The sequence below is a fragment of the Anastrepha obliqua genome, chromosome 2, assembly GCF_027943255.1.
Source record: "Anastrepha obliqua isolate idAnaObli1 chromosome 2, idAnaObli1_1.0, whole genome shotgun sequence".
NCBI classification, from domain to species: Eukaryota; Metazoa; Arthropoda; class Insecta; order Diptera; family Tephritidae; genus Anastrepha; species Anastrepha obliqua.
This window is the reverse complement of record NC_072893.1, coordinates 72,551,750-72,695,928: the sequence shown is the minus strand read 5'-3', so window position 1 is coordinate 72,695,928 and position 144,179 is coordinate 72,551,750. Positions and strand designations below refer to the sequence as shown.

Below are 144,179 nucleotides of genomic sequence, written 5' to 3'. Positions count from 1 at the left end.
GATACCATTGCAAGAGGGGGAAAGAGGTAAAGGAAAAGGACGATAGGACGAAAGGGGTTGTGTTAGCCTCTTTATGCTGCTGATGAAGTTCATCAGATTTTTGTTATCAAGACCTGCTATATCAGCAGGCGCAGAAAAGAAGTGAGAACCATGATGCTTAAATCTTAGTCCCGCGAGAACTGGGCAACTAAGGAGCAGGTGCTGAGATGATTCCACTTCAACCTCCATACACGTGACGCAAAAAGGACTCGAAGTAATTCCGAGGCTCACGGCATGTGTACCCCGCGGGCAGTGTCCCATGAGTATACCCACGAAATTTGAGAGATGAGATTTTGTCATTCTCAGAATATCCCTCGAACGCCTCCTATCCAAACGTGGCCAGAAGGACTTCGCGACCTTACACGTTCGTGTACTTACCCAGCGCTCGCTGAGTTGGTGCAAAGCTCATCCTTCCAGGAGTAGAGCGCAGGTTGTCAAGGGGATCTCGATCCTCTCCTATCGTGGGCACACCGCCTCACAGGTCCCTTATCTGGCCAACTCGTCGGCTTCGCAGTTTCCAGCAATCTCACTGTAGCCAGGTACCCAAATTATCTCGAATGCACCATAATAGAGTTTAGGGCCCTACTTGCAGCTTGGCTATCGGAGTAAATATTTACCTTCTTAACAGTTATTACGTAAGTAAGTAGCCAGTCAGCTGCTTTTTTAATTGTGGTCACCTCTGCTTGGAACACACTGCAGGGATCCGGTAACCTGAATTTGCGTTTGATGGGGAGCTCTTTGCAGAATACTCCTCCTCCAACCCTACCGCCCAATTTTGAGCCATCCGTGAACAGGTTAACCAGGCCCTGTCCCCAATTTTTTCATTTCTTCCTGGACCTCTTAGCTGTGCATTTTCATTCTTAAGGGTGCATTATTTAAATCGCCAATTCCCTACATATATTGCTTGCGGAATGCAATCAGACTCTTACCAACAACTTTTTGCGCTCAACAGTTATTTGAGTGATTTGGGGTGGTATGCCATACTCATAGCAGTAACAGCTCGTTCTTACCATTTGCTCCACTGCCGCTCATAGCAGCTCCACTGCTGGCATAGCACCGAGGTTTGGATTTTTTTTGATTTTGTTCAAAAAAATTAATATAGTTGAGTAAATGGATTTAATAGAGAGTAATTAGCGGCCTCATGGACCAACGTTTTGTTAGAATTCACAATTATTTATAATTCTAGAATATCACCACATACTTTGATTTTATTAGCCTATCCTAATAAGTGCAATTATCATAATTTTGTTCAAATTAATGACTTGGTGTGTGTTAACTAACGAAAACGGGCTCACCATTTGCTCCGTATACATATAAACACAAGTGCACCCAAAAACTAAACTATGTTATTTAATCCATACACACATACCTCATACCTCTCACTACAGTCAGAGAGCTCAAAGCATAAGGGATCACCACTGAACTCGATTAATCCAAACTAGTAATAAACACAAGTAATACTCGTATAGAATACAGACCTCTCATATTAACTTTCCGTTTTCTCCCCTTTACAATTGACCACCCAATCATCGTAAGCTCAGCAAGATGGATTATCGATTTAATTAGTTTAGTAGCTCGTTTTACCTTGAGACCAAATTACATACTTCATTTATAATAAACTAATCGTGTCGAAAGAAATAAAGTTAAGTAGTGGTTTCTCATTTTATATAACTTAGGTTTTCAGATATCCCTTTCTACTGAGTGCCGTTAATAAAAAGTGAAGTTTTGAATCATTTTGGCGATAGGCTACGAATATCACAAAGCAGATACAATACATATCATACATCGATTTTTATATAAACACATAGCCACCATAGCCGGCAATCAGCAAAGAATTTTCTTTCAACAGTGCGATCACCGAAGTACAAAAAATTTATTTAACTTGATATGGCACAAATCGTATGAAGTTTAAAGCAACTTATGCTTGATTTCACCAGTGATCAGGCTGTTAAAAAAGGTATACAATTTCAATTCGAAATTTTCCATTTTAAATTCTAAAAATCTGATAAATTTAAAAGTGATCCGTTTTTTTTTTTTTTTAATTTTGATAGACCTCAGCTCCTGAGCCATAGAATAAGTGCTCACATGTCGTCCAGCTCGACGATTTCTATCATTTTACCGAAATTCTTGATAATGGCCAAATCTACATTCATCCTCGTTTTCGTGTATTTCTAAATTCACTTTATTGCTACACTCAATACTCTCTCGGGACCGTAAACATAAATTGTTATTGGCCGAGTACTAAATGTTAGCCATGAAACCGTTTGTAACTACAGGGTAGCAAATATTCGACGGGCCCATCTGGCAAGCCTGTATATTTTGACAGAAACGTCAAATCGCTTAACGACATACAGCGTTGGAAGCGTCAGTACAAGCAGATTTTTACCATGGAACAATACACGCGAGCGCTCCCAAATTGTTGAAATTTACATTCAACAAAAGAAGTGAAACTCAACGTGCGTATAAAAAATTAAATAATGTGAAAAGTGCACCTTCTAAGAACACCATTAAACGTTTGTACGAAAGGTACGACCAAGGCCATCGGATGAGAATATTGCTCTTGTATGGGCCAGCGTTGAGACGTCGCCAAAGACATCCCAAAATCGCCGTTCTCAGGAGTTGGGCATTGCTCGGACCACTTTGCAACGAATTATCCGCATTGATTTCCATTTATAAGATAAGGTATAAGATTCAATTGTCGCAAAGATTGTTGCCTGCGGACAAGCCTCGTCGATTGGAATGGGCCCAAAAAACACATGGGTCCGTCGAATATGGGCAACGCTGTATTTGCATATCCCGTCTCAAGGATAAGCTCGAAGTATGAGTATCACTCGAATTATCGTAAAGAAACCTTTTGCATCGAATTGACGTATGCCATTCTTAACTAAAAAGTAATGAAATCGACCAAGTTATGGAACTCATGATGACTGGCAAGAAACCTGTGTCACATGCGACAACAACCAACGAAAAAGTTCATTGTCAAATGGTAATGAGCCGGCTCAACAAGATTTTACTGTTTGGTAGAATTTTCACTTTTACGAAAAATTAATGGAAAACATTTAGAATGAAAAATATTCGAATATAATTATAATATAATTAAAAAAAAATAAAGTGATTTAATTATGTAAGCACAAGTATATACTCAATCCCTATTCGCTTAAACCGATTAAAAATTGGTGTATCACAGTATAAATTTTAAGACTAAGCAAAGGGTATAACATTTCAATGCGCGTTAAATAATTTGATTATTGAATGAAAGAAGTCATATTATAGTTTGCTGGCTTATCAATTAAATCTCATGGAATTGTTAGTACATTTATTAAAACTTGGTATATCTACTTTTTGGGACTTAATGCATAAAGTTTTGCAATAGGCATTAAAATTAAACGGAGCATATTTCAATTCGCAGTAATAGTAATGGAGGGACTGAATATTTTTCTGGGCATGCAGTTTTATAGAATATTGAAGTGTAGTGTAACAAAGTGAAAGTTTCAAGTGAGTGCAAAACATAGTTGATTTTTGATAGTTCGTAAAGATGTCACGCTTTTTCTTCCATACATAGTACATGATCAATTTTTTATATGAGAGAAATAGCCCAGCACTTTAGTTTACTAAAATCCAACGTGCTATATAGCTGCCTACCTGGAAAAATTCTAGAAATTCTTGTTAAAAAGTGTTGATGAAATTTTGGAAAGTTGGGTACGAAGTTTGATTTTTGTAGTAGTATAAACTATATTTCTATAAAGAAAATAGTCGCGTGTTTATAATTTTGCAACGGGATGTATATAAGAAGAAATCAGTGGGAAATGAGTTAATAGTGGTTAGGCCTAAAACTTTGAGGCCGAACATAAGCACTGTTTTGTCGTTGTCACATACTCAATAGGTCATAATAAACAGAAATTCTTCATTACGCTATGCTGGAACCTTCTAAATTCAATGGCATCTCTCATTTTGACATACTGGCTCCAGTTCTCGAAATAATGGTATTTGAATATTTTAACGTTTATGCCAATAGCTACCTCAGCTTTAAAGTTAGGCTACTAAAATTTTGATTGATACTGTTCTTTAATATTACCTTAACTATAGCTGAATACTATAGCTGAAGACTATAGAATATAACTCCTACACAACTGATTATTCAGATATAAAAATGACGTGTGATAATATATTTTTTAATATAACAAAAACGAAACTACTTAATATTTTTTAACCAATTTTAACAGTTTCTAAATACACAAACAAATTTTAGGAATGGACAAATTAATGTTCATATTCAACCATTCCCATATACAGGTTAGGTCAGGTTAGGTTGGCTGAAAGCCATCACATAGACCTATGGGTCCAAATGGAGCTAATATTCCCATACATAAATTTAAGGAATTTTTTTTTTTGCCTCGAAAACTTGGGCCATACAGACACCGTCAGCAAATTTCGAAGACCCCAGTTAAGTATGATCCACTATCAAAACCTCTATCCAACTTAAGCAAAATTTTAGGGACACATTTTTTTCTCAGTAGTTAAATTAAATGAAGTCGTTTTTGCATCAAATCACCTTGTACCGCTAAAAAGCGTTTTACTGCCGTACTCACACACCAATTACTAGACTAATCGGTCATCAGTTGATTTATCTAATATTGCGTCTTAACTCCAGGGCGAATTATATGGCAAAAAAAGAGTGAACCTGAATTTTTTTACATATTTTATAAAACTCTATGAAACCTGAAACAAACTGATAGATAATGAATTGCATACAGTGTTTGAGCTACCTTCATACTCAGGGTGATCAATTTAGAGGTATCGGATTTTAAATTGAAATAAAATAACGAATATTCGAACTGATTGGGCAATCTTTTTTATTTTTCTGTAGAACTATTCATGACATTTATTTTTTAAAGATAATCCCTTTCAAATATTGGCCGCAATTGCGCTGTGCTTTGAACATCCGTAAACACCAATTTTGAATGACTCGCTAAAGGACTTCGGTCGTTACCTCGTGAATAACTTTAGTAATATTGGCTTCAAATGCCTCAATCGAAGCTGGTTTATCCTCCAAGCATTTAGGTTTTACATACCTCTACAAATAAAAGTCCGAAAGTGGGATATTACACGATCTTAATGCAGATCTTCGACAGTAAATATGTTGTTTCTCGGGCTGTATAGCAAATAGCGCGGTCTTGATGGAACCAAGTATTGTGCAGATAATGGACTTCAATTTTCGTTCATCCCGCATCAAAAGGTCGTTTATCATCGTTCAGTAACGTTCATCATTCACTGTTGCATGGGCGCCAGCGTTTGAAAAAACATAGGCCGTTGATTCCTCCAGTCCATTAGCCGCACCAAACGGTTGTTTTCAATGAATGTGATGGCTGTTCTTGAATGGCTCTGCGGTGCTCATCAGCTCAAATATGGCAATTTTGCTTTTTAAAATAGTCATTAAGCCAAAAATGGGACTCATCGCTAAACGTCATAGAGCGTCGACATTCGTAATACAATTTTACGATTTGTAAATGGCGTTGAGACGTAAGTCTTTCCATGATGAAATGTCAATGAGTACTGAAAAAAAATATGTATTTATTTTGACAATAGTCACGCTTGATATGTCATAAAAACCTATTGAAAAAAGTATATTCAATCTATTTACCTTTTAGTATATTCAAAGTTTTAGGTCTCTAGCTCGCCGGTAGATTGCTTAAAAAAACGATTTTAAAGTTTCTACTGAATTCTGAAATATAAAAGAAAGTGAGCTGATATAAACATCATAAAATGATCCAAGCTTTTTACTTGAAGAATATTAATTAAATTATAGATTTTAATGAAAATAAAGTGTTTAAAGCTGAATTTGGCCAACAGTGTACATTTTCAGGTATAGTGCAGAAATATGTTTACTTTCCAAGATAATATATGTAATATTTTTCCTTTTTGATTTGTGTTAACATAAAAGGTATAAAAACATTACACGCGTACTGAGGTGCAGTAGGGTAACGCACCAGTTACTTCACTTTATGCCGAGGTGAAGGTTGCGCAGACATCACTCAGCCCAGACGAAGTAAGATTCAAATGTCTACGCAACCGCAGCACAGGCAAAGCCAACCAGTGCGTCACATATGTGCATACAAATGTGGGTATATAGTATACTAATGCAGTTAGGCAAATCAATTTCAACCTCAGATTGCCATCGAGTAACTAGCAGAGTGACTTCTTTTGATGGTAAAATCAATTTTAGTCAAAAATAAATTTTTAGTTTTATGCAGTTTTTAATTTCTATTTCTATTGTACTCATATTTGTGTTGTGTCTATTTGCACATTGGACCATAGCAACGGCGAAACAACGAAACAGCTTAATTTACACAAATACGTCTCATTTGAATAAGCAGAGTGAATGGAGATGTGCATGTGTGTGAGTGTTTTAACAGACGGCATAACAGCCAGACAGAGAAACCAGTAGCGGTGGCACAATCTAATTCACCTTAATCTGATTTGCAATACATGCAACTAAGTACGTTTGATTTTTGCCACTATAACTTTTGTAATGCTTGCGCGTTTTGCAGTTGTTGGTTTTGGTTCTGTTTCTTTTTTTTTTTGCGAACACTACCAATTTCAAGCCTGTTTCACACACATTTGCGCAATTCGACTGCAGTCAACCAATTTCAACTCACAATCAACTTCAAACACTACTCACTCAGCCTCACTGGCTGCTGGCCGAGTGCGATGTGGCGTATACGTAATTTGTTAATTTTCCATGTATTTGGGTTTTATTGCTCAACTATCAAAAAAGCAGAACAATTGGTCTGCAAAGCACATATTATGTATGTATGTGTGAACATATCTGTATGTGTTTATGTTTCTATGTCACTCGCCACTCACATAGGCAAGTGCAAAACAAAAAGCAGCAAAAAAAAAATCGACTGAGCATGTGCCACTCTGCTTTGAGCTGCTCTGCTTTGCTATGGTTGATAACCGCGTAAATGCAATGCAGCTGCAAGCGAATGTATCTCAAAGTGGTTATCCTTCAGCGGAGATATGACGACGTGTTTAGACACGCGCATGCATACAAACATAAGCATAAGCATACATAGATTAGCACACAGGTAGGTACATTTTACATTGATTACGCCTTATTAATTTTATTTTTTTCATTTTTTTTTTCATTTGTATATGCAGTCAAATTTAGTTTTCATATGTGTTAAGCGCGATCTTTGATTCCATTTTATTTAATTTCAGCTTTTTCTTATTCTTTTATTTTTTCTTTCCGAAACGTGCTCACCATCTACGTCTCATGTTGAAGGTAAAATTAGTTGTGACTTATTGTTGCAGCACTAAAGTTGATTTATAGTTTTTTTCATTTGTGTTTGCTTGCAATAAAACATCTAATCGGAAGTGGATTATTTATCCAAATATGGCGCACACTCAATGCAATCCTGCAGATAAAAGTATTTGCATAAGCAGCAGATAATTTGCAAACACAAAAAAAAGAAAATTGCACATTATTTTTATTCGATTGAAGGCTGACGGCACTTAAAAGAGTACATAAATATTTTATTGACCATTTAAGTCTTAAAAACTAGAGCACTCATCACACAAATTAGCACTTCATTGCCCTTGATTGTTTCTAATTGTGATCTTTGTGAACAATAAAATGCACGAATAAAGCAGGAAAATTTTAACAACATAAATAATATGAATTTTTTATTAACCTAAACATTTGCATGGCATTCTTTCAAGGTCGAAATAGCGATCTACAGGTACAGTTGCGTAAATTGATAATCGAACATTGATTGTGTGCAGTTAAATATCGTGCAAAGTGGTGGCAGAAATACACTCCGAGGTTTTCCATTAGCAGCATCATTTATACGATTCAAGCTCTATATTTATTATCTTCATAAATTTCTTTACAAAATAAATGACAAGCTTTGTGTTTTTTGAAGTCCTGCGAAAAATATTCATTAATACGCGCTTTTACTGAAATTCGTTTTTATTCAGGTGGCAACCCTATTCAAATATATTTTCAAAATATCATAAATACTTTCATACCTCTTTCGTTTGACACCTATTTAGTAGTATTTCAGTTAACCAATTTATTAAATTAACCCCTTACAGGCAGATGGTAAACATCTCCAAAAATATTTTCTTAAATATGATTTAAAATTTTTTTTTTCATTTGGCGCCCATGCTGAGTTATTTTCATTGCTTATTAGTAATTATTTAACTTGTTGAATTACATTTTTTAAGCAGGTGGCAACCCTACTCAAAAATTTATTGTAAATTAATAATTCCTTATATAGGTGACAGCCCTTCACAAATATGTTTTCGAATTTATGATCACTTAACCATTTCTTCATTTCACACCTGCATTGTAATATATTATTGAACTTATTATTTTAATTTAACTTGCAACAACAAAAAATGGCAATTTGACTTAAGAAATGAAATTTACGCAATAAAAACGGAAGACTACAAGAAATATCTATACATTCTCTCAAAAAAGTACTGGGAATTATTCAATAAATCGCAAAATATTTGCTTAATCATCAAAAGTTATTTTGTCGCCTTCAAAATAGGCTCCATTCGAATCCAACGATTAGTCCAGTCATCAAAGCACCTTTTAAACGCGTTTGAAGAGATCTTCTTCAGCTCCTTCAGCGAATTCTTTTTAATGACCTCTTTCGACTCAAAGCGGCGGCCGCGGAGTGGCAATTTAAGTTTTGAAAAAAGGACAAAGTCAAAGTCAAAAACTCAAACTTAAATAATGGTTTTCAAGCACCAATTCCTTGACTTTGTCGACGTTTTCATCCGTTGAAGTCGTTGCTGGGCTACCATCGGGGAAAATCTTCCACGAGTTCCCGGCCCTCTGCAAAAGCCTTATACCACTCGTAGACCCGTGTTTTTATAAAGCACACTCGCCATAGGCTTTCTGCAATATTTTCAACGATTCAACACACGAAACACAAAATTTAAGACAAATTCTTTGTTCAATATTTTTATCTATAAAGAAAATCGGAGAGCACATCTGCGCTTGACTGATATAATTAAATGCCAAAAACAAGCTAATTGTCAGATTACGCTCAAACTCTGTTCGACAGTTGTACCAACATTCCAGCAAACAAAATTTAGTCATGTGTGGAGCGCGCGCTTTTTAAATGAACAATTTCCGATATTTTTTTTGACAGAAAACAATACAGAAAACAAATCAAAATACATTGAAAAATAAACATTAGAAAAGCGATGTTGCGGTCAAATTGATGCGAGTTAATTTGACTGTTTTAACGGATGGTAAATCCAAGTTTCAATCCTAGTCATAAACTATTTGTATGCATAATTTTTTATAATCCGGTCAGTCTGTTTTTGGATGACTGAGTCAATTACATACAAATTTCCATATTTATAATATTGAAGTAGAATTTTAGTCATTTAATCATTTTTCACATTTGTTTGTGAATTGTATTTATTCCAGATGACGCTTTGTTCATCAAGTTTACACAAGTTTTCTGGTGCAATTTGATGCTGCATTCTTAAATGCTGGGAGTAACAAGAACCTCTTTAACTCATCCACAAGGTGTTATGGGGGGTGGGGTTGAAGTCCGGATGCTTATGCACGTTTTTCACCGGATTGGCCGTCATTTAAATGCGAATTTCTGTGCTAGTAATTATCATGAAGCATCTGTTTCCCGCTCACAGTTATCACCCAATGATGAAATGCAATTTTTGGAGCGCTCAAGAAATATTTCTGTTTTGCATAATCACTTTTCTGCTCCACGAAGCTTCAGCTTATATGGCAAAACATTGTCTTATTTTTGTATGAATTTCAGTTGATGCTGGGTCTCAATTGCTGCTGTGTTGAAAATTCTTCTTCCATTTAGTAGTGGTCTTCTCTAAGTAATGCGCCCAAATGCTCGACACAAACAAGTTTTTCGTATTTTGTATCAGCACCTTCGCTAAGAAAGGAGGAAACAAAAATAATAAAGTGAGAAGATTTAATCTTATGAGACTATTAAATTCATTAAAACCTGTAAATACCTTCTAAGAACATTAGGCAGTTCGAGCTCTATTAACAGAGGGACCCCATAATATAAAATATTTAAATACCTGTTAACAGTTGTAAAATAATTTCGAGAGCTGGTGTACTCTCCACATATCATAACTTAATCATTGATTTTAATATACAAACATAGAATATACACGCGCACGCGCACGCTGTTCAGTTGCAAATAGTAGTTTTCATTCCTTATATAGATACAGAAAATAAATAAACATTTAATAGGTGTTTTACTTTTATTTGGGTGCTCCACATTTATACTACCCAAAATCCGCTCATCTTGAGCACTTACCGATTAAAGCCTTTGGGGCTACGTGGACAGAAATTTAATGATTTCATTTTATGTTGATTTTGAGTGCATTTTACTGATTTATGAGCAAAAACAAGGTCGTGCTGGTGTTTAAAATTAATATTTAATTGTTTGTACTACTTTTAAGAACACATTTTGATTTATTTAATTTTTGGTCGTTTTCCTCAAGAGTTGGCAATGGCGACTTGCCAAAGTTGTTTATCTCAATTAATTTATTGCACGCCTTCTAAGTATTTAAATTAATAGGAGGGAAGATGAAATAATAATAAAAAATGCTTTATTTCTATTTATCAAGTATGTTTTTACCGAAAGCAAGACCGGAATTTTTTGTAGTAACTTCCAAGTTTACAAATAACACAAAACCTTTATTTAGGTCAAATTTTTCAAAGATAATCAAGCTGTTAAGCTCTTAGAAGCCCAGCTTAGCAAAAAAGCTGTTTGATTACATTAGAATGCTCTACAAGATAGGTCAAATACGTCATACATACCATCATGTACGAGGTGTGTTCAAAAAGTATCGTGAATTTTGAATTTTAGCAGGTTACGTATATTCGAATTTCAATTTTTTTGTGGCGATATGTTGGTACTCATGACTCTCACTCATTTTGAATGATCAGGTAATTATTGACAGCTGCTTTGCTTGCACATGTTTCGGCTCGTCTTCGATTTTTACCTATTCAGAAAGATGATCAAAGAACCTGTATCAAATTTTGTGTGAAAAACGAAATTAAGTGCGCGGATGCATTCCAAATGTTGACTGTGTCATACGGCGAAGCTACTTTGGACCAAAGCAACGTTTATCGGTGGTACAAAATGTTCTCAGAAGGCCGAGAAAATGTGAATGACGAAAAGCGTGCTGGACGCCCGAGCACTTCAACAACAAACGAAAAAATTGTTGACGGGAAGAAAATGGTATTGACCAATCGTCGAATCACCGATAGAGAAGTTGCTGAGGACCTTGACATATCGATTGGCTCGTGCTATTCGATTTTTTTCAATGATTTGGCCATGAGACGGGTCGCCGCAAAATTCGTACCAAAACTGTTCAATTTCGACCAAAACCAGCATGGCATGAACATTGCTAAGGAGATGTTGGACTCTGTCCGCGACGACCCAAATTTGATCCAGAGGGTCATAACTGGTGACGAATCGTAGGTTTATGGTTATGACGTGGAAAACAAAGCTCAATCATCTCAATGGAAGCTGCCAAGACCGAAAAAAGCGCGCCTAGTCGGTCGAATGTAAAAGTTTTGCTTACCGTTTTCTTCGTTTGCAGGGGCGTTGTGCATCATGAGTTCTTGCCATAGAGTAAAACGGTCAATAAAGAATATTACCTGCAAGTTATGCGAAATTTGCGCGAAGCAATCCAATCCACCAGAAACACCCGGATTTGTGGAAGAACAAAAATTGGCTCTTGCATGCAACACACTAATGATGCCACAGCCACCGTATTCTCTAGATCTGGCCCACTGTGACGTTTCTTGTTCTCGAAACTGAAGAGGCCCATGAAAAGACGACACTACGCTACGATGGACGAGATAAAGACGGCATCGAAAGAGCAGCTGAACAGGATAAAAAAAAAAATTATTTTTTGAAGTGCTTCGAATATTGGAAAAAACGTTGGCGCAAGTGCATAATAATAAAAAACATAAACAAATGTAACATAATATAACATAAATAACGTAACATAACACTGCATAACATAACATAACAGAATATAAAAATAAATAAATTTGAGCGTACATTTCTGCCATGTGTTTGGCCGAGTTCCACCACAATATAATGACCATTTCAATTTTCGGCCGCTTCTGGTTCGAAGTGTAGTGAGAGCAAGAGAGCATTGAATTGTCGAAACAGATAATTCTATAACAATCAAACGCTAAATGTCTTTGAAGTAATTTTCCTTCATTTATTGCAATACATTTTTCGCATGGATAAGAAGTATCGCCGAAAAGTATCACACTCTTATGTATATATAAAAATAGAGTTAAATAATATTTTTTCTTCTTTGAAGTTCCGGGGCTATTATAGTCCGCTCAATGTGTAGTACTAAATTATACTTGTACCAAATGTTCAAGTGGGTCTTAACAGAACCATGCATTGCGCAGAACATTATAATTTCACACAATATAACATAACATAACATAACATAATACATATAACATAGGTTAGGTTAGGTTAGGTTAAATGGCTGCCCTAGCTTAGGGCACACGTGGAGAAATATTGAAAACTCGTCCGTTGTGATGCCATACATGGGAACGAGAAAGGAGAAGGGAAGGAAGAAGAATCCTTGGAATTGCATTTTACGACAACGCCAACGGTGGCTGATTTGCGTTCGTAGTTAGCCGCAACAAGCTACTGATGAACTTCACCAAATTTACTATATGATATTTAGACCCACTATATCCGCAGGCGTAGCGAAAAAATGAGACCCAGATGTCTAAATCTTTGCCAAACGAGAGCAGGGTAGCTGAGAAGAAGGTATTGAGATGATTCCACCTCGTCCTCCCGACAGCTTCTGCAGAACAAACTTGAGGCAATCCCAAGTCTCACGGCATGAACACCTAACGAGCAATGTCCGATAAGGATACCCACCAAATTCGAGAGCTGAGGATTTGTTAGCCTTAGGAGTTCCTTCGAACGTCCCCAATCTACCCGTGGCCAGAAGAATCTCGCGACCTTGCACGTTTGCGCACTAGCCCAGCGCTTGCTGAGTTGACTCGAGGCCCATCTTTCCAGGAGCAGACCACAGGTTCTTAAGGGAACTCCAATTTTCTCATTCCGCGACAAAACCGTCTCCAAAGTTCCCTGTCTAGCCAGCTGATCAGCTCAGCAGTTTCCCTCAATGCCACTGTGACCGGGAAGCCAAATGAGCCTGATGTCGAAGTATTCGGATGCAATCGAGAGAGAAGCCTAACGTTTCCCGACAAATCTCGAACGCACAAACAACGAGTCCAAGTCTATAATTGCCGATTGGCTATCGGAGTAAATATTTAGTTCCTTAACGGTAATTACCGAGGTAAGCAACCAGTCCACCGCTTCCTTAATTGCGGATACCTCCGCTTGGAAAATACTACAGTGGTCCGGAAGCCTAAATTTAAGTTTGATGGGAGGTTCCTTGCAGAATACTCCAAATGTTACACCCCGCCCACTCATCCCATGAGGGGATATGAGTAGAAAACGGTCCGCGGACTTAGCGTGGGTGTGCAGTGATCCAGCACAATGGGGATGAACTCAAAATTTTGAAGGATGCTAGAGTGTCCGTAACTTAAGTCTAGCCTATGGCCTGAACACCGTAGTCTGATTGCGCCGCGTGCAGCGGTAGTTTTTCCTACGATATCCACCGGTGCCACATACAGCATAGAGTTAAGCGCTAGAGTAGGAGCGGTACGGAGCGCCCCACTGACTCCAATCACGGCAGACCTTTCTACCCTCTCCAGCTTCTTAACTGATACGATCCTTTCTAGCGAGTTCCACCAGACAAGGACACCGTATAGCAAGATTGGTTTTATAATCGTATTATAAAGCCAAAAAGTGACTTTAGGCGAGAGGCCCCATCTTTTGCCGATAGCGCCCCTGCAACCATACAAGGCGACTGTTACCTTCCTAATTCTCTCCTCAATGTTTGGCTTCCACGTAAGACCTCTGTCAAGGATGAGTCCCAGGTACTTCACCTTGTCAGAGAGCCCCAATGGAGCGCCCGCTATTGAGGGGAGAAACACTCTAGGTATTTTGTATTTCCTCGTAAACAAGACGAGCTTTGTCTTCAAGGGATTTATCGATAGGCCGCAATTTGCGATCCAATTCATAACTAGATTCGGATAACCCTGCATCAGTTCCATCAGAGCATCTAGAAACTTGCCTCTGACAATAAGTGCCACGTCATCCGCGTAGGCAATCACCTTACAGCCCCTCCCCTCCAGCAGACCGTTAAGTACGGCAATCCAGAGTAGTGGCGAGAGAGCACCGCCTTGCGGAGTGCCTCTGTTCACTTGCCGGCGGAGAGAGGTATCGCCTCATTCTGCCACGACCGTTCTATCGCTAAGCATCATGTGGATAACTCTTATAAGTTCGGTTCCGACTCCTAGTTTACACAGCGACTTGATGATTGCCTCCGGGAGGACATTATTAAAAGCCCCCTCAATGTCGAGGAAGGCGCCTACAGTGAACTTCTTCTGATGGAGGGACACCTCGATGTCCTTAATGATTGTATGCAAAGCAGACTCTATCGATATGCCTTTACAGTAAACATGTTGAGCGAACGATAAACGCCCCCGAGGCGCGTTGATCCCTATGTGCAGATCAAGCAACCTCTCCAGGGTTTTCAGCAGGAACGAGGAGAGACTGATTGGTCTGAAACCCTTAGGGGATACGTGTGAGATCTTACCTGCCTCGGGTTTGAAAGTAACTCTCACAGTGCTCCAAGATCTGGGTATGTAGGCTCTATCTATGCAGCTCGCGTAGATAGAGAGAAGCCAATCACATGATACCATAGCATAACATAACCAACATAAAAAAATAAAAAATAGATGGCTCATTTTTTGTGCCATAAAACAACGTCAAGTGGTAGTACCAAGAAAAAAAATATTTTTTTTAGTTATATACATATGTGTATGTATGTATTTCCCACATAAGGAAGAGGTTAAGTGCACACATTGCCTGGCGCGCTTATGGGTTTTCCTTGTTATGATTTAACAAATTACTGACGCAAAACGATTCCGGGATTTTAAATGCCAAAATAGCAATGCTACAATAAAATCATTATAATAACCGGCACTCCCATGCTGAAAGGTATAGGGTGGCACATTAAAACCGCCTGCTTTTTAATTGAAACAATAAAAATATAAAGAAATTGACAATTATTTTTATAATAAAAAGTTTGGTCCTCTGGCGGTTATGCATAGAAAGCATTATATGAAGAAATGATCGCCTTGTGCTAAAAAAAAACTTACGCGGCCACATTTCCTATTCAAACAGAGCCAACGAAAGAGAGCCAATGATGTCGGACGGCTTATCCTTCATGGCCACAGTGTGGGATAACTGCATTTTCGAGCCATCTCCGCAAAATCCACAACGTTTTAATAGTGGGTTTCCATAATTTTTATAGAATTTTCCACGAATATTCACGCTTTACAGCTGTCAAACAACAACGCTATACGACAGACACACAAAAAATTGCACTATTTCTGAATTAGGTGTTTTAATGTGACACCCAATACTTTTTAAATATTTTTTTGTTTTGGCAGTCGTGCCTATGCCAGTAAAAAGTTATCACTTTTCTTAATATATCAATGTGTGTGTTTGTAGCTATATTGTACTGCCGAAAAAAATGAATTATGTTTTTTGAACTTCATACAGCCTCCGTATGAGAAGTGTAATCAACTCAACTGACCGTCCGTCAACTTACAAGTGAGTGCGAGCACCTGTTTTAATCGTTTCAGTCAACATACTCGTAAATTTCAGTAATCACTTGCTTCCAACTGAAACGCTTATACTACACACATACATACATAGTACATTGTAATGACTTCTTAAGTGGAGCATTTTTGTTTTTTTTGGTAAAATCATAATTTTTAAACATTTCCGGTATAAAGTGCGAATAGGTACCATTTTATGAACTATTTTGTTTTTGTTCTGTTTTTGTATTTCCCATTACCAGATGTAACCTTTAAACTCAATTTTGAAGCGACTAATTCATGCACAAATTAATTTACGTATACTTAATTGTGTGTCCATTGTACTTCTTTTTGTTGTCGTTATGTTTGGCGATACTATTAAATCCATAGATTAATAGCATCGAACAAATTATGCGCAAACAAGAGTCAAGCGAACCCAACCCAAACGAAGACAAGCAAAAAAACGTCAATGTCTAAGCGTCAACAGCTCAGCATTAAAATAAAAATTAATAACACAGCAGCAAATCGGCAATTTGACAGATCAAAAATCAACAACCAAAATTCCTACCAAGTTGTGTACGATTCGGTCGCAAACAATCGGCTAAAGGTTAAATCAATTACTCGCGCTCCGTTTTATTCTCTTGTGCATTAGGTGACCGGAAGTTCACTTATCGGCGACAAGGCCCTTTGCTGCTCTTTGTACGCACGCTGTAATTCAACTCATTTCATTGTCATGTATAAAGTTCCATTATTTAAGAGACATTTTTTTGAATTGCGTTCAGAAAAGAATTATATAAGAGGAAGTCACTAAAAGAAACTTAACCGCCGCTTGACATAGTAATGACGGCATATACATAAATGGTGCAATATACTGTTTGTCTGGCTGTCATTGCTGTTAAAATACTTCAAAACATTACCCATTTTTGCTACTTTTCATTTGGATATTTTGAAATTTTATCGTTATTCAACTTACTTCGATAACACTTCCCAAGCAAAACAAATTAGACCTGCCACAGCTACCTACCCTGTGAAATAGCCACCATTAAAGTAGCGCCAACCAATCTTACCGCACTTGTGGCCCAACACTTGTCCACTTAATCCTCTTAAATTACTCAGCTGGCTGACTTTTTCAAAATGTAAGCCATTTAAAATATGTACAGTTACCAGAAAAAATAGCTGTACACAATGAATAGAAAATAATATATCAGCTGAAGTATTCACGAATAAAGCAGGACGAATCCCTGGATGCGTATGCGATATAATATGGTGAAATAAACATCTAAGCCTAGAAGGCAAAGTCCGGGAACAGATTGAGATGGCAACATTGCGATCAATCACAGGACATACTCGCAGAGATCTCGTGCTATGCATGCCCGACAATAGGTTGGCTAAACCATTAATGATGGGCAAGCCGATGACTACGAGGCCACCCGGATGCCCTCCCTAGTATAATCCACAAAAAATATCTGCCGTTCAGAATCGGCTTGAAACTGTATGTCTCTCCATTTGTAGAACAACATCAAGACGCACAACACAAATAGAAGGAGGAGCTGGGCCAAATACCCAAACAAATTGCAACTCTTGTACAAAACTTGTTAAAGAACAGGAGATAATCCTATAATAAAGAAGAAGAAAAGGAAGATGAAGTGAACAGATCTGAAAATTTCTGCTAAAAGGGCAAGTTAGGCAAATCAAGTCCTGGGAAGTTGTTTATTAATTTATTTGAGTAAAAGGCTACTTATACTCACTAAAAACTATAAATAAAATAAATCTACAAAGTTTCAGTAATAAGGCATAAGCCGTGAGAAGAAATAGATCTAGACCAATTCTCTAGAGATGCTGTTTAGCTCATTAAGAGCTCATATAATGGGAGCAAAATAATAATACTATAAGATGATTTAGCATAAAAGTGGTCGTAAAGCTCAGTGTTCTGTGATTAACGTTACAACTTATTTGCACCAGAAGTATTGGATGATTCAGGGTGCGATAAAATTGATTTATATATAGTAGCCACTATAGTGAAATTGCTTTGTGATTGAATACCATTCGGAAGTACGCAGGTTCGAATTTACGGGCATCAAACAACAAATGATAGACATTTTTTCTTGGCAGGCAATGGCAAACCTCAGAATGTATTTCTGCCATGAAAAATCTCCTCATAAAAAACCATCTGCCATAAAAGGCGACATAGAACGGTAGACTCCTCTATTGGTGGAGAGGAGCTGGTCACTAAAAGCATGTGTGCACAATACAATATCCAGTGTAACAGCAGTTCTAATATTTCTATTCTGGTAATATGAACGTGACAACTGAGACACGCTTTGGTAAGTAAATCGTCGAAATTATTTTCGAAAATAATTCTGAAAATCGCCAAATTGAGCAAACACTCATTTTGTGAACACGCATTCATCTTTTAAGAACTAAGAAGTAACTAAAATAAATTGACACAAAATAATATTTAACGTCTGCAATTCTTTGCTAAAACGTCGCAAAGTCAAATAAATTTGGAAACGGATGGCAACTTCCTACACAAAAATTGATTACATAAGAGAACAAAGACGGTAGTCAAATCACGGCGAGATAACCCAAACGATCGCTAAGTCCATATTAACGATCAATACTCTACCTTTAAAGCTCAGCAATCTTTAAGTTCAGAGCTCAGCAATTATAAAATGACCATCAAAAGGGACAAAACTTGTCGAATAAAATGTTATATATTCAATCTATAATCCTAATTATTTTATCGGCGAAATAAGGGGAAAAAATTATCAGCCCTTTTTAATTGACTAATATACTTAACTGAGTGGAGTTATATGTTTATCTGCAGACCAGAAGCCAGCAACGTTCAATATCTCCTCACTTGACCCATCCGCTTTAAAAAACTAAATTTCGCTAAACAAAAGCAAAACAAAAACCAAAAGAAGAGTATCGGTATATGGCAAAATATTTTTAAATGGGTAGCCAACAAAAAATGCTGCGCGACAAAATAAATCTTTTTTTCCAAAATAGCAAGGCTCCGGCAATAGATTCTGGTACATGGGACAAAATAAAATCGCTGATTTAAAAGTTTGCGCTTGAATTTTACTTTTAGGTGATGTCAAAGATTTCATACCTTTACACATTCATTCACATTTTATTTATATGATGTCTTCAGCTGTTCCATGTAAAAAGCAACGAAGAATATTTTTGTGGAACTTTTTAACTTTGTAACTATTCAAAAACTAATTAGTTCCTATGTCTTTTGCGGGAAAGGACAAAAATACTCATAACAGACGGATTAAATAGTACTTCACAAATATTTGCCATAATATTGTACTATTTTCATACACAAGGAGTAAGTCAAAGCGCAAAATGTGAACGGCAACTTGTATAGCAACAAAAACAAAGAGTCAAACCACGTCAAGTGGGCCCCGAATTTTCCATCAAATTCCCGATTTTAAAATCAAATGCATTTTTGGATAGAGAATTTGTCACATCATAATTGCTGTGAATAGTTTTTTTTTATTTCGCTTTTTGTTTATGTTATTAACAATTGAATTTTTTTGCATGATATTCTTGTAAAATCAATATCTCAGAAACTACAATTGATATTTTGATGAAATTTATTTCGGTTACCGAAAAATGTTTACTCCACCGATTTAACGTTCAAAGACTGTGTATTTGTGGAAACAATAATTTTTAACAATAATTTTTATGAAAAATCGCAATTATTTTTGCGTTCTTCACGCTCTAAATGGACAATATTACAGTCAGATTAAGCGTACAATGTTCACCTTTAATAATCTGTAAAAAAAACTTTGTTCATCCAATTCGTTCTGAAGATATCAAAAATTATCAAATTCTCTATCCAAAAATGCATTTGATTTTAAAATCGGGAATTTGATGGAAAATTCGGGGCCCACTTGACGTGGTTTGACTCAAAATTCTCCTATTTTAAATAAAGTACAACTGTGCATTTAAGCCGCAATGGCTTTCGCCATTTGTTAGTGTACGTTCAACATTGCTACTTCACTTCGTAGGGCTTTGAACAGCTTTGACTAGATAAGTTATCGATTCATATGAAAAAAAGATCCAACGTTTTTCCCTTAGGATCTTTGGCGGTTAAGGCTCGATATTTTGAGTTTTTTTTTTCATTACGTTAACGTTTCTTGAAAGAATTATTTTGGTAAATTTATGAGATTCTGGAAAATGCTTTTGCACAAATATAGCACATAATTTCATATTTTAATTATTCGTTGGCGTGAGAGTATTACTTGAGGAGGGATCAACTATGAAGATGCAACAATAAATTATTATTAAAAATAAATATTTTGTCTTTTTTTTACCAATTCCCAGTACCTTTCTGACAGAAGGTATATTCTTCTACAAAATTTAAGAAATTCTTTTGGTGGACATCTGATGATAATATTCTTTCTTTGGTGTTTTTACTGCAGCATTTCTATAACTTTTGTTGCTAAATAATTTTCTAAGTATTCACTTATTTGGTTAGTAGCTTACCTATAAGGTTTTTATCACTAGTTATTTGTCTAGATCGATCAGAACCCACCTTTGATGCATTGAAATCAATTTAATTGAATTTTTACACGACTTACTTCACCTTACAGAAAGATTTACCTTCTTTTCTAAGTTTGGGAATCATTTTCTTCTCACTATCTTCAATTTTAAAAAGGCTGAACCTCATCATCAAAATTCCACACGCTTTAATCAGAATCTATAGAAAAATTTCGAGTATGGAGTCTTATAGCCTACTAAAGTTTGGTATAATAAAGTGTAAATTTCTAGTGGTATAAAAATCGTTTTGATTTTCTACAATTTTTTTTTTTTTTCATGTGAAACTTCTTAGGCGTCGATGGACGAACGAGACTGGAGAGTAAAATTTCAAGGCCATGCAACGTTTTGGGCATTTTCGTTCCGCGAGAGAGAAAAAAGATATAACGTAGAGGAAAAGGAGAGAAAAGGCTATAACTTATATACATATATCTAAGGTAAGCTTTAGGCTATTTCTCCCGAGTTTTTCTTTGTGGTTGCTAATTTCTAGTGAGAAATAACACTGCCTACTTTTTGGTGCTTGTTTGTTGGTGCAAGCTTGTAGAAAATATATTTTAGATGCCTACTTTTTGGCGTTATATTTCGTTGGTGCCTACTGTTTGGGGCGTGTTTTGGTCCAAATTTTTTTGGCGTTTTTTTTTTGCTGCCTACTTTTTGGCGTTATATCTCCGTTTAGTGGCTAGTGCTTGTGCGTACTATAAAGTGCTATCCATTCCGGCGTCGGATTTATTAGTATTGCCTTGCGGTAATTTGTGCCGTTGCTGCGGTTCTGAAATCGCTACGTTTGTGCGGGTGATTAACGCTCGGAGTAGTGTGCGTTGTTGCACGATTTGTGTCCGGCGTTTACCTACATCGGTCGACCTTTCTCCGTTTTTTGTAAATTTTGTCAATTTATATTCTCTGCAAATGTTGTTAATTTACTTAGATATATGTTCTCTCTCTCTCTCTCTCTCTCATTTTCTCTCGGGTCTCTCTCTCTCTCCTTTTCTCTCGGGTCTCTCCCTCTTTCTTTGTCTCCCTTGTTTGGGGCGTGTTTTGGTCCAAATTTTTTTGGCGTTTTTTTTTGCTGCCTACTTTTTGGCGTTATATCTCCGTTTAGTGGCTAGTGCTTGTGCGTACTATAAAGTGCTATCCATTCCGGCGTCGGATTTATTAGTATTGCCTTGCGGTAATTTGTGCCGTTGCTGCGGTTCTGGAATCGCTGCGTTTGTGCGGGTGATTAATGCTCGGAGTAGTGTGCGTTGTTGCACGATTTGTGTCCGGCGTTTACCTACATCGGTCGACCTTTCTCCGTTTTTTGTAAATTTTGTCAATTTATATTCTCTGCAAATGTTGTTAATTTACTTAGATATATGTTCTCTCTCTCTCTCTCTCTCTCTCTCATTTTCTCTCGGGTCTCTCCCTCTTTCTTTGTCTCCCTTGAAAGTTTCACTTTGTTATGTGTACTATTGGGTCCTTTCTTTTATAAAAAAAAATGTCTAGCAATCATTTTAGGCAGAAAATACAAAAGACCACCAGCAAAAACAAAATTTAAAAATTACCCGATTTCCTACTCGCTTGAAACTTGCACTTTATTAAATCAAAACTTTTTGGGTTATAAAAATACATACTCGAAATTGTTCAAAAAAATCTGATTACATTTCATTTTTTTTAACCTTTTTGTCCGAATAATGGACTTATATGGTTTCAACTAATAACAATTCTTTGCCATCTGAATAACGACTGATTGGATGAGTGTGTGAATACATGTGAAATGAACGTCCAGAATTCGGCTACCGAATCTCCGAAGTGACGTGGCAGCCGAAGATCCCCTCACAATTTTCTTTTTCACCATAGTTAATGATTGGTTCTCCGAGTGCCATAGTTATTTAAAGTGGTGTATATTTCATAAGCGAATTCACCATTTTGAAGTATACATAAACTTTTTCCGGTTAAAGCTCCTGCCATTATTAATTTACTTATTGGAAAAAAAATCTTCTTAATTAGTAAACATCATAAAATATGCCTACTGTGCATTATAAATTTTTTGTGATGATCAAAAAAAAAATCCAAATTTAATGTACATACGAACATCTCTCATCTCGTTTATATTTATGAGTATGAAAACTTTATGTTCTTGCTTGTGCGGGTATTTTTTCTGCTCAGTGTAGGAGATTATTTTTTTCGTTTATTTGCGCATTCAATTTCGTTTATTGACTTCACTTACTGACCTTATTCAATAATACCGTAAATTTAGTGGTGCATGATTATTATACTCAGGCATATATGTGCATGTGTGTAAGGCAACATGTAATTGCTTGATTTTTTTTTTTAATTTATAATTTTTGTTATATATTTTTGTTAATAACCACCATAATGGCTAACCAAGCCCAATTGATACCACTTACTCAATAATACACCTTCCAAATGCAGAAAACAGACTTAATAGGGCGTGGAAAATTTTTCAATTTTACTTAGCGTTTGCGGAAGGAGTTTCTGAAGGAGTTTCTGGTTGGCGTAAATAATTTTCTTAATTTGTTTACGTTAAGTGTTAATATTTATTTTCTGATTCGCACTATAAAACCACATTCATACAATAATCGTTCGTTATATTTCATTTTCATGAGTTTATATGACCAGGCATTCGAGTTCAAATATAAATAATGCAATAATAAAATTAAAATACCAACAGGAATAGCGCTACGTTCATTATCTATATATATAAAAAGAAGTTACATTTCCTTGGTAATCTTATAACTCAAGAACCGCCGAACCGATTAATACAAAAATTTCAGAGTTCTTTTCTATCTTTGAGGAGGTAGTTTGTGTGAAGTTTGATTGAAATCGGTGCAGCCGTTCCTGACATTTTATGTGAGTAATGGTTTCCTCTCATACGAAATGCCTGTATAGGAAAAACAACAACAAATACACAGCCGCTTATGAGCGTTTCTGTTGTACTGTTGTGGTTGTAAGTGTATTATGTTAATATTAATTTTGGACGAAAATATAATAAAAACTGGAGCATTCAAGGAACTGGAAAAACATTTTTAACTTTATTTATTTTGGCATAATTTATTTAGCGTAAAAAATTGAAATGGAAATTAAAGAATCAAAGTTTAATTACAAGTTTTTATCGGCTCTTTCACCTACCTGTATATAGGTGACCACCACAATCAAATTTTTAAAAGTACAGAAAAGGCAATTGTGACATATTTAGAAAGTATATTGAATGAAAAAATCAACTAATTCAACTGTTTAAACATTTTACGAGTTCTATAAAGAAAACTTAATATGAAAAATTTCTTGCGATATAAAAAAAACATTTTATGTATGGTGGTGCGAAGCCCACTGGGAAATGCTAGTATTTATATAAAAAAATAAAAGGCGCCATTTTTTTATTTCAAAAATTTATTCTCCATTCTACCTTTTACTCGTAGCCTATGGGGTAAATGTAAGAATTGGATGAGCCACTTACAACAACACCAAGTGAAGCTCTATGCCTGCTCTTAAGAAAGAGTTTGGAAGATCTGTGCTTTAGAACATCATTTCAAGAGAGTCATGAAATCTTAGAGCACTCGAATAAACTAAGAATATCTAACTTTCTCCCGATCAGAGTATATCGTTTTGTTCAGAACTCTGTTTTTTAGTGCAATTTCTCTACTTTTTCCTACATGGGGATGGTAGTGCAGCCATCCACAATATGACGCAAAATTAATTATCCTATCAGAAGATTAGCAAGTTCATACATTTTTCCCCCGTCAGTCATATATGAACCTGTGAACTAGACAGCTACAGTACACAAACCAAAAAGCAATAGAGTCTGTAAAGGTCGCAATAAAGATCTCCATCACTCAAAATCATTTGGTTTATTAGGAAAAAATGTATTCAAAAACCAAACTGGATGATTAATTTTGTGCATAGATAGTGTTAAGCTTGAAGGCAGAGTGAAACTGCATTGCAGAAGAACTTGATATGGTCAATCAGACTTTTCATAAAAAACAATACATCGGTATACCTCATGTCCTTAACAAGCTACTACTAAGGAAATTTGCTAGAGCAAGCTAATGAAAGGTACCAACAAAGCCACCTTTTCGTATTTTAAGGCAGACATGACCTCCATCACTAAATATAATATTAGGTTTAATGATGTTTTCAGTGAGACCTGTCGTCAAAAGAAATCGGAAATTACATTTCTGACTTCCGCACCATCCTTGCACATCCCCTGCTATCTCCAGCTAGTCCGCAGAGTCGCTAGATCTTTATTTCCTAAAGAACTCCTATGCCGGGGTAAAGCTCATACAGCTCTTTATTCCATCGTCGGTTATTCGTCATCGCCAACATACAAAGGTCTAAGAACCTTTCGCTTAATCTTTCGCTCAAACACTCAAAATGAAACCCTATCTGATGTTGCCATCGTCTAAGCTGCTGCGTCATACGATAAGACGGGAATGATGAGAGGCTCAGAAAGTGTTTTGTTCATCTAGAGGGGTCTTTACTTCTCAATTTCCTACTTAGTCCTAAGTAGCAGCTGTTGGTAAGGGCAAGAGTAAGAGTGTTTCTAAGTTAAATTTCGAAGCTGATATAATAAAAACTTAATAACATAATATCTTAAATTTTCTAAATATAAAGTCTTATACTTAAAATTTTAACTGTCAACTTTGTCCTGTTATCATTCAACACCAGTCCACACTCGTTTAGTTGCTTCGAAAGGTTTCGATATCAGTAAACCGTTCTTACATTTTCTCCTTTAGCAGTGTGCTTCTTCCGCAACCCTGGGTGTCAGTTCCGGTCATAATGGGATTTGGGATTCAGGCCTGCACATCCGATGTCCGAGCCGCCGATTGCTCGACGAGAGGATTTCCCAAAGGTGGGTTACCTCGTGCAGATAAATCCTTGTTTCAGCTCCACATTTTAAATAATAAAAAGTGCATTTTATACCTACTGCCAGGTAAAGTAATAGAGGGACATGGAAAGGACTTGATAAAATGCCGTGGTAGAAACTAAGAGGGGACGTTGGTATGGTAATTTCCGCATGGTGAATGAATAACCGTCATTTTCGTCGCTCTCCAGATGGCTGATTAGCGAATTCCCATATGGAGCTTCCTTCTTAGTTCGTGGTGATTCAGCTTCCACGAGATGTGGGTCAAACCACCACTCCCACTAACTTTACATCTTTATCCAGCTTAAAAAAATTTTAACTAAGGCAGATAATGTGAACATCATCAAATTTAGACATCGAGCCATATAGGCTACTCCTTTTTAGTCGAAAACTAGCTTTAAAATCGACCAAGGATAAGGAACTATATTTCCATAAAAACATTCTTAAAATTTAGTAATAATCTAATTAATTGTCAAAACTTGTCAATAAGTTTAGGTTATATTGGATTCGGCTGATCCTGTAGATCGCACATAGACCAGTAATTGATCGGAAGTGATACCAAGTTTTTGAATGAAGAGTTAGGAACTTTATATTTTGCCTTTAATACACAGTTTAGATAAATTAGGCAGGCTGCTAATTTTTTGATCTGCCCCGCTTTCTAAGGTTGAAACCGATGCAGAACCTAAGCAGTATATGTGTGTTTTACTAACTGGAGGGCAGTGGTAAAATAGGTGTTCCAAGAGTTCTTCTCGCGTTGGCTACGTTGCATATTGTGCATGTATCGTTCTGCACTAGCTTCAGTTTGACTGCGTACGATGGATTAAGACAGTATGCCGTCAGTATCCCCACTACAAGCTTACTCTCTTTTCTTGAAAGAGATAAAATATAGTTTGTAGACCTGCGTAGCATGATTATCGCGATTCTGCATGAACTGGTTCTTTCCCATCTTGAGTTTGCTTCGTGAATCATTTCTGCATCTAAAGTATATCCAGTCGTTGTTTGCAGAGAGGTGATGGTATTTCGGCCGTATTAACTACAGAAAGTTTTGCGCCTGCTTTGGCTAGTATATCCACTTCCCCGTTTCCTTCAATTCTTTTGCGTCCTGGAACCAAATAAATGGTGGCTTGTTTCTCAGTTCCTTGCCCATTCATTCTGTTCCGGCATTGTCGTACGCAGTGTGAGTATATCATTACAGCTGCTATTGCTTTGATGGCTGCTTAACTGTTCATGCAGAAGCTTATTTGAGAGTTCAGAGCAGTGTTCTCTATGGGCTAAATCTGCTGCATTCGTTGCTGCGTAGATCTCAACTGGGAACACACTGCAGTATTGCGGCAATTTGTATGACTATTCATTGCCTAATTTCGAACAGAATTCTGCGGCTGCAGTACCCACCCCCATTTTGGAACCATCTGTATATATGTTAAAGTTGTCCCTTCCACCCTCCGTTCTTTTCTTACTTTCGTTTCCTATTAAAGTAGCTTGAAGAATAACGTAGTCCGAGTAAAATTTTAAGCCTCTGCATATGCAGCTGCGGTTATTTGGTATTTGAACCAGAAAGTCATGGAGATAAGCCCCATAAGCCGCAATAATTACGTGGGCTATAATTATTTAAGCCACTGTATACACTCCCTTAGGTTCGTTAGTGTGGGAATTTGAATTCGGTGAGTTCGGTGCAGTAATACTGGAAATACTTGTATTTCCTAGCGTGCAAAGAGTTAATTTTTATGACGAATTATGACTAATTTTTTTTTAAATTTGATATCGATATTTTTGGTATGGCGCCTTTCAATTCGAACCTGTCATCAAATAGTTTTTATTGTTTCCGTTTTCTTGTCGCATATACTTTTTAATTTCCTACAAGCTACGAGTATAAGCCTTTTGGAAGGCAATAAACCTCAATTTAGTTATCGCTAAGAAATTGCAAAAATTAAAAACAAAAACTAGTTTTATTTTTAAAGCAGCTGATACATTTTTAACCTACTCATGTACTAGCTAACAAGCAGTCTTTTGCATTTCATTAAAACTAACACTAATTTTCGACATAAAAGAGTGGTGACACTAAAACTAAAATTTTAATATGTTTTAGTAAAAAATGTATGGTCACATTATATGGCGCAGCCAAAAAGTTTAACTGCGAGCTTTATGACGTATACGCGCTAATTTGAGATTCCTAGATCTAAATGTTATTAAAAGACCCTTTGCCGCGTATATACCTACACTCACATACATGCACTGTAGCTTTTTAACGATGTTACTGCAGTTTGCCGGTGAAGTCATGTTAAGAAATCAGTTACCCAAATCTTTGATGTGTTACTTTTGCTCTTGCAGATAACCCTCTAACACCGGCTTGCGGTCTACTTGCTTTTGCGAAACTAATTTAAATTCAGTGAAGTTACTAACGTAGTAATGGCATGATATTCACTATTATGCAACAAAAGCAACAAACGAATAAAAGGCTTAGCAAACTTAGTGAGAAAAGGCTCTGCGATACCGACTGGGGGAGTGCGTAACAGCTAACTGCTTGTACAAATGTTTCGTTCGATAAGAAAACATCCACAAAAGATATACCGTCAGTTCAATAAAACCAAAAAAGTGATAAACAATAGGGAGTATACAATTACGAAAAGCCGCACTCGCAGCAGTCGAGTAGCATCGAGTACGTATGCGCTGACTCATGAGAAAACTTGAAAATGCGGAAACTTTTCGGCTGTCAAAATGAACCAGTTGCGGCGCCACTAAGTGAATAGCAGCGACTTTGAAGTTACCAGTGCATTTCTGAAGAGGTTTGTTGCATGCTTGTATTGTTTTGTTTTTTGTTTTTTTTTTTGTACAAAGCTGCACAATTATAAGAAAATAATTTAATTATATTTTCTACTGCTATAAGTATGTGGCACTACGATGCGCAAAGTGTATCTTGTTGCCACTTTGCTTGAGTTTAAAATTAAAACCTGCAAGCAGAGTGTTAATACACTGATCCCGTACTATGTACTTTGTCCAATGTACCCCGGCAAAGTGTCTGCCTCTGCTCACGAAGTACATAAAATAAACCCGTGAATTATCACAGCGAATTAAATGCTACTTCTAAAGCTACGCAAATTTTCAAATACTCAGGTGTAGATGGTCTTGTCGAAGCATGGGCATTCATATGTTATGGAACTCAGCCTCGCAATCTCTGAACATTTTTCACATGAAACCAGGTCGTTGCCTAATTTTGCAACTCTGCAAGGGGAATAAATTTGCCCAACGTCAGCAAATGTTACGTCTTGCCACTGTATGATGCATTAAGAAACATTTGAGGTTCCCGGCAGATGTAGAGACTACTTTAGCAGTCACAGTTTTCTGCTACAAAAGTCCGTTTTCTATAGCCTTATGCGGCAGTTTTCAAAATAATAGGAATTGAATATTTTAGTAAGTTTTGACAATTTTATTACTTTTAGCCAGTTTTCTGTAAAAATACAATTGATTCTATAAGCAAATTCCTATAAATCAAAGTTTTACACTTTTCGCAAATTAAAAAAAAAAACACACAACAATTTTTAGTCGAATATTGAAACTTTTTATCCAATATTTCTAAAAAAGTTGGATATTCAATTGTATAACTCTTTCAATTTTAGTATAAGTAGAAGTAGTTAAACGGTGAGTGGAGAAGGCGAAGCATTCCAGGATAGCTGGTTGTGCGTGGGTTTGGGACCTGCCACTTAAAAATCCCCCCCAATGAAAAGAACTGCAAAGCCTCGGATAAGAACTGCCTTTACTGATGACGACCCCTGCAAACGAAATAAGGAATATGATTTGAGAGCATGCACCTGGAATGTCCGGTCCCTTAATGGGGAAGGTGCCTCTGCCCGGCTGGTTGATGTCCTCGTGAGAGTAAAGGCTGACATCACTGCCATCCAAGAGATGCGATGGACGGGGCAAGGTAAGAAAAACATAGGGCCTTGCGACGTCTACTACAGCTGCCTTGTAAAGGAGCGCAAATTCGGTGTCTTATTTGTTGTGGGAGAGAGACTTCGTCGCCAAGTACTGTCGTTCACTCCGGTGGATGAGCGTCTCGCAATAATCCGCATCACGCCCCGATGGAAGAGAAGGACGATGCGACCAAAGATTCCTTCTATGAGCGCTTGGAACGTTCCTATGAGCGCTGCCCCCGCCACGATATAAAAATCGTGCTTGGCGACTTCAACGCCAGGATGGGCAAGGAGAGAATTTTTGGTCCCACAGTCGGAAAATTCAGCCTGCACAACGAAACATCCGGTAACGGACAGAGGCTGATCGACTTCGCCGGGGCCCGAAACATGGTAGTCTGCAGCACCAGATTCCAGCATAAAAAGATACACCAAGCTACCTGGCTGTCTCCTGATCGAAAAACGCGAAACCAGATCGATCATGTTGTAATAGATGGATGACACGCTTCTAGTGTATTAGATGTACGTACGATCCGAAGACCCAACATCGACTCGGATCATTACCTTGTTGCAGCCAAACTGCGCATACGCCTCTGTGCAGCAAAAAACGTGCACATACCTACGCAAAGAATGTTCAACATCGAAAAGCTGCAATCACAACAGACAGCCAGAAGATTCGCCACTCGACTCTCACTCCTGCTCTCAGAGAGTACTGCCCAACAAACTGGCATGCATGAGCAATGGAGCAACATTTCTCGTTCTCTACGTACCGCCGCCGAAGAAGAAATCGGATTCCGGCGAGCCCGAAAAAACAATTGGTACGACGAGGAATGTCATGCTGCCGCAGAAAGAAAGGATGCCGCCTATAGAGCCACGCTGCGATCGGGCGCAACGCGAGCCATGTGGGATCGCTACAGCGAGCTGAAAAAGGAAGAGAGACGTATTATCCGACAGAAGAAACGAGAGGCCGAAATACGTGAGTGCGAGGAGCTTGAGATACTGGCCAATAGGAACAACGCCCGAAAATTCTACCAGAAAGTTCGGCGGCTTACAGAAGGTTTCAAGACCGGGGCGTTTTCCTGTAAGAACAAAGACGGCGATCTGGTGACTGACGTACAGAACAATCTTAAATTATGGAGGGAACACTTCTCGAACCTGTTAAACAGTGACAGCTGCGCATGTCACAGAGAATGTAAATATCCCGATACCCCAATCGTTGACGACAGAATTGTCGTTCCGTTTCCCCGCCATGACGAGGTGAGAATAGCGATAAAGCGGCTAAAGAACAATAAAGCCGCTGGCGCCGACGGACTGCCGGCTGAGTTATTCAACCAAGGCGGCGAGGAGCTGGTAAGGTGCATGCATCAGCTCCTATGCAAAATATGGTCGGATGAAAGCATGCCTGCCGATTGGAATTTAAGTGTGCTCTGCCCAATCCATAAGAAGGATGATCCTGCAATTTGTGCCCATTACCGCGGGATTAGTCTTCTAAATATCTAGCGAACGTATTGTGTGAACGGCTGAAGCCCACCGTCAACCAACTGATTGGACCTTATCAGTGTGGCTTCAGACCTGGAAAGTCTACCATCGACCAAATATTCACAATACGCCAAATCTTGGAAAAGACCCATGAAAGGAGAATCGACACACACCATCTTTTCGTCGACTTCAAAGCTGCATTCGACAGTACGGAAAGGAGTTACCTGTATGCCACGATGTCTGAATTTGGCCGTCAGAATTGGGAAGGACCTCTCCGAGCCGTTTGATACCAAACGAGGTTTCAGACAGGGTGACTCGCTGTCGTCTGACTTCTTTAACCTGATGTTGGAGAGCATCGTACGAGCCGCAGAACTGAATCGCTCAGGCACAATATTTTATAAGAGCGTACAATTGTTGGTGTATGCCGATGATATTGACATTATCGACCTTAACAACCGCGTTAGTTCTGTCTTCTCTAAACTGGATAAAGAGGCAAAGCGAATAGGTTTGGTGGTGAACGAGGACAAAACGAAGTACCTCCTGTCATCAAACAAACAGTCGCATATCGGCACCCACGTCACTGTAGACAGTTATAATTTCGAGGTTGTAAAAGACTTCATTTATTTAGGAACCAGCATTAACACCGATAACAATGTCAGCCTTGAAATCCAACATAGAATCTCTCTTGCCAACAAGTGCTACTTTGGACTAAGTAAGCAACTGAGCAGTAAAGTCCTCTCTCGACGAACAAAACTAAACTACTTTTGTTTACTTACGGCCTTAACTTAACAAAACATCCATTACATCAACTATTTTAGGGTAAATCTCATTCAAATGCATTTATAATTAAAATTTCATGAACTTCGTTTTCCGTAAGGAGGGTCACATACCTTCCTACCAGCCTACTATGCAGCGGGAAAAAAATCATCTACTCGTGTAAATATGCTATCACGCATGTCTAAACTGTTGGAATACATTGTAAAGGAAAAAAATTATTTAATTAATCCCAGCCAACATCGGTTTGTAACTGACCGCTCACCAGCTACTAATCTTGCTGTTTTTAGCAAATTCTGTATATCATCGTTTTCCCAAGGACTTCAAGTTGATTGCACTTACGGCATTTTACAAAGTGTCGCACGAGATTCTAGTAAACAAATAAGCTTGCCCGAGCTTTCATTTCTCCTTTCTGGAATGACTTGAGTCATATTTGACGGACAGAGAGTGTGATGAACTTTTTTCTAAGCACTTTGTTGCTACGTCAGGTGTCCCCCAAGGGAGCATTTTTTTCATTTTTATCAATGACTAAATCAAATGTTTTACCCTTACGAATTTCTTGTTTTCTGCAGATGATTTACAAATTTTTTCATCTGTCAAAGACTCAGTAGACGCTTAGAAGCTTCAACTCGACATGAACCAACTTCATCGTTGGTGCATAAAGTCGCGTTTCTCTTTGAAAATGAGCGTTTCATTTCTAATAATACAGGGTGAACGATATGAAGTGTTACCAACTTCACACTGCTTGTATCTGTAAAACAGCTCATGACATCAACGTCAAAATTGTTCTAATGACAGTTCAATATATTGTTTATAAGCCATCAAAAGCATTTGCATCTCAGTTTTGTTGAGTTTTTTTTCTCTGATGGAATTCAAACGTAATAGTGTGATTATATATTGGCGTTATATTTGGCTGGAAAATCACAATCAGCCAGTCACCTCAAAGTGAATAAAATATTTGTGTATCGCACTATATAGTAAAACGTTACAATGATACTGGTAGCATTGCAAAACGCTATGAAGGTGGACCAAAAAAAACCGCAACAACGCCAGAAATGGTTCGGAAAATGAAGACTCGACTTGAACGAAATCCACGTCGAAGTGGAAGAAAAATGGCCAAAGAACTGAAAATATCGCAAGCTGAGCTCAAGGTCAAGGCTTACAAGTTTCAAAAAGCACACGATCTTTCACCCGAGCAAAAAAAAGTTCGGTGCGAAAGAGCAAAGGAGTTGTTGCGCTTGCTCGTACGTGGCGAATTTCCTAGCATTGTGTTTTCTGATGAATAAACTTTCCCAATTGAGCAGTTCATAAACACTCAAAACGATCGTGTTTACTTGACCGAACGCTCATACGAGAATTTGAGCCTACGTATGGCCACTCGAAGCAATTTGCCATAGCAAGTAATGGTTTGGGCCGCAGTGACCGCTGATGGACGCTCTCCAATCGTTTTTATCGAGCCTGGTGTCAAAGTGAATTTTTAAGTGAAGCTTTAAAGCCGTGGATAAGCAAACATTTCGGTCGTAAACCATGGACGTTCCAACAGGACTCGGAGCCGTCTCATAAAGCTCGTGTGAACCAAGAATGGTTAAAAAATCAAGTTCCACACTTCATTTCGTCCACACAATGGCTTTCGAATTCGCCAGACGCAAATCCGATGGACTATTCCACCTGGTCCATTTCGGAGAGCAAGGTGAGGACTTAAAAATATACCAGTATGGATACGCTGAAAAATGCGATTATATGAGAATGGGCCAAAATACCTCAAGATCACATTCGTGCAGCATGCAACTCATTTTTTGACCATTTGAAGGCTATTGTCAAGGCAAAAGGTGGTCATATCGAGCTAAAGTGAATATATGTTAAAATTCATTTATCAAAAATTATTTTTGGACAATTTTGTCTTTGCAATCAATAAAAACTAATTTCACACAAAAAAGTTATGGTGTTTTGAATTTCGTTCACCCGGTATACTACAAACTGTAACACAGTTTAAGGATCTTGGAACTTTATTGGATACCAAATTTTCCTTCATTTATTTATTCTTTCAAGTCCGTATTCGCTTCTAAGCTTCTAGGTTGGTGCGTAACTACCATTCGGAATTCAAAGAGCGTAGATTCGAATCTCCGTGAAACAACGAAGAAAAAGTTATTTCTAAGAGCGGTCGCCCCTCGGCAGGCAATGGCAAGCCTCCGAGTGTATTTCTGCCATGAAAAAGCTGCTCATAAAAGATATCTGCCCTTCGGAGTCGACTTAAAACTGCAGGTCCCTCCATTTATTGTAAATAATTAACGTAAAAAAAGCATGACAACTATTTGGAATATTATAAAACCATTAATTATATAAGCACAAATGCGTATGTATACACCCAACTCTTTTTTTATGGGACATAAGACGTTTGTTTGTGGTTGTAGGTACGCCATAGCATTCTGTTAACTTTGCAGATTGTCTGGTCCTTTTATTTACAATCCGCTATTCGTCGATGTATTTTGAGGAGATTGTATTCTTGATTGCATCCAGTGGCGCATATTGCTGCCATAATTTTTTGCTACCGTAAATACGTAATCGACGTCTATTGCTTACGGATTTCCTTGAACTGTTTATTACTACTAGCCAATTAAATTAGCTACTGCTTCTCTTTGCTTTTTTCATATCGTTCTAATAATTAAACGTACTAAAAACTCTAAAATATTCCAGCAAACCAATTTCTGTGAAGAAAAACCTTTCCAAGCAGTTTTGACAGCTGACTGTAAAGTTTGATGCTAATTTGCCATATGTGAACGGGTAGATAAATCTTTGCAGATTTATTGCTAGTCAGTGCATATGTAAAGGTACTTTTACAATATTATAGAATTGTAACATATGATATCACTTTGTTGTGTAGTTTTAATGCAAATTTCCGGTTCATTAATCAGTGTAAGATTTTCATTCGTCATTATTGTCTTCCGCTGGATTTTCCGTTACATCAAAGTGGTTTATTACCGACTCTTCTTTTGGTTTCTCAAGTTGCTTATACATACAAATCTTGAAGTTCAGCTATATGGGACATAAAATTACGCTGAAATTTTAATACACACTAATATACTGCATTAGTTGTAATCAGTCGGAGAATAAGGAAAGTATCTTTCTCTTCCTCTGTGAATGCCCTGCCCTAAGGAAGGCAAGGATGTTAAACCTTGGCAAACCGCTTTTTGGAAACCTCGAAGAACTGACCGGCATAGACCTATACAACCTTATAAGGTTTTTCAATTACACAGACTGGATATAGTTGCAAAGAAATAATGAAGATACTAATTGGATTCTTGGTGAATCACCACTTCAACCGACCAACGCATGCGTAATTTGATATTACATCTTATAATAAGTAATAACAGATCAAAGCGTCTATGGACAGACGCTTTTTTAATCTAATAAAAATCGTATTAGAATTATGTCTACAAAAATCTTTTATTTGTCGGCACCGGTTTTGATTAGTTTTTACTTTGACGTTTCTCCCGATAACACAGAAAATACAGGATTGTACTGAAAAAAGTATCGTTATAATCTCGGATTTCGAGAGAGATTGGAATTACGAGTTAAGCTTGAAAAAGTAATATAGATAATCTAGTTATATGTGAACCTATTATAGGGCTAATATGGATGTTTGGCGTACAACATAAAAATCGATAATCCAAGAAAGTTCGAAAATATAAGCCACGGCGCTGCGCCACAAACTCGAACATATATAGGGTAGGCCATGTAAAATTTGCTTTATGAATCTGCTATAAAAAAGAAACTAATCAATATTTTTTCAACCTTTTTTTATTTAGAAAATTGAACATTGGCTTTCCAGTAAGCCATTCGATCAACCCAATTTTTAAGCACATTTTCGATTGTTTGGGCTCCAATTTCATGAATGGCAACTTCGAAATCGTGTTTTGAAGCATCAATCGTCTCTGAATGGTTCGCATAGCATTTGTCCTTAACGGCTCCCCACAAAAAATAATCCAACGGGCTTAAATCACAGCTCCGAGGCTTCCAATTGATATCGGAATTTCGGCTGATTATTCGGTTTTCGAAAACGGTAGCCAAAAGTTCTAGTGTAACTTTGGCAGTGTGACAAGTTGCACCGTCCTGTTGAAACCAAATGTCGTCCATTTTCGCCATTTACTGTAACCGTGGCTCCTCGCTCATTTTCGAAAAAAAAATGGCTCGATGATGCCGCCAAACCAAAAACCGCACCAAACAGTGCCTCGTTGTGGATGCATTTGCTTCTCTACAGTAACGTGTGGATTTTCTGAGTCCCAAATCCGATAATTTTGCTTATTGACGTAGCCACCGATGTGAAAATCAGAAAAGACGAAGAAGACTCAACACTTTGGAAATCGGTTTTCAATATTTTCCAATTTTGTTCAAGCGTATAGCGTCTCATTTCGTAGATGTCAAACCCATAAGTAAATTATGAACACATTTGACATGTCATTTGTGTTACCATTCTCAAAAAAGTAGGTGGTTCAAAAAGCAAACGCTATATGGCGTTAAATTCCATGACCTGCTCGATGCTTTTACCATATACGGCTAACTTGCATCTTAATGGGTCCTTTGAAATTGTTACTGATTTCGTATTTAATATGGATATTTGCATGTTGTATTTTTGCGAAGATTCTTAAGAAGAATATAGTAAACGTTGAAGATCATCTTCTGAATTCGTCATATTTTTACCTCATTGTTAGAGATACAGGGTGGCTGATGAAAGCCGCTACCAAAAAAAAATTGAATAACTTTTTTTTTTAAGTTATCTGTTCCATTTTTGTTTTAATTTGCAGATTGATCTTTAAAATTTATTAAAATGGATAACTGGGACACGCAAACAAGAATTTGGATAGTCCGCCGTTATCACGCACTGGAGTCCGTAGTTTTGGTACAGAGAGAGTACAGGCGGATGTTTGGCGGCGATCCCCCGAGCAGATGGACCATAATGAGACTGGTGAATAATTTTGCTGAGCAAGGAACAGTCGCAAGAAGGCCTTATCATCGAAACCCACCAGTTCGGACGGAGGAAACGATCGCTGCTGTAGCTGCAGCTATACAAAACAATCCAAGGGTTTCAACAAGAAGCTTATCTGCTCAACTTGGTGTCAGCCGACAGTCTTTGCAAACAATAATGCACAAAGATTTAGACTTATTTCCCTACAAAATTCAAATGGTTAACAAACTGAATGCAGCAGACTTGCCGATTTGCTTGGAATTTTGCCAGAAGATCCTGCTAATGGTGGAAGAAGACCAAAACATGTTAAACTGCCTTTTCATGTCTGATGAGGCCCATTTCGATTTAAACGGCAATGTGAACAAACAAAATTGTCGAATATGGAGTACTTCTAACCCACAGATACTCCACGAGACGGAATTGCATCCTCTTCGCGTGACAGTGTGGTGTGCGGTTTCTTCACGCTGTATTGTCGGGCCTTATTTTTTTGAAGAAAATGGTCACACCGTTACGGTTACTGGAGACCGTTATTTGAAAATGCTGAAAGAATTTTTCTATCCAGAACTACGCCGAAAGAGAATTCCTTTCAACTCTGTGTGGTTTCAACAAGATGGGGCAACGTCTCACATAGCCCAGACTGTTATGACAGAGTTGCGACGAAAATTTCCCAATAAACTGATTTCAAGAGACTCCGAATTTCGTTGGCCCCCCAGGTCGCCTGACCTTACTGCACCTGACTTTTTCTTGTGGGGTTTATGTAAACAAGAAGTTTATAAAACAAAGCCAACAAATTTGGATGAACTAAAGCAATCCATTCGGGCAACAATTGCGGCTATTCCTGTCGCAACTCTCAAAGCAGCAATGAACAACTTTTTACTAAGATGCCGCACTTGTGTCAACGAGCATGGGGGGCATTTAAATTCAATTATTTTTAAAACTAGTTAAGCTACATTTAATAAAATTTAATGACCTTCAACTTCAAAAAAAAATAAATGAATTCCATACACTAAAAAAAAAAGTTATTTGAGTTTCTTAATGTAGCAAAATTCATCAGCCACCCTGTATTAAAACCGTGTATTGCGTCATTAACATCATTAATGATTTCATCCATTATAGTATTAAATATATATATATATATATATAATTGGTGCATACACCAATTTTTGGGGGCTTGGCCGAGCTCCTCCTCCTATTTGTGGTGCGCGTCTTGATGTTATTCCACAAATGGAGGGACCTACAGTTTCAGGCCGACTCCGAACGGCAGATATTTTTATGAGGAGCTTTTTCATAGCAGAAATACACTCGGAGGTTTTCCATTGCCTGCCGAGGGGCAACCGCTATTAGAAAAATGTTTTTCTTAATTTTTGTGTTTCATCGATATTCGAACCTTCGTTCTCTCTGTGAATTCCAAATGGTAGTCACGCACCAACCCATTTGGCTACGGCGGCCGCCTATACCCTGATAATTACTTTGGTCCTTTTTGTCACCTTTTTTAAAGATGCTTTCTTTCCATTCTAATGGAACCTTTCCCGTATCGAGAATCTTTTAAAAAAAAATTGGCTAATTCTTCTAAGAAAACTTCGTCGCCATATTTTATCATTCATTGCATAAGTTTTTGAAAAGCTTGTATACGTTTTTGAAATATTTGTAAATGAAAGATTTTAATTGATGTTCTTTTATTCTATTTCTAAGCATATTAAAAATCTTTTTTTTTTGCCTGTATTGTCCATTTCTGCAGAAGATCTTTCCCAATACTCCATTTTTATATTTCTAATGGATGAGTTTATTCTATTTCTCACTGTTTTGTATTGATTATATGTCGAAGTCTTGTTTTTGTATTTTAAGTATGCTGAGCTTTTTTCTGCTGCATAAGTTTTGACTACGTTGCAGAATCACGGTTTTATATTCGTTCGTTTATTGTTAATTTTTTTCGTTTTCCTACAGCTTCCCATCCTTAATTTTCTTCCACACAATCTCTACTTTTTTTTACCTTTTTATTTTATAAAACCAAAACTTCTACATCGAGAGATACAGTCTTTTTTAGGCACACCTTCGTAGTAAGACAAGATAAAAATGAATACAATGAAATCAATCACAGAATGAAATCTTAAAGTCCTTGTAATTGGTAACAAAACACCCTGTATATTATTATCATAATCTATTCTTTTGTTTTGTTTTTGTTATGCGCCCATCGGCAGCCAATTGCATGCACTTACACTATTTTTCTTGTTTACTTGTTTGCTTTATTTGAACCAAACCATGTCAGCAGTGTCAGCAGGTAATAATAAAAATCAACTACAAAAATAAGTAGTAATCAAAAATATAATCAGAGAAATAAAATAATAAAAGCAATGTTAATAAAAATAAGTAGGAAAGCGAATGGTAAAACCTCCAAAAGATACGAAAGAAAAAATAAAAACTTGTAAACCTTTTACTTTGCGCCACTTTATTTCATCCATACACATATCCATTTATCCGTCTTCATATATACAGTGTGTGTGTGCCTGTGTGTGCATGTATATGCAGCTATTCATACATACATATAAGTTTATGCGTATGTAAATGGTTTTCAGCAACGTACACAACAAAGGGTAACACCAAAAACAATAAAACCAATTGTAGCGTGCAACAACAACATTTTTTAATAAAACAAATCAAAGCAGCAGCTGATAAAACTGGATTTGAGCACGACTAACTTTCGCTTTCAAAACGAGTGAATTGTGCAAAGTCTATAGCAATAAAATGCATACTTACACACATTTACACCTTCCGGTGTGTGTTTACTGCGCTCAACGAACACCTTTACGAATAGTTTGCAAATCATTTTTCGCGCTTCGATTTTAGTAACACAAATCTCTTAACTTCACAATGTTTTGAGCAAAATTTCTCTTTAACTCCATTAGCTGCTGTGCTGCAGACTCCAGTTGTAACACACTAAAACACACACACACGCTCACATTCGTTTGCAAGGCGCTCGTATGGGCGCGTATGTGTCTTGCTCAGGCAATTATGCAGGTAAGCGCTGCCAAATTTACTGTGGCAGTGGAAGTATGAGTGCGAATACTAATAGGTGTTGCTCTCAACTACTCAGCAACTCAACCAGTGATCAAAGGTGCTGTGGCGAGAGCCTCTTGCCCATTATTATCACTGGCAATCACAACAATGGCGAAAAAAACACCTCCTCTTCTTCTTCAACTAACAAGCGTTAACTTTTTATCCTCACACCGCAAACATTTTTTGTTTTTTGAGTACAAATGTCTGCGCTGAGCGCCTCCAACTACGATCTCAGTATGGCTGCCTCAAAGTTAGCTTCTTGGTTGTCAGCTGCCTCCAGCTTAACACCAGCGCTGCCACCATCTTTCAGGCACCGGTCTCAACGCCTTTTCGTGAGCTGTTTCGACAGCGGCGCGCCACTTCGTCGTTGGCTTATGGCTGTATGACGTTTTGAGCTTTATTCAGCTGCCGTGTGATAAAAATACGTTAGTAATCAATTGCAAGCCTAACTGCCAAGACACGGAATTAAGACGCGCCTTCGCTTATTTGTCGTCGTCGCTTTCGAGTCGCTTTTACCTAAGTCGTTGAAATAATCGCTTACAAAATACATACAATCATAAAAAATCAATGAACAAATAGAAGCAAAAGATTGTATTGCACGCGTTTATGAAAATCGTTAAAGCGTGCTGGAAAAGAAAAAACAAAAACAAAAACACACCATACAAAAATAGCAACAATTGTAGCCACACGTACGTACATACCACCTGTTGCTGAGAGGATATTTTGCAGTTACCTTTCATATTTGGAATCGTTGTCGAATTTCGCTATAGAACGGCCAGCCAAAGCGTTTAACGCTAAAATTGTACGTGTTTGAAATTTTCTATTTGTTTAACATTCGATTTCATTGAAAAATATTACTTCATACCAAATTATGCATATGTACATACATAAATCAATATTCATCGGCATATTTTTTGGATTTTTTTTTTGTTCTCGTGTACTTTACCGTGTTTATTACCTATATCATAAGTATTTTTAAGTAAAATTTTACTGTATTTCTGATTTTTGTTTCTCATTTTGTATGCATTATTTGGTATACCTTTTTTTGTAAAATTTTGTGTTTTTCCCCTTTTTTTGTTTTGGTTTTTTCATTAAATGTTTTTGACCATGATCGGCAGTTGCAACCAACTTTGCTACTAACGAAATAAAATCAAAAAAACCAATGGCTATCCCGCATGGGGGGCAATCAATACCACGAACAGAAGCAAAGTGGCAAAAAAATTTACAACGATCTTGCAATCAAGTGCTTAAGTGTAGTTTTGTGTTCATTAAATGCAAGAGCTGTTAATACTTGCTCTCAAAATATTAAAAATTTTTCATAAACACACCAATACATACATATGTATATGTTTGGCAAGACCAAATTGAGGAATTGGCGTAAAAATAATAATAAATATGAGTGCGGGTATGGCTGCTTTTAAGTGTTTTTGGATATGCTTATGTATTAATTTTCATTTTCCATTTTTTAAACTTACAAATTTCCGCTCAATGAACTTCCTTTTTCTTTTCATATACGAAATTACTAATTGTTGGGGTACTGCATGAAATGGCAAACAACGAGCTTTAAAATGAGAAAAATGATCAAAAAAATTAAAAAAACCTATATTTGAGCAAACATTTAGAAATAGGAAGCACACATTTAAAACTGATTGCTCGTAACTTTTATTGTACTTACCTCACTTTTTTTTCTGTTAAAAAAGTTACATTTGAGCCAAACATCTAGAAAGGAGGAATAGGCATTTAAAATTTATTGTCCATTGAATTTATACCTGTACGTTTATAGCGACAACTTTTATAGGGTTCGATATGAATTTAATACATCTCCGACTTAATTGGAGCAGATTTTATGGTCACTCAAAAAAAAACACTTTGATTGATTATAAACTTCTTCCATCATAGTTTGCAAAGATTTTGACATAAACTCAATCCATATCCGGTTTTACTGCATTGATTCACATATCCATTAAAAAACGCATTTGCTTTATTTTCAACCACTTCTTATACAGCTTTTGTTTCCTTACAAATAAATCAGAGATACCAGCGAATGACATAACTACGCCAAGATCTTGAGCAAAGCATTTAGTATACAAACAGTTTTTAGTCACTTTAGAAAACCCAAGTTTTTAACGCAAGTGGCGTCATTATGGCATTGCATCAAAGCTAACAGCTTGCGCAATTTTCCGTGCAAACGGCATTTTTTATTAGAATTGCATGCAATAAATTTTCAGAAAACCGCCCGATGTATTTTATTTAATTTTTATTTACTCAATTGCTTTACGCTCTGGAAAAAATCAGATTAGTCGTTTTATCTCTGCAAAAATAATCAAATTTGATGTATCCTCCAATTTCGTTTTGAATAACTTTTTTACTAAATAAAAAAATGATTCTAGGTGATAAAATGATGTTTGTATATTGAAGCTGTCTAGTTCACAAGTCTCAAATATGTATGTGTGAATTAAAAAAAACAACTCCTTCGCAAAATTTTAGTTTTTTCACAAAATTTTAGTTTTTTCACTGATTAGGTGCTTAAATATCGGGTATTAGAAACAATTCTAATAGATTGATCGATTTTCGAACGTTAATAAAATTCAATAAATTTACGACATATGATGAAATCATATGATCATCTCTCTTTCGTTTCAAATCAACTTCAAAAGACAAAATATTTTCTGCTACAACTAAACTAAAGTAGTAAAAGTTTTCAGAGTATGTTAAATATTTTTGAAAAATATATATTATTTTTTGCTTGCTCACTCCTCTCGCGAGGAGTCTTGCATTGGTTCCATTAATCTATTTGATTTCTGACAGGGTAGGCGACTAGCCTGCCGCTAGAAAAATATATATAAATGAAATCTCAATTTACAATCAAGATAGTAATCGCTGTCTGAAAAATGAGGAGCAATCATCTTAGCTCCTACTTCTCACCTGCCATACTTTCACAAGTCTAAGAAACAGTCATCCTGACTCCCATTTTTTTAACTACACCTGTGCTGATGAAAAATTTGGATATTTGTCGCCTGCTGAGTTTTATCATAAGCATGTAGTGCTTCTCTGGAGGTCGCCATAGCCGAATGGGATGGTGTGAACCACCAAAATGAAGAAACAGTTTTTTCTATTATAATAGCGGTCGCCCATCGGCAAGCAATGGCAAACCTCCGAGTGTATGTCTGTCATGAAAAAGCTCCTCACAAAATATATCTGACGTTCGGAGTCGATTTTTTCGTGAATTTTTTTGGGAAGGAAAGAAATATTCAATTGAAACGAAACTTTCAGGTTTTATTGTTATATATTTCAGCAGTTTTCTCAAATTTTTTCATTGAAATATATTTCATATTATGCCTGGTGCAAGCTTTTTGCCGAGGCGCCTCGAGTGTGCATGTGTCGTGCGGCGGGAAAGGTGCAGGTCGCAATTTTCATCTGAAACCAAAAACCCAAAAAACTGTTTATTTTAGTATAGTATATCTTCTAGTTAAACCAAGGAAATTAAACAAAAAGTGAGAAATTCAACAATTTTTCGCTAATTAAAAAAAAAAGTAAATTTTTTTGGAAAAACAAATTCACTTTAGATTGTTTAAAAAGTGAGTTAATCATATTTTTCTTAAGATTTTTTAGGTTCAACTAGAAGAGAATTTAGTTCCGAACACAATCAATGTTATCTCGTTTCGATAGGACGTTTAACTTTTTCCCTATCTTTCCCGCCAATTAGGAAAAATCGTAAAAATAAGAAACCGAGAAATCGCATTTCGGGCGATCCGGCCGCTCGTATACCTGCTCGACGCTTGCTCACAATTTCTTTTGTAACTTCTAAAATATTTTGAATTTGCTTCTGAAATTTTAAGAACACATTCTTGCATAGTTTGGAAAGGTATTTATGCCAAAAAAAATCGATTTTTTGAAGCCTCTAAAGCAAAATTTATGATGTAAAGGAAGCCTACATAGATTTTGCCGAATTTCAAAAATTCGCAAAGTCAAGGTTTGATAAGGTGACTTTAGAGATGAATGCAGGTGGTGTCAAAGATGCCAAAATTATGAAATAATGATATGTTTTTTTTCAATGAAATGCCGTAAAAAATTGGCACAACAATTCTGGCCTTTTTAGCAATTTTGAATATTGCCGTTATGCTTATCTATCTAACATGTGGACTCGGGGATACAAGCAGCGTATTCACCTAGAACCTATAGACAGCCAAAGGCTAAGATCAATATTATAGAAAAAAAAATATTCTTCAATACTGAGAAGTCAAGAACACTACATATAATTCCAGATCTCAATACAGTTTCGAAGTAGCATTTCGCGCGTTGTGAGTGCAGCCAGAAATGGTTATATCGACTTCCCATGTCACTCTAAAAATTTTGATTTGCAGGTCGCATAAAAAACTGTAAAAAATCAACGCGATTGATTGAGCCACTTATAAAGGGTAGTTAAGTTTCAAGGGCCGGTGTTGATTTTGAATAAAATACAATTTTTTCTTTAAATTATTGTCATTTCTCTTTATTATGATAATATTGACATGGTTCAATTACGCATAGAACAAAATATCGGCCAAATGGCCGCCACGGCCTCGGCGGCACATCTACATCCGATGGTCCAAATTTTCGATGACGCTGAGGCATAATTGAGGTTCTATGCCGTTAATGTGCTGAATTATCTCATACTTTAGCTCTTGAATTGTTGCTGGCTTATCAACGTACACCTTTTCTTTCAAATAACCCCAAAGAAAAAAGACCAACGGTGTCAAATCACATGATCTTGGCGACCAATTGACATCGCCGCGACGTGAGATTATTCGGCCATCAAATGTTTCGCGCAAAAGAGCCATTGTTTCGTTAGCTGTGTGATAAGTGGTACCGCCTTGTTGAAACCACATATCGTCCACATCCATGTCTTCCAATTCAAGCCATAAAAAGTTCGTTATCATCTCACGATAGCGAACACTATTCACAGGAACTGCCTGACCGACCTCATTTTGGAAAAATACGGCCCTAGGATGCCGCCGGCCCATAAAACCATAAACCAAACAGTCTCTCTTTGTGGGGGTATTGATTTTTTAGCAATCACACTTGGATTATCATTCACCCAAATGCGGCAATTCTGCTTATTGACGAATCCACTGAGGAGAAAATGTGCTTCATAACTGAAGATGATTTTCTTCGAAAATTGGTTATTCACTGTTGCCATTTCCTGCCACCGTTCTGACTATTGACGACACTTAAAATGGTCAAGAGGCTTTAGTTCTTGAGTCAATTCCTCCTTGTAATCGTGTAAATGCATGTCTTTATGCATAATGTTCATCAACGACGAGCGTGAGAGGTGCAATTGTTGGGCACGACGACGAGTTGAGGTGGACGGCTCTTCAACCACACTATCGCGAACAGCAGCAATATGTTCTACAGTACGAGCCGTACGAGCATGCACTGGTGTTTTCACATCTTCTACAGACCCGGTTTGCTCAAACTTTTGCACAACTTTTGCTATTGTACGCGCGTGTTAAATTGAGCGAAAAAATCACGAAGTGCGCGATATGCATTTTGATTTGAACGCCCGTTTTCATAATAAGCCTGAATAACTTTAACGCGCTGTTTGATTATGTATCTTGCCATAATTTAAATTGAGTTAGTCTGAAATTAAAAAATATTGAACCAAATGCAAAAAACAACTTGACATTTAGGTGTGGTTTCCATTCAACATCGGCCCTTAAAATTTAACCATTTAGCAATTTCGCAATTAAAAGTATATAGCCAAGATTTATTGGGCTATAAAACTGCGTACCAAAAGCTTTTTCAAAAATTCTGATTGAAAAGTGTGAAAGTTTGATGAAAAATTGGTCTTTAAATCTCGAAAAATTCTCGAGAAAACTAAACAGAAAATAAATAAATTGTTAAAACTTGTCAATAGTCAGCCAATAGTAACTTGTCCTAGTGTTGTAGCTAGGAAACTTTATTTCGAGGAAATTGTAGTTAATACTTTTCATAAAGTCCATAAATTTTCATATCACTTTAATTCGGCTATAATTTTTTCTAAATGCTACTAGTTTACCACACGTTTTTCCTAAACGATTATTTCCGTGTTTTCCGCTATGAAAAATGAGTTATATTGTGATTGTAAAAGAAAAAAAAGCGTAGTCCACTTTCCTATTTCTCGTTTTCTATCTTATACTTCTGCATTGGAAATTGCATGAAAATGTAAGTACATACTCAGATAAAAAACTATGATTCATAGATTTCCTGTCAGTTACTGCTTTTGCTTTTGTTTTTGTTTTAGCTTTTATTACATTCTTTGTTTAATTAGCTAAGTAGATAAGTTAATATTTGCGAGCTGTAAAATATTCAAGTGCAACAATTGTCAGTCAGTTAGTCGCAAATGTCAAATCAACTCATAGTTTTTTCTCCACTCAGCACCCTTCTAAGCAGCCAATTAGCTACAGCGCACGAATGCGATGCTCAAAGTAACCAATTAGCTTTTGTGTTTGTAACAATGCATTTTTAGGCATTCCATTTTTGTTGTTTTTTGTGTTTTGTCGCAATTTGCTTTGTAAGCTTTGTTGATTATCGCACCTATATTGAATCTGTCAACCTGTCATCTCAATCAGGTTATAGTAAGTATATTTTCTCATTTTTAAGTTAATAAATGATTCATGGAAAATAGATTTCCGTAGTTAGCAATATTTTTTTTTCTCGAGATACAAATAGGAGTATAGATCTTAATGATAATACCTTTATACCTGCGCTACGCAGTACTTTTCCATCTCAAGTCACCTTGTCCACTGAAATGTCAATAAATTTTATGTGTTACAATTAATAACTAATTTTCAATTAAACTTTGCTCTTCACAAATTCTGACACATATTTTGGTGGATTGGCAGAATTGCCGTTGCATTGTCTGGGTGTTGTGAGCCGTTTGATATTGGAGAAAAAATATCGCATTTATGGGGAATCAATTCTTCTTAAGTAAACTCATCCCATATTTGGCTGATGTATTTAGCTCGGCTTATCTCACTTTTGGCTTCAATAAACTAGAGGGATTTCTCCAGCGATATAGTTGTGGGTCCATAGAAGATATTCAACATAAATTGTTGCGTATGCTGAGGGGCATCACGATAATCTGACCTAAGAGATGTTACAGGAATTAGAGAAACAAGTTAGCATATGTTCATTTTGAAGAGGGTTTGATATGTTCCGAAGAATAAATAAAGGTTGTAAAAAGTATACGAACCAAAATCCAAAATGGTTAAAAATGTCAGCCTTGAAATCCAATGGAAAATCTCTCTTGCCAGTAAGTACTGCTTTGGTCTAAGTAGGCGATTGGGTATTTAAATCACTCTCGACGAACGCAACTAGTACTTTATAGATAAATCTCTAATCAAGCCAATCTCATTGCATCACGCAGAAGTTTGGGCGATGTCAACATCCGATGAAGGACCCTTGAAGTACTTGAGAAAAAGATTCACCGGAACTTTTTTGGAAGCTTTACATTTTGGTGACGGAGTATTGCAGGTGATGAAGCAATGAGCTGTACGAGCTTTACGATGATATAGCATAGTGTAACAAATAAAGATCCGCTGACTAGGTTGTGTGATACAAATGCATGCAAAAGCTCCGGCTTTGAAAGTATTCGATGCGATACCATCTGGCAGTAGTAGATGAGAAAAGGTCTCTTTTGTGTTTGAGAGATCAGGTGGAGAAGTATTTGGCTTCTGTTGGTGTCTCCAACGAGCGCAAATCGACACGAGAAAGAACCTACTGGCGCTCTTTGTTGATCTCGATTCAAAGCGTTTAAGCAGCTAGCGCGCCAATCAAGAAGAAAGTGGTTTATATCAGATTAGGCTTAGTAATTTTAGAGAAATAGTTAATATTAAATCATGCGACAAAAATCAACTTTTATTGTTAACCAGGAAAATTGTATATGCACGTGAAACTGCAAATCTTATATAGTAATGCGGCATAACCAGTTTTTTAATTTTCTTGTCAATTTATTGTAATTTCTTAGAGGGCTTTAAAATTTCAAAGAGAAATTGCAAACAGAGGTATCCATTGCGTATACTTTATTTCCTAGGAGAAAAGTTCAAATATTTTTCATATCTTTTTATAATAATAATAGCAAGAAGAAACGAGTTCTGGTATATAAATATGTACCACATATAGTATATTCATTAAGAAGTGGGAACAATATTTCGTACAAATTTTTCAAAGAACATCATTCAATTATATTTGACGGTGCGAAAAGTAAATTTGACGGAATTTTTAAAGTTGGAAATTTGCATTTTTGTGGTTTTTATTAGATATTCAGTTATAGCTTTTAGAAAAAAAAAATGAATATTTAAAAATTGGAGAAAAATAGTAAAAAGTTGACAAAATTTTGAGGTGCTATCGTTTTGTTGCTGGCTGTGTGTGCAGTAGGCCGGGTCGATTTGTGGGGAGGCAAAAAAATCGCCCATTGCTTTGTGAAAATCATATTCTAGGGATCAAAATAAGAAACTTTGCCGAAGGAACCATACCTCTAAAACGAATTCTGATGTCCCCCAATTTGGGTCGAACTTTTAGTGTCTTTTGTGAGGAGGCAAAAAAATCGCCCATTGCTCTGTGAAAATCATATTCTAGGGATCAAAATAAGAAACTTTGCCGAAGGAACCATACCTCTAAAACGAATTCTGATGTCCCCCAATTTGGGTCGAACTTTTTAGTTTCTTTTCTCATGTAAAGGCCAAAAATGGTGATATTTTGAAATGATTGTATGGGGAATCCCCCAGGGGAGTTCCAGGGGGTGTGCCACTGGCATGGGTGGATCGGCCGTCCAAAGTTAGTGGGGGTCGGTCATACATTTGGCCTCGATTGGAGCACTCTAAATGGGTCAAAGAGGGATTTTTCGTTCGACCCAAATTGGGGGACATTAGAATTCGTTTTAGAGGTATGGTTCCTTCGGCAAAGTTTCTTATTTTGATCCCTAGAATACGATTTTCACAGAGCAATGAGCAATTTTTAAATCGACCCGCCCTAGTGTGCAGCCTTAAGTAGCAGTTGTGTTAGTACTAAGGTAGCTTTAATTTGAAGCAGGTACAGCGCGTTTCATTCCTTTTCAAGTCACTATGAGGGCACTATCAGATTAAGCAAGTTCTAACTTCATCAAAAGAATATACTTTACTTGACCTACAATCCTGTCTACGTAATCAAATATGAATATAAATCTGAAATTAAAATATTTAGCTAAAACAGCATAATGTAATTCTAAATGAATTACCTTCTACAAAATGTGACTAGCGATCTCAAAAACAAAAAAATAAAACGAGCCTATTACATAATTTACGAACCACTCCACTCATAAGCGCCGATAAACACGATTTTGCCAAACAAAATTTTTAAAAATGCTCGTCGTCACAATCGAGATTTAAGAGCAATTATTGTGTGCTCTAAAACGAATGTCGGTTTAAAAATGTGAACAGTCAATTTTACAACGCACAAAGTACGACTGTATGTATGTATAGTATATGGGAAAAAAAAAATATATATATATGTTTATAAATATGTACATATTACATATATAATTTCGGTAGGTTGCACATATACCTACTCATAATAATAAATCTCCGAAATGCTTAAATTTTTATATGCTAGCCGCTCAGACTTTACCCGGCTATAAAACAGCAGAATGTTATAATAAATAAAAAAATACTTTTTAAAATTCTATGAGCATTATATGATTAAAATGAAAAGTAGAAAACGTTTGCAATTAATTAGTATGCGTTTGGAGATTTTCGGTTTGAGGTTGGATTAGAAAAATTCATACTTTGGTAAAACCATTATTTTGGGCTTAGTTCATTTGACGTACGACGAAATTGTAAAATTATTTAAATTATGTTTTTTTAGAATATTCCTTATGTTGCTGTTCTAGTTGGTTTAGATATTTCTTCTCTTTGCTAAATAGACTTAGAAGTAAAAACGTGCGTCAGCAATATTAATTTTGATCACTTTCATTTTTCTAAAATAAATAGATAATGTGTGATTTTTTTTTAATGCTTATATTATTTTTTGGCTTAAGGATTTTTTCGCGATTTTCATAAAACAAGATAATGTTAATGGTTTAGTCAAAACTATGTTCATTAAATTAAACAAAATTTTGTTAAATTCAACAAATATTCATCTAAGTTTTAAACTATTTCATTTGACTTTCAGGGAAATCTAGGTTTACATATTTTAGTAAATCAATTGCAGACTTTAACGACTAAAAGACCGCATGGGTTTTAAGAAATAAAGAAAACAGGCAAAACTGATCAAAATGTTGATGTAGCAGCCATTTTGTTTTTTGTGTTTTTGCAGACGACTTTTTGCTCTTTATTCCATACTAAATAGCTGTATCTGGCGCACGTTGCTACGGATTTCAGTTCACAGCGAACCGTTTCCTATGTCTACAAATACATGGTCATAGTAATTTTTATGACAATCGGTTGAACGGGGCGGAACTTGCTACTCTGCAGCGCCACCTGGTGGCGAGTGGCATCAATGAGCATATTCTACAAACCTTCTCCGTAGAAAAATACATATATATAACAATTTTTATAATAATCGGTCCAGTAGTTTTTGAGTTCATCGATAACATGCAGACAAACATTCATTTTTATATATAATATAAGAAAAGAAGAAGATGAAAAAAATTTCTTCCAGAAAAAAATGTATTTTATGTGATATTTAGAAAATCAAAGCCAGTAGTAGTTAGTAGTTTAGATTAGTTACTTGAGGTTGTCTTGTACAGTGCCGAGACACACTGAGGCACTTTTTGATACCATTTTTAAGGCTGGTTTAGCTGCACTCTTACAAATTAAACAATTGAGGTAGGGAATAAGTTCGTAGCGTTTTTACAGAAGACTTTAAGGTTAGGCTAGGTTAGCCTGGTTGGCTACCAGATGGAGACCGACCTCTATGAGTTCTGAAAGTAGACTAGGATGTCAGCGCTTTGGCTAAACTAAGCAGCGCTAGGAGATCCGCTTTTGAGACGTCCTCCAGACCCTCAAACAGTGGGGCTCCCAGGCAAATAAGTCGCATTTTTAATGATGCAAGACAAACGCGCAGAAGGTGTTCTAAAGTTTCCTTAACATCCTCTCTACATTTCCTGCATTTGTCCGTGTTAGCAATCCCTATCTTGTACTCATGTGCAGCCATTAGATTATGACCTGTTAGCATACCTATGATAGTTCTGCAGTCCTTCGCGAGAGCGTAAGTATGAAATGTATCAGTTTTTTGTCGTTAGTTCTACACTTGACTTTTGCTGAAGACTTTTATTTAGACAAAAAACCATAATTAAATCAATAAGCTAATCAATTATATATTTGCCGTTGCTGTTTACAACCTCTTCCCACCTCTCGACCAATTTGTTGATGCCGTTCCGCCAAAAATCGCTTGGTCTGTTGTCAAATAAGTTGTTGGGCCAGTTTTTAAGGACCTCTTTTTGTTATCGAAAGTAACGCCCTTCACACGGTTTAACAGGGAGCAGAAAAGATGGTAAGCGGTCGGTACAAGGCCCGGAGAATACGGCGGATGCTGAAGGGCCTCCCATTCAAGCTCTTGGAGTGCGGCTATGACGAATTGTGCTACATGGGGCCTGGCATTGTCGTGAAGGAGTATAGTTTGACCATGTCGATCATGTATTTTCAGTCGAAAAGCCTCATTCATGCGGTGTAACTGGGCAATGTAGAGCTCTTTGTTAACCGTGGCCTTCTTTTCGAGCATTTCCCAGTATATCATGCCCTACCAGACCCACCAAACACATATAATGATGTTCATATAATGATGTTCATCCGGCTTGACTCTCTGCTTTGGCGTATCTACTGGAGCCACCCACTCTTTTCTTTTCTTCATATTTGATATATAGGCAACAGTTCTTACCTCCCGTCACGATTCGGTACAAAAAGCGCTGTTAATGACCGCGTGTTTTTCGATGGCGGGGGAGATGCTGAGAAGCAATTTGAAGGCGAGTTTGTTTGCTTTTTGGTTGACCTCGTGAGGCACCCAGACTCCTAATTTATCGGTAAATTCCATTGAACGAAGGTAATTGAGAATCGTTTTATGATCGCAGTTAATTTTTTCCGCCAATTCACGACTTATTTGAGACGTTCTTCATCGAATTCAAAAGGCCTTCTGCTGTGGGACGTGTCATCGACGTCAAAGTCGCCAACTTTGAACTTTGCAAACCATTTTCGTGCATTCGTCTATGACACCTTCTCCACATACGTCGTAAATGTCTCTGGCTGCTTTGGCAGCTTTTTGACCTCAATTAAAAGGCAAAGAAGAGGAGGTGTCGAAAATGTTGATTTTTGCCTCCTGGGTATTCCATTTCTAAGCCTCAAAACTAATAAAAAATTAAATAGCTCAAAAATACAATTAACATAGTTTTGTGGAGCAGAAAGAGTTCTATCGAACAGCGAAATTGTTGCAAAATAAAAGAAAATATTAAAACGCTATGAACTTATTCCCTAACCCAATACATCGATTTTAATTTTGGTAAACCTTAAATATTGAAGTCCATCACTTGACGAAGGAGAGCGCAATTTAAATGAATTTGATAGTAGAGCGATTTTGCCGATTTGGGGCTAGATTTTTTATCTTATTCTACAAGTCAATTGAGTAGTGACGAAAGAATAACCTTCTCATCATCAGCAGAGCAGTGCTGTGGCAACTGAATGATTGAAGGCTCTCAATATTCTTCGTAGTCACGGCGGCTGCGGCCAACCTCGTTTATTGGCGAACCCATTCTACTGGCATGTCTTACAAGGCACTAAATAATAAAAAATCGAAAATTTTAAATTTTCAAAATAAATTTCAAGATGCTCTTAAGCTTCCCACCTCATGACCGCAAGCAGAAATTTTAACACCAAAGCGTGACTTTTTCCAGTAAATAGCCGGCAAGCTGCAAGCAGATAAAAGGCAAAAGCGAATAACAGTAGCTGCACAAAGAGCGACATGTTTAAGAGCTGTTGTTACTTGCAATCGCTTTCAAACTACAATGCTCTCTGCAATAAATATATATTTTTTTAGGAAAAGCAGCAATTTTTTTATTTTGAAGTCGCTCTACTGTTGCAATACACATTACGGGTAATTTCGCTCAACCCACTTTGCTCGATCGAAATATTGGCACATCGGGCACATCGGTGTCAACGCCATCAGCAGCAGTACAAAAGACTTACCAGCATCATTGAATTGTCTTGCAAAAGTATATTTACTCTCCGCTGCCAAGTCATTACGCCGCTTGGAATTTACCATTCATAATATTTATTGTTGTGTGATTTGCAGCAGCTGACAGTGAGCAATAGCGTGAATGGATGAGGCTGCAAAAAAAAGCAATTTTGTAAATAAAATAAAATATGTAAAGTAAATGAAAGTGTAAACGACAATATGAAAAGGGGACACAACAATGTTGTGAGAGGAAAAAACTAACCGCACTAAAATAAAAAATAACCAAAAAAAGAAAAAACTAATAAAAAATTACAAAAATAAAAATAAGTAAAACATCAGCGCGCACATAACTGTGACATAACAACCAAAGCGGTTTTGAGCACAAGCAACTGCCACTCAGCCATTCAACCATCCATCCGCTCACGTGTGGTACGTCTCTCCAGCTCACTACGCTGCTGCCGACACGCCAATGCGCAAGCCTAACCACAATGCCTCTGGCGTGAATGTTGAGTGTGGCGGCGTTTATTGCCTCAAGCCATTTTTCTGCCTTTTCTTAATTCCATACCACCTACTTTCTTACTTTTCATTTCATTTTCAGAGGAAGAAGAAATGTCTAGTCGTGAGCTCTTTTGCTCTCGCTTGCATACGCCGATCACGGCAGACTTTGTTACTTCATTGTTGCTGCCAACAGTAATTTGTTGCCAATAATAGCTTCATAATAAGGTTAATAGTATTTTTTTGTATTCTTTTTTTTTTTTTTGGTTTTTTTATCGATTTTCTTAATAGATTATTGCGTGGATGGAGGTCATCAAACATTTCGCATAATCCATTAACATATTTATAATGATAGAAATTGTGTAATACCTGCAATGCAATCATAATTTTATTGCCTACTCACGATTGGTGATTTTTAGTAAGGTAGAGCTTGGCGCCGCTTTTTTTTAGTTTGTTTGCCAATATTTGATTGTGTTTATTAAGTTAAGAAAAACACTTATGAAGAATTTACGCTGATCATATCACTGCCGGTACTTTGTAAGTAAGATTGCAGCACACTAATACTGATACAGTTCATAAATAAAGTTTTTTTACAAAGGGGGAAAAACGCTTATTTTTATAAATAAATTATTAATTTATGAAACTTTTACTTTTTTATGGAAATATATTTGCTTATGGTACTTAAAATTACATTGCTACGGAACAATATTATAAATATACTGCGTTAAATAACTATAGCACTGGAACGATTAACAAGTTTTGACATTTTTTTTCTGATTCAATTTATTTTATATGAAAATGTATTTTTTTCCTGCAAAAACCATATAAATTCAAGTTTACAACTTTATGAATATTAAAAATAAATCAATAAATTTTTATCAAGCTTGACACTCTTTGCTTAAAATTTTTACAAAAATTGCTGGTGCACAGTTTTATAATCCATTGAATTTCGTGCAAGAAAGTGACTCAAAAATCACCTTGATTTTTAACAATTTTTTTTTTTGCTGATGGCGTTGAATGTTTCCGTCCTTTGAAGAAAATACACAAGGCCGCCGACAAAAAAAATTTAAATTTGAATTTTGAGCCACTTAAAACTTAAATTTTCAAAATTCAGTTGACAATAAAAATAGGTTTGTGGGTGACTACAGTTCGAAAGACGTAGGTTCGAATTTCCGTGAACCACCAAAATGAAGGAAAGGTGTTTTCGAATAGCGGTCGCACCTCGGCAGGCAATGGCAACACTCGGAGGTTTGAAAAAGCTTCTGAAAAAAGTATCTCACGTTCGGAGTCGGCTTAAAAATGTAGGTGACTCCATTTGTGGAGCAACATCAAGACGCACACCACAAATAGGAGGAGCAGCGTGGTGAAACACCCAAAAACGATCTAAGAGCCAATTGTATATATAAGTATATATATATATATATATGTATATATACAGGGCCCGCCATCTATCGTTACGGATTTGAACTAGGTATTATTTGAAGAATGGTAACACTTAGCTGTCATCTGATTTGACAGAAAATTAGTTTTATTCTTCCGGATCTTATATATGTATAATTTTTCCAAAAATTCTGATTAAAAAAATCATAAACAAAAGGTAATCTAATTTCGAAGTCTCAAGAAATTCTTTTTTTTGTTTACTTATTTTTTTTTAAGCTTTGCAATTTCCTGGAACCCAGGAATTTTTGCTTAATGTACTTAAGCCAAATACTCTATAGGACGAAGTCAGGTAGATATTAAGAACATTATTTAATTGAGTCAAGACTCTAGCAAAGAGAGGAAATTATATATACATAATTGAGTTTTGGTACATACCGGAGACTCCTCACAGGAATAAAATAGTTTAGTCTCTTCAAGAGGGCCGAGCAGTCTAACTATCCACTAGGAAGATCAATGACCAGATTGCAGCGGAAAGACTCAGAAAGATGAATCTGGATTGTAGAGGCTTCAGAGATAAAGTACCACAGCGAGATTCATAAGGGGGCTATTATGACTGAATAGATATGCTGTTAGAGATATTTTTAAAACTGTCAGTTATTTGACAAAGAAATTCTTTTAATAAAGTCGTACACAAAAGCATAAAACACTTGACATATAGAACATTCTATGGAGTATAAAAGTCACCGCATCAGGTTTATAATGTTGTGGTGCAAAGTTCTCAACAGGGACGAAAGCCGGAGATGCTGGTTTCGCTTAAAAATAGTATTAATATTTTTTTATTTCCTTGCTCACTCTTCTGGGAAGCATAGGACCTCGGCAAAGCTCCGTGTTGCGTTGGTTTCTATAATCTATGTTTTTTTTTATATTATATTTTTATTAAACTGATTTAGGACTAATTCTTAGTAAATAAATGAAAATACGCCAGAAGCAAAGCAACCAGTCATGAGAAATATTTGAATGAGGGAAACGAAAAATCAAATAAGATGTGAAAGACAAGGTTTTATTATTTACCCCCAGTTGTAAACAAGATACCCTCATTTTCTGTAAAAAGGCGATTATTCTGTCCTAATAATGATTCTCTAAATTATGGCGAATGCCGTTAAAAGCATTAAAAATCGCGGTTCAATAGCAATTGGAACCACATCTCATGTAAAGATTTTTTAAACGAAAAGTTCATTTAGGAAAAAATTCTATTTATTTCTATATTTATATATATTCATAATAAAGACATGCCAAATTTTAGTAAACTCAGCCGATTAATTTTTATGTTAGACATCAAGACAGATGAAAATGGAAAATGAAGTTTTCAAAAATCGCAAGGGGTCAGTACCAAAGTTTTAACTTTTTTTCATATTAAAATTTATTTTATGGATTTAAACATTTTAAACTTAAAAAAATTGAGAAGAAACACCTTTTTTTGAAGCCGACTGGTAAGAGGCCCCCCTTAAATATTGACATCAAGTACTATTACTTTTTTTTTTTAAGAATAAATACCGTTGGTATATCTGCTATATTTTTAGCAAATGTAAGGAGTCTGAAACAAAACAGAAGCGAAGTGTAGGCTTGTCTCTTAGACCGAAACTACGATGGTTGAAGTCCGAAAAAATCTCAAAAGCCCAAAATTGTAATAATTTTTTTTTTTTTGCTGCAAAAAAGTAAATTAATAAAAAAAAATTATTGTTCAATTGTTTAAAAAATGGATTAAATATAAGTTTATAATTATAATCCTAGTTCACGTTATAAAGACACACATATGTCCAGAAAAAGCTGCAAAATTTTTGCCTGATCGCACTAATACTTTCTTTTCTGCATCATATAAACCAGTTTTTCGAGAAAAATGTTAGTTGATGTGTATATGCTGTAGTCAAATGATGGCAAGTAAAAATATCAATTTTTTTCTTTATTCACCAAATGAGACACTTCTCGATTAGCGCTTGAGCCGCCAACCAAAAGCTTGTCAAACGTATCATCTCGACCTCTCTAGCATCGTCTTTTGTCATAATTCAGTAAATCGACTGGTATTACCTAAACAGCATTTTGCGATCTCCATCAGAATTTACTTTGAAAAGCTCACTAGTATCCGATGTCTGTTGTGAGCCAAGGTTGTTCAATCGCAGGGCATTGACAAAAAATAATTTCAATGTAAACTTGCTTACGTATAAGTGAATTGATCGCTTCAATAATGATCACTTGATGATGATAATAACAAAAAAATATGCAATAATAAAAAAACTCATATCGAACTGTCGAGACTATACGGACACTATGGTATAAGATTTCAGCCTTGCCATCGGCATAATAGTTGCCCCTAGGGCTTAATTTGCCGATATACGAGTATGCACATAAAAACAAATTAAAACAAATTCGAATGACTGCATATATTTTTAAATTGCGCTATGAATTTCGGCATCAATAAAAATCGGAAAACAAGTTCATCTGACATTCTCGAGCCGGAAGGCATCTTCGAGCTGCACAATTATGTATGCAGATAAGTAATCAACACTTCATGAAACTCAAAGACAAGTCATTGACCAAAAGCAGATCACCTTATAGAAATTAGTTAGTCTTTGTCATATTTACAAACAGAATTTAATAGAGATTCTTAACATTTTATTTGAATTTAATGAATTTAACACCATTAAATTCTGTATTGTAAACTCGAATTATTAGTCATATGAATATACCATAAATTATGCACTTTTTTACAGAAAATTACTAAATGCAAAAACTATAACTATACTATAAAAACAGAATTCTGCATTAATTTTTGTGACGGTAATCAAAAAGCGATAGAGTGGGCAAGGATTTTGGGGGGAAACAGCAAAGTTCAATATGCAAATGCAAATATGCAGTGGCAGTAAGTGCAAAAACAGCTATGTGTATGTACGCACAACTGCTATTGTCATTGGCTATGTATTTACAAATGCAGCACACCATTAATCATAACTGTTTCTGGCATTTTTTCGTTGAACTTGACACAAAGTTTGCTAGCGCATGCGCCAACGCCTTCGCCATATGTAAGTGTGTAAACACACGCGTTGAGAGCTTCACATTTCAGAATGAATGCATGAATGTATGTGTGCATGCATGTTGACGTAGACAATTAGCATAATTTCGTCAAAACAAAAAATAAAAGTTCCCCAATAGGGAAATACACCAGTACCTAACTGGTTTGCTTCTAGTAAATTTAGCTTCACGACTGGTTCGCATTCCTTCTATTTTACATATAATCCACTGTGTATTTGTTCTAGGAAGTGATTTTATTGCTTCGATAGTTTCGAAAACGTGTTAAATCTTATTGTGTGTAGATTAGATTAGATTAAATGTGTGGGTGGTTGGACGCAAATCCTTTGTATTCATTGATGAATCTTTTTTTTCGTTTTTTGTTTTTTTGTGGGAGGGGAGGATAAAAATGTCAGAAACATTCAATTGATGCCGACGCGCCAATGATATGTAGGGCGCGCTCCCCCTAAAACAGACCTCCCCTCTTCGGCTGACTTCCACCCCGGGACCGCATTTGCACTACATCGAGGGTGGAGCCGTTATTGTGGATAACAACCACAAAAGAAACCTGCGTCCAGGCTCTCTATCTATGGCATATGGAAGTAAGAAGTAAATGGAACTTCAAAAGTGTGCGGTAACATCGTGTGCATTACCGTCTTGTCTGCGTATGATATGGTCGTGAGTCATTAACTCAAACGTCCGTAATTGTTCTCGGTATGTCTGAGTCGACCTCCTCTGGAACACTGTTTCATGTTAGCTTTAGCACTTGTCGGGAAGTTCGGTGTGATCAGACGCGGCACAGGCCGTCAATATTATTTTGCTCTAGCTGCCGGTACTCGAGCAGATCTATTGTTCGCCTTTCTTCGTCCTGCTTATATAGCGTATGCAATACTTGCTTGGAAAACTTGCATGCAGCATCCCAGCAATGTTTTGAAATGCACATACTGCCAGTTAAATTAGTCTCACTTGGCTGTCTTCCAAAGATAGTGGCTAACTCCTCACGTTCTCTTTCGAATCTTGGACAGTAGAAGAGTACGTGCCGTGCGTCCTCAACATTCTCTGGGCAGGCAGGGCAGAGCGGTGAAGCGGGGAGACCAAACCTATGCAGATAATACAGAAAGCACCCATGTCCGCTCAGCATCTGGGAGAGGAAGTAATTCACTTCTCCGTATCTTCGCCGTAACCAACGGCCTTTAGGAGAATGATCCCATCTTCGCTGAATCTAAAAAGTTCCAGAAGAGTATAAACTTTATCCATACTCATAATATCGCACCCCAATAACCTAAGTCTGAATCTAAAAAACGGCGGACAGCTACAGAGAAAATACTCTGCAGTGTGTTCATTCTCACGAAAGGATAGGCATTCGTCAAATATTCTCATTGTAGCCATATGCTGACCACAGACGTTGATTACCCCCATCAGTACTCTCAGCTCCTTTCTACTAAGGTTGCTACTAAGGTTGATAGTTACCTGTTTAGTTCGTTCACAAAGCACTTGGCTACTTAGCAGAAGCCCAACTCAGACCAACGCCTTCTATGAGTAGACCTCATGAAGTCGTCAATCCATAGTTGAATCGATGCAGAATTGACGCCTAGGAAGGGTTCAGGGCCTAGTGATATGTTTGCAGAGCCTTCATTAGCCAGTTTATCAGCAAACCCGTTCCCTGCAATACCACCATGTCCAAGCACCCAAATATGACAAACTCTGTTGTGTTTTGCAACACTGTTCAGTTTTGTCTTACATTCACCGACTAATTTTGAAGAACAGGGTGAGTTAGCACAGGATTTTGTGTACACTAGAAAACAATTTAGTTCCAACTCGCATTACTGCCTTTGCCGCAACAATTGATAAGGATCAGCGCATTGGTGAGTTACCATTCAAAAAGACCTCGCTGCAAACAAATTTTACTATTTTTCAATTTTTTGAATATTTTGGCTCAAAATTGGCACGCTAAGTAGCTTTGGAAAATGGTTCGCGGATTGACTTGAAATTTGGGCACAATAATGAATAAACTTTTGCGTTACTTTAACAAAAGAATCAACTTGAGGAATACCTTAAACATGCCCTTTCAGAAAATATAAAGATATGTTTTACGAAGGAGTTTGAGAAAGCTTCAGTACATAAATATTTTCAATAGGTCAGCCACCGACATATGTATTTATTATTAATAAAAATTTATGAAATATGTAAGACAATTTAAGTAATACAGTACAATATGGGCATCAAATGAAAGGCAATTAAAAACACTAACTCAGAAATACATTCCGGGTTGCCACCTGTCTATTAATAACCAAAATTAAAGAAACCGTATTGAATATAATGCAATATTAGCATAAAATTAAATGTATTTAAGAACACCTTAATTAAGAAATAATATATATTTAATAGGGTTGCCGCTTACCAAATAAATACAAATTATGTAAATATAGTAGTTAAGTAATAAATTTGAAAATGAATATATCACAATAAAGTTGTTCGAGAAAATTTTAAACGAGATATATATTAAGAGGGTTGCCACTTGTTTCAAAAATAATTAAATGAGAAAAATATTTCAATACTGGCATTAAATGAAAGAGACCAGGAAGAATTTAATACAGATATGAATCCAGAACTTGAGTAGGGTTGCCACTTTTCTAATAAAAATATTCTTCACATAATCTTTAAAATATAAAATTATTTTGAAAAGAAACATATTTAAAGGGGTTAATTGTAGTATTAGTTTAAATCAATACATACAATAACAACGACAGCCATCTGTTTCAAAAATTAGACAGTACAATCGGAATTGAGCGAACTACGGCTTAAATGAACTCTTTGATCGAGTTTGCACCAAATTTCTTCTATTGAGAGGCTGTAAAGTGAACACCTAATTTTTTGGTTACTGAGGAGAGTGAACAAACATTTAGAAGCTATAAAAAAATGAAAACCAAAAAATGCACTAACTAATAAATATTAAATAGCTTTGAATTATACCAAATTTTATTATTATTATTATTTATTTGTTATCTATAATTAAAATTACAAAATAACTTTTAAGCACAAGCTACCAAGGCTATCGGCTATGAAATGGTATTTTAAGTTAATGCATGAACTGGAAGGGTCTTTAATTTTCTGATTTGCGTTCCATGAGCAATCTTGGTTGAGTGAACAGATCTTACATGAATTAGTTCACTTAACGGGATTTCACTGTAAATTAGAGAATTTTTTTTAATACTGAGTGCAATGAAAGATACTAATAAATTAATCCAGAATATGATGAATATTTTTTGATTAAGGTCGCCACTTTTTGAATTCAAATGTTTACCGTATAATCGAAGAAAAATAAAATAATTTTGAAGCTAAGTATATTTAAAAGGATTAAACCGTAGTATTAGTTTTAAACAAGATATTTATTTATAGGGTTGCCCTCTGTAAAAAAATAATTACATGAGAAATATTTTTTAATATTGATGTGAAATAAAAGATGCTAAAGATCAAATTTAATCCAGAATTTAATGAATAATTTGAGAATTGGGTTGCAACATTTTTAATAAAAATAGTTATCTTATATTCGTAAAACAATCAAATAATTTTCAACGAAGCATAGTATTAGTTTTAGTTTTCAACAAAATATTTATTTACAGACTTGCCTTTGTAAAAAAAAATAGTTGTATATACTAGACATTTTCTTTAATATTGGCGTGAAATTAAAGAATAATATAATCCAGAATCAAATGAATAATTTGACAATAGGGTTGCCATATTTTTAGTAAAAATATGTTCTCTATAATCCTTATGGAACATATTTAGAGGGGTTTTTACCGGAGCGGATTATTTTTCTAATGTTCATTTAGAATTTAATAAAAGAATTAAATGAAATAGGCAGTCAATAAATATTAAGCATTCAATAAATCGTCACGATAATTTACGATCTTTGTAAAATGAAAGTTACGAGTTAGCTGAAAAGGGAGAAGTTCTTGCACATTTTACACCAAGGATGTTATATATATGTATACAATTGGCGCGTACACCCTTTTTGGGTGTTTGGCTGAGCTCCTCCTCCTATTTATGGTGTGCGTCTTGATGTTGTTCCACAAATGGAGGGAGTTTCAAACCGACTCCGAACAGCAGTTATTTTTTATGAGGAGCTTTTCCTTTACGAGGAGCTTGCCACTTCCTGCCGAGCGGCGACCGCTATTACAAAAAACTTTTTCTTAATTTTTTGATCTTTCACCGAGATTCTCTCTCTAAACTCCGAATAGTAGTCACGCACCAACTCATTCGGCCACGGCGGCCGCCTGTTATGTTAGTGCAATTGAAAATCGGCATGTCAATTGGCATCGAGCGTGCTATTAACTAGACAAAGCCTTGTTGCTGATTTTTTTCCCCCTTGCTCACTGCTCTCGGGAGCATAGGACCTCGACAAGACTCAGCCTTGCGTTGGTTTCGTTAATCTATTTTGATTTCGTTGCTTAGGAACAATTCTTTCTTACTGCTGGAGCGCCATCTGTGTGTCACACTTTTCTACCAGAAGAATCACACAGATGGTTGAGGACTTCGCTAAATTTGGTGTATCTGCGCTATTACCGCGGCTGCCCGCTTCCTCTGGCTGGCGCCACTGATGCAATGTGTAACTGTGTGTTTTTCTTTGTTTTTGCTTGTTTTAGCAGCCACAATGCAAATAAGGATAAGGATGGAAAGGATAAGCTTTTGGGTTTGAAGAATAAGTTTTTTTTTTAGAAGCAGAGAAAGTGGGTAAATTTGGAAAAGTGCGAGGACAAACCCTGGGATGGCAAGCTAGTGCACTTACGCTAGACTACCGCGGCCGGCGCGTGGTTTATTTACTATTAAAAAAATAAGTCACAGAAGCAATAGCTTCATTCTTTGCATTTATATGATTCCAATGAGCATTTTCTTTCAGTTTACGATATTAAAATTCCATTGGAGTTTGCAATCACCGTCAGAAAAAGCTGAAGGTCAAGTTAAATTAAAAAAAAAGTTCTCTCCTTTCTTTACTTTCGATACGACCAGACTGTCACACTTTGAAAACGGTAACGGTCGTTGCTACTCGCCGCATGAGAAATACAGTTGCTTGCAATTTGCATCTTACTACGATAGTTCAAGAAAAAGACTTTACTTCACTTGCTTAAGTTTTCTCTGCAGGGCATATGATCACACAAACATATTACGAGACATATATAGATATGTTTATACACCAGCAGACATACACACATAATATTTATGAACGCTTTAAATTGTTTGCATTATGCATAGATTGCGGTTTATTGTTGACCTTCTCGAAGGCAGAAGTTAACGCTCTCTCTACCACATATTAACAATCTATTTTGAGAGCATTCCAAATGCCACTTGAGCTACCTGCTAAAAATTACCGAAACACTAATTTGCATAATATTCGAAATCAATTCACAAGAAAAGAGAAATAAAATAAAATAAAATTGATAGGCATGCGAGTTCAAGTTTATGCTTGTATGTATGAGTGTTAGTAATAAGTAGTATTAGCAAGCGTATTTGTCGTTTAAATTCGCTTTTCAAGCGAGTGAGTATGTGATTTTGTAAAATGAATATGTGAGTCGCTGTACATATATTTTTTCTTCATTGAAAACTACAGGATTATTTAGGTCAAGATTTCACGATGGTTTAACCAGTAAGACATATTAGTTGCTATGTATTTGAAAAGAATGAAAATTATATTGTAGGTATGTGCGAATGAGTGTAAAGGAAGCCATACGTAAATATTAGCATGGCACAAAGAAACGAAAAGTGTTTCTTTCTTGATGCTACCTCCTAAATTTGCTCTATGGTAAAAAAATTAGACACCTAAAGCAAAAGACTTTACTTCACTTCGTGATTTTTTAAGAGCTACAGGAAAGTTTTTCAAAAAAACACACGTACAATTAAAAAAAAATGCATGAATTTTTTATTTAAATCGATAGTACAGTCCATATAATTTAATGTTTGAAGATTATTTCATGCAAATGTTGACCGCGACTGCGCTTCAAATGGTCCATCCGCTTAGTCCAATTTTGGCATACTCTTTCCAATGTTTCGGCCGTTATCTCACATAAAAATGCTTTAATGTTGTCTTCCAATGCGTTAGTTGAAGCAGGCTTGTCTAAATAGACATGAGCTTCAACATAGACCCACAAAAAAATAATCTAAAGGCGTTATATCGCACGATCTGGGTGGCTAATTGACAGGTCCCGAACGTGAAATAAAATGTTCACCGAACTCGCCTCTCAACAAGTCCATTGTTACGCGTGTCATGCAAGTCAAGCTCTTGCATTTTGGGGGAAAAAAGTTGGATATCATTTCACGGTAGCGCTCACCATTCACAGTTACGTTACGATTCGCAGCATCTTTGAAGAAGTACGGATCTTCGGTAATTTTTTCCAAGAGCCCATTCATCAAAAATTCTGCGTTGCGGTAGGTCGTTCGGCTTCAATTCTTGCACCAGCTGTATTTTGAAAAGCTTCACACCTAAATCCTTTCGCAAAATTTTCCACGTTGTTGAGTAACAGAGGCCCAATTGCTGCGAACGGCAACGAATCGATAATTGATGGTCATCATTAACACTAGCCGATACAGCTGCGATATTTTCTTCAGTTCGCACTCTAGGTAAGCGTGTTGGTGGTTTGATGTCCAATAATGTAAATTTGGTTCTAAATAGCTTACAATAGCTCGAATAGCCGCTTCAGTGGGTTTACCCGTATTGCCAGCGCTTGGAGTTTACTAAGAAATTATTACAAAAAAATTTCCGTAAATTTTCCGTAAAATGTCTGTAAATCGATATTATTTAATCTCCTCTTTACATGTAACCGGCTCTTTAATCTTAATTTTTAATTTATTATAAAAAATTATTTAAAATATACTTTTTTGCGTGTCTAGTATGTTACATGGTCAATAAAATGAGGAACCTATTCTTTTATTTTTTATTCAAACTGTATCTGTGCTTCCAAAGCTTTGTAACTTAATATTGAATTCTTATGGAAAAGAGCACTTTTTCGTAAATTTTGTAAAAAATGTCTGTAGATTGATATTATTTAATCTTATATTTTTACATTTACAAATATCCAAAAAATAAGCCCTCTACATTATAGGGTATCTACTATGTTCTATGGACCAAAGAAAGGGACGCAAATTCTTTTATTTTTCTTATTTAAAGTTTTCCTGTGTCGCCAACGCTTTGAATTTACTATTGAATTCTCAAACAAAAAAGCCGTTTTCCGTATATTTGGTGTAAATGTCTTCTCGTCTTTTACAAATGTTACATACCCATTTTTTAATTTTTATTTTTATTTCACATTTACCTTTGCCAACGACGCTTTGAAATTCACGCCTGAATTTCTATGAGAAAATACACTTTTCCTCAAATATTAGTATGCTTCCGAATTGTCAAAAAAATGATTATTTCAAACAAAATAATTTAAACTATTTTCTTTAGTGTGTGTCTCATTAATGGCCATAAAACAAATTTAGTGGGTATCATCAAAGAAACAAATTGTTTTGGGCTATCCTAAAAAAATATTTGCCTTCTTCACTAGTGCCGTAACCGCTGAAGCAATTTTGGTCGCATTAAACAAAGTTTCTTTCGCTTCTGTTACGCGCCAACCGACGCCAATCAGAAATGTCAAGTAAAGTCAAGTCCTTCTGCACTTGATCCTTTCAACATATTTATGCAAGATTTTCAACTAATTTCTTTTTTTATTAACTTACATATATGACTCAAAAATTTGAGGATTTAAGCGAATAATTATCTATATTATTTAGAGAAACACGAAAATCTGTTGCATGAAATTGACAGAAAGTTAGACAAGAAGTCGACAATTAACTGTGCACTTCACAAAGTTGCACCAAAGGTCAACATTATCACTGTTTTATTTGACCTACTTTCCTAATTTTCTGCTTGTTTTTACATCGAGAGTGACTTATTCAAATCCAGCTTGAAGATGCCCAATATGTCTTTGCACAAGATGCAGGCTTGTCGACTGCTTCTACTTTCCAGACACTCATGCAGAAACTTGAAGTTTTTCCTGTGAAGCAACGCCTTTGAGTTGTTCTTGCCACAGAAATACATCTAACAGCGGAGCGAGATAAAGCGTTCTTGATTTCTCTGTGAATGTCAATTAAAATTACTTTCCAGGCAGGGGCTTTTCTATTAATTCGTATTATATTACTACCTAGTCAGCGGAGCCCTTGAATATTTTTCCCCTATACCATATTTTGTCTATGAATTTTATCTATGTAAAGCTCATCGTTATATCGTCGATGATATTCATTGTCGCTAGCGTGCAAAAGTTCTGCAGCTGCAGCTGTACTTCTGCTGTTACACTGCTGTTTTTCTTGTTGATGGCTAAGGGACTGTAGCTGGTGCAATGACTAGCCCTTTTACTCTACTATTACTACTCTACTATTGTATTTTTCTGCAAATCAAAGCTGTCATTCTACTTAACTATTCTATTTATAAATCTGGAAGGCGATTATCTCGCTACTTCCGGCAAACACACGCTTTAAGTTTCGAATTAGAATTCATATTCATAAATATTTGTACATTTAAATTTTGTTCTAATCTAGACTTCAATCTTGATTCTGACTTTCGTTAGCCATACTCCGCACAAATGCATATTTTGTTTTTGTTTTTTTTGTATAGAGAAAATGAGCAACACAGTCAAAAAAATATTATTAAGAATCAATGGGATTTTTCAGAACTTTCAAAATGAGCACCACAAATTCTGCAAATTGTAATTAAAAATCATAGCATTAGGATGAAAAATTTGTGTTTTTTTCTAGTTTTGTGAAAACTTCAAACTTTGAAACACGGTTTTTATTAGACAAAGAATTAGAAGGTTTTTATTATAAAAAACAAACCAAAAATTAACTTTCAAGGAACAAAACAAAACATGGTCCAAACTGATAAAAATTTGTATGTGCTGTTGCTTGCAGCAGGGTGTAGGCCTTCTTGTCAGCTCATCTGTCCATCTGTGCAGGGAATTACTCGAGTAGAAGTTAGTGATCTGAAACTCGGTGTATATTTATTACGACACTTGGAATAGGCACACCTCCCATGCAATGGTAATTTTGTAAAATGCAAAAATGCGATATTTTTTAGTAATTACTGATATCTAAGAAGACTTACGAAATGTTTAAAAACAAATTGTTAATTGGGCCTGACACCGCCCACTCTCATTGTATTTGTATATTTTAAACCGCTACCAAACTTGGTGCTTTTTGGCGTTTGATTTTAACAAGCTTCTTTCTGAAAAGCATTGAAATCAGGCAAATTGCGCCCCGTACACAGACACTTTTTTGTGCGTTTTACCGTTTGTACGTCAAATAACTCAAATAGAAATTCAGACTAAGCTTGGTACACATTATGTATGCCAATCTAGGAATACAAATTCGGATCCCGAAATTATGGGGATTAGTTTTTATTGCCACCGGTATCCCGAAAAATGTGAAATAATTGAAAAAGGGAAAAAGTGATTTAATCCTGGAATTAGTGGAATACTTTTTTTTTTTGCATATTTTTAAACTACCGTTATATTGCAGTTGGGTGTAGTTATTAACCGCTTTCGCACATTTTCAATAGCAACATACGCTTTGCGTGAGTAATATACCGTACATTAGGCCGGGTCGATTTGTGGGGAGGCAAAAAAATCGCCCATTGCTCTGTGAAAATCATATTTGAGGGATCAAAATAAGAAACTTTGCCGAAGGAACCATACCTCTAAAACGAATTCTGATGTCCCCCATTTTCGGTCGAACTTTTTAGTTTCTTTTCTCATGTAAAGGCCAAAAATTGTGATATTTTGAAATTATTGTATGGGGAACCCCCCAGGGGACTTCCATGGGGTGTGCCACTGGCATGGGTGGATCCAAAGTTAGTGGGGGTCGGTCATTCATTTGGATTCGATTGGAGCACTCTAAATGGGTCAAAGTGGGATTTTTCGTTCGACACAAATTGGGGGACATCAGAATTCGTTTTAGAGGTCTGGTTCCTTCGGCAAGGTTTCTTATTTTGATCCCTAGAATACGATTTCCACAGAGCAATGAGCGATTTTTAAATCGACCCGCCCTACCGTACATGGTTACCGACAAAGTCGTTATGAATATTTAATGACATTATTATTTGCGTAATTTCTGACTAGTTTCCTTATTCGATTTTAAAGATTCGGTATTAAAAAACAAAAAATTTTCTTATATAAGGTGGGCCATATAGCGTTTACTTTTTGAACCACCTATTTTTTTGAGAATGGTAACACAAATTCCATGTCAAATGTGTTCATAATTTACTTAAAGGTATGGCATTTGCGAAATAGGGCGCTATACGCTTGAACAAAATTGAGAAATATTGAAAACCTATGTCCAAAGTGGTGAGTCTTCTTCTTCTTCCGGCGTTACAGTAAATGGCGAGCGTTACCATGACATGCTCAACGAGTTTTTGTTTCCAAAAATTGAAGAGGATAGTATGGACGACATTTGGTTTCAACAGGACGGTGCAACTTCTCACCTTGCCAAAGTTACACTCGAACTTTTGGCTACCGTTTTTGAATTCCGATATCAATTGGCCGCCTCGAAGCTGTGATTTAAGCCCGTTGGACTATTTTTTGTGGGGAGCCGTTAAGAACAAATGGTATGCGAACCATACAGAGACGATTGATGCTTTAAAACACGAAAACGAAGTTGCCATTCATGAAATGGGAGCCCAAACAATCGAAAATGTGCTTAGAAATTGGCCTTAAAAAATGGCCTTGTAAAGCCAGTCGTGGCAGTCATTTGAACAATGTTATTTTTCATTCATAAATGACAATATTTAGTCTTCAAAATAAAATAAAAAGTTTGAAAAAATATTGATAATTTTTGTTTTTTATAGCCGATTCCAAAATTTACATGGCCCACCCTTTATATCCACTTTTTTCGATGCTAGTTCTAAGGTACGAGTTTTTTCTGTTTTTAATTAGACAGTAAGTCAGTTAGTAGAAATCATCAAAAAACTTTTGACCAAGTTAGTTAGAAAAGCCTAATTGATAAACTTATGAATTTATGATTTTCCACTAAGCATTTTTTACTTCCCATTATAAAAAATGAAAAATTCAAAACTTCTTATTACCTTCTGATTAGTTTTGATCCATTTTATTAGCATCTATTATGTTGGCAAACCCGATTTTAGGTGGCAACTCTGAATGAATGTTTGCGAAATCCAAAATTATTATTATAAGTAATGTGAATAATTCAGACTTTGTTCATTTTTCTCCATCTTAGTTGGTCTCAATTATTTCAAGTTTAATAGAAACATTCACACAAACGAAACACGTTTCTCGACTAATTCGATTACAGGTTTTTAAAAACTGTTTAATATAAGCTGTTTGTCTGTCTGTTTAATATAAGCTTTTTGTTTTTTTTTTTTTACTAATATCCTAATCAAATTAAAATTCAAAATAAACTTAAACCACAGTAAAAAAATAATGGAGTTTCGCTAAAATGTTTCATTTAATTTTATAACTCTTTTCAGTGTCTATTTTAGTCAACGCAAACGCTTCGTAGTGCTCATACAGTGGCCCTGGACACGCTACCTAACTGATCGCAGTCAACCAACATCACCAATACCGCACAAATTTAACCCACACATACACATCAGAGACGCACATTATGAGGCAACAACAGTTATTTGCAATCGCCGCTTGCCTATGCAGCGCCGCTGTAGTGCTCGTATCCGCTGTACCACTGCCAGCTGGTAACCAGGAATTAGATATGTTACAGATTCCACTTTCAGATGGGAAGGTAAGTCAAATGCAAGATTTAATTGATGCAAGCGCTACAGTTACATCAGCGTTGTAGCTGAAGTTAGTAGTTGGTTAGCTAGTGAATGAGCAAATATTTATCAATGTCTTTATGTATGTATATATAAATACATATGTACGTATGTGTGTGTGAATGTATGTTTGAATATAGCAGTCCAGTCAGCCATGCTTACTTAACAAAATTTTGCTGAATTCATTTGAATGCTGAGATTGTGCAAAGTGTGAATTTTGTTTACAACCGCTTACCTCCGTCTCTCCGTTATTCGTTAATTGTTTAAAGTGATGCTAAATGTCAACAACCATACGCTGAAAGTATAGTAAGTGATATTCTGTGTTTTGCTTTTTTTCCAACTTTTACTTTACTACCACAATAGATAAGTGTTGGAAGGTGAAGTGCATTTGTCATAAAGTGGCTCCAATTTCACAGATGTGAAAAGGAAATTAAACGACGCAACAGTTATGTCATTTTTGTTTGGCGTTTTTTTTTATTACAAGGCAAAATAAAGAGAAAGAAAATAAATGTAAAAGAAAAAGATTTTAGTCATATATTGGTGGTGGTATTTGAATATAACTCGGAAAGGTAATGGAATGCCAGTATGAAACTCTCAGGAATTGCTGGGCATACTCCTAGCCAGTAATAAAAAAACTTCGACGGTGGTTTCAAAAACTAACACAAAAAAATGTCCCAAAAAATTGTTTAATTGAAATTATTTTCTTAAACCAATTTTTTATAAAGTTAATTTATCCCAAAAATTAAAAAAAACAGGAACATTAAATTAATCTCAAAATTATTAATTTTTTAAAAAAGTACAACCAAATAATGTCCAAAAAAATTGTTTACTTAAAACTTTTTCTTACGAAAATTTTTTTATAAAATTAATTTATCACAAAAACTTTAAAAAAGTATGACAGTGTTAAAAAACAGGACATGTTTCGCTTTAACAAACTCCATACCAAATTTTTAGTATTATATAAATCTAAAAATTATTAAACTTTTCACAAAAACTACAACAAAAAAAATGTCTAAAAAAAAATTTTTTTTTAACTAGGAAACCAAACTTTTATTAAACTAAATAATCCCAAAAATTGTATAAAAGTATATAAACATTGAAAATAATAGAATATATTCCACTTAAAAAAAATCCGCAAATGTTTAACATTAAATAAAACTTAAAATTATTAAACATTTTTAAAAAATTACAACAAAGAGCATGGGCCAAACAATTTGTATCTTAAAATGAAAAAATAAAATAAAAATTTTCAAAAACTACAACCAAAAATGTCCTAAAAAAAATTTCTAAAATTAATTTACCCCAAAATTTGTGAAAAAGTAGAAAAATATTAAAAATTACAAAAGATATTAGACTTTGAAAAACTCAATACGAATTTATTAACTTTTTTCAAACCCTACAACTAAAAACATGTACCAAAAATTTTTTTTCTTACAATTAAAAAAACAAAACATTTCTCAAAATAATTAAACTTTTTTAAACTGCAATAAAAAAAATTTTCCTATATTAAAAAAGAAAATGTTTTTTAAGTTAATGTACTCCAAAAATTCTGAAAATGTATAAAAATATTAAAAATAAGAAAAGATATTTCACTTAAACAAAATCCACCCCAAACCTTTAACATTAAATAAATCTCGAAATTACTAAACTTTTCTTAAAAACTACAACAAACAAAATTTTCCAAAAACTTCCCTTCTTTGATAAAACAAAAAAAAATGTATAAGGTTAATTTACCCCAAAAACTTTAAAAAAGTATAAAAATATTAAGAAAATGGAAGATATTTCACTTTAAAAAACTCTATACCACATTTTTTACATCAAATAAATCTCGAAATTATTAAACTTTTTCCAAACACTACAACAAATAAAATGTGCCAACAAATTTGTTTCTTAAAATTAAGAAATTGAGAAAGTTTATTTATCGCAAAAGTTTAAAAAAGTATAAAAATATTGAGAAAATGGAAGATATTTCACCTTAAAAAATTCCATGCTAAAGTTTTAGCATTAAATAAATGTAAAAATGATTAAACTTTTTTGAGAATTTGTTCAGTTTTCTTTTCATTACTTAAATTTAAAAATAAACCAATGTTTTAGAAAAACAAATTAACGGCAATGTCAAAAATATTTCACTTGGCCTGATATTACTCCCTAGCTATTTCTTGTATTGAACAGAAGAAAACCTAAGAGATACCGCTTACTTATCAGTAAGCGCTTGGAAATCATCTATTGACTGCGATTCAACTTGGCCTTCAGGTTATTTGAAGAAATAGTAGTTCAAGTTTCCAAGAGCGTTCCGAAAAATCAGTTTGCATTGTCCAGCTAATTTATTTGACAATCCAGTTTCAAGTAAAATACTGAAAAGATCCACTGCATCTTGGCAGCTTACTAATCCAAATTGGTTTAAAGAACAGGCAAAAGATGCAAAATTCACAAAATAAAAGGCAATTGTCGTGGTTGTAAATACTTTTGCTAACACTGAGGAAGTGTTCAATCTATGTGCGGCCAACTCTGGGGCCTTGATTTGTAGTTACAGTTAACTCTATTCCAACGAAACAAAAATTCTACCCTAATATAAGCGACTTCTGGTTTGTTCACAGAAGCGAGAGGAATTGCATTTAAAAGAGAAGGTTTCACACTAAGCAGCCGGCGGTTGCTGATATTTGTTGAATGAATACTTGTTTTATGGCAGCATTGGACCCGTTATTCTATAGCCATATAGTTATATTTCATTTACATGCATCTAGCCCTCTTCTTTTCAACAAGCATTAGCAAGTGGCGAATAGATGAAGCAACTGGTATAAATAAACATATCTCGGCAGCACTGGAAAAGAGCTGCCTAAATTACATTTATTTGTACAATACTGCGTTACGAGGTGTGTTCAAAAAGTATCGAAAATTTAGAATTTTCGGTGGTTACATATATTCGAATTTCGATTTTTTTTGTGGCGTTATGTTGGTACTCTTGTCTCTTACTCATGCCATTTTGAATGTTCGGTTAATTGTTGACAGCTGCTATGCTTGCACGTGTTTCGGCTCGTCTTCGATTTTTACCTATTCAAAACGATGAATCAAAGAACCGGTATCAAATTTTGTGTAAAAAACGAAATTAAGTGCGCGGATGCATTCCGAATGATAACTGTGTCATACGGAGAAGATACTTCTGAACAAAGCAACATTTATCGGTGGTAAATAATATTCTCAGAAGGCCGAGAAAATATGAACGACGAAAAGCGTGCCGGCATTACCAGCATCACCGGAATCACCATTAGAGAAGCTGCTGAGGGCCTAGACATATCGATTGGCTCGAGCCATTCGATTTTTTCCAATGATTTCGGCATGAAATGGGTCGCCGCGAAATTCGTACCAAAACTGCTAAATTTCGACCGAAAGCAACATCGCATGAACATTACTAATGAGATGTTTGACTCTGTTCGTGACGACTGGTGACAAATTGTGGGTTTTTGGTTATGACGTGGAAACCAAAGCTGAATCATCTCAATGGATGCTGCCGCACGAACCAAGACCGAAAAAAGCGCGCCAAGTCCGTCGAATGTAAAAGTTTTGCTTACCGTTTTCTTCGTTTTCAGGGCGTTGTGCATCATGAGTTCTTGCCATAGGGTAAAACAGTCAATAAGGAATACTACTTGCAAGTTATGCGAAATTTGCGCGAAGTAATACAATCCGGCAGAAACACCCGGATTTGTGGAAGAACAAAAATTGGCTCTTGCATCACGATAACGCCCCTGCTCATACATCGTTGCTTGCGCACGACTTTTTGGCCAAAAACAACACACTAATGATGGCACGGTCACTGTATTCCCCAGATCTGGCCCCCTGTGAATTTTTTTTGTTCCCGAAACTGATGAGTCCCATGAAAGCATGACGCTATCCTACGATTGATGAGATATAAACGGCATCGAAGGAGGAGCTGGACAAGATAAAAAAAAGATTTTTTAAAGTGCTTGGAAGATTGGAAAAAACGTTGGCACAAGCGTATAATATCTCATGGGGACCACTTTGAAGGGGACAAAATAGATATTCATGAAAAAAGAAATAATTGTAGAAAAAACACAAAACTCGGGATATTTTTTGAACACACCTCGTATACCAGTTGCATGAGGAATAGCCATGCTCGCTAGTGACGAATCTCGTTCAATAACTTTGTTATTGCTTTTACATGGGAATTTTTCGTCAAGTGAGCTGAGCAGAGAAATAGCGAGCTGAGAAGTGGCGAATAGAAGAGGCATTCTATAAAATATTTTATTATACCCATAACATATCTGAAAATAATTATAGATAGTTGTTATGCTTAGTGCAATTATTTCTGTAAAAAAATTAATTTTCAGAGGAAATCTGTCATTTCTTCGAGTTTTAGTTGTTTAGTTTATTTTTATTTTTTTTTATTGCGTTTCAACTTTAACTCAGTCTGCAAACTAGTTTGCAGAATTATTTAATAACATAGCCTGAATCTTTACCAGCGGAGAGACGCACTGTTAACACTTTTTCTCTTATTTTAACGCTTTGTGTTTATATATCATAGTTGAACCCTCGGCTGATATACAACGCACACTCATGTTTAGCTACAATTTCATGCCATACTCGTGTAATATTCAATGACTCATTTTAAATCCTTATCTACGCACTTCACTCCCTCCGTGCATTTTGATTATAGAAATACTTTTTTTGTTTGAGTTTTCAATTGAATTTTCATTATCTACCAGTTGAAGATATTTGCCTTTTATGTCTGCAGAAAATTCAGGCCTCCGTTCAAAGTACACACAATCACAACGATTTGCAATGAAATCCTGCAAAACCAGCTTAACGATTACCAAGTTGCACGGAAATGACACATTGAGACACTGCCCAGTTGGCGAGTTGCTGAAAATGAGAGTATTTATTACATATCCAAAAACGTGTATTTAGGCATTTACACACACAAGTGAATGTATATAATAAATACATGTGGACACCAAGCCTGCTGTGGCAACGGCCCAAGTGACTGTTGCCGGCCGAAAATCCACTAGATCGACCACTTTCAGTCAGCAAATGCAGCAGGTTATGTTTTGGCCTACGAAAAACCAGAAACGAAAATTGTCAAAAAACCAAAAAAAACGTTCATCGGCTACACTCAAGCAAAAATAAAACGCACCAAAATCAAATAATGCAGCGAGATGTCGTTGAAAGCGCCAAAAACAACAAATAATGGGGTAATACAAAAAAGTCCAAAAACAAAAAGTTGTCATGGCGGGCGCCGGTCATTTGGACAAATAGGTGAACGGCTTGCTGACCGACTAAAATTTTCCGCTAATACATACTTATATACATATGTATGCATGTATATATATTTAGTAGCTATGTATTTAAGTATTGTTAGTGCCGGCTAGTCGGATGTGGAGTTGTAACGTTGTGAATAGCGAATGACTTGCTTGAGAGAAGAATGTCATTATGACGAGCTGCAGTTGTGGGACTACTTAACGCGTTATGCGGTACATGCAACAGATTAGCGTCACAATTATGTTTGCCATATTCGTAATAATTTTAAATAAAGTTGCAATTTACATTCAATCGTCAAATTGTTATGCGAAGCAATTGCGCGAAAATGCATGCAAATTAAAAGTTGATTGATTTCGATTTATGAAGCGAGTAATCGGGGAATTTTAGTTGTTCCGTTATTGGTAGTAATTAGAAAGGAAGTTTATAGACAAGCGAAGAAAAATCGATTCGAGTAGAATGTAAAATGATTTTAAGCTACTTTTAAGTAGTCTCGACATAAATCATTTACAGCTGTACAGGAAGAAAATCTGGAATATTGAACTGAAAAGTAAATCTAGCCCTATAGTAAAGCACTCAAACATGTCTCTATCCAGGAGAGCCCCTATCACAGCTGAAGTTTATTCAATGTACGCTCCGTCAGCAGCCGGCGCAGCTGAGTGGGTTTGTGGGTGATTACTATCGAACAACCGAACTTCGGCCACAAAATTTCAGTTCAGTTTCGGCTCGACTTGCGCCAAAAAAAAGCCAAACATTTCTTTAAATTTTTTTGTAATCAAATTTTATCAACTTTTAGTTTTTCTAACAATTTTTGAATGCTTCTATCAAAGTCTATTTTTTCCGCCCTTTTTAACATGTATCTATTTTTCCATCGAGTGCGACTAATAAGCAATTATTTAGGGCTGCAGGTCAGCTCTTTATCGATAGGTAGGGTCGCTAGGAGCACGAAAATTCCGTTAAACTTATGTTTTTACATTACGATATAAAATTATTCTGCTATGAATATTAAAAAATTTCTACAGCCACATGCAAAAAAATGATTTCTTTTTTGCTATTTTGCAAACATAAGTTTATATTATGAAATTTAAGAGACTGAAACTTCTCAACCTCCTTTTCTTCTTCTTTATTGGCGCGATAACCGCTTACGCCATTTTGGTCAAGTTTAACAAAGCGCGTCAGTTGTTTCTTTCTCGTGCTAACCGAAGCCAACGTAGAGGAGGTTTTCCCCGTCCTCTGCTACCACCAACCGGTACCGCATCGAGTACTTTCAGAGCCGGAACGTTGCACAGTGCGGCCGATTCCCGAAAAGCTGGCCAAAACTCAAAAAATTAAGTAATTGATTCAAAATTTCTTACTCGGGGGTTGTCGTGGTCGCTGATTACGAATTTGATCTTAAAATTTTGAAAAATTTTGAAATTTTCTCGTATTTTACTAACCTTCCGAAGATGATTCCATTTGGTTTTGTTCAATTTACTCCATTACAAAATCTTTCAAATGTGTACAACTTTCACTATTCATCGACAGTAATACGATGCTCAAACGAAGGCCACGTTGCGACTGAAAATACAGAGGATACTTAGGGTACAGGACGTTGCTATGAACGGTTTTCACTACTCAAGGCATTACTGTAGCCAACCCAAAGACAAAAAAACTCTATCTAGAAACTTTTTTTTTGACTTTTTGCCAGCTTTTTGGGAATCGGCCGCACTGTGCGTTGTTTTCCATTCGCATGACATTACCCACCCAACGAATCCCCTATATCTTTATTCGCTACGCCATGTCTATGTCATCGTAAAGCTCATACAGCCCATTGTTCCATCGCCTCAGATACTTACCATTGCCAATGTGCAAGAGACACCTCATCAAATATTGTCATCGTCCGAGCTTCTACGCCTTACGGGAGAGGCATGATGCGAGCCTTATAGAGAGTTGGTTTTGTTCGTCGAGAGAGGGCTTTATTACTCAATTGTCTACTTAATCGAAAGTAGAATTATAGGCAAGAAAACGAATGAGCTGATATTAAAGGTAACGGAAACACATCAACCTGCTGTTGCGTTTTTTATTAATAAGCATACCCGAGTTTTTAAAAATCATTGCTTCTTTATTGCTGGAACCCCTTTAAACGTTCCATTCGGCTTCATTCGGCTTCGTTCGGCTTCGACTAAAATTAGCCTAAGTTCAGTTCGATTCGGTTCACTCTTATAAATCGATATTTAGTCATTCTCTAGTGATAACCATTCGTTTAGTGGATAGTTACGAAACAGACTGTAGAAATAATTAAAATTAACCCCACGATTTTCCGTCTTTCGCTTAACAAATTCGAGCAGTGCAATCCTATGACTTGCGGATAGTTTTAGCCTCTGAGCGCGCCAACTCCTCAGCTACAGAAAATATGGAATTGTAGAAGAGGTTGTTTTTAATAGAGATATCCGCTTTACAGACAATAGAGTATTTTCGCCAAGAAAATGCTTTACATAAGAAATCATCTGCTCTTCTTTCGGTCAACATAAAATATCAGATCCCTCCATTTTTAGGTCAACATCCATACAACTAAAAAATATATATTATTTAACCAAACATTTTTTAAAGCACTTTTTGAAACTAATGAAATAACAATAGATACACTGTTGTAGTCGAAAAATGTATCAACGTTCTAATAAATTCAGTTGGTTAGAGGTAAGCCTACCTTAAGAGGTAAGCCAGAGGTAAGAGGTCTGTATCACATCAAATTTCCGAGAAAATCTTTTTTTACGAGTATTCCGCTTTTTTCAATAAAAGGATCTAAAATTTATTATAGTTTAAGCTTCACTCAAAGGGCAGAAGAAAATTGTGGCAATTGAACAAAAGTCCTACCATAAAATCTTATTCTAGAAAAAATAAAAATTTTAATTTTAACTTTTAATTTCATTTTTTTTCTTTGAATATCCTTGAAGAAGAAGCAAATATTTTCGCCAACAAAGCAATGTATTTTAGCTTTTTATTTAATATTTTTATTACTCAATAGCTGCCGTTTTTTCTCTATAGCATAAACACTTAAATTTTGTGTGATTAATAAAACGGTGTAAAAAAACTTTAAATAAAGTCATAAAGTTTCATATGGACATTCATTTTAAAGAAAGCAAAGCCGTACGATTTATTTATAATAATTTATGTTGTGAATAACGAAAATACAAAAATTCATTTCATTTCATTGATTTTGACACTTTTCATTGAATTATTAGTCACCATATTACTTTTGTGGTCCTATGCTCTAACTTGGAACTACAGGAATTGATGATGCTGATATCAATTTATGCAGATATTTGAAGGTAATTCGGTTTTGATATTTCACAAAAAATTACATGGGGTTTCTTTCTAAAACAAAACTCATAATTGTATAGTCTTTGTATGTTCCTCTTTAAAATGCTGATAAAGATTAAAAGCTCTCGCAACCTGCTTGATTTTTTTCGATTTTTCAAGCATTAGTTCGCCACTCGATGAATAAGTTTTAAAGACCTGAAACGTAGCAAAACATTATGCTATATTAATAGCAATTACCGAACAGAAAATCATGGCAATCCGTGTTTGCACGCCAACCCATACTTATCCCCCTATAGCCTTTGTTTCTATAAGTGAACTCATTATATAGCACCTCGTAAACATAACTGATTTTTATAACTCATTTTTCAATTCAATACTTACAAAAATTTATCAAGACGCGATTGTTAATCGAGTGAAGTTATTTTTTTTTTTATAATTTGGAGTGAGAATTGAACCTTTGCTATGTCATCGCTATGCGCAACCACACGATCGGAATCACAAAATTTCAGTTAGAAAAAAAAACAACACAATATCAATTTGCCACAAGACAATAATAACCACAACCACAGCCAATCGCTTGGCGTCGAACTCAAGTGCCGCCAAAAGTCACCTTCAGCAGTCAACACTCGGCGCACTTCAGGCGAAACCAAAGACTTAAGCGACAAACTCGCGCCAAAGTACTCGTACTTTAGTAAAGTGGGCAGCAATTGAAGCAGCAGCAGCAGCGTCAGGTTGTTGTTAACGTGAGTGTTGGCATAACTAGTGCTTACAGTGCTGTACATATATTTTTCTATCATTGTTGTTGTTGCTGATTGTATCGTATTACTTGTGCTTGCTGCGCCTTGCAGTGCTTGGCTGTGCTACTAAAAGTGTGCTCGCTTTGGTATGTAATTTGGTGAAGTGTGCAGGCCAACATTTTTTTTTTTTTTTTCAAGTAGTACTCGTAGCATTTTTGGGAAGTCTGCCAAAATTGCTTAGACGTCATTAACGAAGAAAAATATTTACATATTTTATGATACATTGTTTTTTTTTTTTGTTGTTTTTAATGTTTTTTTGTTTCTTTGCAATAAAGTGTGTGATTAGTTTTTCTGGCGAGGAAGGTGTAAAAATGTCTTCTGTACAATAAGGTGATTTTTGCTTTCAATTTTGACTGACTGCGGAGCGGTTGTGTGGTTTAGTGCCAACCAAACAAGATCATTGCGTATTCATCATTTTTTTACAAACAAACACACACACACACCTGTTGCAAGCAATAATTCCTGCAAATAATGATAGAGCCAACGAGTGTGCGGCTGTGATATCGCAATTACGCGCACTGAATAGCATTTGATTGTTAGCTGCCGCTCCTGTTTGATGGTATGCTGCGAAACAATTTTTTCCCCTTTTTTTCAAAACAAAATAAGCTCAGAATTACGGCCTTATTTTGCTTACATGGCTTGAAAATAATATTAATCGACATTTAATTGCAAATAATATGTTTAGTGAATTTTTTAAACTTTTTCTTTTGTTTTTTGTTTTTTCTCAACGCAATTGTGCCACAATCACTTTATTTGCTAGTAGTCTTGCGTGTCTATAGCCGTTTGACAAGTCAAATGTCACGAAAAGTCCAATGAAATCGGCGATTTACGGGCCCATATGTATAGATAGTTGTGTATATGTGCGTGTAGATGTTTAGAAATAAACGGTAAGCGGTCACATTTGCATTTAAAATTTTAGTAATTAGAAACAACGTTCGTATAGCCGATAATTTGCATGCATTATTTTATTAAGCTTCTATATTATTTTTATGTCATTTTTATGCATTACTTTTTTGGTTTTTTTCTTATTATTTTAAAGTGAAGGATGATATGTGTATACTTTTTCGCTTCGAAAATGAATGTCGGCAAATATCACTGATCTTTGAATATGCCTTAAATCACGTTTTGCAAGGAATATATCAAACGAAATAGATTTTTCAAATCCAAACAATGCTTTGATGGCGGCATAAAAGATTAAGCAACGCAATTTTTCGTATGCAAAGTTATGTGCTACAAAATTGAAATTCAAATAATAACCTTAATGAGTATACACATTGAAATTGGAATCGCATATTTTTTGTCTGCAAATACTATATTACAAATGCCTCAGTGAGGTAAGGTGGTTACGTGCATTTACTGCCAAGAAAAAAAACCAACAAAAGATACATTTTTTTAATCTTTTTTTTTTTTTTTGATTGCTTGCATTTCATTTTCGCCTCTGTTTTTTTCTCAATTCCTCACACAAATCTCTGTATTTTAACTTCGCAATTTGTACCAATTTTTTCTTTATAAATTAACACAAAAATCAACTCGCATGAAATCGTAATTGTGCGTCAATCAAAAAAAAGTGCCAGTAATATTAAAAATCAAAATCCAAAAAACAAAAAACAAAAAAAAAACTAAATAAATATTCACACACGTAATAGTTGAAAGTCCACTACAATTACTGGCCGCACCAAACACAATTCATTAGCTGCCCCAGTTATTTTTTATGCAGACTACATACATGCATATCTATGTTAAATGGGTGCTTATGTGAGTGTATAATAAATAAATATTAAATTACATTTGTACAGGAAAAAAAAAACACACAGAAAATGTTTTTTCGTGTCTGCTCACTGCGCAACTGAATCAAATCTCAGCGTACTTAAATGCTAAATAATTAAATGGAATTATAGCAAATTGCGAATGTGCGAAATGCCAACCAAAATGCTACACACTCAAAGGTTTTCAGATGAACGACGACGAAATGTGCCTACATGCATAGCAAAATACCAGCAACTTAACAGTTTGGTGCCCAAACAACCATGTGCATTTATGCATGCCTATGTAGTTGTGTGTGTGAGGCCTCAGCTTGAATTAAATTCAATAACTGCATCCGATTTATGCCATAGCTCATATTTTAATAGCTCTAAATTAGTTCATTTAATCGAGCGACACATGTAATTAAGCGCCATTTCAATCGATTTCCCATAGAAAAGTGGTACTTTTTATTAGGCTTATAAAAGCCTGGTTTATGAGGTCTAAAAATTGCATCTCTTTGCGATTTTTTTTTTTAAGGAAAAAATTAGTTTAGTACTGCAAAGTTTTTTCTATCTTTTAATGAACATTTAAAACGCATAAAAAATTTTTGTACTGGTTAAAATAAGTTGAAAAAAAATGTTTAACTGGAAATTAGTAGAGCGCTGCAACGCTGGAGTTTCGAACTGGCGTACAAGATACAGCTCGTAATTATTATCTAAAGCCAAAAATGCAAATGGATTTCTAATTATCATGATTTTTTATTCTAGATGAACTAAGAAAACTGAGAGAAATTCCAAAATTTCAACTTTTTGGAGGTTTTAAAGAAAAAAATACCTTTCTATAAAAAAAAATTCACTTCAACTTGGTATAAAAATGTTGAAAAATTTTTTTTATCTATTTTTTTAGTTGAAATAGAAGAGAATTTAATACTGAAAGTTCATTAGTTTTTTTCATTCATGTACGCCAATTCAAAGAAATCATAAAAATGAAAAGTCGAGAAAAGAAGATAAAGTTTATACTATAGCTGTCCGGTCACAGCGTAACTACCTAACGCTCGCCTACCTTTGGCTTCGTATCTACGGAAATATTGAGAATTAGGTTCTGTAACTTTGTGTGAATATTCTGAAATATATTAGGAATCGCTTAAAACGAAAAAAACAAATTGATTTTTTTGACCTTATAAACCAGGCTCCCCCCTAAAGGATGGTTAAGTTTCAAGGCCCGGTGTTGATTTTGAATAAAATCCAATTTTTTTGAGAAATTGTTATCATTTCTCTTTTTTATGAGAATACTGGTATGGTTCAATTAGGCATAAAACAAAATATCGGCCAAATAGTCGCCGCGGCCTCGGTGGCACATCTCCATCCCATGGTCCAAATTTTCGATGACGCTGAGGCATAATTGAGGTTCTATGCCGTTAATGTGCCGAATTATCTCATCTTTTAGCTCTTGAGTTGTTGCTAGCTCATCGACGTACCTTTTCTTTCAAATAACCCCAACGAAAGAAGTCCAACGGTGTCAAATCACATGATCTTGGCGGCCAATTGACATCACCGCGACGTGAGATTATTCGGCCATCAAATTTTTCGCGCAAAAGGGCCATTGGCTCGTTAGCTGTGTGACAAGTGGTACCGTTCTGTTGAAACCACATATCGTCCACATCCATATCTTCCAACTCGGGCCATAAAAAGTTCGTTATCATCTCACGATAGCGAACACTATTCACAGTAACTGCTTGACCAGCCTCATTTTGGAAAAAATGCGGTCCAATGATGCCGCCGGCCTTGCATTGGTTTTTCGCCAATCACTCTTCGATTATCATTCGCCCAAATGCGGCAATTCTTCTTATTGACGAATCCACTGAGGTGAAAATGTGCCTCATCAGTGAAGATGATTTTCTTCACGAAGTGCGCGATATGCATTTTGATTTGAACGCCCGTTTTCATAATAAGCCTGACTAACTTTAACGCGTTGCTCGATTATATATCTTTCCATGGTTCAAATTGAATTAGTCTGAAATTGAAAAATGTCAAATGAAATGCAGAAAAAATCATTCAATATCAGCTCTTAAAATTTAAACATCCATATATATAATTTGCGTTTACACCCTCTTTGGATGTTTGGCCGAGCTCTTCCTAGTATTTGTGGTGTGGGTTTTGATGCTATTCCACAAAGGATCTACAGTTTTAAGCCGACTCCTAATGACAAAAGTTTTACCTTTACACTTTTAAAATTTATGTGCCACTAGTTTCCAAAACCAAAATCGATTAAGTAGTAATACAAAAGTGAGTTATTTTCGCTTTCGCAATTTTCCCATCATGTCTTGCAGCATCTCATGCAATATAGCTACCATTTCGCACTGAATGCTGCCTTTGAGCTCTTTGTCGGCTTTTAGCAAACTTTTTCCTTCTTCTTCTTCTTTATGAGCACAGTAACTGTCTAAACGATGTTGCGCGAGTGTGCGTCATAAAGTGCGTCAATCATTGCTTTCACGTGTTATCAATTCACGTGGGTTATCAATTAGAAATGCCAAGTGAAGCCAATTCCTTCTCCACATGGTTCTTGCAGTGAAGTGGAGGCCTTCCTCTTTCTCTGCTACCACTCTACGGCATTTCGAAGCGTTTGTGTCCATTCGTCACTTCAAATTCATTTATTAATTTAGTAAGTCTAGAAATACAAAGTTTTTTACAGACTAGATAGAAACAACAGGAACAGTTATACGTACATATTTAGCAATTATTTAAAAAAAACTCATTATGTGATAATTTGAAATTATATTTAGGTAGCAATCTGGTTAAACAGAATAAATAAAAGTTAAACATTTTTAAAAATGCTTCAAAATATCCATATTTTTTAATTCAAATACCCATAACTCAAAAAGTACCATTCGCATTGTCGCAAAAGTAATAAAAATATCTATCAATGCAAAGAGATGGAATATACCTTTCGAGTGATATCCATAAAAGGCTTATTTTATCTGCAGTTTTTTTGTATATTAAATAACTGCAAAAAACCTAGAAAACAGATTTTTTGCCTACATCTCGCAAACGCGTTTCTGAAAAAATAAATTAAACTCGTTTTCATGTTCAGCGAGCACAAACTAGACTAAAAAAAAATTTTCTTAAGAAAGTATATTACTTTTTTCGTGCAATCTGGTGAGATTTTCTAAAAAATCATCCAAATAATTGAAGGATCGGCCAACAAGCAAACAATTCAAGAAGAAGATGACAATTGTCGGATAGTAACTTTAAAGGTATTAGGACAAATTTTAAATAAAAATCAAACTATTTTTTTGAAGGTTGTGCGCTGGACTAGCCTCTTGACACCTTCCGGTACGATAAACTGTCTCAACTTGCTGGTCGAGCGCTGTTTTACAACAATTTGAGTTCAGCGACCTTAACGTAGTCAAAAACCACCTTCTTAATCCAGTAATTTTTTTGTGTAGACTGGTGAGATTTCTTAAAGAAAAGATCATCAACATCGCTGGCTTCCAAGCAAGGAGAAAAAGAAGAAGAATATTTAAATATGTAATTTTTAACATATTAGGTCATAGCTTACTTACTTAGGTGGCCATAACAACCCGTTACCGAGTTACGGCCGACCTCACTAGCTCTCTCCAGGCGCCTCTGCTCCCTGCGCGCCTTCTCCAATTCTGTACACCAAGCGAGCATAAGGTTTGCTCCACCTGGTCTTTCCAGCGGAGCAATGGTCTTCCTTTGCATCGGCTCCCTTGGACTTCGCCCTCGAACACCTTCTTTGCTGGAGCTTCTTCATCCATACGCACGACATGCCCTAGCCAACGCAGGCGTTGGATGACGATGCGTTGAACTACGTCAACGTCGGTGTAGAGCTCATACAGCTCGTGGTTCATTCTTGAACGGTAGTCTTCGCCAACGCGCACAGGACCGATGTTCTTACGAAGAACTTTTCTCTCGAACACCCCAAGACCGGCTGCATCACTTTGTGACACTACCCATGCCAACATGGGTATGATGAGCGTATTGTAAAGTGTCAGTTTGGTCATGCGAGAGAGGGCTCGACTACTCAATTGCTTACTTAGCCCATAGTAACCCCTGTTCTCCGTTCGATCTCCAGGCTGATATCGTCTCCAGGTCATAGCTTAAGCCCAATAAAATCGAATTTCTGATATTTCTACTATCAACCTTCTACGGTAAACTATCTTAGCTTGGTGGTCCTGTTTATAACAATTTGGACCAGCACAATGCTTTTGGATCCTCTAGAATGCTGATTGTGATAAGCTACATATACTGAAATGCACCTTTTTACCTTCTCTCGGTCAAGGTTAGCACTCAGCCAGAGCGAGTTGAAAAAGCTCGAAGCTATCGAATTTCGATAGCTTGCCTTTTAGCCTTACTTTGAAAAGTAATTTTCTATAATAACCTTTTGCCTTAAAGCAAAACATTCTTAACCTTTCAAATTAATTTTCCATAACTCTGATTAATTGAATCTTATTTTACTACTCTTGCATGCCACAAAAACAACGAATTAATAAAATATTTAAATACTTTTAAATAAATGCTAATACATTCATAAACTCAGAGATAATGAGTTCCAATGTCGAAACAATTAAATGAATTCTTGCTGATAAACACACATACACATATATATTATATGTGCATTTACAAGTAAATATAGTATTTAGTAGCAATATTAATACTAAGTAGCAGCGCTTAAAACAATAACGCCATTTTTATTGTACAATACGGCTGGCGATGTATGTAGTTGACCACCGCGTTTAATGGGGGATATTTATGATTTTTATGACTACTCACTAAATCTCATTAAAGAATGTTTTATTAAATATAGACACCACTAATCACTAAGCGTGCCAATTCCAGCTTTTTATGGGCGCGTTAACACGAAGCGAAACACACGCATACACACACACAAACATAGGGAAAAGTATATTTTAGAAATCAAAGACTAGTGCAAAGTGTTGCAAGTTCATTTTACGCACGCTGGTACTTAGTCATATGAGTATATAAATATGTATATAAGTACATACGTACATAATTTTGATTTTTCATTAATTTAATATTTATACTTGCGTGTGCGAGTATGTTTGTATGTGCACGCATTGTACACACCTGAATGCCATGTCCGAACGCCGATTGCCGAAAGCGCGTTTATAATGAAATGGATTAACGATAAAAACAAAACAAAAAAAAAACAATGTTGCATTAACAATTTTTATGACCTTCACCGACTTAAGGTGGTGGACGAATTAGTAACTGTTGAAACGCGTGCGCCTCGCTAGCAAAGTAACCGACAGTGAGTGATGGTACTCGTACCTCAGTAAAATATATAAACAAATATATGCACGTATGCGTGCTAATGTCAGCGCCAACGGCAAACGAAGAATTAAAGCTAATGACAAATATTTTTTTGTCTGCGTAAAAATCAATGCGCATTCCAAAATCAATGCTGAAAACCAAAGTCGTTCGTTCATAGTGAAAGAAAAAAAAGAATTGGCTTACATCGCTGCATACAAATGGACAAATGTATTTTGTGCAAACATGGATGCGCGAAATTAACAGCGCTATTAATTTTTATTGGCTTTGTTAGTAAATCATTGCTGTCAAAAATCGATGACACTTTAGCATTGCTAACAAGATAATAAACATGCATGCATACATACAAACAAACATACTTGCATGCAAGAGGCGCATTTCCAAAGCCAATTGTTGAAGTTGTGCAAAATGTTAATGGATTTTCGTATAAAGTCGATGAATGATTAGTTGAGTGCGAGTAGTTGTTATGAACTTTAATGATTTCTCAATGCTATACATGCGACTGGAGCTATAAACTTTTAGTTCAAATTTATTCTAACGAAATACTTCCGCAATACAAAACGTTCTTGTTGCGCGAGTTTAACTGCTAACGTTGGAAAATTCCCAAGTGTGCTTTGCGTTTTAGTTTTGACAGCATTTAATGTTTAAAGCCGTGCAGCAATAAACTTTGATTGAAATTGACTTGAATGTTATAACCATACTTAGTTGGGAAACAAGAAAAAGTGGAAGAAGTCTTAGAAACAAAAAAACGAAATCAATTTTTTAAAAACTTCAACCGACTTTGCAACATTGCTTTTCATGCGTTATTGTAACTAAATATATGCACCCAGAAATTTACATCAAAGCTTAAGTTTTCACATAGCTTTTACTTCTGTTAACACTTAACGATCATTTAAGGGCATATATCTATGAATTTGTTGTCGTATCAAAGCGTTAATGCGTTCACTCTCAGAATACACCACTCAGTTAAGTCAAATTTGCTGCCCTAACAGAATATGTTAATAAGTTAACAGTATTAAGAATGTAAGCATATGTTAAGTTAACAGTGATAGCAGTATTAAGAATGTAAGCATATGTTAAGTTAACAGTGATGGCAGTATTAAGAATGTAAACAGTTTTTACAACATACCTCAGACGCCGTCAAATCCGGAACTATACAAACAAAATAAGTTCCAGTTGTTCAATGCTAATTTGCCTGTTATGAATCTTTAAACTTAATTGAATGCAGCAAATTTGAGAGTAAGCGTAGTTTAACTAGAAATCAGACTGAAAAACTTGTTCTAAGAATTATTAATTTAATTTAATATGATATAGGTTTTATATATGATAGAAAACCGGCATATCATGACTTGCTTAATGACAATCCCCATAAGCCATGAAATTGGATTGAAAATTAATGAGGAAAAAACCAAATATATGTGGTTGTCCAGAAAAGATGAGATACTATGCGGAACATATGAATTTGAGGCGGTGAAAACTTTTACATATTTGTTACTTAAACTAAGATATGACAACTCAATGGGCGTCACAATTGACGAAAGAATACAAGCAGCCAATAGAGCATACTTCTCGTTTTCACAACTCTTCAAATCGAAGCTGCTTAATAGACCTTGCAAAATTGTGATGTATAAATCTGTAGTTCGACCAGTTTTGTGCTCCGGATTAGAGTGGAGAGCATTAAGTGAAGAGGGCAAAGCCAAACTGCATATATTTAAAAAAATATTTTGGGAAAAATCTGTAGAGCAGTCAAAGACAACAACGATGAATGGCGACATTTTGAATACATTTTGTTGAGAAGGCCAAAGCTCACACAAAGCTGTAGCGCCAACGTGATTTTTGAACCACTTAAAACTTGCATAAAATTCCATGGGCTATGAAACTGCATACTCGAAATTTTTATGAAAATTCTGATTAAAAGTATGAAGTTTAGCTGAAAGTTTTGTTGTTTGAATTTTTCTTTTTTTTCTTTTTGTTCGTTTGCACAAATTTTCAAACTTGGATTTATATGGTTTTTGTAGGAGAAACAACAACATTTTCATAAAAAATTAACAAAATTAAATAAGACACAAATCACAACTTGCCAATAACTCCTTGTATTATAGTTGTGTAACACAGTGTATATACCATTTAGACATATCGTTCAGATTTTCCGCGAAAGAAATATAAATTCAAAAACCACAATATTCCGGTTTTAGATTGAGTGTTCATTCTGAAGCCGTACTAAGGAAGATACTTCCATAAAAAAATTGTGACTTCAGGGCGTTTTTGGAATAAATTGCCGAGCATTAAATTGTTTCTATTAGCGAAATAGAGTGTCCAAGGAAGTGTCCGTCTCGCCAAATTTTATTGTCAAAACTCAAGGCGCATTCATTAAAAGTGGTGGCACTAGACCCACAACACTGTTCTGTACGTTTAATTGTATTGAGAAGTATTGAGAAACTAGAAAACAAATAATGAATTCGCCTTGTTTCATTCTGAGCTGACAGCCACATGGACGCGATGAATGAAAAAGAACAACTTAACTGATTTACTGACACCACTTTTAATAGATTCGCTTTGTCAAAAATGTAATATTTTCCAATGGCAATATACAATAGGAATACTTAGAAAGAATATTTTAAAAATAGCTAAATAGTTTTGCAGTGGAGTTGTAATGCAGAAAACTAAGTGATAAGTTCTAACAGTTTTTATATTGTACTTAAAATTAGTCAGGAACTTTAGAACTTCAGAAATTTAAAATTAAAAACCCGCTTGGCCCAGAGAATTTAGCAAAGAGAATTTCGAGCTCCGAAATAGTTCTTTACTGCAACTTTCATATCTTCAACATTATTTAGGAAAAGTACATATTGTTGATATTTTTGATCAGCTAATTGTTTGGCTGTTTCAAGTCGTACGAGTATTTGTAAATAGGATGGTGTTTTTCGAAAGCCTTTATTTCTAGTTCTGCAGCATTTTAAGACCTTTATTATACATTTTATATACAATATTAATGGTATTTCTACTTGCACTTCCTCGGCTATATTTCTTCTGTAATCCAATTATCTTAAAACTTAATTAAAGGGTTTCTGATATAAATCTCTTACCCTGGTTCATCGATGCTTCAATTAGAACTTAGCAAGCTTTGTAACTGGCGTTTTAGGAGCCGATTATCTCTTAATACTTAAAAGTGTCACAAAGTAACTTATTCTAAGATATTGAAACCTCTGGGGTCTAATCATTTCATAGCGAACTCAAATAGATTTAGAGGTTAAATAAGTATAGGGTTATTCAATAGGTGCGCTTCAACTTTTTTCCGATAGGGAGGGCGAACGACGCAATATTTTTTATTTTTCGCTTGTCATTTGTAAACTTCATTAGTATACATTTCATCATGGAACGCTACACACTTGACCAACGATTGCAAATCGTGCAAATTTTTTATGAAAATAATCGTTCTGTTGTTGCTTCTTTAAGAGCATTACGGCCATTTTACGTTCTATTTAACAAGCCGTCCCGTTTTGGGGTTATGTGAAGTCATTGGTCTACAGTAACAAGTCGGCGACGATTTGTGAGCTCAGAGCCAATATTGAACGCGAAATTGCTGGAATTTCGGCCGATTTATGCAAAAGAGTAATCGAAAATTGGGTTCAACGATTGGACTTCGTAAAACGTGCACGCGGTGGTCATGTAAAAGAAATTAAATTTCATACTTAAATGTATATGTTCAAACTCGATAATAAAAAAAAATTAGTTAAAAAAGTCAAACCGTTTGTGTTTTATTCAACAAAAAAGTTGAAGCGCTCTTACTGAAAAACCTTTTATTTCCAAGTTTTCAACTACTTCTGAGTTGTCGCAAAAGATAAGATGTTTCTTGCTGTTAAAGGCTTAATATAATATTTACCAGAGCGTCCATGTATCACCTTCAATATGTAGTACAAACTCTTTATATCATTCAGCTTTTAATAAAGTAGAAGTCGCTATACAGTTTTAGTTGCTCACTCTACTTAAGTTGTCATGCGAATTTCTGAGACTTTCTTCTCAAACAAAAAACCATTTTCGGAACAAGCATTAATAGTGAATAGATATTCTGCCCAAATCTATAATAAAATATACATTTTATTAGTCAAAATAGCTACGCCCATTTCTATTTCCTTTTTAAAGAAATGTCCGCAGCAAATCCTGTCATACAAGAGCTCTTCTGTCGAAATCTACATCAGAATATTAATTTTATTCAACTTTAGTCTTAAAGCTTTCACACCTACGACTATGGATTTACCGTCTTAAGCAAATATTTTCCCGGACAAACTATTTTACTGGATGGGTATTTCACTAGGGTCCGCAATAAAATTTACATTTTAGCAAAAGCACGTTACCTGTTTACCTTATATATATATATATGCTTTTTAATAAAAGAAGTATAATTTCCATTACTTCGAAATAACGAATTCTGAAAAACGAAACCAAAAGCCTGAAATTTGCCTTCATAACACCTTTCAAGTAAAAACACAAAAAGCTCTGTTATCGACAAACCTAGTATGTAAGTAATCAGCTGTTGGAGTTAACTTTTTGATATTTTTGACACTTTACTTCTAACTGCATTTAAGTTCTTGATGAAAATAGGCTTTAATAGGGTATAGAAAAAAATATATTATAAAAAAAAACTCTCTTTGTCGAAAAAGTGAGATATTTTTATTATAATCAAGTATGGCGACATGAAGGTTGTCTATGAAACACAGTAACCGCTAACTAACCGCCTCATGCCGTTGCCCTTGTGATGAAACTTGTTACGATTATTATCAAATTACATAAGTATTGATTTCAACAGCTTTATTGTGTTAAGCTTAATAATTATTATAAATTTCACTTTCAACTCGTGCCATCGCAGTTAGCAGCAATCAACAGCGCACACTTTGCCAATTTGCTCTACAGCGTGCCACCATATGTTGCATGCGCCTCTGAGGTTAACACTGCGGTTTGTCAGCTAGCTCTCAATGTGTTAATTCGCTAAACTACCGCTGCTATTATTGCAACTGCACGCAAATCACCGCAAAAACCAAACTACACAAAAGTAAATGACTTATGTTTAGAGTTGCCAAATATGCAGCGGGATTGTTTTTTTTTTAATTTTTGAACTTGATTGAGAATACTATATATGTATTTACATATGTAAATGTATGAAACATAAAGAGAGAGAAAACCAATTATTTAAAAAAAATATTTGCTGTTCAATTAATTTATAAAACTATATTAATCATAATTAGTTAATTTTATTATTAACTAGCTGGTATGCGGTGCCTCGTTTGCTTATAAAATTAAAAAAACCGCATGCCATCATTCAATTTTTTAAACGGGAAGAAAAACCGGTTTTTTTATTAGTTGACATTTTTTATTTTAAAATATGTACTTATATATATATTGATTCACATATATTTACATCTATACTGATTACGCAGGCGCCGTGTTGAAATAAATTTTTTAAATTGATACAGAAGTTTTCGCAAACGTAGTAGGTTTTAAATTAGGTGGTAGCACCAACTAAAAGTATTTTTTTATCAAAGCACCTTGTCTAAGCACCTTTCTCTTCATGTAATATTCCAATGACTTGAGTCATAAGTTTCTATTACCGTAATAAAAATTATGTGGCAACGCCAGCTAAAAATATTTTTTTATTGAAACTTATTTAAACACCCTTCATTTGATATCTATAATTCAGTATTCAAATGAAATGTGCTATGAGTTGCTATTTTTGCAATAAGAAACATATGGCAACGCCAGCTAAAAATATGTTTTATTGAAACTTATTTAAACACCCTTCATTTGATATCTATAATTCTGTATTCAAATGAAATGTGCCGTAAGTTGCTATTTTTGTAATGAAACTCATGTGGCAACGCCAGCTAAAAATATTTTTTTATTGAAACTTATTTAAACACCCTTCATTTTATATCTATAATTCAGTATTCAAATGAAATGTGCCATGAGCTGCTATTTTTGTTATAAGAAACATATGGCAACACCAGCTAAAAATAGTTTTTATTAAAGCTTTGCTAAACACCTTTCATCTCATGTAGTATTCAAATATGTCAGCCATTTATATAATCAATATAAGGTGGCAACACTAGATAAAAAATTTGATATATATATTTGATAAAGCTTGTACAAGCACCTTTCATTTCACACCTATATCTTAATAAAAAAGTGAAATTCATAAGAAGTTGCTATTTTTGTTTTGTTTTAGGAAAATATTTTTCTTAAAAATACTTGCCTTGATACCAACGCTGTATTACTTAGGTCTAATTTTTAGTAAAATAGTTTTTCCAATAAGAGGTGTTACTTTGATATTCAAAGAAAAATGCTATTTTTTAATATAAATTATAGGATGTTCATTTCATTATAAAGAGGAAGATATGCCGTTAATAGTGGAAAATAACATCAGGCAAATGACCACCACGACCACGCTTACAAGACAATATCCTTTTCATGAAATTTTCCATAACGGAATTGCAAAGTGGCTGCCGTATGTCCTCGATAGCCTTACGAATTCCATCTTTGAGGTCTTGAATCGACCCTGGACTGTTGGCGGAGACCTTCTCTTTCACGTGGCCTCAAAAAGAAGTCACAAGGTATTAAATCACAAGATCTCGGTGGCCAATTGTGATCACCACTTCGAGAGATAACACGGTCCGAAAACTTTTCTCGTAAAATATCAATGGTTTCGTTGCTTGTGTGGCACGAAGCGCCGTCTTGTTGAAAATAAACGTTGTCCAGAATATTTAAATAACACCTGTTATTGGAAAACCCATATATATGATTTAATAAATTACAAAACACCAAACATTCCTCTGTATACAGCTACTGAGCTACTAGGCCACCTTCAATATATGTGGCAACTTTGTTTATATATATATATATAATTATATAACCCCTCTTGTGTGCTGCCTTTTTCTCACTCTGTTGTCTCTACTTTTGCACTGTCAAACAATGCTGGGAGTCTGTCCCAATGTTCAATGAACTTCAATGCACACAACCCACAACATTGAGGCATTTTCCAAAGATTGTTGTTACTTCAATTAGTCGTCGGTTCGTGGTGTCACGACAAGAGCGATCACTATAGCGTTGTATGTATGTTTTCTTTTTATTTGGTTTTGTAACCATATGTATCGTACAAGTAATTGAATTAAGCTGTTAACCAAGAAACGTGACCTTTACCAATATAACAGATGTGATAACTATGAAACAAATTTAACAGCGAGCAAGAATAAAAATAACTATCATGGCTATGTATAGACTTATGTATGTGTCTAATATTATATAATAGGATGTTGCGAATTTACTAGATTTATACCCATAAAGAGCAATGCTCTAGGGTACGATTACTTTGTTCATATAGCAATTGTTTGTAGCAGCATAACGGCTCGACTTATTTAGCACTCGTTAAAAGGGATGGGTCGATTCTGACTGGCTGTGGCGGTCTTGCTGTTTTAACGGCGCACGCCAAATCTGTTGTTTATAATTCAGTAAATGATACCAAATCACAATGACAAATTACATGGTCAATCGGATGCGCATACAAATTATCCAATCTTATTAAGAAAAGCCTTGTGGTATGGTAGTCACGCGGTAGTAACTTGAATTATCCGTCATTTGGCCACTCCAGACTTTTGTTTGTAAAGTTTTTTGAAGTTTAAGGTTCATTTCAATAAGCCGCAAATGATCGATGGCCTCAGAGTCAATGTAACTCAGACCATTGCTCAATTTTAGTCGAATACATGTAGCAGAGAAAATTAAAATTGAATATTTCAGAACCGTGCCACCGTGCGGGGAAGTGGCGCACTTAAAAAAATATTTCGTTAATATTATAATGGGTGGTTAAGTTTTAAGGGCCGGTATTGATTTTCAATAAAATATAATATTTTTAGGAAATTATTATCATTTCTCCTTATTATGATAATATTGGTATAGTTCAATTACGCATAAAACAAAATATTGGCCATACGGCCCCCGCGGTCTCGGCGGCACATGTCCATCCGATGGTCCAAATTTTCGATGACGCTGAGGCATAATTGAGATTCTATGCCGCTAATGTACCGAATTATCCCATCCTTTAGCTCTTGAATTGTTGCTGGCTATCGACACCTTTTCTTTCAAATAACCCAAAAAAAAGAAGTCCAACGGTGTCAAATCACATGATCTTCGCGGCCAATTGACATCGCCGCGACGTGAGATTATTCGGCCATCAAAGCGCCATTGTTTCGTTAGCTGTGTGACAAGTGGCACCATCCTGTTCAAACCGCATATCGTCCACATCCATATCTTCCAATTCGGGCCATAAAAAGTTCGTTATCCTCTCACAATAGTGAACACTATTCACAGTAACTGCCTGACCGGCCGCATTTAGAAAAAAATACGGCCCAATGATGCCGCCGGCCCATAAACCGCACAAAACAGTCACTTTTTGTGGGTGCATTGGTTTTTCGGCAATCACTCTTGGATTATCATTCGCCCAAATGCGGCAATTCTGCTTATTGACGAATCCACTGAGGTGAAAATGTGCCTCATCACTGAAGATGATTTTCTTCGAAAATTTTCATAATAAGCCTGAATAACTTTAACGCGTTGCTCGATTGAGTGTCTTTGCATGGTTCAAATTGAATTAATCTGAAATTGAAAAATGTCAAATGAAATGCAGACAAAAACTTGACTTTTAGGTGTGATTTACATTCAATATCGGCCCTTGAAATTTAACCACACAGCTTGTTTTATTCCATTTTGAATGACCCTTAATGTAGAAGAAAGGCACATTTTCGAGAAAAACCACTTGATGCATCTGTAAATTATATAAACTCTAATAATATTTTTAAGAGTGTGTTGATTCTTAACTTTTGAGAAAGCATTGCTAGGAAGGTATACATTTCTCTTAAATATAGAGATTTTCGTAGAAACCATGCCATATGTATAAGTATATATGTATGTATAACTCAATTATTTCATAACTATACTGAATAACTTTTTCTCGTGAATGGTAGATACGTAGGTACACCAAAATTTCCAGATTTATGGGAGAAAATTATTAAGCAATGTCTGTCTGTCATTGCACGTCTACGATAAATCGAGTAAAACCATAGACCTTAATTGTTATGCTCACTAAATATTTTTGTTTTCACCAATATGTTTTCAGTTAAAGAAAAAGAATTAAAAAGTTAATATCGATAAAGTTAAGGAGCATCATGAAATTGTTTTTTGAATATTTATTTATTTATTTTGTATTCATCTCCACGAAGTTCATTGAAAATTTCTCAAATTATTCTATTGCCTTCAACTAATATAATTAATGGAGGGTCTCAAAATATTGTTGTTACCTTATTACCTTGCTATCTTAAAATATATGAAGGAGAAATAGCAAAGGGGTGAATTCTTCAGCATATGATGGGTGTCGGTATAACCTACTTCGGCTTTCTGCGACTTTATTTCAACATGAGAAGCCCATTTCAACGATTATTTGTTTATATTTGGTCTTTCGTGTTGAATCCGTGTTTTTTTTTCATGCTTAAAAAGTGCCTCTCAAACCTATGACAAACATCAAACACTTCCTTGAAGTTGGCAAATGCCTTTTATTGACTTTAGTCAAACTCGGCACCCAACATACGGACAGCTTCTTATATTGCAAGTTTATTATAGAAGATATATGTAGTGCCCAAATGAAGGCCGGTAAAAGAATGGGAGGAAACGATTGCACAATTACGACGGTAAAGACACGACTTTAACCATTTTAAGAAAATAGTGTGAAACGAAAAACTAGACAGTTTGGAAACATAAATTGCGTAATTGACTTGAAGTCTATCATTAAAAGCAAACGCACACAATTTAAAAAAAAAACTCTCAAAATTAGTGGCGTTGATCTATTAGCCTAGAAGCCATGCGGCTTAATAGATGTACAATACTTCACTGCAAAATAAAGTTTCTTTTTAATTAATAGCTTAAAGGTAGCAGAAAGTTTCGAAACAGACAAAATATCATAGTCATACCTATGTCTATAGCATTTCACTTAACCCCTTCCGGTAAAATGACGAGTCTAGCTCGTCATTGGTTTTTCATGCCGTATGCCACTGTTGAATATGATAATTAATTTAGTTTAAAATTTCTAATTTACTGAATTCGGCAACATTTTTTTAATTTGTGGAATTATCACAGATCTCTATCACATATGGTTTACCGTTAAAGGTTCTTGGTACAAGTCACGGGCGCATTGTTGTTAGTCTGTGAGGTTTCAGCCTTAAAAAGTTAATGTTCATAAAATGGTTATTTCATGCACTTTTTTTCATTACTAAATCAAACCGAAAGGGGTTAACACAACCGCTGGGTTCATGTTGAGTTCAGTTCTACAATTGACTACAAACTTGTTTTATGACAATAAAAATGCAGATGTTTGGCTGATTGCATTAACTGATATAAGAACTAGATATGTAAATTTTGCAAATCTTAAGAAAATGTAGCATGTTATACATACATACATAAAAATATCTTTAATTATATTTTGCGCAATTACCGTTTGATACTATCAGCTCAAAAATATGGTTTACCTACGAAGCTATGAAATTCGAGTTAACCAAAAATTAATGACTAATTAAACATACAGAGAGACAGGAAATAAAACCAGAAATCGTACAATCAGCCAGACTCAGGAACAACTTAATGAAATTTGTATAATATTATTTTGAAGCGAAACCGTCACACATCGGTTTTATCAAAAATCAGATGTGATCTCGGTTAAATATAATAAATATTATCGTACTAAAATGTAGAATAGAAGTGTTAGAGTCAGAGCGAAGCTGAAAGGCTTAGACGCCAGTGTACATTGCAAGGTTTTGACTATATATTTACTTTTTATTTAACTTTTTTATGGCGCAAAGTCAATAAGCCAACTTTGTTTTTGGTTGATACTTTTTTTTTTGTCTAACAAAAATTATATAACTCAATATTTCAAATTTTTTAGTCACAAAAATTCTTGGTACACAACCCATTGAATTGAAAGTAGGTTAAAATTCGTTTTGGTTTTTGATAATTCTTATTTTTTATAACGAATCACCAAAATTTTTTTGTATGGATAAAATACACAAAACCGCCAACAACAACAAAAAAAATTGTCAACATCACCGCGATTTTTGAGCTACTTCAAATAGGCACCTTATTAATCCAAAATTCATACTATATACAGGTTCACTCAAAATTAATCCAACGATTTATAATTTTTGCAAATGGCGTCGTCCATAAATCATATTTGACATTTGTAAATTATAAGTACAAAAATGCATTATATGCGTACAAACAGACAAGCAATGGAGCGCATAAAAGTCAAAATAAAGATTTCCATTACCCAAAATCATCTTATTTTTTATTACAAAGAAATTACTCAAAACCAAGATTGAACGAATAATTTGACGCCACCTTGTAGAATAAAAGGAGCCTTCGTAGATCGATCGTCATTGTTTTGGTCGAATTCAGCAGAGTTCATTCGGATATTCAGGAAACTGCTGTATGAATGTGCCAGCTAGGCAGGAGATCCGAGATGCGATTTCCCTACAAAATAAGAGGACTGGATTTTTATTAACTACCTGTGATCTAATCCTGGAAAAGTGGGTTTCGCAGCAACTCAGCGAGTACTCCAACCTGCAAGTTCGCGACACACCTCTGGCACTGGGTGAAATGGAAGCGCTTCAGGAAAGCCGTTTTAAGCCGACGAAGTCTCAGCTCTTGTGAGTGTGCTTTTCAGACATTGTCCATTTGGCATTCACGCAATGAAACGTGGCATCACTTCGAGTCGCAGCAGCTGTCTGGATGATGAGTTGCTATTAACTCAGCACTTTATCCATAGCTATCTTGCCTTCGCGGAGCTAAGATTTAGACATTTTGGCGGGTTTAGGCAGGTTTCCATAGTACCCATCAGATGAATTTCAACAGTAGTATGAAGCTTCTATTCCCCTACTTCCCTCCTTCTCTCCTCTCTTTTCCTATTTTCTATTCCTATTCAATTCTCAAATTTGTATCAGAATGAACAACCATCCATTAAGGCAACCTTATAGCCTAACTTAACCGTTTGGCTGGTAGAGAAATTGAAGCAAGTGCTCTTCCCTTGACTAGACCTATATGAGGTGGAGGACATTTTATAATAACATAATTCAGCAAATCATTCAAACCACATTCAAAATCAAACACTTAGATTTTCTTCTGATCTTGCGAAAAACTGCAAATTCACAAAACCCATTTTAGACTCTTTAAATGATTGCCATTCAGTTGCAACTTCAATGTACAAAGTGACCCAGCATTATTTTCCCTTCTTGTATTACACATTTGTTTTGTGTTTGCTCCGTAAATTTAATATGTTTTCGAGAGAAATTATTTGGCCTTCTTTTCACATGACTAGGGTTTTATTTAATTGAATATCTTTCTAAACATAAATACCATTTAGCGCACTTATTTCTCTTAAATATATTCTTCTTCCAACCATATATCGGTTTCAAATATGAGCCCAGTCGGACTATATACCCGATTTTTCGAAATATGCGAGAGCAGCATCAGCTCGGCGGTAACATTTCCCCGACACCAAATAACTTAAGGCACTATACGAAAAGCTCTTTGCCTGACCATGAAAGTCCCATCATTATCCATTCGACATTTTGGGAAATTAACCTGTACAAAGAGGTAGGGAGATAGAGGAACAAAAATTTTCAAATCGCTAGTTTAAGCTAAGTAAGCTTAAAAGCAGCCTCTTTCCAAAATCTCGGGCAGAGGTTTCAATTTCATTTATGGCTATATGTAAAGGCGTACAATGACTTCTTAAGTTATCGCCCTCATAAAACAATAAAAATTACTTTGTGCTTTTGTGCAGTTATGGTATGGAAGTGGTGATGTAAAGAAGAATTGTAATTTTTTACGCGATTGGCTTACAACTTCCGGTTTTAATGGGTTAATTGCTTAATTGAGAAAATACACTCAAAACTGCACTTATTGACTACACGAAAAAAGTGAAACAAATGTATGTTTGTGTGCACGTGCGGCCACAGTACATCTTAAAATTAAGCACACAATTATGAATGCACGCAAGTGGCGGAGAGTGTATGTGTGTACTGGGGATGTACTATAAATCTCGGGATACCGGTATCCCGATATTTTTCAATTTCGGGATGAAGAAATTATTAATGAGCCCGAACTTTTTTGTGAGGAAGATTTTAATGTAAATAAGTAATTTTTTTCTTTCTAAATATGACTTTAGTTATATACTATTTCTTATGACTGCTTCTTGGAGTCGAACATACTTAATGTTTAGGGGATTTGTTTTTTGTATTTTTGTTAATTTTTTAATGATTTTTTGTATTAATTACCTATGAAATGAGACGGTCAGCTATTAGTCCATAGAAGTGTCGCTAGAAGTATTTTTAAACATTCCCAAATGTCTTGTTTTTTCGTCTGTCATCTGTCAACAATATTCAGTTCATAGTTTGTTACGTTTCATACAACAATGCATTTTTGTCGCTCTTAAAAATGTCGGATTTCGTGCCTTGAAGAAAAACGTTTTTCAAGCTCATCAAATGCTTATAGAAGCTTATGGTGGACATGCTCTAAGTAGAGCACAGCGCTTCAGGTGGTTTGAAAAATTCCGAAGTGGTGATTTTAGCGTGGAGAACGAGGACCGTGACCGCAAGCATTGTTGGATGAAGATGATGGTCAAAAGCAAGAAATGATAGCAGAGCAGTTGCGAGTGACCCAAAAAACCATTTCCAAACGCTTGAAAGACTGCACTTTCCGAGCAACGCTTTAATTCTCACGAAGAAACAAAAAATTGCTCTATGATTGGTTTGCGGCCAAAGACGGCCAATTTTTTTGGCGCGGCATCCAAAAATTGCCTGACAGATGGGAAAAATGTATCGTTAGCGATGGCTATTACGTTTGAAATTGAAAAAAGTCTCTTTTCATAGGTATATATATTAGGTTGGAAATTTGGGAAATATGCTTCCTTGAATCACATGATTTTTCAGGCCCAATTAAAAAGTCGTATTAGGATTTGTCTGTATTAATACGTATATGTGATTTTTAGAATCAGTTTGCATATCTTAAATGTTGAGTGTTGTTAATGCCGAAAGAAATGTTTGCCAATATTGTCTACTCGTACTTCTCGCTTCCGTCTTAATTTGAGTCCATGAGAGAAATACGTCAATTTCTAAAAATTCCTCATTAAGAAAAAGTGATTCTAAGGCATCCGTTCACAAACGTTTGCAACTTCCGCAAACGTTCCAAATCCATATAGTAGGCCGGATCTAACATTCCAACTAAAAATGCAAGGCTTCGTGCGCATTGTCAGCTGTTTGAAAAGGCTTGCAAAGGCTGGTTTGGTTTTTTTGGTTCTAGCATGAATCTGATTTTATAGGTAAAGCTGTTGACATTTTCAATGGGTTCTGCATAAATTGTGAATCTATTTTGGAGCAAGGTTTTGATTTTCGAGGACCTACTTTTGTCGACGTTGAATCGCAGCTCTACATTTTTGGCTTGAAAGCTTACGACATTCAGTTTGCCCTGCAAGTGTCCGCCATGTCGTGATAAGACAGCGATGTCAACGGCGCAGTCAAGGTCGTCTACTAGATGTTTCATTCTGATAGGACTCCAAATAATTTCGTCTAGTAGATGTTTCATTCTGATAGGATTCCAAATAATTTCGTTGACTGAGCTAGTATCGAAAACATTGTTTAGTACGACGTAAATCGTAAAATTTAAAATAGAAGGCACGAAAGTGGACAGTTTTGTTTGACGCTAGACACAGGTTCAATGAGCTCGGACAGAGCTTCATCGTTTAGCACTCGGCATTTGGATTTATAGTATTGGGCTTGAATAATAGTGGAAAATTTATCTGGGACATCCCATTGCTTGAGGGCGTCTCAGATACTTTGATGCCAGTTTTATTGCATAGTTTGTTGAAATGCTTTTAGTTGTTAAATTTTTACTCGAATTAAAAATAGCTCTGCTCCAAGGTGAATCCCGGGGTTACTTTAGAAATATTCCGTAACCCCGGCATCAAAATTTCTGCTAATATTGGCATGCCTAGTGCATACGGATTATGTCAATAGTAAAAAATTATCATAACTTGCTTCAAATAAAAGCAAAGGGGTTGCAAAGGGAACATTTGGGACACGATTGCATAGTTACCAGGGTTCCGCACAAAACTACTGCAAATGTGCTGTTTGACGCAGCAGTTACTTGCTATGTAGAATCTTCCATTGTTGATAAAAATAAACGTTCTTGAAGGTTAGATGTGGTTGGACCAGTTAAGTCTAAAACTGGACTAGTTCAGAACTAGTCTCGAAAAAAATCCGTTTTACTGCAGAGGTCTTATGAACACTTGAGTTTCCACATCCGACAGTGGCAACAACACCAAGCACAACGACAACAAAAACCGTTGCATCACTTTGTTTTGGATTTAAAAATTGCATAATACGTACATATGTATGTATTTGAAATGTTCATTGTTGTTAATGTCTGTTGTTGGCATTTTTATAATGCTCATTTGTTTATAGCAGCTGTTAGCAGATCTTTTTCTTATTGCTGATTTTAGCCCCCCTCGTAATTGTATATAATATTTGGCTGAAACACTGAACGCGTTCATATTTCTCACCAAATTAACTTTCACTTGACATTTTAAATGCTTAAGAGCAGTGTTTTTGTAATGTTAGCATTTTTGGTTAGTCACTTGTAATGAGCGAATGTAGTAGGTAATGGTAGCGTAATAGCTGATTTTTAAAACGGATTGGGTGGCACGCTCGAGACAATAAAATACAATTTGCATTGCCAAACTCAAACTCCGTTACTGTTAGCTGATTTTCTTTTCAATTTCATTATCATTTCTAATTTCGAGCTCCATTTAATTTCATTTCCAATTTTATATTTTTCCAGGAACTGGATGTTTTGACGCTTGGTGCCAAAGATCAAGAACAAATAATCGCTGAACGAAATAAACGAACGATTGGTCTATTGCGTGAGCTGTTCCCAGACATCACAAAGGTATGTTGAATTGTTCAGTAAATACTTAAGCACAAAAACAAAAATCAAATAAAACAAAAAAACTCATTAAACATTCTTCAAAAGAAAAAAAAGATTTGCATTGAATTGCGCACGCATAATCTACATATACATATATAATTTTTATATAACTTTTGTAAAGGAATTCATTTCCGAAAAGGCATAAAAAAAACTTAATTTCGCCAATCATCGCCTACACTAATTCTTTGTCGTCTTATTTATGTATGCATATATTTGTGCTACCAACATACGCAATCTGTTGTGCATAATAAAGAGGACTCTAATCGCGAAAAAAACAATTAATAAACAAAAACAGTAAAGCTGTCACCACTGACGCAGCCTCGCAATGACAGTTGTATGGCAGTTGTAACTTGCGTCACGATTCATTACGACAGCATAATGGCTGATTTCTTGCTTATTATTCAATTCATTCTTTCTCAAAAGCTAATCATATCCTTACATACTAAAAAACTTTTATGAAAAATAATATATTTTTTCATTCTTAAGCGCACGTGTGAATATGTATACAAAATGGTGCATATTTCAGTATAGCTGAGTGTAGAAGAAGGAAATGAATATTGACATTTATTCAGGTGTGTTCGTTGGTGTGTCTGAACCTGATAAGAATGCTTCTGAAAGTATAAAAGTTTAATATAAGTACAGGTATAATAGAACGCACCCTTTGGCATTGATAACTAAAAATATAATAAAAAAAAAAAAAAAAAATAATTGGCGCGTACACTTCTTTTAGGTGTTTGGCCGAGCTCCTCCTCCTATTTGTGGTGTGCGTCTTGGTGTTGTTCCACAAATGGAGGGACCTACAGTTTCAAGCCGACTCCGAACGGCAGATATTCTTATGAGGAGCTTTTTCATGGCAGAAATACACTCGGAGGTTTGCCATTGCCTGCCGAGGGGCGACCGCTATTAGAAAAATATTTTTATTAATTTCGCTTTCACCGAGATTCGAACCAACGACCTCTCAGTGAATTCCGAATGGTGACCACGCACCAACCCATTCGGCTACGGCGGCCGAATGCTTGGCATAAATGCGGAAATCAAGCGCAGCCGGTGACTAAAAGGAAATACATATTTTGAACAAACGTTGCATATTTTCAGGTGCAAAATTTTAACTTAACAGAAATTCGAAAATCAAGCGCAATTGACAACTGAAAAAAAAAATATTTTGAGCGTAAAAAATTCCGAAATTTTAAAATTTGGCGATGGAGATTTCAACTTGCAAGAAATATGGAAATCAAAATTGATATGTTTTCTAAAATTATTGCATACTTATAGTCGTCGTCAGATTTACAAAGTCAAAAAATGTTACAATTGTTGCATATTTTTAAGCGCAATATTTGTAATGTCAGCAAATTTCGGCGAAAGAGATTTATAATTGGAGGGAGAGTGGAAATAAATCAAAATCGGTAATTGGACGGAAATATTTTCTACAGTCGTTGTATATCTTCAGGAGTAAAATGTCCAAAGTCAGACAATTTTTGCTATGGAAATATGAACTTTTTAGAAAAGAGAAAATCAAGCGCAATTAATGACCGGCACAATATATTTGCTGCAAGTTTTTGCATATCTTTAGGTGTCAAATTTCCAAAGTCAAAAATGGTTGCGATGAAGAATTCAACTTCTGAGAAATGCGGAAAACCAGCGTAGTCTGGCTGCAGAGATATACAGTCTGTGTCAGAAGAAAAACCCGTTTTTGTCTGATAACTTCAACATATATTTCGTTCTACTTTTTGCTGCATAATAGTCCCACTCAAGGGCTACGACGCCAGTACTAACTCAGGTTAGTGCCGTTCGAAATTTTCCCGTAAATGCAACCAAACAAAAATGAGAGAGAAGTACGCGAAGCGTTTTGGGGCATGCATTCGAAAGAGCCGCGGCAAAATAATTAAAAAATCAAAAAAGTTTGTTGTAATGTGGAATCAGCGATATAAAGTGTACAAAAATGTTGAAGACTACTCCGAGCGCGGCTTGAAGCGAGTGACGACAAAAAAGCAGGATAAAGTGATCGTCCAACTTTTTAAGCGGGACCCTTCTTTGTGACTACGCCAAGCAGGATCAATTCTTGCTACAAAGGGAATAGATGTGAGTATCAACACCATCGAACGTCAACTGAAGGAGGCGAACATATCCTACCGTCCCACATCATCAAAACCACTGCTCTCAAAAAAACATATTGAGAAACAACAAAACAAGAAAATAGCGTCACAGTATTGGACTGACTTTCCCAGTCCTCAGACGCCAACCCCATTGAAAATGTGTAGGGAACTATGAAAACGCATCTTGACGGAAGGCCAGTCCATGATTTAAAGCAACTCGTGCGTCAAGTTCACGACGGCAGGTTCCTTTTTTCTGACACAGACTGTATTATTCACAATCGTAGCATATTTTTAAAGGGCAAACTGCTAACATTACAAAAACTTTGCGATAGATAATTACCTGTATTTGTCCTATCAGCCATCAAACCAAAATTTCGTATTATTATTATTATTATAAAGGGATCCTGCACTGCTACCTACAGAATTCATTGCGTCCCTTCAGAGTATTTCTTTGACTCCAACTTTCTCCATAAATTTTAGCATTTGTCCTATTTTAACTGTTAAACCATGGTGAACCCAATTATGTGGTTTCGCATACTAGTCACCTTTATACAAGCGCATAATTGTCTCACTGAACTCTAAGCTTAGATACAAGTGCTGTTAGTTAGCTGCACTCGCAAGTGAAATTTTTGCTATAAACTGATTTTCTAAGATTTTCTCATCAAGTAAAGCATGAAAGCCAAGGCAGAGTGATTTCTAATGGCCACAAACTTATTGACGAAGTACCTTAGCATCGTTCTGAATAATATTTTATGCCACATATTTCATTGCCTTCATTACCTCTAGGGTCTGGCACTCTGCTTATATGCAGAGTAGAATGGACTATTTAAATACCCAAAATAGTCCACTCCAGTCGCCAAGAATATTCCACTCTCGGCCTTCTTCAAGTCAATTGTTTATTTCAATCTCATCAATCGTAGACTGTAGATATCAGAATCTATCGTTTTACCAGGTGGTAGCAGCTTTGGCGTCAACTCTCGCTTTGCTTCTGTTTGTGAAGCTCACTTCGTTCATAATATTTCTCGGGCATTCATGTCTTATGAGATACCTACATACATACAAATACCTCGATTTTGTTCTGTTTTGCCATCGTTTCTTAGAAGAGAATTTCTTTCATTTCCTCTTTTCGTCCCGACTTTAGGACCCAACAGACCTTCAAGCCAAAGTGCACGCCGCATTCCCATATACAGATATTTTTACTATTAAAAACTGTTTAGCGATAGATACATTTAGTTTCTTGGAAGTGTCACGGCACTTATGCAACAGGGTTTGTCCATTTTTGCTATAACTTCACTGACTTTTTGTTGATTATTGGTGATATATAGTAAAAAAAGCAAAATTTCACGAAAATATTCGTCATTTTCTCTCAATTTCTAGTAAGAATAAGTTTTCAGTTACTATTTACATATCTTTGTCATTCTTTTTTTTTAATCTGCAAAATATTGCTTTGCAAACGCGGCATAGGGTGCCCGGATGAAATAAATTTATGAATATTAATGAGCTCTTGGAGTTTCAAAACCTGTTTCTAAACTGTTTATTTGGTTACTGCCTCGAAGAAATTTCGTTTCAGTGATAAGTCCTAAATATGAAAATTTTGAAGCACTGAAATGAATACCAAAATGGCATATAATCTTTTACAGCAACTTTTTTTACAGTAAGATAAAATTTTTTTCACCATAGGTATGTTTATTTGAAAATCCTTACTCTTTACCTGCTTTTACTTTTCAAACACTCTGGTGAAATTATTGTATGTCGTCCATTTATGCTGATAACTCACCACTACAGACCATTAATATTGAGATAAATCGATTTGTGAATCGTATACTACAAGAAATTGGCCCTATAATACTGGGCACTGTACTAAATCCAAATTTGACTACTGGACCGCGCACTAACAGCACCGCTCCTGTGGATAATGAGGATGATGATGACATTAGCAATGATGGCAGTGGCGACGCTGTTGATAATGATTATGCTAACAATAAAGATGTTAATTCGTCTGAAGATGTGGATGCAAGCGTGCCGAACCGAAGTGCTGCTGGTGATTACGTGGATGATATACCGGAGACAGTATTCGCCCCAGATGCAGAATTCGGGCGCAAGAAAAAGAGTGAATAAATATTGGAAAAGAGGAATTATGGCAAAAAAATTACGAAGTAAAATTAAAAAACAAAATTGAAGGTGAAAAACTCCACAACACAAAACTAAAAAAAAACAACACTGAGAAAATATTTAACAAAATTTATTAATAAAATAATTAATTAGTTTGAAAACACAAAGATCACAACACGTGCAACACGAATAATTTACATATTGACCCATTTGGCTTGCAAAGTAATTGGCTTTAAATCCAATTTATTTGACCTATTTGACGCTGTTGTTGCCTATGAAAATTCTTAGTTAGAATGTGCAATTTCTGTGCGACTTTTATGCTTTTGAGAGTAATAGTTGCAAATTCTGACACCTGTGTATTATCCCCATTATGCTTATGTGTAACATCGACTCAGAACCCTAGCACTAGAATGTTTTTTTTTCGTCACCAAATCACGTTATTGTTAGACGTTTTGTACAAACGCTTTAATATCCAGTAACTCCCGAGCGCCTGTAATAATTTATTTAGCTTTTGAATCCCCCTGTTTGTATCTTTCCTTATTGTACCTTAGATGATTACAAAAATTGTTTTATAATTTTGATATTTTTTACATGGATTGATTATTTTCCCTTTTGATAAAACAAAATTAAAATAAAAATATTTTGAAAAAAATATGGGCAATACTTAAATTGTTTTGGCATTCTAAATATGTTAATTATGACTGAATTTTTGTATTACGTTTTCATGTAATCTTATCATTGTTTTTGAAATTAATTGTACTTGAAACTTTAGAAAATCAAATCTATTCCATGTTAATGACATTATTATGATTATACTTATAAAATCATTATCTCTAGAATTTAATTTTTGTATTTTTGCTTTCGAATTAATTAATTACTGTCAGCTGATTTTTTCACCTCGAAATCGTCAAATAATTAATAACATAAAGTATTTTTTTGGTAAAGATTACATGTAATCGTAATGCATGTAGTCAATTTTGTTAGTAATCACGATTGCGATCATAGTTATAGTTATATTATTAGCCCGTTACTAAGTGTAATCACAAAGTAATTAAATACATGAATTAATTTTTTTGATAATGATTACATTAGATTACATATGTATACAGTTCAATTCTTTGAGTTAAGAAAGGAGTGTTTTCTAATTTTTTATTTTTATTTTTTTAAAGCATAATAGGAAGATAATTAATGATCAAAATATAAGTAACGGTGACACAATACTTTTTGCGTAGTATAAGCACAAACTATTTTAATATAATAATTCAAATAATTTTTGATGGTGACTATATGCATCTTTTCTTCAACCGCACAATGACTAAAAGTTATCTTTTAATTTTTTAAGCGTAATTTCAAGTAATTAATTACATGAAATTGTAATCTTAATAACGATTACATGTAATCGCATATAGCCAAATAGTTAATAATTAAATAATATTATTAGCTTTTTGCAAAGTGTAATCACGCAGCAATTAAACACATTTTTTTTTTTGACAATGATTACATTTAATCATTATATGCATTCATATGCATAAGTAAAACCATCTGCATAAAAAAAAATTATGTTACCATAATTTTTTTGAAACGAGTAATAGGAAGGTGAATAATTACATCAAATTATTTTTTTGTAATGATTACATATAGTGAAGTTTTTTATTTTTCTTTATAATACTCAAAATAAGTTTGTCTTATCTTAATATTTTTTTTGAGAATTGTAATCTCAAAGTAATTAATTACACGAAATACCTTTTTTATAATGGTGCAAAGCAAATTAATTCATCAGGTAATTGATTACAAGCTAATCACTAAATGTGCAGTACTGGCTTTCTCTTTTATCAGCATAGTCCGCCCTTAAATGTATAACTGACACTAATTCAATTAAGCTTTTATTTAAATATATTTTTCAATTGTCATACTTCGGATTACTTTTCTTCCATTTGCACTAAAAATTACCTCATCAGATCGCTGGCATATTGGCTATGAGAAAATTCGAAATCAATATTCGAAACCAGGAAAAAAGAACTAAACCCGTTAACCCAATTGGCTTTTCAAAATGCGCTATCGCTCACTCATACGCATCGATGCAGTAAATAAAAAACGGATAATGATTATAAAACCATTCACGACTTCGAATATCGTTCATCCACCGCAATTCAAACCGAAAATGTTTCACAATTTAACAATTTTGTAGTTGTTTCTGAACTCCTGCACTCTTCCCTCTCCCCATTGTAGCAAATCGACGACATAGTTAATCGCATTATAGGCCAGGTAATACGAGTTGCCGGACCCAGTCTACTGCCGGCATTGCTCGGCAATAATCGACCCACCACCGAGCGCTCGGACTTCGATGCCGATTTCGATGATGACGATGACACGAGTAACGATGTTAATTCACAAGAAACTAATAGCGTTTCAGCCAAAAGTGATGTTGCCTCACCAGCGGAAGGTACCACAAGTAGCAGCAGCAGCAATGATAATGGTGGCACGCGTGTAAATATTGCCTTGCCAACATTCCCGCCGGAGGATGGAGCTTCCATAGCTACCACCACTGCTACCAATAAAGTGAGTTTGGCGCAAGATGCAGGTGAAGCAACAACTGGTGTTGCAAAATCAACATCAACAACAACAGCAGCAGCAGCAACAACGACGACGCCGACGCCGACGCCCGTCACCACAAGCCCAACAACTGCGGCAACAACAAGTCCTCAGACTACAACTGTATTAACTACAACTTCCAGTCGTCCCGTTGAAATTTCCACTACTCCAACTACTACCACTGCCACGTCAGCTAATCCAATTACTGTTCCTACGCCCATACCAACGTTCCTCTCACCAACATTACCCACCACAACCATAAATTCCATTTTAGTTATACCCAGAAATAAAGGACAAAGTACAAGTAATATTCCTATTTCAACCACACAACTCATAATTGACGCTGACACAGAAAGTTCCTTTACCACTACATCCACACCCATTGCTATCCCAATCGCCACTTCCACACCAACACAATATTCCACAAGTCCGCCTCCAATTTCGGACATTTTAAATACTGCAACCACAAAATCAACTGTTGCTACCGAAACACTACCAACACCTACAATACCAGCCACCTATTTGGGTACGTTTGATGGTAGAGTAGGCGAGCAAGAGCTACAAAAACCATCTACATTACCACGTTCTCCATCCTCACTATCTAAACAACAACAGTCGCAAACTAATGCGTTGCCGTTTGCTGTTGATGTTGATCGATCACAGCTTGTTGCTTTAGTTGACAATATAAATCGTTTATTGAATTCACCAAATCTTCTTATTACTAATAGAAATAATGTAAATACACCAACATTCACGACAACAGCAAATACAATAACAACAACAACGCCTTCAATAGCAGTTTCAACACAATCACCAGCGTTAGATACAACTATAAAGATTACAAAACTTCTACCAGTGGCAAATTAATTGGAAAATTTTTTAAAAATGTATACAGCATATGCAACAATTATTAAATTACAAGTAAACAACTGAAAAAACAACAGAATCGATAACTACATACTATTATAATGGCACCAATAAAGCGAACGCATACTGGAAATGTCCATTGAGTAATCGGCTAAGAGTATTTACAACAACCTCTCATTCATACAATAATCGGCAACAGTGAGGAAACAAAACACAAAAAACCGAAAGGCAATCAAGTAATCGACAACACATTCACCATTCGATTGCATATATTTATACGAGTAGTTCGCAATTCACCACGATCGTCACCTTCACCTCAGCAATATCGTATTTGTTTACATATCGTACGTTGCAATTTCTTATCTACGTTCGTTGTTTGTCTTTTCATATTTTCACCACATCTGCAATGCGCCAACAACAAACACGCGTGCATTAAGGGCATATATGTATGTAGTCATCCATCTATAGAGACATACATATGTACCATAGCTGTTGATGCGTTTTTAGTGTTTTTCTTTTATGTATCGATAAAGGTCGTCGTTATCTACACTGCGTGTATGAGTATTTTGTTTATAATTCACTGCAATCCACTTAAGTGGCGATTTTAACATATTTTTACATTGGTAGTTATATTTTCCTGTCCACTCATTCTGGTTCCTTCTAACTCATTGTAGTATTTTGTGTACTGTTCTCTTTAGTGGTTATTCGCATATTGGAAGTAGTGTCATTTGGTAGTTGAATTATCCAATTGAAAACTAATTTGTGTGAAGCTCATTTATAAAACTTTTCATTTAAAAACTGTGCTGCTAAAATTGTACAGAGGAAAATACTTTATTTATACAATGATTTTCAGGGTTTACAATTCTTTGGCATAAATTAGAAAATCATACTTTTTAATATTTTTATAAAGCATAAGCACAATGCCGCTCTCTCAAAAGTTTATTAAACTCTCAGGACGATATATTTATTGCTCAACGGCATTACCAGCCTTTTATCATTAAAGCTTCTTTATTCTGCTCATAAACAAATGCTCATAAGCTTTTTATGCTCTTGGGTCCCTTAAGTGAAATTAAGTGATTATAGAGTGCAGTGAGTGAAACTTCGTTGCACTCTTTCGGGTGGAATTTTGTTGAATTCCTGATCAATAAAAAAGAATTCCGCTTTGACGAAACAAGAGTTTTTTTTTCTAATAACAAAATTATATTAAATGAAATACACAATAAGAACAAAAATAATCTATCATAGTTTCGAAGTAGCTGCTAATAAAGTTCAAAGTATTTCCGAGAAAGGTTTCTGCACGAAATGGTGACTCAATTCTTTTCAGAACAGATTTTCCACTGAAAATCTGACTCAACTAAGTCCAATGTTGCAGTTAAGTTAGGGAATTATCCAAAGTTAAAAAAAAACAAACAATAAAATTGGCAAAATTCTGAAAGAAATTTAATTTAATGTCAATAGTTTAGAAAAATTTTATGCAGCACTAATTTAATAATACACCATAACACTACTGACTGTGTCATTAAAAATATTAACTAAACAATAACCGCTAAATTCATAAAAATTAAATAAATTTAAAGCACTTTACAAATCGAAATTTTATATGAAAATGCCCTTTTATAGACTATGTGAAAAAATTTTAATTTTTATGAATAATGGTATATGTAACTAAATGTTTAGAACATTTATGTGTGATACTACCTTTTTGTCGTTTTATAATAAATTAAAAGGCATGAGAGTTATAAATAATTTCATGATCAACGTGTTTTTCTTCACTTCATCTGGTAAAATCAAGTATTATGGTGGAAAACTGCACACATTTAGTCAGTTTCCTAAGCAATATTCATACATATTATTCACAGGTACTTCCAATTTTTTACTCCCTACCTAAATATTGTCTCATTAGCTCACTTGTGTTCTCTAACTGACTTATTTATACGTTTGTCTCTCTCTCTCCCCCCTCATTGTCCACATACATTTTACACTTACTGTCGTTTGTGTTATTATTTTTATTACTATTACGCCTATTCAGAGAAACTGAAATGGCACATATGTGCATGCATTTGTTATCCCTTACATCAGCATAAAAAAAATATTTCTTACTGTACAAGTGTTTAAAAAGAAAACAAATCAAAACCAACTAAAAAACGATACCATACTGACTGTGATGTTGTTGTAGCAAATCGATGATCAAGTAAATCGTATAATTTCGAAAGTATTGCGTACCTTGGGGCCCACTATTTTGCGTACCGCCGTACAAGGCAATACTGCGAACCGCGCCCGCGCCAATTTCGATGCCGATTTCGACGACGATGACAGTAGTAGCAGCAGTAGCAGTAGCAGCAGCAGCAGCAGCAGTGGTTCGACTAGCATTAGTTCCAGCAGCGGAAGCGGTACGCGCGTATCCATTGAGTTGCCAACATTCGCACCTGATGATGACGAAGAAAATGAGGTGGTCAGTGCTACTAGTGCAAATAGCATAGAATCAACGACTTACAGAGCGAAATGTGAGTGCGAGAGGATATTAAGTATTGCATGTCCGATATACTCATTTGTAGAAGAAGAGCGAGGGCGCTTGCTTTGAAGTGCATTAAAAGCTTAGTTGTCAATTTGACGTTTGTAATGACGGTGAAATTGACAACTGCGCATTTTAGTGCAATATTCTATTCTGTTTTTATTTGCCTGATAGATTGGCTTATTAATAAATTCCCTTATTTAAAATTACATTTTTTTAATTGTTAACAGAAATACAAAAATTGTTAAATTCAAATGTTAACAAAAAATTGGCAACAACCTACAACCAATTGGCAACATAGCAGTAATATACCGGAAATTTTTTAATTAAATTTATGCGCATAAGCAAACAGCGACCACAAATAACAACACAACAAGAAACAGAAACATATAAACAACACAGCAAATTGCAAGCGGTCGATGCTACAACAAACGCAACAACTGTCAGTCGGAACACTGAAAAAAATTACTAAATAATTGTACTTAAAAAGTGTGAAGAATAAAATCTACTTACTCTTAAAACTTCATAAACTTCTATTTTACTGTTTCACTTGTCTTTAATTTTCACTCTTACATTTGTATGTTTGTCGTTCTCACCACTCACGTTCACTAACTTTTAATTAAACGCATTCCAATGTCTGCAAATGTGTCTTCATATTTCAAGTCTGCGCTACAAATATTCATTTGTCAATACAGCAAGTCGTGCATTAATGTCGTTCATTATTTGAAAAGTCATATTTAGAAACGCAACACTGTTAACTTTCTGTTCACACTCACGCATATGCTCTCTTGCTTCGCTCCATCTGTTTCTCTTTCACACTCACTGGTTCTCACAAGCGTTTAAATCTCATGGGCATACCCTGAAGAACAAACATAGAAAAAAAAGAAATAAAAATAATAGAAACGCTTAGCACAGTGGGCTCTGTATAATGATCTAATTAAAAATTTTCACTTATAAGCGAATGAAAAATATGTTCGCCAATACGTGTAGCTCATAAAGCTCACCTGAAATTGTATGTACTTATATATCATGCAGAGCTTTTTTAATTCCAATGTGTAGTGTGTAATGATTTTTAATATATTTCGATTTACCACTTACATGCTTATTTGGAATACTTTTTATAGTTATATTATTTAGTTTACATAATCGTTCACAAGCAATTTTAATTACAGTAGCTTATGAATGTAAAGCACATAGAACATTTATCTGAGGAATGCCTTTTCTCAGCAAACGTTACTGTGTATGTGCTGCTAATTTTTATAATAGTTTTTTTTTTCTTTAACATTAAAACAGCTTTCACTCGTCACCTACTGTCATATATTAGTGGCATACAAACGTTTTTCCTGCATTATATGTATGTAGTAAGCATTTAAGCAAAGAATTTTTTTTAAATTAATTGGCTTTGAACGAAATTTCATAATTCTCATGCTTTTTGTTTTTTCTCTTTTTCTTTCTCTTTATTTTCATATATATACATACCATGATTCGAACTGTGAAATAATCCACCAACCACCCACCCACCCACCTACACACAAATAAAAAATATTCGAATTAAAAATTACAAAAAAAAAAAAAAATTATATAAATTTATACTAAAACTGCAAACGAAATTGTGCATTTAAATTTGGAACTCAAAATTCAAATTCATCAAACGAAAAAAATTACACAAACTATAAATTTCCAAATTAAATATTAAAAATTATTTTTCTACACTGAAACTAAATTCATATTGCACGTGCATCTATTACAACTTTTGCAACCCTCTTTTTATCACTGTAAATACTGTAAACACACATACAATACATTATATTTGTCCTGCTCGCATATGCACCTATTTTATTTACATTGCACTTTGCCTTGCTTGCGTTATACTATCATATCCTTTTACATTAACTTGTTGAACACAAACACTCCCTCTTTCTCTCTCTCTTCACTCTTCCTCTCTCTTTGTAAATAAATCTTATCTTTGGCACACATCTAATTCTATACATGTACCACACCCGATAAACACACCATACACACATACCACCTACTCTCTTTGTGGCTCTCTTTCAAATTGCTCCCTGTCACACTCCTATTGCTTTTCCCTTGCAAAAAAAAAAAACAAAAACAAACAATTCACACTTCAATAAATATACGTACACCCAAAAACACCAACAAAAAATAATTATGAACCATATAAATATTAAACCGAACTAAAATGAAATGAATTTCCAACAAATCATATTTGGAAAATGGTCAATTCGATGATCCCTTAACGCTAACTTTTGTCACATGCAATCAAAACAAAAAATACCATCAAAACATGTAATAAAAACAACAAAATTTGGGTTGGCTGGTATAACATTGAAAATAAATAATAACAAATAAAAATTTACAAACAATACATCAATTGAATTCGATTTGACACACGGTGTTGTGGTGTCGGTTATAATTCTTGCGCGAAAACCAGAATGGTGCAACAGACACACAAATCGATTTATCAGCCATAAACAAACAACTCGAGGAGACAATACGTGTGGCGCGTCAAGTGAAGGAAGCTGAAGCGGCCGCACAAGCTATTGCCCAACAACAACAATCGACACAATCATCGATACCCGCACAATTGCCCATACCAAGCAAAACGGATCCCAATGCGCCTATTCAATTGAGTTTTAACAATGAGGTCGCGCCATTGTCCTCCACTCCTGACAGCTCGAAGCCGGTTAACAATGATCTGCGCCTCTCCGATTCAAAGTCACCAGCCATTGATGAACTTACCTTGGATTCTAATGAGGACACAGCCGATTTAGATGATCGCAATAAAAGGTAAAATTTATAACTTCTATGTATATTGTTGGTGAACCTTTTTAATGGAGGGGGGATCAAACAAGTCTTGTAGTATGTTAAGTGGTCTAGAAGTATTATTTCTTTTTTTGGAGTTTCTAGGCCAATTGAAATTTTATATATTGTATAATCGTAAAGAAATTATAAGACAAGTCTAAAAGTCTGTTCATGTAAAAATTATCCAGTAACTTGCCTGTAACTTAATTTCCGAGAATTCTCTCAAAGAGAAAAATATCAAACAAGTATTTCAACGCAAAACCTGTAACAATTTGCAAGTTTTAATATATAAACAGCTGATTAAATTGTTGGCAGAAAAAATCACGCATTCAATTAAGAAAACAAAATAAAGCAAATAAAATGAAAAATAACGAGCTTCGGAGTCGCATGATTTCATTTTGTCCACAATAATTTGTTCCATTTCATCATCGCTGTCAGATGAAAAACATTCCATTAGCAATTACAATTCACAAATTCTAATTTGTGTTTATTTTTACTTTGCGATCAGCTGTTTTTCTCACATGCAAATTCTTACAAGTAAAAATTTATTCAGTAAAAACTTGCCACTGCAACTTTCCATTTTGCTCTCTCACTTTCCCCTACTTTGCAAGTTTTTTGCGTACATACAACAAAGCGTAATAATTTGTCACAATTGTTACAAACTATTTGCTTCATGAACAGACCTAATACAAACATTAACACATTAGGTATATTGAAGTGGTGGACAGTCAATTAAATTATAAAAATTGAATCGTCAGCCATATATTTTATTTCCTATGGTTCCAGGGAGGAACAAAGGGCCGCTCATTCGAAATGGGTCTCAGTTCTATGATTAAGCAACGAGTTAATAAAATGTAATTATTGAAAAGCAAATCGAATGAAGTTATCTTGGGATTTCTCAATTCTATCAGCTTGGGAGTTATTGAATGGATTACAGATTACTAAAGAACACTTAAATTTTTAACGAACTTAAGAGTTATAAAGCAACTTTCTGGTGCAAGAATCATTGAACTCTTTCGCGCAGCGCTTTCGAGATGCTAGCTTAGAGTTGACTTTAGGAATCGCGTAGTTAAATCGCACTTGGTTAATTAAAGTAAAACTTGAATCAAATAAGACTCCTAAACCCAAAAATTCCATAACTGTAGAAAGTTTGCAATTTAACCTCTCTGGCCAACCCGTTGGGCACCCGGTGTGGACAGAAAATTACTTTAACATATTTCTATTATAGCTAACGTCTAGAGTTTCCAGATAGCTTCCTAAAATTTAATTTTGCTGTTGATTTATAGATATAACCTTTTAAAAAGGATCCTCGAACAGGATGAAAAAAGGCTAGACCCGGGTGACCAACCGATGGTTTTAAAATAGATGCCCAACGTAGGGTTAAGAACGAATAATTAGAAAAGATACAATTATTAGATTGTGTGAGCGTCATATGAAAACATTTTTTTTTATATTGAGCGCGAGTTTATTTCTGATACAACTCTTAGTTAGATTTTTAAACAGTTTTGCAGTGAAAAAACATTTAACACACACGTAGTCTTCCTTTAAAGTTTCATATGATCTGCATGGAGTAGAAATTTGGGTTCTTTAAAACAGGGACCAATATCATTGATAAAAAGAACAAATACGGTCTAACCTAGAATTTCTTCTTGAGACCCGTAGGAAGTCGATTTTGTTTTCTCAATTTCTGCATAGAAATTCCAAATTTGTATTGGAATTTAAAAGAAATGGAGCGTCATGGGGTCATGAGAGAAGAGAACTTTATCAGAAAAGCAAGAGAAGTTTGTTTTTTTCATGCAGTTCGACAATTTTTGTAGTAATCTTCGATTCTTTTTCGTAAAATTATCGACTGGAATGGCGTTCATTATAGAAAATTGCATTTGCTCAAAAAACACCAAACGTCAGAAGTGTCGCAACAACCCTGTTGTTGTTGTTGTTGTAGCAGCATAAAAATTCCCCATATATATATACGGGAAATGCTGCTGAAGTGACACTCCTTGGTCAGATATAAATCCAGGTCGCTCGGTTACGTAGAACCGACAGTCGTGGGAATGCAACAAACCTCTTCAGTACTGCTTTTCGGAACGTTCAGATCGGAAATACAGAGTGGATCTACTGGATCGAAACTTTTGAAATTTACTTATTTTTCTTAAGGGGGGAGCCTGGGTTATGAGGTCTAAAAATTGCATCTCTTTGCGATTTTTTTTTTAAGGAAAAAATTAATTTAGCACTGCAAAGTTTTTCCTATCTTTTAATGAACATTTAAAAAGTATAAAAAATTTTTGTACTGGTTAAAATAAGTTGAAAAAAATGTTTACCATAGAAATTAGTAGAGCGCTGCAACGCTGGAGTTTCCAACTGTCGTACAAAATACAGCTCGTAATTATTATCTAAAGCAAAAAATTCAAATGGATTTCTAATTATCATGATTTTTTATTCTAGATGAACTAAGAAAACTGAGAGAAATTCCAAAATTTCAACTTTTTGGAGGTTTTAAAGAAAAAAATGCCTTTCTATAAAAATCTTGAAAAAAATTTTTTTTATCTATTTTGTTAGTTCAAATAAAAGAGAATTTAATACTGAAGGGAACAAGCTATGATTCATTTCAAAAGGTCCATTAGTTTTTTTTCATTCATGTACGCCAATTCAAAGAAATCATAAAAATGAAAAGTCGAGAAAAGAAGATAAAGTTTGTACTATAGCTGGCCGGTCACAGCGTAACTACCTAACGCTCGCCTACCTTTGGCTTTGTATCTACGGAAATATTGAGAATTAGGTTCTGTAACTTTGTGTGAATATTCTGAAATATATTAGGAATCGCTTAAAACGAAAAAATTGATTTTTTTGACCTTATAAACCCCCCTTAATTTCTTGTTTAAATCGGAGCCCTGTCGAATTTTTTCTTGCCTGCATACCACAACTATTATATTTTTTAAGAAGGAATATTTTCTGCGAAGACATCATAAAATGGTTGCCAAAAATAAACTCAGTACTATTACTGTCTGGAAAAAATTACGAAAATTAAAAACAAAAAGCGGAAAAAGGGATTTTAGTGCTTCGAAGTGCTGGTATGAGGTGTGCAGCTTCTAACATAAGCAACTTTTTCTCAGACACCAAAGCACTACAAGATTTTGTACTTGTGATGAAAATGCCTAGTATGAGGCCGTTAACCTTTGAATGCACACGTGCTGGACTATAATTGTGTACAGCAAAAATAGTCAACGCGATTTGTTCTTTCAGCTAACAAAAAAAAGTTTTAATATTTATTAACTGTGTAATTAGGGTTAGTTAGTTGAGGTAGTTTAATTTGTTTAGCTTAGAAAAATATTTTACAACTCGACCCCTCGCTTGGTTCACCAACTATTCACTATAATTATTTGTATGTATATAACCTTGTACACTTGACAAACCAATTGGCTAAACACGCATGACTGACGCTTCATATCTACATATTTGCATAAGCAAGAAAGAAATTCTGGTAACACAAAACACACTAACCGATATGATAAAAATTTCAAAAGCAATTTGTTCAAAAGGTTCCTGAGCTTCGGTGGAGCCGGTGTAGCAGGCGGCTCAGGCGGTAATGGCGGCAATGCGGCACCCGGCGCTGGTTCCGGCAATTTCCTGTTCGATATCATACGTGTAAGTTGAACTTTATCGCACTTTCTCATTTCTACACACACACGTATATACACACATCAAGACACATATACAAGGTGGCGCAAAATTAGTAACCCAATAGGAAGATTTATAGTTTTTGCAAATGGCGTGGGATGTCAATTATATTGGACACATGAATTAGACAGTTGCGGCATACAAACAGAAAAGCTATGGAGCGTGTAAAGGTGCTAGCCCAATGCAGACTGGCTGTGCGCTTGTACGACCAAATGGGCGCTTTGAATGGTGTCATAACAATCAGATGATTCGTAAAAGAAAAATGGAAACAGAAATGTTAACCATTTGGTCGCATTTCACATATTTCAGTATTGTACTTTAAATTTACGACAGTTATCGAAGCCAAACAAGCAAAGCCAGCCTGCATTGAGCCATCACCTTAAGGGGTTATATACAGTTGCATAGAAGGGCGAAAAAAACGAATTTTCCAGAATTTTTCTGAGAAAACTTTTAAAATTTATTGATCTAAAAATTTTTACACATATTACGTTATCTTTTAACTGTATTTTGAGACTTATTATTGGTAAAAATATTTGGAAAGGAGCTACAGCTGATCTCCGGGAGCTCCTCTCAAAAAAGACGTTTTGCGGTGACTACTATATCTCTGAACTGGATCCTCTTAAATTAGAAAAACCCAAGAGATTTCGTTAAAGTAATGTTAAATCTAGTGATTAATCGAAAAAATAAGCAAAATAAATTTTTTTGACAAAATCGTTTCATAAAAAAAAAATGTTCGGCCTTAAATTGTTTATTAAAAAAAATATTTATCGGTGAAAAAAAATCTTCGATTAAATACTAAAAAATATATTTAAGAAGCCCGCGTTAAAATTGGAGACTAATCGGTTTAACCGTTTTCGAGTAATGTTGGTCACCGACTTTGAAAACACCATTTTGAGGAAAACGCGCTGCCGCCCGGCCTTGTACTTTCAAGCACTCTGAAACGCCTTTTCAAATTTGCGTGTAACTACGAAAATATTTACCGGAACGGTGTTAAATTTTCGGTGTGTATTCTTAAATATTAAGAAAATAAAATAAAAAACACCGAAGGCCGATGCGGCCAGTGTGTTAAAATTGTTAGTGCAATATTTTATACTTTTCTAATAAATAATAATAATAAAAAAATAGATTTTTTGAAAATTCTAACTGTATATAAGCCCTTAAAGTTTAAAATGAAGATTTCCATTACTCAAATTACTTTTTTTCCCTCGCCATTATTTTTTTAGATTAGTAAAAAAGTAGTTCAAAACTCTAATTCGATGATTAATTGCGCCCCACCTTGTATTTGTGCATATGTCTACACAAAATTCTAAAAATAAAAAAAATACTCCCAATCTTCTCCATCACAGTTATTCTCAGGCAGCGTGCAGACACAGGGTGGTGATGAAGCAGCCAACGGCGCCAACAGCGTAAACGGCGGCGCTGATGCCAATGGTGATAGCGATGCGAATCGCGCTGCTGATGGTTTCACGGAAGGTATTCCCGGTCCAGTAACACGATTGGTGGTGCTGGCGAACAGAGGATTGGCCAATCTGATACAGGATTTGATCTTGGTTAGTGGTGGCAAACTAAAATAGAAAAAGCAGCAGTGCTAATATATTTATATTCTTCTTTGTTTTTGTTTCTTAACAGCGCATTGCGGCAACCAGCGAAAAGTTCGTCAACTTCAAGGCCAAACTGATTACAGCTTTGATCTAAGCTTGCTGGCCCCATCAGCTGCAGGATGCTGTCTTCATCTCATACTTATTGCCTTTTCCCCATACTTAATACTCTGCATACACCGTGAAACATTACTTTAGACCAATTATGATTAGCTGAAATTTCAATAATATGTATTAGACACAAATCATTACAAGGCAGCAAAAATATTTAGTGAAAAGCGCAGAGAAAATTATGTAACCAATAGGAATGTTTGAAAAATTATAGCATATTTATTTAGTATGATCACATGCAGGACAACAAACATTTAATGTAAATTTAGAAAATGCTAAACTATCCACATCCACAAACGTGAGAAGTACACATATACATCAATCACTGAATCCGAAGGCTTTTTGTAAAAAACCGTCAACAGAAGTGACCACCCAACCATATTTTTCGAAACAAACATGCAAACGAACTATCAGCAATTTCCGTTGAGCTACTCCTAATTGTATTTATTTTTAAATGAGCTGAACGGTGATAACACAAAAATATAATGCAATGTATAAACTGAGCTAATACACGAATAAGCAAGACGAAAAAACGGAGAAAACCCAGATTTCCAAAACGAAGTTGCAGAGCTGCGTTGTTGAGCGACGCGTCGCTGTACTCCCCTAACATGCCGATAACGATTATAAGGTGCGCAAGTGGACTAAAACAAATAAACGACGCATTTATGAAGTGAAGTAGAAAAGTCTAAATATTCACACTCATCGCCATCCGTGCAGCACACTAAAGCTATAATCGATTTCAAACCAGCTATCATCTAACGCGATCGTACTTCTTTTATCGATTACCGATTACTGTTTACTGAGGCTGTAGTCGCATAATTCCACTCAACCATTCCATTACTGCTTGTACATAAGGGCTATTACTTCGATAACTGTTTTTTTTTTCAACTACAATTCTTCACAACTTTATTACTATTTTATGTATATACATATTTCTTCCTATATAAATATTTCCTTTATTATAATTATATAAAAAAAAACCTTAAATGACTGTGGTGTTTTATAAACTATGTACTTAATTTTTATTGTATTTTGTGTTTTAAGTTTAAAAATCTTAAAATCACATTACTTGCAATCGGTGGCACAAAAGGTTGTTGCTACAAACAAACTAAACTTGAACTTGTCAAAATTCTTGCTCGATAGTTGTTGTTAAATTTATTTGGCTTAACTAATTTACAAAAAAAAAAAAGAAAAATTATATATTTTTAATAGAACGGAACAGTGAGAAATATGTTCAAAGGAATGTTGTCAATAATTTAAATTAAGTTAAACGAAATCCATATGAAATTTAGTTTAAGTATTTTTGTTTAATTTTATGACTTTTTTATTTTGCTCTTAATTTGTAAACGATTTTTTGTAATTTTTGTAAAATCCCTAATTTTAAATGGTTACCTTTCAGATATGAGCTACTTACTCGTCAAATAATATATATACAATGGCATGGATTATTTGTTAAAATACAGAAAGTAAAAAACACTATCTTCCACAATTGTATATATGTATGTATATCTCGAAACATTTGCATAGCAAATTTTTGAAAATTATTTACAAAATCCAAATTTTGTATAACTGTATGTATATTTGCTTATAAATTTAATTCTGTAAATAAAAAGTACATAAGTGAAAAAATTAAAAAAAAATAATTATTATTTATTTAGCCACATCTTTAGGAATTTTGCATACTGACAATTTCAGTATTTTTAAGCATTTTATGAGGTTTGTTAAAAAGAGGTGGCAATGTGCATTTGATTTTCGATTTTGTTTTTATTATATTGCTATGTGTATCTCTAAATATACAATAGTATACAGTTACTACAGAATTACGCTAGTATCCAGTAATTTATGCCAGTCTCAAGTCACTAAATTTTAGATTTTATGTTAGGTCACAAAGGTTACTCCAAATTTGGTAGAGACAGCTAGGAATCTCTTTCTCTATCATTCTTGAGAACAATACTGAAATCCATGAAATTAGACCAAATGCCCAAAATACTGCGCTTGAAGCACCAACAACACGGGATAACAAGTAAAGTGGCTTTGCGAAGTGTTATGCGAGCGGAGTAGACGTCGATTACAACTGAGAAAACAGAGAAGTTAGCAAACATAATGTCAAATAGATTGAGTGAAGTCATGAAACATCGTGGCTATTCAACAAAATATTAATTTGCGTTTTTGTACCATATTTTTTAAAACTGTACGCAGATTTTCTGGTTGCAATATTTACATGTTGCTGCAATTACTTGCCGTTGCCTTACTCAACTTGTATGTGAGCAATGAAGTGATTAATCTTGTTATTTTCTTCTCCTTTTGTAACTTACGACCAGGGACGTAGAGAGCATACCCGGGCCCAGGGGGAAAATTGCAAATGCGGGCCCTTTCCAATGATGTCTAATTCATACAAATACATATAATCTCGAGTCCGGGCCCCTCTGAAAACTCCGGGCCCGGGGGAAAAAGTACACGATCAGTACTCAACTTCTTGGTGAACTCTGCACGACAGGGACAATAAAAACTACGGCAGCACTTGAAAAAATACTCAACTTACCACCGGTTGACATTGCGGCAGAAGATCTAGCAGCTAGATCTGTCGCTTAGACTTAACGCAACACTTAACGCAACAGGTGAATTTACCTGTAAAATATTCGGGCATAGCTCAATTGGTATGAGTTATCAGATCAATACGGACTGTACCATATATACGACTCCGAAATACAATTGGGTGAAGAGATTCCGAACAACAATAGAAGAAGAGAGGTGGAAAGCAGACATTAATTAAGTCCATTGTTCTACACTTGCATTCCCTTTTAATTTTCATTGGTGCCAAGGAGCCAGGATGGTCGCTTCTAACACATCAGTGCCAAAGACCTCAAACCTGATTCAAGCGAAGGCGAGGCAGACGCACAGGAAATGGTCCGCCGTCTTATCCTCCTCTTCACAAGCTGGGCAGAGTACACTGTCTGAGATGCCCAACCTTTCCATGTGCTTCGCCCACAGAAAGTGGCCCGTCATCAGTCCAACCAGCCGTCTGCACTCCCCTCTGCTTAATGTCAGAAGGGTTTGCGACAGTCGATCGGACATGACAGGTAGAATCAGTTTAGTCCATATGTAGCCTCTCTCAGCCTGCCAAGCTCGCTTGTGGGTGGTAGTTACCCCCATGTTTACCGTGGCTTTGATGGCCGCAGAAGGGAGTGGCAAAACGGGCTCTGGGCTAAAGAAGTTGCCCTGAGAGCCCATCTTAGCTAAGGAGTCTGAGGTCTCGTTGCCCGCGATACTCACGTATCCCGGGACCCATGTTAGCATCAGGCCGCAGAAGGGAGTGGCAAAACGGGCTCTGGGCTAAAGAAGTTGCCCTGAGAGCCCATCTTAGCTAAGGAGTCTGAGGTCTCGTTGCCCGCGATACTCACGTATCCCGGGACCCATGTTAGCATCAGGCTTTTACGTCTACCGACATAGTTCAGCCTGGATTTACAGGACTCGACTACCCATGATGGGGTTGGGGGGCTGTCTAAGGCCATAAGCGCAGCTTGGCTGTCGCTGCAGACACATATAGACATGCCTCTCCATCGGTTTTCCACAACAAAGTTCATCGCTTCTTGAACTGCATACACCTCCGCTTGAAACACAGATGCATGCATTCCAAGAGCAAAGTGCAGCTTTGTCCCGCTGGATTCCACGTAGACCCCAGAGTCGGAGCCATGCTCAGTCCTGGAGCCATCCGTAAAAATGCGAAAACAGTATTTGCCGTTCTCATTTTCTGAGTTTGACCACAACTGAGCCTCTGCCAGCACTACACTATATCTCTTTTCAAGTACGACTCTTGATGACAAGGAGTCAAGGGGCATGGAGAGAATCGTTGAATCGACGTCCATGCCTTCTCTGTTTTCCAATGCCGGACAGGGACCATACCAGTTCCCATTGTGTTTCAGCCTGCAGATGGCCTTCAAGGCCTCTCCTTGGATGAAAGCATCAAGTGGTGGCAAACCAATCAGAGCATCTAATGCCGGGCCTGAAGTAGTCGGAAAAGCTCCGGAGCAACAAATGGCCACAGCGCGTTGTAGTCTCCATAAGGTCCTCCTGACTCCCACGAGACTCTCTCTACTCATCCAGACCACTGATGCATAGGTGATAATAGGTCTTATCATGTAATATATTTACTGACGGCTCGAAAATGATGGACTTAGTAGGTGCAGGGATTCATTGCGCAGAGCTGGACATCAGCTGGCCAATTAAGCTCCCTGACCATTGCAGTATTTTTCAAGCAGAAGCGGCAATAAAGGAAATAAACTCATATGAAATTTCATCCAAAAACGTTCTTAGAGCCATGGAAGTCATAGAGAGACTAGCCGCAGACAGACGGTTACACATCTATTGCGTATCCGGACACAAGGGCATTGCAGGAAACGAAATTGTAGAGTAGAGATACAATGACATCGCTGTGGACATGAAACACGAATAGACAGGAGGTGGAATAATTTAGCTACTTGCAAAACCGCGAAAATCATGTGTACACAGAATGCAGATAAATACGCCAGACTGGTACTAGCTCTGTCTAGAAAGTTGAGGAGGACTATCGTAGGCCACTGACTGACCACAATTTGTTAGCGGCGCACGCTTACAAGATGGGAATTGCAAAAAAAGTTGATGCAGGGTTTGCAATGAACTAGAAGAGAGAGAAACTCTTGAACATCTTCTATGTTCTTGCTCTGCATTAGCTAGAACCCGAATGAAATGTTTAAGAGCTCTACAATATGAGATGTTAACATGTCTTAGTACTTCAGAGCTTACTTAGATTCGCAAAAGACGCAGGCTTATTACAAGGAGTTTACTATAAGGAAACGTAAGAGTCAAGCTCTATCTGGTACCACTAAGGGCCAATAGGTCTATGTGATTGCTTTCAGCCAGCCAGGTCAACCTAACCTAACCAAACCTAACAATCGGTTAATATTATAGAATCACTTGATGTTCATGTGCTCATGAGAAAAAATTCCAGCTGAAGATGCTGAAGCAATTACGGTAGCAGAAGTGTTGTCAGTAGCGCCTATTCCTCCCAAAATGCTAAATTTATAATAAAAACTGAAAATGTTTTTGTTTTGACAATTTTTAATGCAGTTGTAATTTCGTTGTGCTTATGCTCGACGACTGACTTGATAATATCTATAACCCATAGCTAGGCTGGCTACTTGCAGAAAAATTACCATTTCATATGCTGTTTTGGTATAAAGATTTTGAAAGGAAGTATTCGACTAAAATAAACTAAAATGGAAGAAATATTTAATGGCGCGTATTTTCTGTACATGAGTAATTAACTTTCTCGAATTTCAAATGAAATTCTAGACACGCAATTTCGATTTTTGGATCAAGTCACTGTTTTCGGAAGTCTAAAAAAAACTACTGAAAGTAAAAGTTTTCCTCCATATCAAATGCGTACTTCGTAGAGTGGCCGGAATTTCTTCGTAGGCATTTCTATAAAATAAACACCTTTCTTTTTTTTCGTAGTCATTAAAGACTGCATTCAAGCAAGCATTATCTAGCATCATTTTCGCACTTTTTTTAACCAAATAAAAAGAGATTATTGCCTTCCTTCTTATTTTTCTTTACGTGACCTGCTGACAGAATAGATACTGTTTTTGGGGCTAGAGACTAGCAACTGAAAATGAGATTTCACAGCTGAAAGTGGAAATATATTTTGAAAACTCACCGCAGTTGTTGAAGGTTTCTGAATATGTCTCATGAGTGGTTTAAGCGATATTTACCCTAAGTTATAGTCGACCGTATCCGAATGGGTTGGTGCGTGACTACCATTCGGTATTCAGAGAGATCGTAGGTTCGAATCTCCGTGAAACACCAAAAATGAAGAAAAAGTTTTTCTAATAACGGTTGCCCCTCGGCAGGCAATGGCAAACCTCCGAGTGTATTTCTGCCACGAAAAAGCTCCTCATAAAAAATATCTGCGGTTCGGAGTCGGCTTGAAACTGTAGATCCCTCCATTTGTGGAACAACATCAAGACGCACGCCATAAGTAGGAAGAGGAGCTCGGTCAAACACCCAGAAATGGTGTACGCGCCAATTATATATACATAGAACGAGCAGGAAATGACTTTGAAGGCCCTGCTCTTCTTCTTCTTGATTGGCGCGATAACCGCTTACGTGATTTTGGCCGAGTTTACCAAAGCGTCATTTCTTCAAAGTCATTTCCTTCTCGTTCTAACCAATCGAACTGAGTGCTCAACAAATAAATTGTCTGATGCGCCGTGTGATGTAGTAATCCATCCTGCTGAAATCATATCTTAAACTTCGGTCCGCAAAAGGTAAGGTAAACGGCCGCTGCGAAGTGCCAGGTTCGAAAATCCGAACACGAAACACTAATTAATTGAAAAAGTTTTTTTCAAATAGAGGTCGCTCCTTGGCAGGCAATGGCAAACCTCCGAGTAGTCACTTACCTGTGGCACTCACCATTTATCGACGTTTCCAGCAGTATTTAAGCAAACAATATTTCAATGTTCTCACCACTCATAAATTCAAACCAAAATTCTATTCTTTGCGGATACGAAAATTTCTCATTATGTTAACATGTTTCGGTCGGGCTCGACGTCTGATAAGCCCAAATAATCCGAAATATTTTTTCAAAATAGACAATAAATATATCGTCAAAATGTTCTATAGAAAATTACTGGCGAAAGAAGTGGGACGAGCATGATGAGGCACGTTTAGAAAAATTTGTCGTTTGCCATATTCTTCAAGATCTCTTTGATCCGGTATCGAAATATTCAATTATTATTCGTCTAACAATAAATAGAAAACATTATATTTGACACAAAATATAGTTTTAACTAAATACATTTTAGGCACACCCCTATAAGGTATTAAAAGAATTATATAATAACGTTATTTATCAAGCACGATTTTTAAACTTTTCCTTCACGTCTCCGAATTTCAACTGTAGCACATTTTCTTTCAGCGACTTACGAACTGAGCGACTGTATTCTCCCTGCTGAGGAATAATTTAAATTAAATTTCCAAAATCACAACCAAACTTCATCACTTACTCGAATGCAACGCCCACTATGATGCCATCTTAGGCAAGGGATTTGAAATATAATCGCTTTTAATGCCAAATCTTTATTGGAGAAACTGCTGATTATGGATTCAGCGCAACAACAACAAAAAAATACTACTGATATGATCGGAATAAGCTTCATTTTCTGTGCTGTGGCTTGGCGAAAGTTTTGAATATTACTGTTTATGCAATACTTTCTGCAGTTGAAGATCATTGAATTTTTTGTAAAAATAAGACTTATCTGCAGAATGGGAAATATGAAAGAGAAAAAGAAATGTTAGTCACTGCAGCAGAGAATGAAGTAAAATATGAACAATGATGGGAATACTAATGTAAAATGGTTTAATGAGAACAGCGAATGCAGCAATCGGAACCAATTACATGCAGGGTTTTTCATTAAGAGCGCTCGAACTTTGAAAGTATTGCGGTTTTCTTTCGTCTTCGACCTGCAAAAAAATAACCAACACCCTTTATATTTTTCAGTTGCTTACAGTTGTTCCATTTTGTTTAATTTTATTTGAACATTTTCTTTAAAATAATAGCAGTTGTACAAAAACAAATATCCTTTTGTCGTTTGAATGTCACAATGGCATTCAAAATGTAATCAAACAACCGAAATAGCAACAAAAAGCGGATCAATTTGAGCCACCAGATACAAAAAAAAACAAATCAGGTAATCTACTGCTATCACCCAAGGATGATGGATTACAAGGTTTGACCATTCGAGACAAAATTATGAGAGTAACTTCGGCTGCCACGTCGTAGCAGTATTCACATTCACACGTATTCTTATAACCTAGACAGACCGCGGCGTTAATCGGGATAACCTACGTAGTTTTTATTTAAATAAAATTGTACATAGTGTCGCAGACGCGTTGTTACGCGGATTAGTGAACAGCTGATTTATTTATTGAAGCAAGTACAGCACTCAGACACAATTAAGTTCATTATAGTGCACTCGGATTCCCTTTTAATTTTGTTTAAATCTACTCGACCTCCGAAGAAATCTGAGTAGATCATGTAGTGCCAAGGATCCAAGGAGGTCGCTCTTAACACATCACGGCCAAAGACCTCAAGCTTGATTCGAGCGAAGGCGGGGCAGACGCACAGAAAGTGGTCCGCCGTCTCATCATCCTCCCCAAATGATAGGCAAAGTGCACTATCTGAGATGCCCACCTGTTTATTGAATACTTTTGACAGTAAAAAATGGACCGCAGGCGGCAAGTACGGATATTAGCTGCCCTAATACTATTGTAAATTAAAATTAAATTATTTAAAAAATCGTAATATGCTATTTCTCAAACTGCTCCGCAATATCAAAACAATTAATGAAATTTCGAACGTGTTAGTGCAAGCTCGCATTGTATTTTCCGCAAATTATTTGCGCGTCCACCCCATTTGGTTATGAGCGCCTGCTCGTCCCGCGCCGTCCAAGGTGTACTTTTCTTTCTGCTTGCCATCTGAAATTGGAAAAAGAAACTTTAAACTTTGTAAACTTAAAACTAAAACGAAGAAGCTTTTCAATCATAAAATGTTTACAGATATACGGGGTGGGCCAAATAAGACCTACTAATGTTAAGCACAAATAACTTTTTTATTTTTTGACAGATTTATTTTTCTCCTTTTGTAGGTTAGAATTGAATTGTTGGAAATTTATTATGGAACCCTACCGCAAGTACCACCAACAACGACTACAATACGCTATTCGTTTTACACAATTAGCCACACAAATTGATTTTTTAAATAATGTTTTGATGTCGGATGAAGCGTATTTCCATTTAAATGGTTATGTCAACAAATGAAACCGTAGATTGTGGGGCTCTGAAAATCCAAGGGCAACACACCAACATCAGTTGCACCCATCTAAATGTACTGTTTAGTGCGGTGTTATGGCCACTTGAGTTATCGGTCCATATTTCGAAAATGAGGATGAAACGCCGGAGTCGATTTCAGGAGCTTCTTACAGAACATTGATTGAAAACTTTTTGCGGAGCAGTATCCTAATTGTGATTTCAACAAGATGGAGCAACTGCGCATACTGCTAGTAGTAGTAGTAGTAGTAGCATTAGTAGGTCTTATTTGGCCCACCGTGTACAAACCTAAACCAACAATATATTCATATACCCTATGTTCAAAAAGTACCGGGAAGGTGATGTTGGCTGTTTTCTTCGATTTCCAAGGCGTAGTGCACCATGAGTACCTTTCAACGGGCCAGACAGTCAATAAAGAATATTATTTATCCTTTTGAATCGTTTGAGAGATGCTGTACGTCGCAAACCGCCGGAAATGTGAGCAAACAATTCTGGGTTTTGCATGATGATAACTTGCCATCGCACCAAGCACAAATTGTGCTGGATTATTTGACCAAACACCAAGTAAATAACATCGTGCAAGCACCGTATTCACCTGATATGGCCCCGTGCGACTTCTTTTTGTTTCCCAAGTTGAAGTTACCACTTCGTGCAAGGAGATTTTAGTCGATAGAGGAGATCAAAGAGAATGCGAAGTAGGAGCTGAAGGCCACCCTTCGTCGGCCTACCAGGAGTGCATGGAGAACTGGGTTAAATGTTGGCACATGTTTGTTGCTTAAGAAAATCAATTGATTCCCTCAAAATCGTTAAGAGCCTGTTAACTGTCTGATGATGACCACATCTTCTGAATTCCCTACACCGTGACTATTACCTTATATGAATGTTCGTTGGCTTTATTTATGTGTCCAGGAGCTTGACGTTTAGCTGGAGTTTGCCAAGTGCTTTTCAGCTTCTCTTACTCAATAGTCTCTGTTTTTTATTGTAAATGAATTTCCCTGTGTTCTTTTGCAGTTCGGATGTAAAATATTGCAGGTAAATAAAAAAAGAAGTTGGGTCTTATTGCAAATGCTATTTTTCTTCATATTTTCATACGTGTGGAATATAATTTCAAACAAATGGTAGTCGCGCCTGCGATGTATGGAGCGCCTCTTAGGAGACTTTTGAAGAAAATTTTCGCATAAATAGGGCTCAATTTATTTTCAATTTTGAAGAAAATATGACCGATTATACCGCCGAACCAAACCATAACTTTTTTTGGACTTTCGTGGACTTTCGTTCTTCCAAACCTAGCAATTTTGCTTGTTTACGAAGCCACTTAGCACAAATGAGCCAGAATGACTTCAAAAACCATAAATGAAACACAGCACATGGAACGTTTGGCGAACAGAGCAATTTGAGTATAATAATAATAAATTTTATCAATTTGCACGCGTTAATGAATTGTGTAGTGTTCCAAGACGAAAAGTATATTCTCGCCAAATCAAACTTTACAAAGGTCGCCGCTGTACAATGTCAAAACTCCGGTGTACTTACTGAAATCCCCTTACGTACGAGTACGGTATCAGAACAAACCTGCAAATTGCGTAAATAGTGTGGTCATAATTTGTATGGAAAAAAAAAGATATATGAATTAGTCTTATTGGGGACACCCCTTAGAAATGTTAGGTTATCAGAAAACTACTGAAATTTTAAACCGAGAAGGTTTACAGTTTCCGACTCAAGTAAATCAATGAACGCGTTTAAAGATACTTGCTTGAAAGAGCGTTGGCAGTATTGAAAATAGTGAGTTATACCAGTTGTATGAGATATAACTGTACTCGCTAGTAGATATTCCTAGCTAAATAGAGAGGAGCTTCCTTAAAATATTTGGTCCAATCAGGCGGGAATATGGCACATATCGTATAAGATACAACTCGGAGCTTGAGCCAAGAGCAAAACATCATAAAATACATAAAAGCTCAACGAATACGCTGTCTTAGACACGTAGAAAGAATGCCAGATTAGAGAGCACCAAAACAAGCGTTCACGAAACAATCGTATAGGAAGCGATCTAAAGTCAGACCAAAAAAGTATGGATAGGTGCAGTTATCGACGATCTCAAAGAGATGAACGTGAAAAACTAGTGGTGCTTAGTAGCGAATCGAGAAATCTGGAGGCAGATAGTTGCGGAAGCACTGTTCCATCAAGGATTGTCATGCTAAGAAAGAAGAAGAAGTGAAACTTTTAATGCATCATAATATTGGAACTATACCCCAAACTACCTTAAAATTACAGTGCTAAAAGTATCTTCGACGTGTGGCAAAAACTGTACATGCCAGTACAACACATGTCCAAACAATAACACTTCCACAAGCACTTAAGAAGACGTTGAGCCCCTGCTGTGACTTCTCATGGCAAATGCTGACTATGTAGCCGGGCGCAGAAGTCACATATAGATGTAAGTTCATGTGAATGAATAAAAATTATTACATTTCCATGAAATTAAGTCAGCTCAGCTGACGTCACGATGTTCTCATTCTCACTCTATTAGGGCATAAATGACCATTTATATTTACTTATCAGCACATTATCAAAGATGTGTGTTTTGTTAATTAAAAGAAATGCACTTGCTGCTGTATGGGTGAATATTTGATCCACACAACCGAACGCCAGAAAAGTGAGGAAGCCACTTATGTACATGTGGCTGTGTGAAACGATAAACGCAAGCCAAAACAACGCAATTCAATTTAGCGTAACAATTGAAAATCAACAACTGAAATGAGGGATTAAGGCTTAAGTGGATCTTTTTGAGATCTTTTGAAAGAAATAACAACAAACCATTTCAATGCAACAACGGCTGAGTGCGGAAGTGCTGCAGGGGAGCCTGCTGTGCCAATACGTGCAAAACAAATAGAAAAACCAAAAGCAAACCCGAAAGTAAGGGAAAAAATATTAAACTTATCCCAGAAGATGAGCAGTCAGCCACTTTGGCACTCATTAAGGCATTCAAGCTGCGGTCAAATATTTAGACTGTTGCTATAGGCATTAATCTCCTACAATGTGAAGAGGACGCTGACATTCATAAATATTTGTGTTGTTGTTCACATTTTGTTGTAATTCTTAATTCACTCGTACTCTTCTATGCTTTATGGTCAATTTGTCGCCGCTAACGATTTAATTCATTTCACAGACAGTGCGCCACCACTGTGTACTCGTACTCTCACCGCAGCTCTGTTGTGCGCCTGTGACTACTGTTTTCTGAAACTATTAATATTAAGTGTAGCACAGCGTTGTTGTTGGTGCTGCTCCTGCTCCTGATGAGTGGTGGGAGGTGGAGAAAGGAAATTTGTGAAATAAGAGATCAGCTATGATCATTAACTTATTACTTAAAAAACCCACACACACACCTACACATATGCGCATAAGGGTACATAAGCGTTCGCTTTGTGTGGGGAAACATTGAAAAGAACATCGTCATGACGAACGGACGCACATTACTATTGTTGTTCTCTTACAGTGCTACGGTTGGTTATAAACTGATTGGTCAACAGTGCCAATGAAATTGACTAGAAGTGAAATTTCACGAAGAATTTTAATTTATGTGTGAAATTATTTTGGTTTGTTTTTTAAGTAAAATAATTGCTAAAACAACAACTATTTACTAAAATACTCCCAATTAAAATATGGAATTCGAAATTTTTAACCATTATCCACTCACATTGGATATGATATATGAAGCGCAAAAAAGTACGAGTCCCACGTACTCGGAAATATCCAATACCAGCGAGCCAGAAAAGCCGAGGAGGGAGGTGAATGCACGTGAACGTAATCGCACACAAAGGTTGTGAGTTGAAAATAATGTTGAGTTTTATTGTGATTAAATTTTAATTGAAACTCAGTGCTCTAAATATATAAAGATGTTGGTTTAAGGAGGTATTCTGGTCTAGACGCCTTAATTTTAGGTATTTTTAAAACTAAGAAAAAAAAATGAAAAACATTTTTACTATCAATTTTTTATGGTTTTTTTAATATTGGAAAAGTATAAAAAAAATAAAAAAATCGTGGAATTACAGGCCGGCGGAGTGGCGGCTACATAAAAAACAGTGCTCCATGGTTGACATGACTCCAACCCTTGTAGTGATCTAAAACAAACAAATTAAAAAAAATCTTCATTAGCTAGGATGTCGCTATCGGATTACGGCAAATCAAAGAAAAAAGAAAAACCATTCAAAATCTCAAAAAAGTAGTTTTGAGAAAATCGCGCTTGAAGTTTGAGCAACAATTCCAATAGAATAACTTAGGTTATAATATTTACTACTCACTCTGGATTAAACGGCGATATATTGCCAGGTATATATTATAGAAGTATAAAGTATATATATATATATATATATATATATGTACAGAATAAATAAAGGTTGTGTGGGATACAAAAGATTTTGTGGAAAGAACGAGTCCTCAAGCCGTCCGGTAACATCTGCCGTTCATTGTGCGATTCGCTCCACTCGGCCGCCACGTCACAGAATCCGCTGTATCTCCGAAAATAATTCGAATTTTGAAGGGCATATTTTTGAAGGTCTAAGCTTTGAAAATGTAAAAAAAATCGATTTTTTCAAATTTCTAGACCAGAATACCCCCTTAACCTAATTACAAAAACATATTATAAAGTGTGAAGAATAAAAAAAGGAGGCTTAGTCAGCGAAGCATTTAAAAACAACCAAGTGAAAGCAAGTTTGATTCTTGAATTTAATAGATATGAGAGTTTGTGCCATTTATTTAGATCTGAATCTCGGTGAAAAACCAAAATGAAAAAAAGTTTTGCTAATACCGGTCGCCCTCTGCAGGTAATAGCAAACCTCCGAGTGTATTTCTGCCATTAAAAAGATCCTCCGTCTGCCATTCGGAGACGGCTTAAAACCTCCATTTGTGCAACAACATCGAGACGAACGCCACAAATAGAAGGAGGAGCTCGGCCAAACACCTAAAAAGGGTGTACGGCGCGTACTAAACAAGGTGAAGTCCAAAATAAAAAAGATTGAACTAAAATAGAAACGACAGGAGCTTTGTTTTGATAACTTCGAGTTTATTTATTCAAAAAAGTCCCCTCTGGTCTCGATACACTGTTTTGCGCGATCTAAAAGCTTTTCGAAAGAGTGTTTCAGGTCATTGACCGGAATGTTCTTCAGGATGTCGGTACAAGCCTTTTGAATGGCCTCTACGGACGCAAAACGTTTTCTTTTCATGGCCAAATGTAATTTTCCGAATAGGTAGACGTCACAAGAAGCCATATCAGGCGAATACGGTGGCATGACCCAGCCAACGTAGCCGCTGGATCTTTATTCGCTGCGCTATGTCTATGCCGTCGTAAAGCTCATACAGCTCATTGTTCCATCGCCTGCGATATTCGCCGTTGCCAACGTGCAAGGTAAGGTCCAAAAATCTTACGCAGAATCTTTCTCTCGAACACTCCAAGCGTCGCTTCATCGGATGTTGTCATCGTCCACGCTTCTGCGCCATATGTTAGGACGGGCATGATGAGAGCCTTGTAGAGAGTTAGTTTTGTTCGTCGAGAGAGGACTTTACTACTCAATTGCCTACTTAGTCCAAAGTAGCACTTGTTGGCAAGAGAGATTCTACGTTGGATTTCAAGGCTGACATTGTTATCGGTGTTAATGCCGGTTTCTAAGTATACGAAGTCCTTTACAACCTCGAAATTATAACTGTCAACAGTCACATGGGTGCCGAGACGTTTTTCTTACTTCCCTGAATTTCTATGATCTTGTCCCGTCATATAAATCTCTCCTACTTCCAATTAATCTCAAACAGCAAGAAAGTAGAGATCGATTTTGTCGCAGTATTTTTTGTCTAATATTACATATATTATCAGAGGGAGATTGACTATTCCTCTCTTCTAGAAATGGTTAACTTTTCAGTCCCTACCAGATCTTTACGTCCCAGTTGCAATTCTCCTATTGCTCCCTCACTTGCTTTAAGCTATATTTTACTGCTCAATAAAACCGTTTATTGTTATTTCACTTTTTGATAACAATATTTTTGTGAGTAAGAATAATTGTAATTCAATTTGGTTTTTTTTTTTAGTTTTTCTTGTAGTAAGTAGTCAGTTAGTGCACTTGTTTATTGATTTCAGAATAAATTAATTAATACCGTATTTTTTCGAAAATAAGAAACTGTCTTACTTTCATTTTTGGTCAAAAGTGCGAGCTAGAGCTTATTTTCGGGGAAGGACAAAAATAAAAATATATTTATATATGTCTATTTTTTTTAATACTTATTTTACACAGAATACAGAAATTTAAATTTATTCAATTACAGTCATGTCATCTTCTGGAACATCGTCTGAATTATATTCTCATGTTATGCGATGTAGCTATCGTTGGAAACATTTTTTTTTCCTTGTTCACTCCTCGCCACTATAGCGACGGAAAATATAAACATATCGCACCCTAAATACAAAAGGGTCACAACTCAAAATGTACTTCTGCTCAAATATGAATTAGACGTTATCAATAAAACGGTCCGCGGATGACATATAGCAAAAATAAATTTTTTGTTTTTTGGTAGGACTGTTATAAGCTTACATGGCAAATTTCAGCGTGATATGTCACATAGTTTGTTTTCTGTGCTACTGTAAACAAGTCAAGCTCGAGTGTGGAAAATTTTGAGTTGTGATCCTTTTGTATTTAGGGTGCGATATAATTTTTTTTCCTTGTACACTCCTCTCGGGAGCATAGGGCTCTCAGTTTTGCGTTGGTTTCGTTAATCTGTTTTGATTTCTGATAGGGTAGGTGATTAGCCTGCCGCTACCAGTTCTAAGTAGTCGCCCTCCTGTCGTTTCATAGGAACAACGTCTTCTTACTGCTTGGAGCACCATCTGTGTCTCACATTCTTCTGGCAGAAGGATCGCACAGATGGTTGAGAACTTCGCTAAATTTAGTGTTGGAAACATAACTATCAGTTATTTTGTCCCTTGAATTTTTTACCCAATTCACAACTTCTTGTAAGCCTGGTTTTACAAAATTTCCTCGATGATTTCTCACCATTCTGTTTTCAATATATTCAATGATTTCCATCCGCAAATGATCCTTGAATGGCGTTTTTATTGCAATGTCAAGTGTCTGGAGGTAACCAGTCATTCTTGCCGGAATCATTATTTGATCAATCTTCCTCTCAGCAAGAAAGTTTCTCATGTCTTTAGCGCGGTGAGTATTGGCTGAATCCAAGACTAGTAAACCGCTATTCTGAGCTCTCAACAGTGGTGACAGCATAAAATCCACCCCCTTTCTTATAACTGCTTGGGTGCACCAGGCTTTTTCACTTTCAATTACATAAATTCCTGAAACACGTTGAATCTGGTCTTTTTACCTTTAGTGATTAAAAATGGCGATACTTTCTTGTCATCTAGACGAATCGCCAAAATACTGAAAACACCTAGACTACCGTAACCGGTAGAAGGAATGTAAATTTACGAAGAAACTTTGGGGTGAACTATCGTTTGAGGTCCTTGACCTAGGAATACCGCGGTCTCATCCATTCCAATTATGTTGAAGAGTTGGTATTTCGAAAAATCGATGCCATCAACAAAAAGCTTAATCACAAGTAAGCGTGCACGACTTCATTGCCTTCCAGCTTAAACAATGTTGTTGATCCCCTTAGAGACTGTTCATATCGTTTAAGGAAGTTGTCCAACCCGTGTGAGGAAGCATTAAATTCTTCTGTGGATATAACAAATTCAATTGCTGTTTCAAGGGGAAATCTTTGAATATCAGTCCTGCGCACAACCAAAGCCATTGCTCTCCTGTCTGGAATCCATTCCCAGATACAATCTTCTAACTCAGAAAATAACGTCTGCCGACCTGATCCAACTCCGCATTTCTTCTCATTTCCTTGGTCCATCAGTTGACACAGGTAGTCGTAGTCTGCATGCCATTTACGAACCATACAGAGATCCAGCATCTTCTCTTTATAGAATGCTACAAGATTTACACCCCTGGAGTCTTCCACGATACCCTTTTTGTACTCGATGGAGTAGCTCTTTCGTTTTTTACTCACTTTAACTGGACTTAAAAATATTTACTTTATTTTTAAATAAAAGTACGGTAACTAAGAAGCGCGAAATAGTGGTGCGTCTGCGCTCCTTACCAGACTATATCAAATACAAAGACGAGTATGTGTAATAGTATCCTACAAAGTATACATATGTACTTACAAACTTTTTAAATTTTAAATTCTAAATTTTTTCTTAGTGTCAATTCGGCCTTTACAACACTACGCAGCTTAATACCAACAGACCCGTGTGACCGTAAATTATCAAAGATTGAAATATTGCGTTTGGCCAAGAGCTACATAGGACATCTGGATGCGGTCATAATGACAGGTAAATTGCACTTATACTTTTAAATATACCTTAACAAACAAGAAATGTTGCAAAACAACCCAAGTGGATACATAAATATACGGTGAAGTTCAACATAAACAAGACTGAGCTAATATAGAAACGACAGGAGCTTTGTTCTGATAACCTCTGGCCTCGATACACTGTTTTACGCGATTTAAAAGTGTCTTTCAGGTCAATGACCGGAATGTTCTTCAGGATGTCGGTACGAACCTTTTGGATGGCCTCTAGGGACATAATACGTTTTCCTCTCAAGGCCAAATGCAATTTTCCGAATAGGTAGAAGTCACAGGGTGCCATATTAGGCGAATACGGTGATTGATTGATAGTAAAAATGCGAATTCTAATCAAAAAATCAGTCAGAAGAGTGGATCGGTGAGATGATGCATTATCATGCAATAAGCGCCAGCTTCCTCCTTCGCGGTATTAAGGGCAAATTCAACGAATGCGATGCAACAAACGCTTCAAAACGCCAAGATAGAAAATTGCATTAACGGTTTGGCCTGTTGGCACGAACTCCTTGGGGACAATTTCCTTGGAATCGTAAAATTCAAAGGAATGGACTTGATTTTTGACTTCTTCAAACGCGATTTTTTGGGTGGTGGCTCGTCTGGGGTCTTCCGTTCGGCACTTTGACGCTTAGTTTCAGGTTCATGTTGGAAACACAACACTTCATCACAGGTTACAATGTTGTAAAGGAAGTTCTCGTCTTTTGTCGCCTCCTTAATGAGGTCTTTTGAATGTTGAATTCTGTCTTTTGGTCCTCAGTTAACTTGTACGGAGTTTTCGGTGATTACTGAATTTAGGCGGACCGTATGTTCATTGTCATTTATGTCTTCATAACCATCTCTGAAACGTGTAAACCACTCATGAACTCTGGCACGAGATAGAAAATCATCGCTAAAAACTTTTTAACGTGATAACGTCGTATAATTCGATTAAGCCGGCTGCACGCACCAAAAAATGCGGCGTTACCTTGCTCATGCGCCGTTACCTTGCTTGAACTGCAAGCGAGAGCGCGGAACGAACGGCAAAGAGCACAATCGACCCCCGCGTTCGGCAACGTTCAGCATCTGGCTCTCTCCTACTTGAGTGAGCATATATATGTATGTATGTATATGCGTATATGTATATAAATTCACATATTTGCATTTGCATATGCTTGCTTCCTGTGTGCATGGTAATGAACCATTTCTCTGTTGAGAATAGGACGATGAGAGGAAAAGTAGGAAATGAAAGGGAGTGTTTCGAGTGTAATGTGTCTTGAAAAAGCCAAATCGATGATGTTGCCTCTTAGTGTTGTTGACTTATCAACGTCTGATGCACAATCCAAAATGAACATATCTTTCATGCATTTGATAAATGTTTCGTAATTTTTCACGTTTGTGTAAATGTAACTTGACCTATTCCATTGCAATTCCATTTACCTCTTTCTCTATATCCATACAAAATATCTATCAAACGAATAAAATTAAAATTTTCTTTTGCAAAATGCAACAATTCCATCAGTATTTCTTATGACGTTGTCACAGACAACCTTTTTTTTATCAACTTAAATGTTTCGGTAAACGTTTTACCGATTTTAAAACAAAATTAGATATTAGCTCCTTGTTTGAAATTCATTTTTATACCGATGACACAAACATACTGACATTTCAGACGCAATAACTTCGTTTCCACTGAACCGAACATCACCAAGCTTTCACTGGAAGTCAGCTAGGAATGTAACTTCCAGCGCACTAACTCGTTAAAAAGATGGCGCTATCAAAACCATTTTTATGACGCCAGTCTTGTTTATTTTGGACTTCACCTTGTATATTTCTAAATAATTCATATGCATTTATGTAATAACTAAGCGGAAATTCAAGCTATAATAATAATTAAATGGAACTCAAATTCCAAAATTTATTCACAGGCAACAGTGAGAAGCCATGTGCGAGTTTTTCCAGCCCACATCAATGCGAAAATAGGACCGCAGCAGACAAGACCAGATCGAATATCTGCACATTTTGCGCAACGCTAAGCGGAAATAAAAATTAGCGATTATTTTACTTGTATGGCATACGAGTATTTCAGTAAATGGTTATATTAACGGATTAAAAATTTTACCAAAGCAACTATCTATTTAAAAAAAAAAAAAACGAATCAGTATTTAATATAAGTATTTTGGACGCATAAAATGATTGTTTTGCTAAATATAAGTATTTTTTATCTATCAAGTATCATGCGCTGTTCATAATATTTATACATATTTTGTAAGTAAATTCGGTAATTTTAAGAATGTGTGCATTTTATTATCGCAATTATTTATTTTCTACTCCTTAATTTTTTTCATGAATAAATCTTTTATCAAATAAAACCCATATATTAGTACATATTAGCACAAAATTTAGTCTTTATTTATCGCTTTATTACCGTTCATTTAATCACTGCTTTGTTAATAATTAAAAATAATAATACAGGGTGAACGATATGAAGTGTTACCAACTTCACACTGCTTGTATCTGTAGAACAGCTCATGACATCAACGTCAAAATTGTTCTAATGACAGTTCAATATATTGTTTATAAGCCATCAAAAGCATTTGCGTTGCGGTTTTGTTTAATTTTTTTTTTTCTGTGATGGAATTCAAACGTAATAGTGTGATTGCGTTATATTTGGCTGGAAAATCACAACCATTGTTCGTGTGTTCAGTCACCTCAAAGTGAATAAAATGTTGTGTATCGCACTGTAAAACGTTACAATGGTACTGGTAGCATTGCAAAACGCTATGGAGGTGGAACAAAAAAAACCGCAACAACGATAAAAATGGTTCGGAAAGTGAAGGCTCCACTTGAACGAAGTCCACGTCGAAGTGGAAAAAAATGGCCAAAGAACTGAAAATATCGCAAGACAGCATTCGACGCATATTGAAAAATGTGGTCAAGGTCAAGGCTTACATTGTGTTTTCTAATGAAAAAAATTTCCCAATTGAGCAGTTCATAAACACTCAAAACGATCGTGTTTACTTGACCGAACGCCCATACGAAAATTTAGCCTACGTATGGCCACTCGAAGCAATTTTCCATCGCAAGTAATGGTTTGGGCCGCAGTGACCGCTGATGCACGCTCTCCAATCGTTTTTATCGAGCCTGGTGTCAAAGTAAATGCGACTTATTATCGGGAAAATATTTTATTTATTTATTTATTTATTCTATACTTTATAAATAAATTTATAAAGTATATGTTGGGGCTGGGCAACTAAGGCCATATTGCCCCAAGGAAAACTGATTTACACTTCATGAAGTAAGTTATATACACTAAGAGCGTCTTTAAGGATTTTCATAGCACTTTCCTGGCTACAGTCTAGGGCTTTTGTTAGATTGGTGTTTTGGTCTCCTGATACTGGACACTGTTTGAGTATATGTTCAACGCTGAGGATGGTTGAGCACCATGCGCATTCTAATGGCCTTGACTGTTGAAAGTAATGTTGGGATGAGAACTTTGTTACGCCAACTCTCATGCGAGCCATGATTATGCAATCTGTTCTGGATAAGTTTGGATTGTATTTGGGTCGGTCGATGCCGACTTCACACAAAAAAGTTATGGTGTTTTGAATAGGTAACATTTCATATCGTTCACACTGTATTTACGACTTCAATGAAGTAATACTGTTTACTTTACCAGGCCACTACTGCTTACTAAAATTGCATTTTATTTACTTCGATTCGAAAACTACGCAATCACATCAAGACGAACGCCATAAATAAGAGGAACACGGCCAAACACCCAAAAAGGATGTAACGCCAATTAAATCTATATGTATAAATCTATATGTAAAACTTACATAATTTCATTATTAAAGCTAAATTTTAGTAATGACAATGCTGCAGTACAGTTTTATCAATTCCAAGGCACTAAATTATCACTATTGAGTTGTTCAAATGTCTCAACTGCTAACATATGTGCTGGCTCCCCACTGGGCATTTGGCTAACATTCCGTGCGCTATAGTATGTTAGAAAAAATTAAAGAAACTTATATTAAATAATTTTACTAATAAGCAGCTTCATATTACCTCATGAAATTGCAACAGTTATCAACAATATCACTTTTAACTGGCAATTTATCATAAATATGCGTATATGAATTATCCATTCCTGTATTACTTGCGACGGCTTTTAGATCGCTTTCATTGTCAGTCAACAAATTTAAAACGACCTCGTCCCTTGAATTCTCAATCTTCACGACACCACGCTTGCCCATGCTATTAATGGTATTTAGGCTCGCAATATTTGACACACCAGCTTTATCAGCATGTTGCTGGTTCATGTGTTTATTAAGATTAGCTTGACGCACAAAACGACTTTGGCACAGCTGACAAGGGTATGGTTTATCACCAGTATGGCTAAGCAAATGTGTATTCAAATCAGTTTGGCGTGCATATTTTTTATCACAGTGTGGGCATTGTATGGTTTTATCCATATGATTAAGTTTCATATGCGTTGTCATCGAGGAGTGTTGTATAAAACGTTTACCGCATATATTACAACCATAAGGACGTTCGCCGGTGTGACGACGCTGATGGCTTTTCAGCGTTGTAGGGCGTAGGAAGCGATCACCGCAAAATTTACACTCGTAAGGTCTCTCGCCAGTGTGGGTGCGTATGTGATGATTCAGAGCGTAAATTGTGGAGTAGGCTTTTGCTGTAAGACAAGTGTTTGGCATAGAATAAAAACATCAACAACAACAACAACATTGAATTTATAAACATACGGCACATTGTGCAGAGGTAGTCTTTTTCACCGGTGTGCATCACCATATGATAACGCAACTTTGACGCCGATATCATATGCTTGCCGCATACGTGACACGGAAACATGCGCTTCGGTTTTGGTTCTTTAATTCTACGCGTTTTAGTACAATTTTGAGCCGTTTGTTGTGGTGTTTCTGGTTCTTTTTCCTCGCATAAAATGTTTTCACTACTAGGAACCAGTAGTGGATTGGAGTTGTCACAGTTAACATTTACGCGAGGACACTCATATTCCGAATTAGGCTTTTTTGGTCTATTGCACTTTTTACTCCGCACACGTTGCTTTTTGGTTGTTGTACTTTTCACTAAATGTACTTCCATATGGGCTTTTAAGCCAATGGTTGTGAAATAACTTTGTTCACAAATAGCACATTTGAATCGGCCTAGAATAATTGCTCAAGTATGAATCAAGGAATGTTATATGTAAGCCCATACCTACCCTTAGGAAAAATATGTGCTTCTGGCGAATACATAGGATCCGTAATCTTTTCATTATCAGCATTTTCGTCAGCTATAAATTCATCATCATCATCGTATAGTGACCCATTGAGTGGATGCACCAGGGGAGTTTTCATTAGGTCTAAATTTTGTTCGTATAAATTTAATTTTTCCACGGCATCAGATTTATTTTTACCTGCATAAATAATAAATATTTATATGTACATACTAGTTTACCAAAATGTATCAATTACTTACTAATTAACTGTTTTAAGGGTTTGTCATCCTCGCTATCATAAACGAAGTCTGAGAAGGAATGAGTGGATATTTGTGACTCTAGTCTATTCTCCGCTAAATTGAGGTGTGATTGAATTTCCTAAAGCATTGCATAATTTGTTGATAAATATTTTATTGATTAAATTGTGCTAACTTAATGCATTACCACTAATGCGTACTAACATTTTCACTTTCGGAATCTTCAAGCGGATCTTTTGAGCATTTCGCCGTTTGCATACTACAGGCATCAATCAAGTCAGCGTCAGCCCGCATATACGCCACTGCCATATCGTTGTCGGGCAACTCAAACTCGGATGGTGTTACCGCTCTTGCTACCTTTTCATGTTTTTGCAACAACAGTTGACTATACAGCTTATCGTAACTTTTTATAGCCTTATTGCGAAACTCGTAAGCACTCTGAAGGCCACCTGGAAGATACCAAATTATTTAAATCTGTTAATAAACAAGTTTCTAAAAATAATCTTTTTGTCTTACGACTGCAGCTATTACACAGCAATTCTGGCATCCCATTGACCTCTGCCTGCACTTCTAACTGGGTGCAAGCTGTGTAGGCTTTGGCATATGCAACCGATTCCTCTTCTCTGTCCAATTTGAAAAAATCCTGCAGTGAAACATGTCGACTTTTGCACTTCCGCAAACAGACTCTACAATGGAGTTGTCCGTACTGTGCCATGTTACAGTATTAAACTGACTTCACTTGAGGCTATGTGCCCATTATCTTTCATAAATTCACGGCCTAACGAGTAGCATTTCTCTTATTTGCAGATAAGAAACTAAATCAAACAGAAAAAGAACGAAAACTGAAAGCGCGTAAAATATCTTGACAATGGTTTTCATATTTATTGACATTTTACAGTTTCTACATAGATAAGTTTCTTAATTTCTGTAGTTCTATATTAAACGCACGGTTGTATTCGTATAGAACATATCTCATGTAATGGTGCGCACACTGACCAACGTATCGTAGTCCCTCACCGCAGCCCGAAGGATACACAAAATTGAGCAAAACGTATCCCGTAGAAATCAACGCCGCTCTTTTAGTTACGTATTTTAACAATACATTGGTTTGTGTGTGTTTGTGCTTAGTTGTGTCACCACAATATTGCCTTTGATATTCTTGCTTACATGCTTTTATACACATCCGCGTTATCAGTTACAATTTTTCATTGTTTGATAAACCAAAGTCAAAAACCATCAAATGCAAATAGGTAATTTATCTATAATTAACATTATTCAACATTGTTTTCAAGTTATTTAAA

At 35.8% G+C, this 144,179-nt stretch overlaps 4 protein-coding genes across 8 annotated transcripts; 3 read left to right on the top strand and 1 right to left on the bottom strand.

The window, feature by feature from the left end:
- The first annotated feature begins 39,808 nt into the window (after positions 1-39,808).
- Positions 39,809-121,740, top strand: LOC129237150 (uncharacterized). Of its 3 annotated transcripts, none has more exons than XM_054871648.1 (7): positions 39,809-40,161; positions 68,968-69,236; positions 101,609-101,716; positions 114,384-114,739; positions 118,276-118,396; positions 119,776-119,979; positions 120,059-121,740. In XM_054871648.1, exons 2-7 carry the CDS (start codon positions 69,105-69,107, stop codon positions 120,122-120,124), a joined length of 987 nt encoding a protein of 328 aa, XP_054727623.1. In that variant the 5' UTR covers positions 39,809-40,161; positions 68,968-69,104; the 3' UTR covers positions 120,125-121,740. The 3 variants fall into 3 exon arrangements, with proteins under 3 accessions (XP_054727623.1, XP_054727624.1, XP_054727622.1); XM_054871649.1 differs by having other exon boundaries at positions 118,291-118,396; positions 120,059-121,739; XM_054871647.1 differs by lacking the exons at positions 114,384-114,739; positions 118,276-118,396; positions 119,776-119,979; positions 120,059-121,740 and adding an exon at positions 108,190-109,663.
- LOC129236865 (uncharacterized) lies at positions 109,438-114,465 on the top strand. Its single transcript, XM_054871136.1, has 3 exons — positions 109,438-109,473; positions 109,578-109,763; positions 111,596-114,465. The coding sequence occupies exons 1-3, from the start codon at positions 109,438-109,440 to the stop codon at positions 111,998-112,000; spliced, it is 627 nt and encodes a 208-aa protein (XP_054727111.1). The 3' UTR covers positions 112,001-114,465.
- Positions 121,741-132,438: 10,698 nt separating the features above from the next.
- Positions 132,439-139,770, top strand: LOC129238555 (transcription factor 15). Of its 2 annotated transcripts, none has more exons than XM_054873613.1 (3): positions 132,439-132,826; positions 137,247-137,377; positions 139,311-139,770. In XM_054873613.1, the coding sequence occupies exons 1-3, from the start codon at positions 132,666-132,668 to the stop codon at positions 139,433-139,435; spliced, it is 417 nt and encodes a 138-aa protein (XP_054729588.1). In that variant the 5' UTR covers positions 132,439-132,665; the 3' UTR covers positions 139,436-139,770. The 2 variants fall into 2 exon arrangements, with proteins under 2 accessions (XP_054729588.1, XP_054729589.1); XM_054873614.1 differs by having other exon boundaries at positions 132,442-132,823.
- Positions 139,771-141,224: 1,454 nt separating this feature from the next.
- On the bottom strand, positions 141,225-143,740 carry LOC129239383 (zinc finger protein 568-like). Of its 2 annotated transcripts, none has more exons than XM_054874847.1 (7): positions 143,395-143,740; positions 143,083-143,327; positions 142,882-142,999; positions 142,625-142,819; positions 142,149-142,568; positions 141,451-142,078; positions 141,225-141,380 (listed from the first exon to the last, which is right to left on the bottom strand). In XM_054874847.1, the coding sequence occupies exons 1-7, from the start codon at positions 143,591-143,593 to the stop codon at positions 141,278-141,280; spliced, it is 1,908 nt and encodes a 635-aa protein (XP_054730822.1). In that variant the 5' UTR covers positions 143,594-143,740; the 3' UTR covers positions 141,225-141,277. The 2 variants fall into 2 exon arrangements, with proteins under 2 accessions (XP_054730822.1, XP_054730823.1); XM_054874848.1 differs by having other exon boundaries at positions 143,410-143,740.
- Positions 143,741-144,179: the final 439 nt, after the last annotated feature.

Coding starts and splice junctions, on each gene's coding strand:
- LOC129237150 (XM_054871647.1), top strand. CDS start 69,105: ATGAGGCAACAACAGTTATTTGCAATCGCCGCTTGCCTATGCAGCGCC. Junction 69,237..101,608: donor TTCCACTTTCAGATGGGAAG/GTAAGTCAAATG, acceptor ATATTTTTCCAG/GAACTGGATGTTTTGACGCT. Junction 101,717..108,189: donor TGTTCCCAGACATCACAAAG/GTATGTTGAATT, acceptor TCCCCATTGTAG/CAAATCGACGACATAGTTAA.
- LOC129236865 (XM_054871136.1), top strand. CDS start 109,438: ATGTATACAGCATATGCAACAATTATTAAATTACAA. Junction 109,474..109,577: donor CAACAATTATTAAATTACAA/GTAAACAACTGA, acceptor ATCGGCTAAGAG/TATTTACAACAACCTCTCAT. Junction 109,764..111,595: donor ATCGTATTTGTTTACATATC/GTACGTTGCAAT, acceptor ATGTTGTTGTAG/CAAATCGATGATCAAGTAAA.
- LOC129238555 (XM_054873613.1), top strand. CDS start 132,666: ATGGAATTCGAAATTTTTAACCATTATCCACTCACATTGGATATGATA. Junction 132,827..137,246: donor CGTAATCGCACACAAAGGTT/GTGAGTTGAAAA, acceptor ATTTTTTCTTAG/TGTCAATTCGGCCTTTACAA. Junction 137,378..139,310: donor GGATGCGGTCATAATGACAG/GTAAATTGCACT, acceptor ATTTATTCACAG/GCAACAGTGAGAAGCCATGT.
- LOC129239383 (XM_054874847.1), bottom strand. CDS start 143,593: ATGGCACAGTACGGACAACTCCATTGTAGAGTCTGTTTGCGGAAGTGC. Junction 142,569..142,624: donor AGCACATATTTTTCCTAAGG/GTAGGTATGGGC, acceptor CAATTATTCTAG/GCCGATTCAAATGTGCTATT. Junction 141,381..141,450: donor AACTGTTGCAATTTCATGAG/GTAATATGAAGC, acceptor AACATACTATAG/CGCACGGAATGTTAGCCAAA.